The 121896-nt window shown below is 46.3% G+C and overlaps 1 protein-coding gene and 2 non-coding genes across 3 annotated transcripts; 2 read left to right on the forward strand and 1 right to left on the reverse strand.

The window, feature by feature from the left end:
• Positions 1–7981: 7981 nt before the first annotated feature.
• On the reverse strand, positions 7982–121645 carry GFOD1 (glucose-fructose oxidoreductase domain containing 1). The gene is made up of 2 exons (XM_036447920.2): positions 121393–121645; positions 7982–14053 (listed from the first exon to the last, which is right to left on the reverse strand). The coding sequence occupies exons 1-2, from the start codon at positions 121643–121645 to the stop codon at positions 13134–13136; spliced, it is 1173 nt and encodes a 390-aa protein (XP_036303813.1). The 3' UTR covers positions 7982–13133.
• On the forward strand, positions 63099–63160 carry LOC118725067. The gene has a single exon (XR_004989816.1). It is a non-coding gene; the product is annotated as a U7 small nuclear RNA (small nuclear RNA).
• On the forward strand, positions 99258–99357 carry LOC118725168. The gene has a single exon (XR_004989899.1). It is a non-coding gene; the product is annotated as a small nucleolar RNA SNORA17 (small nucleolar RNA).
• Positions 121646–121896: the final 251 nt, after the last annotated feature.

The raw sequence follows: 121896 nt of genomic DNA on the forward strand, positions 1-121896 counted from the left end.
ACACCATTGTCCCCACAGTGACCTGGGCCACAGCTGAGAAGACCTGGCAGTGCTTTCTGGCCAACTTCCTGGGTTTCTTTATAGTTTTTCTTTCTGAAGGATTCCTAGACATTATAGGTTTTCTTGGCTATTTACATAGTATGGTGGATACAATATCATCTTAAATCGGATTACCACCTTCCTTATTCTCCTAATCTCATTACTTACTGTGGGGAGATGGGAGGGAGAGGAATGCAAAACTATCAATTGACCTATTTGCTTCCTCCTTCCTGGCCCGTGTGACTTCTTTCTCCTGGGAGTCTGGAAACTCATCATAGGCTCAATATTGTACAATTTTTTTCAGGGTCAGAAAGAAAAGTAAAAGAGGAGTTAGGAGGAAAGGTGGGTAGCTAGGTGGAAGTGAAAGGTCGTGTGTGTCCTTGAACATGGAAGAGTCAGGCTGAGCATGGAAGTGTGCTCTCCTGAGAGAGGCTGCCAAGTGCCCACCGGGACATTTTAGGGCAAAGTAAGAATACAAACCATTGTAAGGGCTTCCTTTCTGGCATCTGTTTGCCCGGGTACTAACTTCTTTTAGACTCAACTTATATTTATAAATACTGAAAAAACAAGATTACCAGCTCACAATATTTCCTGTCCATCCTTGAGGGTGTAAAAATCAATATTAGCAATTCTATGCTGAAGACAAATTCTGACTTTTTAAAAGCTCTGATAATCTAAGATTTTATTTTTCTGTTAGAAAAGACACCATGAGACTATCAACTGGCTCTCTTACTTGAAGAAAGGAAATAATTATTAATATAATTTCTGTTTTAGAGATGAGGTAACCAAGGCATGGAAAGATGAGAGGACTTAATTTTCTCCGAGTCCTGCAGCCAGTAAGGGGGCGGGGAGGTAGAAACAGCATCCTGTAGTCTCTCTGGCTGATGAGTGATCATGATGAATCACGAGGAATAAATTACTTCTGTGCTGGAAGGAGGCAGTGGGAACAAACAGGTGGTTACCTTCAAGGCTGCCAAAATCTGCAGAGAAGAGCATGAGTGGTTTTGAACCCAGACGGTCCATTAGAGTTGTCTGAACAGCTGTGATGGGGCTGTTGGAAGATGAGTGAAATCAGAACCTCTGGAGTGGAGCCAAGCTGTCCCCATAGTTTGTGAACTCCGCAGGTGATTCTAAGATGCAGGGCTGAGAGCCACTGTTCCAGAACGGTGATTCTTAAAGGGTGATAGATGGAAGGCAGACTCAGCATAGGGTGTGGGGCAGTGAGCATGCGTCATCCCATCCAGATGGCATCCTGGGCCGCCCCCAGAGTTTCTGATTTGGTAGGTCTGGGCTGAGAATGAGGATTTGCTCTTTCTTTCTTTCTTTCTTTCTTTCTTTCTTTCTTTCTTTCTTTCTTTCTTTCTTTCCCTCTTTCTTTCCCTCCCTCCCTCCCTTCTTCCCTTCTTTCCTTCCTTCCTTCCTTCCTTCCTTCCTTCCTTCCTTCCTTCCTTCCTTCCTTCCTTCCTTCCTCTTCTATTAATCCCCTCCTGAGGATATATTTTCATTGATTTTTTCAGAGAAAGAGAAGAAAAGATAGAGAAACCTCCATGTGAGAGAGAGACATCCATCAGTTGCCTCCCGGATGCGTCCCCACCAGGGATGCCTGCAACGTAGGTGCCCTGACCCGGTAATCAAACCTTCAACCTCCATCCATCCCACTGGGCCATCTGGCCAGGGTGAGGATTTGCATTTCTAACAGGCTTCCCGGGTGATGCTGGATAACACTTTGAGAACTGCTGATTTAGAGGCTACTTTTCAAACAAACTCCCCTGTCTGGTCTCCAGCCTAAAAGTCTGTTGACCCACCCCCCTTTGGAGTGGATTTGGGGTGCACAGGTAGAGAAGGTGTAGATCTGATTAAGATCCAATCAAAAGTGATTGCAGAGCAGTAACTCCCACTGTAGTCTGTGCCATTTCTCAGGTGTCCTGAAGCAGGAAACAGTTGTCAGCTAACAACTCAATTATATATGTAATTGATTTCAGAGAGGAAGGGAGAGGGAGTGATAGAAATATCAATGATGATAGTGAATCATTGATTGGCTTCCTCCTGCAGGCCCCCTACTGGGGATCGAACCTAAAATCCAGGAATGTGCCCTTGACTGGAATCAAACCTGGGACCCCTCAGTCCACAGGCGGATGCTCTGTCCATTGAGCCAAACCAGTGGGGGCAATTATATTTCTTTTATTACCTGAAGGTAAAATTTATTCAAATTTGTACTAGAACTAATTAACATTTGGAAAACAGCTCTAGAAAGACTATAAATGGTCTATTCTCAGGCACCAGGGCATGCTAGCAATTGAGGGCAAGAGCTTTATCTCAAGAAAACCAGCCTGCCAGGAATGTGGGACTCATTTTGGCCTCCATAGGGCTTGTCCTGACTGCTTTACTTGATCTTATAGGGTAATTGCCAGGATGTCAGTCACAAAATGAGGTCTGAGGACAATCCGATTTCAGAGGAAAGACAGCAGTGAATTAGATATACAGTTGGTATGGTGGCCCACAGTTTTCTGAATATAACAGCCAGGGCACTGCCCCTTTTGGATTCCATGTCTTACATTGAACCATGCTTGGAATAGGCAAGGCCATAATGGCTCAAAAGAATTGTGTCTGAGCAGATAAAAATCTAATGGAGGGGACAGTGTAATTGAGTTCATGAATGCACAGACAACAGGGCAGCGGGAGAGGAGTATAGAGTGAGACAGTCTAGAGAATTGATGTTAGTGACAATGTAGGAAGTAGAATATTAGAAAAAATCACCAATGAACTAATGAGATAAATTCAGAGTAATTCCTTCCCAAACCAAAGACTCCTTCCATGAAGTGCTGACCTGTAGGTGCCAGCAGTGATGTGGGATAACACTTTAGGGAGTGATATGACATTGGGAAACTTATGATCTCCAGCCGTCACCTCACCTGCAAGACCCCACTGCTGAGGCTCAGACACACTCAGGGAGTCAGGCTGCTTGAACATCGATGGTATTGAGACTTAAAATTGAGATTATAAGTGATTCTTTTTAAAATTTTTCTTTATTGATTAAGGTATTACATATGTGTCCTTATTCCCCTTATTCCCCATTATCCGCCTCCCCCCCCCCCCCCCAACATCTCCATTCATGCCCTTACCCCCTGTTGTCTGTGTCCATTGATTAGGCTTATGTGAATGCATATAAGTCCTTTGGCTGATCTCTTCATCTTACCTCCACCGTCCTCTACCTTCCCTGAGGTTTGACGTTCTGAATGATGTTTCTCTGTCTCTGGATCTGTTTTTATTCATCAGTTTATGCTGTTCATTGTATTCCACAAATGAGTGAGATCATGTGATGTTTATCTTTCTCTGCCTGGCTTACTTCACTTAGCATAATGCTCTCCATCTCCATTCTTTAATATAATTTGGAGACAAGAATTTGGGTACACAGTAACTTTTCCAGGTTACTGAAGTGACGGGCCCTCAGTCTGCCATAGCCAAGGCAATACTTCCGGAGGACTTCTCCGTGAGAGGATGGACTAGGCGCTGGGAAGACCTGCGTGGGGCCGAAGGTTTTACAATGCTGCACTCTGGACCAGCTTTTGCTCCCTCAGATCTGAGCCCCTCCAGAGTCTGTGGATCAATGGAGTACATCAGACCCTACAGACTTACCGTATGGCCTGACTTCCAGGTGCTCTCACTTACCTGAGCGTGTCTCTGTGAAAAGACTTTCTCCCAGCCTTCTAGCTGGGTCAAGGATACCGAAACACCGGTTCAAGAAAGTACAAGGAGCCTTCCGCCCAGACTTTCTGGTTGTTTGTGACCAGGCTTGCATTGTTGCGCAGGCTCTGGCCTAATTTCTGCAAAGCTTTCAACACCGAGATGAAAAGCATTCCGGGGCTGAAAAGGATTCTGTCCTCAGCCACACTAGGGCTGTCAGTGGTGATGCCAGCTGCCTGCCACTGCTGACAGGCTTAGGGAAGAACCCTTTCATGCCATTAACACTGTGTTAACAGCTACCTGTGGAAAGGAGATCAGTTGTTTCCAAAAAGAAATACAAATCGTCATTTTGCTTTCAGATTCCCCAGAATGAGAGGGCTCCGAAGGGCGAAGGGCGGCAAAGAGGCAAATGAGAGTAGGTGTCCCCTACATGTCAGGGTGCTGCCTGAGGCAGAAGATGGGGGTTGGGTGGGGAACTGCTGCTCAGTTACCTACAGGGCTTTACAAAAAGAGAGAAGATCCAAGATTGACCTGAGGACTGAGCCAGCAAGTCCAAGGCCAGCTAGAGGCAGAGGCCAGGGCCAGCCGTAGCTGGTGAGTACCAGCCCTGCTGGCCTGGCCTGCTCCACCTGGGATTGTCTTCAGAAACTCTCAGGTGAAAGAGGAGGGAGGAGATGCAGTGAGGCCGGGAGAACAGGGCCTCTGAAAGCCGAGGAGTGGTAAGAGACCCTGTGTGTGCAAGGAAAGGCTAAATGTCAGATTCCTGAGTGAAGAGTTTGTACAGTGGTCCCAGGAATATACTAATGGCCTTGAGGACTTCCGGTTTGAGGGAACTGCAAATAAGAAAATGCCTTGGGGTCAGGTGCTCATGTAACACAATGGTTTGTATTTACACTTTTCTAGCAAATGCAAACAGTTTGATATCTTTGAATAACTTTAGAACTGAACCAGACAGGCTTTTTGAAGTTCCTGCAAGAATTCCTCCCTCATTCCTTCCCATCTGATCTCCTCCTCCTCACACAAGCTGTTCTTAGAACACAGATAGGACTGTCAGCCACAGTGGAACCACATTTCAGATATCTTATGTAACATTTACTTATCTTCAGAACCTTCCACAGCTTAAATGCGTAGCTCTGACCTTTTCATCTGTTTCCCCCTTCATCTATATTTATTTACCCTTGGCATAAACTACCACTTTTGCTCCCACCCCCTGTCCTCTTGCTGCCCCACCCCCCCTTACTCCTAGGTCCTTCTCTTTTTTCTCCCATCCCTTCTCTCCTTCTTGCTTTCATGGCATTGCATGTAATTTTAGCACTCCAAAGCCCATGATTCACAGCTATGCTTCTCAGGCTAGCTCTCTTGGCCCTCATGGTGAGAAGTTGAATGTCAAGTCCATATCCCTTAGCCCAGGGGTCCTCAAACTTTTTAAAGTGGGGGCCAGATCACGGTCCCTCAGAGAGCTGGAGGGCCGGACTATATGAACTACTAATTCCTACTATAACGCCTCGGCTGCACTCACTGCCCAAAAAACCTGGCGGGCTGGATCAGACTCCTCTGTGGGCCGCATGTGGCCCGCGGGCCGTAGTTTGAAGACGCCTACTAGCCTGACACACTGAAGAGTGACTGGCTTCTCCAGGCTCCCCTGTTAGCCCCCACACCCCAACAAGCAACCTCAGGGGGACTGAAAAGACAGTGGGGACTCTCAACTTGTTCCCTCCCTTTAGTCTCACTGGCTATACCTTCTGGGTCTGGGACTTGGAGGAGTCTGGAGTGATTCATCATTCAAGTCAGCCTCAGGCAGCCCTGGTCTGACTTCAGCCTGATTTAGACCCCTGGGAGTTAGTGGCCCTGGGAAGTTCAAGACTGAGGACTGCCTGAAACCTTGTGGGCTTTGTGGACATGGTCTTCACATCCTCTGCAGCCACTCAAGATCCTCCTAGAGTTCCTCCTTGCCAGGTGTTCTTCCAAGGCACTGGTGGCCAATAGGGCTTACATACATGTAAGTTCCAGACCGTAATTCCGGGATTGAGCTCCATCAATGTACAAATAATTGACCAAGAAATTAATTAATCTATACTTGCACAAGAATTTTCACTCATTGCTAAAGGGGGAGAGTTTAGTGTGACCCGAGGCAAGCAGAATCTGTAAAATCAGCAGAATCTGTGTAAAATTAGGAGAGAAAGGTGTTCCCATAATTAGGTTTTTTAGAGGAAGTCCAAAAACCAACTTAGATATGGTGAGCTCATTTCGCAGAGCTGTTGTTGGACTCCATCGATACTACAATAGCTCAAGTCCTCACAGGCATTTACCTGCAGACAGTCTCAGAGATAGGATTCAAGAGGAAGCCTGAACCTGAATGAACAAAGCAAAGGATTTTGAATGTTTTGCATCAGTTTTTTTTGTTTTGTTTTTTGTTTTTTTTTTTTTTTTTGGTAGGGATTTTGGCTCAAGTAAGCTGTAATGCCATTTACCTGGTTGTGACTCAGCTCAGAGTCCGTAAGTCCTTTCCATTTCTGTTGTGTACACTTCTTGGACAGCCTTCCAGCACAGGGGCACTGCTGCCGCTGAGTGCATGTAGGGCTGCCAAGGAACACTAGGCACAGGATCTGCTATGCGTAGGCAACCTGAGGGTGAATGAGGGTTAATAAAATGGAGCCTTTGAGGTGAACTTATATACTTTGAGGTGAACTTAAATATTTTTTAATGTCTATACAGAATTCTGCAACTCTATGTGTAATTCATTCCCATAACAACTATAGCAGTCATTTTATTTTTGGAGATTGGATCACCCTGACTACAAATGGATCACCCTTGGAGCTACAAATACCCAAGATAACCGAAGCAGGAGATTGTTTAGGCTGGGGGTAGAGGAAAGAGGTAGTGAGCATATGAAGATAAAGATTTTTCTTCGTTTGATTGGTAAACAATAACCTGAATGACTTCATTGCATCTGCTCTTTTTAAGCAACACTTCAGAGACCAAGGAAGCAACGCTGATCATCTCCTGTGATTTAGTAGGAGGCAGTATAATCCCCGGTTTACAAAACAAGGAACGGGTTTAACATGAGAGAAACCAACATCAAAAAGAGATTCCAAATCCGTGAAGGAACAACTAGCTCCTGGATTAAAACGTACACAAATGTGCTGGAGAGCAGAGTCTTTCATCAGGGCCTGCTTCCCAGGCAGAGGGCTGGGCCCCACTGCAGCCATACCTTGGCACGCTCAGCTTTGACAAAGTGCACTCTCTCCTCTCACTTCCTTCTTCAGATCTACTCTTAGATTTATGACAGTATCATAAGGTGTTTACACAGCATCATGAGGTGAGAATGTTATGTGTGCACTACAATAATCCAGATGAACGCAGGGATTGGCTGCAATTTACTCTCTCACTAGATGGCTGTTCTGAATGCATTAACATTAGAAGCTACTCCTGAAGGAACGAATAACAAGGTCTCAGCTTTTGTATTATTCTTCCTCATTTTTAACTTTTAAATGAAGAGAAAGCATGACCAGAAGAGTTGCCTGGGTGCATTTTCTAAAACAGCACAGTGGAAAGGAAATGCAGGCTGTCCATGTCATGCAGATTGGAAATTAGGCTGAGCTTAGTTCAAGATGCTTGCCATTGAATACTGCCTAGAACAAAGCAAGCAGCACTCATTGTGAATAGTCATCTGAGCCTGTTAGAAAGTGTCTTTCAGAGCTTGATGTGAGGTATTAAGTTAAGGTATTAAATTAATAGGAAATTCTAAAATTTGCTCTCCAACCTAAAATATTTGTTGTCCTCTTGTTTATATTGAATAGTAGGCCCTCTCTCTCTCTCTCTCTCTCTCTCTCTCTCTCTCTCTCTCTCTCTCTCACACACACACACACACACACACACACACACACACACATGTTGCATACACATTCTCTCTCCCTGGATGCACCACCATCCTTCCCAACCCCTTTCTTGCTTCACATTCCACAGACTGGCCACATCACTAACTCATGAGCTAGAGTACTTGGGTCTAATAAACAGAAAAACAGCTGGAATTGTTCTTCTCTTCAGTCTTTATTTGCTACTTTAATTCCTTTATCCCATCAATGCAAACTGTGGAGGACAGCAGGAGGTCACCCATGCGTGAAGTGGCATGTGCCAGCTGACTGAGTGATGGTAACCATGGCCCCATGTTAGCAGAGGTAACAGTGGGCATCAGTGCCTGGGCCTGGAGGGGAGGCCACCTCCCACAGGAGTTGGGCCAATGAAACATGAAGAACAGTTGCACTCTTTGTCCTTTTTATTTCTTTAATAACAAAAAAACCTTCTATAATTTATAAGCTATTTTTGCTATCTACATTATATAGAAAATATAGACTCTTTATAACACACATCTTTTCCCCTTGATAAATAATTCTTTAAAATATCTAGTATACATGCCTTGACTTTTTATACATAAGTTTGGTTTTATACACATACATACATATATACTCAGCTTCTTTTAAAATCGACTTTCTAAGTCGATTCTGATTGTAGGTGATGCAGCAAACCACAGAGTTGGGGATTTTCAAAATGTCATTGGCCGATTATAGATAGCCTTGGAGTTTGCTCCTGGTGGTTGAGTATAACATTGGAAAATGCATTTTCTTAAGGAGTGGGCTTTCTAAGTTCATTTGTTTGTGACTTAAAATTTAGCAATGCATTGCATTTTTACTTTTACACCCTCCAAACTCTCACCCCCTCTCATAGCCACAGCTGTTGAATTTGACCCGTGGTTGTAAATTCGGTTTCTGATTCCATTATCTTTATTCTGGTAATGGGGGTTGGGTGGGATTCAGCATTCTAATGACATCCTCAGTGAAAGGAAGTCCAGTTGCATCTGAAGGGACTTTATCTCCTATTCACCAGAGGTTAAATGATGGCCACACCGATTTTCAGTGGTAGACCCAGGACTAGAAGCCACATTTTCTGTCTAAGTCACATCCTGCTTCTCACAGCACCTTCATAGCTCTCAGGTGGGGAGAGGGGGGCTCAGAGAGATGAAATGACTTGTCTGAGGTCTCTTGGCAACCTAGTGGAAGAGTTGCAATTAGAGCTCAGACCTGCAAATGGAGTTGCAGCTGAATCAATTTTCTAGAAACTTGTTTATGTCTCAAAGGTATCATAAAAACTGTTTAAGATTTCCCACTGTGACTGTAATGTGAACAGTTATCTCTAATTTGTATGGTACTTGTCAAGGATGGAGACATACATCCAGATGTGGGCCTTTGAGATTTCCTGAGGCCAGTTCTACTAACATTCCCCCCTCACCCCCTCACCTCCCCCACACCCCTTTCCTAGATACAGATCTGGCTTAGGACTCCTGCTCCACCCACTGCCCACATTTATTGGCCATCAAAGTCCTGAAGTTTATGGAACAGAAGCCATGACATTGGGGAGCTCATGTTTAAAAAGTTATCAAAGCCCCACATTTCAATTCCCTTTAGAGACCAGGGAGGCGGACAACGGAAGGAAACCTGTCTGCGTCTGCTCTGTGGCTTTGTCTTTCCCAGTACCAGGCATTCTCTCCCTAGTGGGCAAGTGTGCAGGTGGGAACACTGGGTTTCAGGGGACATCCCTGAGTCCAGCTTTTGGGACAAATGAAGCTACCCTCCCCACCACACCCTCACCCCCCAATGCTGCTTTAAGAGATGATAGTCTCAAGTGCTTTCATTGGAGTCTGGAGGTACAGCCAGGACCATGTCTGAGTGACCATTTAGTTAACAGTGGAAAGTGGTGGCCTACCAACCTTTTCCTTCCTCACATCACTGTCCCGGTTTCTGGAGCCCTTGGGAGGACCACTGAAGTGTCTGGCTCTCAGGCTACTGAAGTGTTACACTTTTGCATCTTGACTCTTGCGCCCTTTTCTGTTTACACCAGCAGCGAGCAGAGGAATAACAAGACCGTGTCCTGCGGGTGGCCCTGTGCCTAGTGTGGCAATCACAAGCTTGCCTGGGCGGGTGGCCAGGGCTGACAATAAAACCACAGGGTCACCCTGCCTCTGCTTCATAGTTGTGTGACTCAGGAAAGTTCCTCTTCCTTTCAGAGCCTTGATTACCTCATGTAAAATGGGAGTAACAACCCCTAATGCTAAAGGGTTGTTTTTGTGGACTAAATGAGATAATGAACCTAAAGCCCCTGCACACAATGGATATCAAGAAATGGTGGAGCACAGGAAGTAGTTGATGGCTCTGCAGAGGAAAAACGCTCTGGGAGAAGTTCATCATGAGCTGGAGTTGGCCAAGACTACCGCTAGGGTCCAGATACACCAACACAATGGTATTTGCTGCCAGGTTGGCTGAGGAGTTTCTGTGGATCCTCCTCTACCTCTTCTATTGATATTAGAGTCATGAAGAAGTTGACTGTGGTCATGGACTCTCTCTCCAGAGGAAAACAGAACCCAACAAGCCCAGAGCATGTCCACACTCTGTGGATGCCATGTAGGAACCCTTGGCTACCCCCCCTCAGAATTTGGAATTTGGGACACCAGCAGAGGCAGCCGGTGGCATGAGCCCAAACTTCCAGCAGCAGAGGCATCTACACAAAGATGGGACTAAATGTGATGACCCTAAAGTGGTGCCCCTATTACACTAGCTCATTGAAACACACAAAACAAGCGGAAAGAGCTGGATTATTTTGGGGACTTGTCCTGGGTCAAACTCAGCTGATAGTACCCAGATCCCTGGGGGTGCTGTTCGGTGCAGGGCTTTGTTTCAGCAAGCTCTGCTGAAAGCTTGAGATTTTAGCTTCATCGTGCAATTAAGTCTTTGCTAGTGGTAGGACAGGAGCAAAAGGAGCACTAAAGAAGCAGCTTAACCCCATTTACTAAAATTTTTGAATTAAAAAAATTAACTATCTCAGTCCTTTCTTCCTCTCATTCCTGCATCTACCTACTACATGCATGTCAGTAGATAACATTAGACTACACTTAATAAAATATTTTCCATGCTTTTAAAAAGTATATTCTTTCTATATACCCCAGCCTCAAAGAAGACTTTTTGTTTTAGACACTGCATATTTTTTCGCAGAGCTCAGACAGCTTCAGGGGAAAATAACTCCCAAGTAATTTGGGAAAGTACAGAAACTTAAACCCCAGGAAAATCCCTAGATTATAAATGACTTAGAAAAATGAGGCCCATAAAGTCATCTAGTTTCCTTTTCCTTCATCCTTAATCACAGCCCTTCAGGCTAGCTAGGACACCCCCCCCCCCCCCCACCCCCCACCCCCCCGCTAAAAAAAAAAAAAAATTGGAAAAAAAACACACACAAAAAAAGTTCCATTCAGTTTCCACAAAAGCTGTCCAGAGGGCAATTTAGGAGAACCTGAACCAAAACAGCCCATGGTATGACCCTCTGCTCAAATTATTACTGGGAGACTTCCATCCTACCAAATCTCTAGTTTTGAACACGTCATCATGAAGTCTGAAAATGCATCAAGGACTCGAAGGTACCTGGAGAGTTTCAGCTGACTAACCTCACTGTTTTGTAGTCAGGCCCCCAACGTAGAGTGATGTTTCCAGGGAGGCAGTCCTCGCTCCTCTGAGCTAGAATGACCACGGTCCCCACGATGCTTGCACACCCACACCACACCCATGGGCGGCCGGGGCTGCACAGTAGATTGGCTCGGGGAGAAGTATGGAGGATGCAACTGATGACACTGTTTTCAGATTCTGCCTTGGCAGAGCCTGGGAGTGAGCTCTTGACCCCTTAAGTTCCCTTCTAGCTGTACTGCCAGTCACATGAAAAGAAGCCAGAGCCTCAGTTGTGTGAGCTGTGAACAAGTCCTAGTTTCTATGTCCAACCTTGACAAATGTCTTGCTGGGATGAAGGACTTAGAAAAGATAAAAGGATAATTTTATTTTCAAAATTATTTGACTTGGTCTTTCTTTCAAGACTTGTCCTGAGATTTTAGGAGTGATTTTAGTGACATTTGGTGGCAGTGAGCATTGACAAATGTGTGTGTCAGATGTTCCCCTTTGGCTGCCTGTGCTGAGCCTGCAGTTCGCAATCTCCAATAAAAGCTCTGTAAGCAGAGGGTGACAAGAGAGACAAGAGACCAAGGAGTAGAAGAATATGTTTTTCCAACATCAGCTTCTCAATCCTACATGAAGATACACCTGAGAAGCCTCTAAAACCCATTTTAGAAACATTGAAACTTAGGTTCTTTGTTGTCCTTTTGTTTACACCTATTTTTTCAGGTACCAGAATTATGAAAACGAAGGTCAAAGCTAGAGAAAAGAGCCTTTACTTCTTTTTAAGGGAAGTGGATTATATCTGAGTGGCACTGAAGACTTCCCTTTTTACATCCATCCACAGAGCTGCATGAAACTCCTAAAAGCCCTTCCCTGGCTTGTAGGAGGCATGGGTGCTGAAACGCAAAGCAAATCCAGGGCTGGCTCCCTTCCCTTCTGGGGGGAACTCCCACTGCAACACTGGGGCACACAGCCGCCCCGCTTCTTGAGGGCAGCGCTGAGCTTGCAGTCAGGCCCAAACCTCCTCCTGTCTCCTTGGCCTTAACTGGGTGAAAGGACAACCTCGATGCTTAGCATGGAATCCCTCTTACACTCAACGCTCCACCAGAAGCAGTGTTACAAGGTGGCTTCTTGCAGTTTTTTCAGTTCTGACAAGTCCAAAGGGATAGGCTAGTCTCTGCCTCCTCTGTTTCCATGCAGGGTATGTTCTTCTTTCATTTTTGCTTAAAGAAACCCTGTCTCTGCTGGCATTCCCGGCACTCCTTACTCCACCTCAGGCCAGGTCAGGGGCAGTGGACCAATTAGGAAGACACTCCCTCCTGCTTCCTCTGAGGAAGACCAATCAATCAGGAAAGCTGTACTCTTTGTTGCCAAGTACTTTTGCCTCCAGACACTTAAAGTGGCTTCCTGGAATCTGAACTTTCTCAGTAGCCCATTGTACCCCCACCATTCCCCAGGCCAACAGGCTAGTGTGGACATGGGAGGTTGTTCCTTCTGCGAGATTTTTTTTGTGGGGGGCAGAACAGGGAGGCCACGCCAACTGAGCTTGACCTCACAGGAGCATTTGGCTTGCAAAGGAGGCCAAGGTATGGGGAGTGGGTGAGGTGAAGGGGAAAGGCACCCCTCCTTGCTCCTCACAGGAAAGGGCAGCAGAGGCAGCTATACCTCCTCCCTCTAGCGCCAATGCCCAGCAGGGATGGTCTCAGGAGAGGCAGGCCCTCTGAACACTCTCCAGCTATTTACTCAGCATCCTGACAATGTTTGGGGCCCCTCACCTGCGCTGCAGTTCACCTTCTCAGATGCCACTTATTCCCACTGTCCCTCCACCTCCCCATCCCCACACTCCTGGAGGCTACTGTCTCCCACACCTTTCCCTCCCGGCCCCACGCAGAAGGCCCAGGTCCCCTAGATCCCCCATCTGTGCTAACAGTACAAGGACATCCTGCTCCGGCGCATGGCCTCGCTGATCAGGTAGGCGGGGCTCAGCTCCGGCTCCTCCGTCATGATGGCAATGTTCTGCCACTCGCCCGTCTGGCTGGACCTCTTGATGGTGTCTACCACGCACAGGGCGTACAGGCAGTCGTCGAAGGTGGCGGCCATGGTGAGCGGCCGGCCGTCCCACGTGCGCCGGTCGTCCTGGTCCTGGAAGGCCTGGCGCACGGCCTGCATCATCTTGATGGTGCCCCGCAGGTAGGGCGAGGGGATGTCGCTGAAGGCCTTCTCCGGCAGCAGGGAGTTGCGGACGGGAGTGGAGTCCTGCAGCAGCAGCTCCTGCTCCGGGGCGCTGTTGCGCTGCCCGTACAGGTCCGTGCCCACCGCCAGCAGGCGCCCGGCGGAGCCCACCACCGTCACGTCCTGCTTGAACTCCCCGGGCACATTGAAGTTCAGGGTGACGGTGCAGCACACGCCGCCCTCCAGCACCATCTGGAAGGTGCAGAAGTCATCGCTGGTGATCTGGCGGATGCCCTTGATGTGGTCGGTCTGCTTCACGAAGGTCTTGAGCAGCCCGTGGACCTTGAGGGCCTTCTGGCCGGTGAGGAAGGTGAGCAGGTCGATGATGTAGGTGCCCACCGAGTGCAGGCCGCCCCCGCCCATCAGGTCGTCGCAGCTCCAGTTGTACTTCTTGCCCAGCAGGCTGCCGCTGTGCACCTGCACCTCACACACCAACAGCTCGCCCACGTAGCCCTCCTCGATGAGCTGCTTCATGCGCACGAAGGCCGGCAGGAAGCGCAGCACGTTGCCCATGATGCTCATGAGCTTGGGGTAGTAGTGGGCGGCCGACATCATGCGGAAGGCGTCCAGCGGCGTGGCGGTGCGGTCGCAGATGACGTTCTTGCCGATGCCTGCGGGCAGGAGGAAGGACAGCGGGTCAGGGCGCTGGGTGCGGAGGGAGCAGAGAACGGTAGGGGTGCTATGCCCTCAAATGTTAATTCTTACAATGGGAACCAGACCGGATCGGATATCCTTGCTACAACTAAATATTGTATAACACCTTTTATTTATGCAAAAATAATATATTCTATATATTTCAATATTTTATAGCTATTAAACAGCTAAGTTGATTTACATAATTTTAGTATAAACCATCTGCAATGATTTAAATATTGATTTATTGAGACATTTTAAATAGCTTATATTTTATAAATGTTTAAAATATAAAATACCTCATTTAATATTTTATGTATATAAGTCTATAATTTTTTTTATTGATTTTGTACAGAGAGAAAGGGAGAGAGATAGAGAGTTAGAAACATCGGTGAGAGAGAGTCATCGATCAGCTGCCTCTTGCACACCCTTTACTGGGGATATGCCCGCAACCAAGGTACATGCCCTTGACCAGAATCGAACCCGGGACCCTTCAGTCCCCAAGCCGACACTCTATACATTGAGCTAAACCGGTCTCGGCATAAGTCTATAATGTTTTATATACAAATATGTTACTTATAAAATACATTTAAAATACTTAAATATAAAATGAGTTCTATTAAATTATGCAATATAATCTTTTTACAAATAATATGAAATATGTTTTGCAATTATCTTACATAAGAAATGCTTTAAGTTTTATTTTTTATGTAAACTAAAATTTTATTTCAAATGCATTATTAAAAGCAACATATGGAGATATATTCTATATATTTTAATATTCTATGTATTTCAAAATTAAAAGCATCATGTGGAGAAAAGAATAGGTCTCTATCTGGACAAAAGCAGAATACGTAAGCTTAAATCAAGGCCAAGGTCATTTCTGATTAAGTATGAGGAAGAATTTCTTAATGATAGCCTTCAAAGGCCTAAGCTTTTAGCTGCCTCCCCAAAAGCCACCAACAAAGGATTATATTTTGAGTGTTACCTTGCTTGTTTACTGTGCATTATGGATTAGGGCTGGCAGTGGTCACAGATGTGCTAGTTGAATGTTTTCTGCCTTCTTATGGGAAGAACAGATATTATCTGAGAGTGAGCAGTGACCAGTTCCTCCCTGACAGCCATCTGTCTCACAGTGAGGTGTCCTGCTTTTGGCCAAAGGAGCGAAGGCCCAAGAAGAATTAGGCTTATGTGATGAATTGAATGAGTGCATAAGTTGCAGGAGGATACAAGTCCTTGAAGAGACTGGGTTCTGGGTATAGAGAAAACAAAGGACTAGAGGGAAAGAGGATGACAAGGAAGGAGAAAGGGACTCATTCTGCAGAAGCCAAGAGTCAAGGAAGAAAAACAACTCAGCCGAACCTGGAGGAACAGCCAGCTGGAACTCAGAATAACACAACAATAACAGAATTATACAAATTTTGTTAGCAAGCCAGGAAGCTAGGTAAAAAAAACTTAAGGAGCCTGGCCAACATGGCTCAGTGGTTGAGCGTCAACCTATGAACCAAGAGGTCACAGTTCGATTCCCGGTCAGCACACATGCTGGGGTTGTAGGATCGATCCCCAGTGTGGGGCAGCCGATCAATGATTCTCATCATTGATGCTTCTGTCTCTCTCCCTCCCTCTCCCTTCCTCTCTGAAATCATTAAAAACACATTAAAAAAAAAGACTTGGGAAGCTTCTGAGTCAAAGCATGCGGCTACCCGTGGTAGGGCCTTGTTGTCCTGTCATGCTCCGCACCTAGACCCTCTAATGGGGACCCGGGCACTCTCAACACAGACACGGGAGATACCACAAGGCTGTGGGATGATGAGAAACACACACCCATGCCTGTCCCAACTGCGGGCACCTGACTTGGAAAAATCCATGGAATCTCACCACAAGGTGAGCTGAGATAGGGTTCTGAGGACACCTGGACAAGGCCACAGCCTGGAATCTCTCTTCCCATTGGAAGAACTAATCAAACAACACACACAGTCAGGAAATAAATATAATCAGTGGCTATGAATTCCCATGTGCACATCTCATCCAGGCCCTGAGTGAAAGGCCTGGAGACTGCACAGTGACCACATCTCCTTATTAGGAAAGCTGGCGGCTTCCTGATGACCATGAGTGAGCAGTAAGAAGCACCTTTAACTTTCAGCAACCAGGCTCCAGCAGAAGGATGAGGAAGCACTGGTTTGGCTAACCAGAAGTGCCATGCACCTGCATAACCTAATGTTCCAATAATATGATCTTGTAGGCATTAGGTTCCTGTAACACCGGCTCATGTGGGCTGGAGCAGAATTACATGAAAATGCATTGGTAGGCCACTTCAGGGACAGGTGACAAATGCTGCCCAAAATGCCTCATACCAGTTGGGTAGAAGCTGTGCTGTGGCCACTCCTATATCCTACCTCAAGGTCCCCAAAACCAGGACCCCTGACTGCCATCTGCTAGTTATGCTCTAAGGTCAAATTAATGGTGCATGAAAAAAAAATTATCTTAGTTTTGTTATAGAAACTATAAAATAGTAAATATATATATTTTCTATTTTATAGTAAACTATCATCGGATAGTAAATTCTTTGCAGCTCTCTAGATGAAAAGATTCTGATGAAAGCTAGACTCCCTCTCCAGAAAATGTAGTATGAACATACATGATGCAGACCTCTGCCCCATTCTGAACTCATGCATGCCCAACTCCCCCCACGGCTCTGAGATACAGCATCTCTTCCTTTAGGCTACGTATGTATGCTGTGGGCTCACACTGCACAGTAAGTCCCTTAAGGATAACGGTGGGGTCTTCCACTGAGCCCACAGCACCTAGAGGCAAGGCATGCGTTTTGCAGGAATCCAGCGATGCTTGGCCCCACCTCTCTGCCCATGGTCTTTAGTGATGTCCACACTTTATAGATAGGTCTCAGCAACACCTTAACTTACAGTATCATCAAAAGTCTAAAGAGACTTCTAGGAATCTCTCATAAAGAAATAATCCAAAATGTAAGCACAGCTTCTTGCCAGAGATGCTTCTCATGCATTATTTATTAAAATAAAAAGCTGGGAATAATACAAATGCTAAATGCTAGAATAATGGGTAAGTACACCATAGTACAGCCATACATTGGAATATTGTGCAGCCACTGAAAATGATGTTTATAAAGACTTTTTAATGGCAGGCCAGATGATTGTGATGTAATGTTATGTGAAAAGTGCTCCATTCATAGACATACTATGATGTCAATTCTCTTATAAAGACAAAAGGAAAAAACCTGAATGGGGCTATCTCAAAATGTTTACAATGATTAATTCATTAGTAAGATTATGGTTGATTTTTATTTCCTTCACTACGTTTTTCTACATTTTCTAAGTGTCTACTTTATAGTCAGAAAACGACAACAACACTTTTTCTTTTGTAAGCACAAAAGAGACAAACAGACCTTTGAAGGGCAGAGTTCATGGAACAGCAGGAGGGCCCTCCACAGCTCGGATGGGCAGGCATATCCCAGAGCTAACAGACCTGTCCCTACACCTGTGCCCCAGCAAGCTGGTGAAAACGCCACAGACCCTGAACTTGGACTATTCCAGAGGCTCAGACTATGTGGCCAGTTCTTCTGCTCCAATTCATCAGGACCTCTTCCTGATCCTGATGAAAGCTACGTCTCTCTCCAGAAGATGCATTTCAAACATACCTACAAAACTTTGCCCATATCCCAAGCCCATGCACAACCCTCCCTCAGGTTCTAAGGAAAATGAATCTCCATGGAAAAGTGTTGGATCACTTCTTGAAACCTTTATGACATATTATTTAAAATAGGACAATTCTTCCAGTTTTAAAAGAAATCCAAAATGCAGAGCTAGCAGACCCTTCACAAATGTATAAAACGAAGATTGCTTTCTCTCTTCTGGATAGTCTTCCTCAACCCTACCTCTTGGTGAGACATTGCAAAGCCCACTCTGGAATCCCCAAGATCCTTAGATTCCTTTTCCCTGCCTTTTCCCACCCAAATATGCCCTACGAAAATCCCAAGGTTCTCAGTGACTTAATAGGGCTTAAACTAAAGTAATGGAATTCTATTTTTGTCATTGTTTGCTTGTTTTTGTTTTATTTTAGCTTTATTGAAGTATAATTGACATAAAGTTATAAGATATTTAAAATGTACATCATAGCCGAAACTGATATGGCTCAGTGGATAGTGTTGGCCAGTGGACTGAAAGGTCCCAGGTTCGATTCCGGACAAGGGCATGTACCTTGGTTGCGGGCACATCCCCAGTAGGGGGGTGTGTGTGTGTGTGTGCAGAGTCAGCTGATTGATGATTCTCTCTTATCGATGTTTCTAACTCTCTATTCCTCTCTCTTCCTCTCTGTAAAAAAATCAATAATATATATATATATTTAAAATAAAATAAAATGTACATCATAGTGACTTGATATTCATATATATTGTGAAAAGATTCCCACCATCTATTTAATTAACACTTCCATCACTCTTCATAGTTATCTTTTGTGTGCATGTGAGAACATTTAAGTTCTACCCTCTTAGCCAATTTCAATTATATAATATAGAGTTATGAACTACAATCACCATGTTTTTACCACCTTAGACCTTATTCATCGGATAGCTGAAAGTATACTTAAAGGAATACAATTTTAATTGTAGGCTTCCAATCATTAGACACTGTGTGTATGCAGGTGAGTGTGTGTGCAGGCGTGTGTATGCAGGTGTATGTATATGTGTGTACGTGCGTGAACGAGTATGCAGGTGTGTGTGTATGCAAATGTGTATCTATGCAGGTATGTGTAAGTGCATTAGTGTCATGCAGAGCATTTCTCTTATCCCTAAAATCACATGCAAGGTAACGGGAACTTGTGTTGTGCAGGCAGAGGTTAGACATAGCCCACACGCCTGGGCGTGTCAGATGCTATTGCACATACACTGAATTTCTCCCAAAGAAAGCACACAGGTAACACCTGCCCTCAAGTTGCCTCTGTCAGCCTGAGCTTTGGGTTTAGTGATCTAGAAAGTTCAAGTCTTTGTTGTCTTCGTGATGTTCATGTGTCTTACCACATTGCCTTCTTGCCAACCTCAGAGAAAATGCTAGAATGGGCTCCACAGAGAATAGACCTCCCTGTCCATTTTGCCCTGGAAAGGAAGTAGTAAGTAGGGGCAAAATCTTGCACTCCCCACTAAGCACACGGGTGTGCCCTCCCTCATACCCCAGAGACAGAGAGCGGAGGGCTTGGTTTCTCGGGGAGAGACATTGGGGGGGCGGGGCAGAGCCCTTAGGAGCCTGCCTCTAACACAGCCCAGCTGAGTCCTACTGGGAAGCCATGAGGGGAAAGACAGCCGGGTCCCTGCTCCGCATCCCCCACGAGGAGAGCCTGTGCTTTCTCATTTGAGGGCCACATTTACAGCCTGTATTCGTGTACCTTTCGGGTATCATGCAGAACACACTCCCCTTAGGTTAGGCTTCGGATTCTCTGTGGTAAGATGCTGTGTCTTTCTACAGCAAAAGATAAAAAACCCTGGGACCTCAGACAGTCTTACAGAAACCATGCCGTGGAGAATCAGGCCAAGGGACATGAACCATATGGACACAATTTTACTCCAAATAAATAAGCGGTACAAATGGAAAGCGGGGGGGAGGTATTAAATGCTTGAGAAAAAGTGGCTTGTGTTTTGCCAACCCCAGCATTTCCCGAGCAGTTGGAGTTTCAGCAAAGCCCACTGGTTCTCACGATGCTGTGCAGAGAGGGAGGGAGCGTTCTGGGCACTTGGGGCTCTGGCGGATGGTGGCAACCCTGCTGCTTCCCTCGCAGAGTGCGAGCCATCACTCTGTCATGCTGCACCCAGCTCGCTCCACTGAGGGGGCTGCCCCTGACCCCAGAAAGGGATGTCTTAGAATCCCACCACACTGTCAAAGTTGCACAGTGCGACTGTGGGTGTGGCAGAGACCCTATCAGCACTGGCCTGCACATTCTGGGGAAGTCTTCATAGCCCACATCCACAGAGACCGTTATCCTTTTGCATGAGAACAGAATGCTGGGTCTTTTGAGGGAGGGGAGAGGGTCCTTTGGGCTGGAACCAACTTTATTTTTCAAGAGGAGTACCCCTCACCAGCAAATAAAGCAAGAGGCCCCTGCCTGTACCCTGGTGGAACTGGAAATCTTCTCACCTATGTCCTGGGGAGAAAATGAGCTGGATGGGAAATTCTGGAGGGCCGACGAGCAGTGTGCAAGGCAGAATGCCTGCTCTTTGTCAGAAGCTTTCAAATTAAATAATTTCAGAGGGAGCTTCACTGCACTCCGAGATTCCTCAGGGGAAATGGAAATTTGGCTTCCTGCAAAGCCTGCTGAGTGTGTTCTCTGTGACGGAGTCCAAACACCCACAGCCCTGTGGGGAATTAGTGCTATCGGAAGGCCATTCCAACCAGTAGATTTCAAAGCCCCCCTCCAACAGCTGCTCCCCTCACACCCTCCAGGCTCAGGGTCTCCGAGCTGTGGCCAAGCATCCATCTGTATCTTTTCCAGAAACCAGGGCACTGCTCCATCCAAACAGACGACCTCCCCCCCCTGTCCACCCCCTTCTCCCTCTCCCACCAGGAGCCGGGACACGGGGCTTCCCATTGACACCTCTAGGAAAGACATGCTCCCTGCTGCCCCGCAAAACAGCTGCCCTTCCCTGTCCTTGATCAGAGAGGTTATCCCTGGGCACCTGGAGTATGGCTGCTGCTGGGCACCTAGAGACCAGAGCCCATCCTTACCCAGCCTGGAGCTTCAAAGCATCCCTGCCTGCCACACACTTCCAAGGACACACTCCCTTATCTAATCAACGGTGGGGATCTAGAAGGCCCACGCTACTTCCCACCAGTTCTTCTGGATTCTTCTTCTTGTGTTGACAGGCCTTTATCTCCTGGAAGCCAAAATGGATGCTGGCCTGCAGGCGGGCTTGTAGCCACCCTGGCAGACTGGCAGAGCCCTCAGGAAGTGCCATCAGACACGGCTTCCTCAGCTTTCCTCCCAGGCACGGAAGGGAGAGAAGACGTTCTCTGCAATCCAAGCAGGGAACTCGTTATGTTCATTGATATTCCATTCCTTCAACATTTCTGTGCTGGCCGCTGGACCGAAAAAGGAGTACGGTAAGAAAGACGAACAGGAGCTCACAGTCTAGTGGAGGAAATGAGTGATTAGGAGAGTTAATTAGTTACGGGAGCTAATAGATTATGAAACCTAATAGAGGGACGAGCAACGAGAGTACAAAGGAAAGGCTCCCCACCGACGTGGACATGGGAGAAAGCTTTGCAGGAGAGGTGACATTTGAGCAGGATTCTTAACTGTGTGTAAGAGTTTACCTGTTCTTTCAGAAGCTTTGGGTCCCATTTTAAAAATGGTGTTTACCCTGGGACCTGAGAAACTGCTAAACTTAGACTTTTTACAAAAATTCCATGTATATTTTCTTTTTTTCCTTTTTTAAAAAATATATATTTTATTGATTTTTCACAGAGAGGAAGAGAGAGGGATAGAGAGTTAGAAACATTGATGAGAGAATCATCAATCAGCTGCCTCTTGCACACCCCCCACTGGGGATGTGGCCGCAACCAAGGTACATGCCTTTGATTGGAATCAAACCCGGGACCTTTCAGTCCGCAGGCCAACGCTCTATCCACTGGGCCAAACCGGTTTCGGCCATGTATATTTTCTGATACTCAATTTTCTGAGGGTGAGGTTGATTCAAGTCTTAAAAGACTCTATGGTTCAAAGCAGACCAAGCAGAATTGGAGTTTATAGAGAAGAAAGAGCTAAGTATCTGAACAGACAGGCTATTTATAACAGCTTCTTAGCTGCACCTGAGATGCAGGGCGTTTGCTCAGTTTCACTCAGTCACTGCAGCACACCACTTAGTTGGGGTCTCTCTCTTCCTTTATCCTCCACACCCCTCTGTATCCCCTCCCTTCCCGCAACACATGAGTTTACCTTCAGCTTAGAAAGGGCAAGAGCAGTGGCAGCAAGAGCAGGGTGACGTGTCTGACCCCCACTCTGTGCCCTCTGGGCCTCCTTCCATCCACACTGTGAGGAAAGCCCCTTTGGAGAAATCCCTCATCCCCGTCCCCTGGGATTTCCTGGAGAACAACTTCCCAACTCAAACCACGAATCTGACCTCTTCACAACAACAAGGACAAAGCTTAAAACAGCAACGACCAACTTTTTGAACACTTTACTTTGTGCCAGAAGAGGCTGCGTATTTTACATGCACTTCCATTCCCTACTATGCACAATCCCATGAGGCAGGTTCAAATACCGTCCCCAACTCACAGCGGTGGAAACTGAGTCTGTGAGTGGGTAAGCAACTCGCCCACAATGAGACATCTCAGTGAGTAGTGCAGCTGGGATCTGACCCATGTTTCCAGAGCAAGCCTGGCCTTAACTTCTGCACTCCTTCTGCCTTCTCCTGGTCCTGAGACTGGCTAGGCTATTCTTTGTACCCACATCCAAATTGTATACACCCCCAGGGATGACAATCACCTCCCTGATATCTGCTACACTCCTTGCAGGCTACATGGACCTGTGCACACATGCAGGGCCTGCTCCCCAGGGTCCCCCAGGCGGGCTTTGTGGAGAGCTGTGTAAGGAACTGTGGGGAGCTTCAGAAACCGGGGCGCTGGGGGTGGGAATGCCTAATGCTCAGCAGAAGTGGCACTGTGGCACAGTCAAGAAGTCTCAGAGGAGCCTGATTAAGTTTCTATTTCCCTTTCAAACTTGAGATGGAAATGGGTCGGGGTGACCCATATTCGCCTCCTTTCGTCAAGGTCCCTGATGCCAGCTCTGAAAGAGGGGACGGCCACAGAAAGGAAGTCAGCGCACTGATGTGGATGGGACTTGATACTGAACTGAATTAGACAATTGAGTGCTTTCCATAGCCAACCCGCCCTTGAAGGCCCACCCTATCCCACCAAGCTTTTCCATGGGCTTCCCCTGCTATCTAAGCCTGTGGGCTCAGCTCTCCTTTGCACAGAAATCCATCAGGAGCTAAATGTCCTCAGATGTCTTCATGCACCTTAGTATCATCTAGTCATGGAGCCCATAACATCCGTAACAGGGACAGTATTCCGGGAACATGTTTCATTATTTATTTCCCCATTGGTACATCCCACACATCTCCACACTATGGCTTCCATTTGTTGAGAATGAGAATCTGATGTTGGAAAGTCACTAGTCAGCTCCTCCTAGCCCAGGCATTCCCCAGGAGAGAAGAGAAAGGCTTGCCAAGTCTAGCCCAGGGAGACCATGAAGAGGTGATTAGAAGCAGCAGGTAGGCATGTCGGAGCCAGAGACCATCCAGACTAGTGGCCAGCTTCCCAGGTAGGGGGTCTGAGGCAGCCTGACCCTGTCTGCAGGTGGCACATCAAAATCCGAGTGTGAGGGGCAGGGAGGCGGTGAGGCCATGGGAGAACAGAGGCCTGGGGATGGATGCTCAGGGACTTGGGAACAGAAAAAAAGTCAGGACTGTGGGCCTCATCACTTGAGTCTGGCTACATTTGTCCCAATTAGTTAAAGGACACCGTAGTGTCATTATTGGGGAATGACCTGGGCCTGCACCACCGTTTCACACCTGGGCAAGCCAGGATTCATAGGACACCACCCGGACCCAGGGAACAGAGCCAGCCCCATAGGAGCAGCCACTTCTGCAGTGGAGGGTGCAAAGGTCAGAATGCTGAACAGCTGGGCCACCAGAGTCATCTAAAAGAGACTGGGCTAACTAAAGAAAATGTAAATGACTGGGTGGGGTGTGATTACCAGATCGGAATCATCACTTGACTTCCTATTTTGCCACCAACTAAAGAGAACTCATATCTTTAAAAGGCTCTGTGATTAGATTAGGCCCAGCCAGGTCATCTCCCTCTTGCCATATAACTAATCAGTGGTGTGACATTGGGAGGAGTTAGTGAAGGATCTTAAAATGATCCCAGCCCAGTCCACTCATTTGGACATGAGCTTTAGAAAGCTCGCCAGGAGGAATAGTCTCAAGCATCCTGCCAATAAAATGCCTCAGACACATGTGGACATTCCTATGTTCTTTCAGTAGTTTTTCCTCCACCAAAAGAAAGAATCAGTGGGGTAGTCTAGACTTCTAAAAACCTATTAATAGTCTCCTTGTTCCACAGAGATTGTGTCCCCAATTCAGGGCTCCCTGTAGGCCCCGTAATAGGAACAGGGTGGGGCAGGGCGGGAGCCTCCGTCTCCAGGGACACAAACAGAGCACCGGGAAGGGCTGAAACTAACGTGCCCACCAGGTGCCGCCAGGGCTGTGTGCTCGGCACCGTTATCCCCATTTGTCTGGATCAGGACCCAGAGGCCAAGAGAGGCTATGGTTGCCCAGGATCATAGCTATGTGGCAGGTCCTGCTGCAAATTTAGGTCTGTGATCCCAAAGCCCCCCATGTTCCACTTTCCATCTAAGGAACAGCTACAAGTGGAAGGGCGAGAGCAGGATTCAATGACTGTGCTCAGCACTATCAGGCACGTTATTAAAAGAAGCCCCAAACCATTTGGGCCCACTGGCCCCCAGCCCTGAGTTGAGAAGTGATTTGGGGCAGAAAGCGGGGAGGGCAGGCTAGTCAGTGCTTGCAAGGGGGAAGAGTTGGGAGGAAAGAGAGTGGGAGAACCAGAGTGGCTGTTGTCTTTGGAAGGCAGGTGTCCAGTTGCCCCACGGCTATGGCTATAGACCAATAGCAACTGAAAGAGTCTTATCAGGAAGGAGAGTGGCTTGAGGAAATGGCCACCACCGTGGTGGCTGGACTCTCACGGGTGAACAAAGGAACCTGCACGGATGGGCTCCAGCCTTCCGCACAAAAGGAACGGACGACACTTCACCTCCAGCAAGCAGTGTGCCAGCAGCAAAACCACAGCGGGGCCACCCCTTGACCCCTTCACCCAAGCTGCCCAGGAGAGCAGATTCTTAGAAGAATAAACACCTCGATGTGACCAAAACCTGCCCAGAAAAGGAAAGCAGCCCAATGCTCCATGCTTCCTCACAAAGAAACAATGAAGCCCTCCCCCGCCCCTCCCAGCCAGAAGCAGAGGGAAAAGTCAGCTGTGAGACCATCTTCAATCCAACAGCCAAAGCCAAGGGCTCTTGCTGATGTGGCCAGACAGAAGCAAGAAACCACAGGCAGCAGGCAACCAGGCCCGGGGCTCCTGCCTGACCAGGGTCATTATTAACAAGCCACTTCCCAGGCACTTTCATATACATCACTTCCACAACTCAGACCAAGTCTACGATTAGGCCTGGGGAGTGGTGGGAAGGCAGTGATGGTGACAAACAGATGTAACCTAGAATTAGGTGTTTGTGTGGGTTTGGGGGCGTGTCATGGAGAATGATAATTTCCCGGGACATATGCAACACCTGAGTCTCCTGGTCCTATGTGGGAAACTCCCTATTGTGTGAATTTTGGTGAGAGGAAGAGCTTGTTCCCACTGTGGAAGCCACACCACGGGCTTGCTTTCCCAGCAGCCTTTGCAGGGAAGGCGTGGGCACACATCTGGGATTGGCCAATCAGGGCTACCATCAGGGCCTGGTACACAAGGAGGGAAGAAGGTGGAGAACCCAGTCTGGCAGTGGGGATAGCAACACCCAATTTACCAGAGCTGGGGTGCAGGGATGCCAACAATGGCACCTACAGTTCACTGTCCCCACCATCGCAAGTAAAGGGGTCTGTTTACATCAGCTGAGTTTCCTAGTGAGACATGGACTGCGACTCCAGCTGCTAAGCCATCCTTTACTCCTCCTTCCCAGCCTGTCTAACATCTCATGATGAACTAATGTTCTTTCAAAAACTTCCATTCTGCTAAAACCAGCCAGGTAGTTTCTATTGTTGGCCATTCACTGCTTCTCTAGGACAAAAGGTTTACAAGCTCTGGACCCTTTCTGAGAAGACTGATTTGGGCACTGAGAACCGCCGAGGGCCTTTTAACAAAGCAGCCCCTGAGGTACAGCAGCGTTCACTGGAAAGGGAAGAAGGAGGAAGTTGGGGGATGTGGACTGAAGTTCTGATTCTGGCATTGGGAACTGTGTGACCCCAGCTATCTGATGTGGAGAAAGCTCAGATCACTGTCTATACAATCAGAGTAACACCTTCAAAGGCTGCTTTGAGGATGAAATGATGTATAGCCACTGTCCTGACAAATGAAATGTGCTTAGATGTGTCTGCAGAAGTCAATAATGATCCAATTAAAACCTACTCACATAGGCTCTCAGAGCTGCAAAGTTCAAAACAAGTTGGGGGTGGGAGGGAAGAGCAAGGCAGCATGGTGAATGGGCAAGGTATCAAGGCTTGAAATCAAAATGGGGTCTAAGTCTGGCTTTGCCACTGATTCAGTGTGCAAAATCCACCTGTGAAAGAAGGCAGATCCTTGACCCTGCCTGCTTTGTAAGACTGCAGAGGGGATGAAATGAATAGAAAGGCTGCTGGAAGGCATAAGCCTATTAGAAGAATAAAGTCATTGTGAGATGCAACAGCAAAAAAGATAAACCAACCAACCTAAAAAGCCAAACCTCGCAGAGCTGTCTCATGAATGAAAACAACACGCAGAGCCTGCAGGTACAGGTCGGGGTGCCCATTCACCCCACCACACACCCCAGGCAGGGACTTCTGCGGGCATTATTGTTTGCATAGAGTGGCATAGAGTGGGAACAAAGAGGCCTGGCTGGGCAAATGTGAGGCAAAGGCGGACTGGGGCGGGTAGCTGAGCACCTTATCAGCTTCTGCTAATGAACACCTGAAGCTCAGCTAGTGATGACACTGCAAACCAGAACCTTTCTTTCCTGAGAACCAGCCTCACCCTTGGTTGCAGCTGATATTCTGACAGATCTGTGCTACCATCGTCACTAGAATGAGGATCCTGTCACAGAGCTCAGAACCTCAGGAATGAGCAAGATGTGGGGCGTGAGGGGGCAGGGGAGCTGTGTGCCCTGGAGGGGGAACTTACAAAGCACCTAACTGAACACAGAATCCCGGGCTTCCCCTGGAAGCCAGGGATTCTTTTCTCCTCTAGCCTTCTCTCTTAAAGGCACAGTGCTCAGTTTTTCATCTTGGGACCAGATGACAACAGCCTGTTCTCAGGATGGTGAAGGCATCAGCAAGCCGTGCTAAAAGGCTGAAGAACCCGCTTACTGCTGGGTGCAAACCAGTCATACTGCCCCAGGCACTGGCTAAAATGAAAAGTGAGTCCTGAAGTTGTTTGTTTATTTGTTGGGACAACAATTTGCAAACAATGCAAACTTTTTTTCAAGGAAGAAACCTTGTTAGTAGGAACTCCCAGAAAATTGGACACAGAGGTCTGCAGCTGCATCAGTGACACCAGCTAAAAGCCCAGGGCCTGGTGATGAGGCCAGGTGGCAGCAGTCCCACCTCACCGATGAGGAAATGGGCTGGGGGTCGCTTCCTCACTCTGCTGGGAGGCCCTGAGGAAGCCTGGCACACAGGCGGTGGAAGCTCTGAAGGCACCAGATGCTGGGGAAAGAGGGCTATACTGATTCCCCGCCCATCCTGAGGGGGCTCCTGCAGGGAAGGCACTGTTCAGACTCCCAGGAGAGGGCTCTGCATGGGTCCAGCGCTGGAACAAATGTGGCCTGGGGCTCCTGAACACCTAATCACTCATGGGAGTTGCACAGGACTCACACTGGACTCTTGCAGAGCCTGTGGGGAGATGCCCAGATGTCTCTGACTTAGCAGATGCCCTGAGGACGAGAGCCAGGCGTGGTTTGCTCTGTTCCACAGTGGAGGCAGGTGCTGGGCACCTGGGCAGTACGACTCGTCTCCACCCTCAGTGAGCAGCTCTTCCGTCAGCCTTTCAGTCCCACACAGCAGCGAGGCCAGCCTCTGTGGAGGGGTCTGGCTGCAGCTGGTCCCTTTCTCTCAGCAGGGTGCCACCTCCCACCTTCCCCTCCCCCTCCTGGAGTTAGCACCACTTCCTGAGAAAAGCTTGTTGTGCTCCATCTCACTGAAGTCTAAATGCCCACCCAGGAGAAAGAAGAGAGGAAACTAACACTACTGATTGAAGCACGTGGTCGAGGGCAGTTGCATGTTTGAATCCTCCCAAGATCCTGGGAGTCCTTGTCATTCTTATGTCACAAGCCATGAAGCCAAACGCGCAAGAGCCCTGCCCCATTCAAACCCACATATTCTGGCTCCCTGTATCCATGGCTCATCTTGAACTTGATGTTGCCATTCCAAACGCAGCTTGGCGGGCAGTAAAACACAGTCGCAAAAGAATCAAGTTGTAATCACAGATGTTCATGTAACCTTTGATTTGCTCCATGATAACTTATCAAGGCGGGACCACTGAGAAGAAATGGGATCTGGTATTCTCCACTACTGGTTTTCTCGCGTTAGAACCTTGGTTCCCAGCGGAATGCCTGGGCATCCGAGACATCCGAGGTCCCATAGGGAACTCACAGGACACTGCCGTTGTTTTATATTTTGGTGGAAACAGTGGTATTCAGCATCTATCAGCACTCCAGGAACTACTAGTTGGAGGAAGTTCAGTTTTTATATTGGATTATACTACACTAGAGGCCCAGTACACGAAAATTCATGCACTCAGGGGCAGGAGGTTGTGGGGGAGGGGGAGAAGGGGTGTTCCTCAGCTCAGCCTGCACCCTCTCACAGTCCGTAGCCCTCAGAGGATGTTGACTTTCAGCTTAGGCCTAAGCCACAGTCTGGCCTTCCTCTGCAGGAAGTGACCAACAGGCCGATCAGAGGACAGCACAGGCCTGTGAGTGGCCAGCCCTGCCTCCCAGTTGCCCCTCTGCTGCCCCCAGTCACCATCCCCTCCTTCTACCCATTGGCACATGCCATGGCTGACCTGGCGCCACCCACTCACTGCCCCTCCTCCCCCACCTGCCACTAGCTCTTTCTTCTGGTCTAGGAGCACCATGAGAAAATTACTGAGACTAACTGCACCATGAGAATGTTTGGGAACCTGTGTTCTACAACATTCTGTGTACTCCCCTCCCTCGTCCATAAATTACAAGTTCTTTAAAAGCAGGAGTCCCATTATACTGGTAAATACTTTGGTTTCCCCTCAACATAGTATTTGGTTTGCTGTAGATGCTTTTCAGTATGTATTCCTAGTTTAAAATAAAAGACTGAACCTGCCATGAGAAGCCCTTGCAGACCCACAGACGTCCAGTGAGGTGAGAGGGACATGGGGATGTCTCACTCTGCAGCTCACAGGTCCCAGCTGTGGCCAGAGATGTGTGGCACCTTCTTACTCCTAGAGAATTAAGACACTTTTCTGGGCTCTCTGATCTCAAACGTCATGCCCTCAGACAGGAGAATAATGCATGTATAGAGTGTGATAACTGCCTGGTGTTATCTGTTGACTTAGAAATGCATTGTCCTCTCCAGTGCTCTATGTGACTACCCACCATATGGACGTACTATTAACCCCTCATAAAAAGAGACCTCTCCTTGGAGGGGTGTGGATTCTTCCCGGCCGGCCACCACTGGGAGCAGCTGTCTTGCCTGTGTAGATAAGTTCCTCCTATTAAAGTTTGAATAAGGCCACACGCCAATTCTTTTTTTTTTTAAATATATTTTATTGATTTTTTACAGAGAGGAAGAGAGAGATAGAGTTAGAAACATCCATGAGAGAGAGACATCGACCAGCTGCCTATTGCACATGCCCCACTGGGTTTGTGCCCGCAACCAAGGTACATGCCCTTGACAGGAATCAAACCTGGGACTTTTCAGTCCGCAGGCGGACGCTCTATCCACTGAGCCAAGCTGGTTTCGGCCAATTCTTTAAAATTGATCCTGAATTTAGACGTTTGGGGCTTTCCCCCAACAGGTTTGTTTTTTTTTGTTTTGTTTTGTTTTTTTAATATAAGTTTTTATTGATTTTTTACAGAGAGGAAGGGAAAGATAGTCAGAAGCATTGATGAGAGAGAGACATCGATCAGCTGCCTCCTGCACACCCCCCACTGGGTATGTGCCCGCAACCAAGGTACATGTCCTTGACCGGAATCAAACCCGGGACCTTCCAGTCCGCAGGCCTACACTCTATCCACAGAGCCAAACCAGTTTCGGCTCCCCCAACAGGTTTTGAATTCAAATGAAGATATAAAATTTAGGTATAAATCACTTCAAACTTCTCTAAAATTAGGGGACTTCTTTGACCCTGAGGTTGAGATCCTGTTCTATTTAAGCTCAATCTATTCTCATGTCCTTGATCTCCATCATTCTCTCCAGGCTCCAAAGGCTGACCCTACCTCAGGGCTCTCAACATGCAGGGGAGGGTTCGAGATGGTGGGCAGCCTCAGAGTTCAAGTTCTAGCCCCTGGGGATCCCCAGCTGGACATCTCCAGGGGTTACAGGCTGCTTCTGTGTCTGCTGACCAGGAGAGCATTAGATGAACTGGTTGCTTAGTAACAGCTGTGCCCCACTGCCAGGGGAGAGCAGGGGATATGTGTGTCAGTATGAGGCTGGCATTCTAATCTCAGGCATGTGACCGTCTTCTGTGTGAGTATCTCAGGACAGGGCTGGCAGGAGGGGACCCACCCAGGCACCTGCTCCCACGCAGCTCCCGTTCTAATAAACTGTAGATTACATCAGTAACCCCCCAAAGCCATTGGAAACCATGTTCATGGAACTGTTTTTAAAACTGGCAAGTGGTGCCGAAACCGGTTTGGCTCAATGGATAGAGCGTCGGCTTGGGGACTGAGAGATCCCAGGTTCGATTCCGGTCAAGGGGCATGTACCTTGGTTGCGGGCATATCCCCGGTAGGGGGTGTGCAAGAGGCAGCTGATCGATGACTCTCTCTCATTGATGTTTCTAGCTCTCTATCTCTCTCCCTTCTTCTCTGTACAAAATCAATAAAATATATTTAAAAAAAAACAACAACAAAAAAAAAACTGGCAAGTGGTAATGGTGGGACTGCTCTGTAAAGACCAAGAATTTTGCAACAAGGAATGGATGTATTCCTGCTTGGAGCTGGGGTAGGAAGATAGGGATCTGGGGCCGAGAGGAAACTCCCATCCTGCATTTCTGCAGGGCCAGGAAAGGAAATAACAGAATGTTTTTCTGTTCGTTCAGTGCGTGAAGGTTAAATAGTCATCAAGGTATTATGAGTAGAACTGGCCAAATTGTTCTAATTAGCTCACTGAACAACTGGGTGCCTTTTATATACAGGTCAGTTTCTTCAGGGGAAGGGGGGAGAGGCAAGGATTACATCAAGTAGTATAGGTGTGGGGCGGGTAAACCCCAAACCCTCCTCAAGGATTTCAAGCCTGAAGAATGGACTTGAAAGTTAAAGCACTCAGAGTAGAAAAACAATAAATAAAAAATTTAACAATAAGTAACGCACCAGAATAAAGTCACCAACTGTCCTCTCCTCAGTAACCTCTCTGTTCCACAGAAAAGGACTCCGGTCTTTGCAGCTCACCCCTCCCTTAGTTGTTTTCCCGCCCATTTCCCCCTCAAACACCAGTTTGTAAGGCTTCTTATCCTTATCTTATTGGTTATCTTAAGCCAGTGTGTTTGGGCAATTACCCTTAAGGTTCTCAAACAATAGCTTTGGTGTTCAGGTCATTTTTTCTCCTTTCATTCCCAGGCCCCAAACAATCATTACAATGAAAGTCCCAGAGAGTCTGCAGTTCGCCCCAAAACCGATTTTTAAACACCGGCAAACACATACCCTGCATTTGTGATGGACACACGCCCAGCGAGTCAGCAGTCCTGGAGCCACAGCTGGGAAAGCTGCCTCAAGGTGGTGCCCCTGGCCTGCTGCAGGGGAACCTCGTCCTCCTTGGGGGACACAGCTGAACCTCACCATCCAAAGTCAGCAGAAGTGTCATACACCTGAAAGACCCCGCTCTCAGTGGCCCCCCACCAGTGAGCACCAGCCCCCCCACAAAGCACTTCTCCCCAAATGCCCCATTCTGCTGCTCTCCGTGGTTGCTTCCCACGGGCAGCATTCACCTCCACACAGACCTCTGCTAGTACAGGTTGAGTATTCAGTGTGGATGAACCTGAGGAAGGTGACAAGGATTGAGACTTCTTGTGACTCCTGTTCCTGCAATCCAGTCCCAGCTCTGCCACTACCCATTTCCCCACCTGCGAAGTGAGGGGACTGGGCTAAAGCAGCACCTCCCAATGCGCTTCTGTATCACCAGTTCTGGAGTGTTCACTGCTGTGTCAGATGCAAGGGGATTCCAGCCAAGCCAAGATGTTTGGAAAGCGCTTGTTAAAAATGTTAAGAGGTTTCAACTCCATGCTCCATCCCCATTCCCAGCCTAGATCTCATTCCTCACAGTCCCAGGAGAGAACAGACGTGCCCATGACCACCCTTGCCTCAGATGAGTCTGTGTTTCTGTTTGGATGGTTTTTATTTATTTATTTTATTTTTAAATACATTTTATTGATTTTTTTACAGAGAGGAGGAGAGAGGGATAGAGAGCTAGAAATGTCGATGAGAGAGAAACATCGACCAGCTGCCTCTTGCACACCCCCTACCGGGGATGTGCCCACAACCAACATACATGCCCTTGACCAGAATCGAACCTGGGACCTTTCAGTCCGCAGACCTACGCTCTACCACTGAGCCAAACCAGTTTCGGCTGGATGGTTTTTAAAGCTATTTTAAGTGCCCAGCTATGTAGGCACATGCACAATAAATTGAATTTGCAAGCACCTCTTCATAAGGAAATGGTTTGTCTAATACGGCACTTCCTTGAACCATCAACATTTACATAAATCTCCATGGAATCAACAAGGAATGATCCCCAAATTATCTGACCGTTCTCTTTTAGATGAAAGCATGTTGGAGAAGCGGGAAAGCTGTGTTTTGGATCAGAATCTAGAGTGTGCCTCCGAGTATAACATCCCATGAGTTATATTCCTTATATGGTACCTTGCTAACTAAATAGCCAATATGCATTTATGTGGGGAATGTAGGATCAGATTGGAGATGAGGGCTCAGAGGGGCTCTGATGCTAAGTCAGTTGGTGTCCCCTGCTGTGACAGGCTGAATGTCACCATGAGAAAAAATGACCTGAACACCAAAGCTATTGTTTGAGAACCTTAAGGGTAATTGGGTGTCTGAAGGAGAGGATTCCCAGTATATCTGCTTCTGTACCCTTTGAATTTAGAATTGGGCAACTGCATTAGCAATTCAAAAATGAATATTGTAGAAAAAAAACTACAATCTTTATTCAAGCTGCCCTCCAGATGGCCTCAAGAGAGGAGAGCACGTTAGCATTTCTAAAAGCTATAATTCATGGAAGGTAGGGATATGAAAGCACCTCACATGTTGGGGAGCACATGCTACCTACACTCCATCACATCAAACCTTTAAGCTGATGAGTAGAAAAGAAAGAGGTATGGTAAACTGCTCAGAAAATATCTCAGCAACTAGACTTGTAAATAACTCACTGCAAAATTCAAACAGAGGTGCTTTTGCCAACTGCCGATATGCAAACAATATTCTAAAGGTCTACACTGTGTGAATACTGTGTCTTTAAAAAATATCTAACATCCTTTCCAGGCTATCTTATCATTAAACATATATATGCCTACATACACACACACACACACACACACACACACACACACACACACACACACACACCCCCCCTTTTTAGAAGTTATCAAATGCCTAGATAACTCAAGGCATTTGAGACTTCTATACCTTGCCCACTGCTTACCTCTCCAAAGGGATTCTCCACTTTCCTTCTGCTAACTCCTCAAGGGCAAACAGGTTCAGCCTCCCTGGGCACTTTCCCGCTCTCATACCTTTGCTCCTGCCTCCCTAGTCCTCATTGTGTCAACACCCTCTCCAAGGTCCAACTTAACTCCCATGTTCTCTGAGACATCTTCCCTGGGGACCCCATGCCTCAGGTATCTCTCTTCTAATACTTGCTGCCCGAGTCAGTTATAACTTCATGAGACTTTATTATATAACACCTGGAATTCTTAGCCATATTTTGAATCAACATTTAAAAAATTTTGAAACTCAAACACTGGTGTAATACTGAAGCTCCCAACCACCTGTGTGAGCTCTATAACTATGAACAAATTCCCGCAAACCTTCCAGGATTCAGTTTATTTTTGTTTTTTATAAAAGAGGAATAACGATAGTATCTACCTCAAAAGGCTGTTATGAGGATTAAATGAAGTAATTAGCACAATGCATAGCATAGTCAGTGTGTAATAAGTGCTAGTATCATTAATCAGATGATGAAACCCTTTAGAACAATCAGGTACCATATCTACTTCTTGGTGTCCTACAATGGCCTAGCTAGCTGCACAGTGGTCGGCAAACTCATTAATCAACAGAGCCAAATATCAACAGTACAACGATTGAAATTTCTTTTGAGAGCCAAATTTTTTAAACTTGAACTTCTTCTAATGCCACTTCTTCAAAATAGACTTGCCCAGGCCATGGTATTTTGTGGAAGAGCCACAATCAAGGGGCCAAAGAGTGGCATGTGGCTCTCGAGCTACAGTCTGCCGACCACGGGCCTAGCACAGTGACCATTTTCAATAAATCTTTATTGCTTGAAATTTACCCAACAAGGGAAAGAGAAAAAAATCAGAAGAGGGAAAGTGAAAAGGATACTTAATTATAGTTTTCAAGGACATAAAGGGTTAATTTAACAAAGGACACAAATATTAGGTTTTTTGTTTCCTTAAAGGCAGAAGATTAGACATGGGCTTAAATTTCATTAACCTTAGCTGGAACTTTGCGATGATGCCAATGAAGCTATAGCAGAGAATGTTGGCACAGGTAGGGAAGCCAGACCAAGGACTGAGTCTGACCGCAATGCTCTACCACTTATTTGGATAAGTAACTTTACCTCTTTAAGCCTCAGTTTCTTTATCTATAAAATGGGATCATAACAGAATCAACATCATTGGAGAGTTGTGAGAACCATGTTAGCACATGCCCTGTCCAATTAGAGCTGAGCAACTATATACTCATTTTATCTTTACCAATTAGATTGGCTCCATAAAGACCAGTGTTTGAGTTTCAAAATTTTTTAAATGTTGATTCAAAATAACTTGTGTTGAAGTTCCCTTATATGATGGCAAAGGGACTTTGCATTTGTGATCAAGTAAAAGATTTAGAGACGAGGAGATGATCCTGGAGGGCCTGATGTAATCACAGGTCCTTATAAAAAGGAGGCAGATCAGCATGGACGTTTAGAATTTAGAAGCTCGGTTTTTAAAGATTTACTTTGTCATTAAACAATCTTTTTCATGATTTATATAAATTTTATATTTCACATAAAAAATAAGAATGCTCTTCATACATGATATAGGAAATTAAACAGAAAGGGCATGATGCAAAATAAGATGTATGGTATAGAAAGAAGAGCATAAATGTTTATTTGCTTGTATTTATGTAAAACACTCTGAAGGGAACACTGCTAACAGGGACATTGGTTGCATCTGGGGAGGAAAGTGGGTGTCTGAAGGAGAGGATTCCCAGTATATCTGCTTCTGTACCCTTTGAATTTAGAATTGGGCAACTGCATTAGCAATTCAAAAATGAATATTGTAGAAAAAAAACTACAATCTTTATTCAAAAAGGACAAAATAACCCTTACAATGCCTTTGGGTGGACGTGGGGGCCTAGGTGTCCGGAGGGAGGGAGAGGTTGGACAAGGACTGGGCTAAGCAGCAGCATGACAGCCCTGGCCCGCTGCCAGCAGACACAGGAGACGCGATAAAGAGCCTATAAATCATCTGATAAAACACATAATCATGGCCTTGCCTCTGATAGGGGAGGCTTGTTTTCCCTTTCTTGTAATACAATAGATTGATGGACTGTCCAGAAATTCAGATATTGCAGTCTCACAGACTGGTTGGCTTAGAAGTTGGACAGGTGCCAGGGCTGCCTCTTAGTAGCTGTGCAAACTCAGATAAGAGAGTTAACCTCTCAGGGCTTTCGCTTCCTCATCATGACAATGCGGACAGTAATATCCTGAGAAGCGAATAAAGATAACTTATGTGAAGTAACTGCTGCCAGTTCTCACCCATATGTGTTAGCCCCTTCAACTCGAGATAAAGACCCCGGAAGCCAGCCCAGGGGGAGACATCACGAGCTCCCTGGTCGCTGCTCCCTACCAAAGAGAAACTTCCTCTGCATAAACACCAACCACTCCCACCCCTCCCGGAGTTAGTTCTCAGCCATGAGCAAAGAAAGCTTGGGAGGGGGGAAGAGGGGGGGGGGGGGGAAGTTACTCAGGCTTCCATCACCCTAGTCCCAGAAGCTGAGGCAATTCCAGGTCCAGTTTGGGGTCCGTTCATTCCAGGGAGATCTGACCTTGGGACTAAACCTGCCAGCCACTGAGCAAGGGGTAAGGGGCAGGCAGAGGAGAATGCAGGAATGTAACCCTAGTATGGCACTACTGCCTTCCCTTTCCCAATTTCCCGCTTCCCAATTTAGAATTTGGGAGCCTGGGGAACAGCACTTATATGTTTAGTTTGGTTTTCATAACCACAGAAGTACCCATGAAGCCACCCAACATGCAAACTAAGCTAAAGGACAGTATTAGTCCTACCTCTACGTAGCTCACTAGAAATTCCCCAAATAATTATAGGCATCATTTATCTGCAAAGTTAGATTACTGCCTCCATTTTATAGATGAGGAAACTGAGGCTCAGAGATAATACATCTTACCTGTGAGAGGTCACAGAGCAAACAACTGAGTCAGAATTTGAATTCAAATCTGAGTGCCCATATGCTTTCAAAGGCGGCTCTCAAAGTGAGTGCCACACTAAGAGTCTGAGAGCTGCACCAGCTCACTGTCACCTACAGGGCGGGTAGCTTTCCCAGCAGTTGGTGTCCCCTGCTGTGACAGGCTGAATGTCACCATCCTAATCACAGAACTGGTGAATGATTCCTCACATGATGGCAAAAGGGACTTGGCAGATGTGATTAAGTTAAGGATCTAGGAATGAGAGATGATCCTGGATTACCCAGGTGGACCCGATGTAATCACAGGGTCCTTATTAAAAGGAGGCAGGGGATCAGCCTGGGTGTTAGGAGATGTGGTATGTAAGCAAGAGGCTGGAGTAATACGAGAAAATCACCAACAAATACAGACAAGCTGGTGTCTAGAAGCTGGAAAGGGAAAGGAAATGGATTCTCCCCTCAAGCTCCTAGAAGAAATGCAAGCCTCCTAGCACTTTAAATCCAGACTTCTCAGCTCCAGAACTGTTAAGAGAATAAATCTGTATTTTTTTAAGCCACCAAGACTGATCATTTGTTACAGCAGCAACAGGAAATTCACAAGCCTGGGATGCTTTGTGTCAGAGGGGGGTCAAGTTCCCCAAATGGCAGCTAGCACAGGGTGCACTGGCTCACTGGAGGAGCCACACCTGCAGAGCCACAGAGAGGCCTGGTGGAGGAAAGTGCCCAGGGACAGACAAGGACACCCCCGACTGTCACTCAGTGAAGGCATAGCAGTGACTGGGGACTGTGGGCCCCACAGAAGCCGGCCCTAGACGGAAAAGGGGAGGTCAGGCTTCAGGGCCCTCGCCCCTCCACCGCGGACAGCCAGCTGTGAGAAATTTCCCTGCACCCCCACTGGATGGCCTTTCCCTCCCAGACCCGATATCCCCTCTGGGGCAGCCTCAGTCATGTCCAGAAGGGTGGGAGCCAGAGTTACATAAAAGAATCTAGATGTGGACCACAGGGGAGACCTGAGGGCCATTACCTTCCAGCCAGGCAAACATTGCCTCCATCTGCTTCCTTGCTACAAGCCAATGCAAACCAGGAGGGCAGGTGGGAATAAGAAATATATTTGGCCAAACCAGTTCAATCTTAGGAGTTATGAGATGGCGGTGTCCTTCAGCAGGTGAGCCAGGAATGACACTTGGCTCACGTGGCAACTCTCTGGAGTGTCCTTTGACGTGACCACTGGGGGAGTGAACATTTTTATATTAAATGTGCTGTATACTAAAATAAACACAGGTCCATGTGAAACCAAATACAAATGTTACATTAATTTTTAAAAGAAGAAATTTCTGACTATGGGCCACGTGCAAGATACTCCCTCTGATTCCCAAAGTATGCCTTCGCTTTCCTCTGTTCTTAGCAAGTATTTCAAAAGAAAGTCTGAGAAGCCTGGTTTAGGGAAAAGGGCCAATGCTGGAGCCTTCCCAACTGAGTTCAACTCCTAGCACAGCCGGCAAGTGACTAGCTGTATAATGTTAGTTATGATACTGTAAAATATTATGCTATATATTAACATATAAGTGAAATCATATGGTATTTGTAACATATATAGTATATAAACATATATGATGTATTACATGTTACCTATAATAATAAAAGGGTAATATGCTAATTAGGATATCTTCTGGACATCCTTCCTGATAAAGCCCGGACTAGAGGGAAGCCAGCCAGGGTCCTGGGTGCCTGCAGGCAGGTGCCAGAGGGAAGCCGGTGCCAGAAGCCCAGAGAAGGAAGGCCTACTCTTGCACAAATTTTCATGCATCAGGCATTTAGTATAACATAAAGTTATATAAAATGACATGTACACTTTGTTCATGAATATTATGCCAGTCACTTCTCTGGACCTCAGTTCCCTTATCTGTACAATGGACATGAGAACGAGTTTTGATGAAAAGCTTCCTGCACGCAGAAAGGGTCATTCTGGATCCCAGGACCTGGAGGCAGAGCACAACGCTGCTGAGCAGCGTGCCCCTCTCAGCTGCCTGTGCAGCCTCCTCAAAGGACAGTTGGGGGTTCTAAGTCATTTCTGGAAGCCTCTGTGTTTATTTTTATTTTTTTCAATTATAGTTCATATTCAATATATTTTATATTAGTTCCAGAGGCACACCACAGTGATTAGGCAATTATATAATCTATGAAGTGATTTCCCAGATAATTCAGGTTACCACCTGGCAACATACAGTTATTACAATAATATTGACTCTATCCCCTATGTGAACTTTATATTCCCATGACTATTTTGTAACTGCCCATTTGTACTTCTTAGTCCCTTCACCTTTTTCACCCAGTCCCCCAAGCCCTCTCTCCTCTGGCAACCCTTAGTCTGTCTTTGCATCTTTGAGTCTGTTTCTTTTTGATTATTTTATTTTTTAGATTCCACATATAAGTGAAATCATATGGTATTTGTCTTTGTCTGCTTCATTTCACCTAGCATAATACCCTCAAGGTCCAGCCATGTTGTCTCAGATGGTAAGATTTTATTCTCTTTTATGGCCGAGTGTGCATGTAAGATGGCTTTTTTATGCATTCATCTATTGATGAGCACTTGGGTTGCTTCCATATTTTAGCTATTGTAAATAATACTGCAATGAACATAGGGGTGAATATATTTTTTTCAAATTAGTGTTTTGGATTTCTTCAGATGTACACCTACAAATGGGATTGCTGGGTCATAGACAGTTCCATTTTTAATTTTTTGAGGAAATTCCATACTGTTTTCCACAGTGACTGCACCAATCTACATTCCCACCATCAGCACACAAAGGTTCCCTTTTTCTCAACTTCCTTGCCAACACCTGTCATTTGTGGATTTATTGGAGATAGATAGTGAAGATTTGATGGAAGGTGGAGCTCCAGAATAAACATCGTACAAGCTATTACACTGAAATACACACAGTCCCTGGGCCAGTATCCAGCCAGCACACAATCGTCCAGGTAATCACACTAGAGGTGGAAGACATGTATTTCTCAGTTGGTAAAGAGCTGCTACCCTGAGATTCCTATCATTCAAGAACTCTCCCACCACCCCATGGTCCAGCATTTGAAGGGTTGGCAGCCACACAGTCAAGACTCTACTCCAGCTCCAAGGTGGCTTCTGTGCCCATGGGTTGGTGCCTGGCCATACTGGATGGGGAAATATTTTAAATTGCTCCCACCTCTCCCCCACTGCAGACAAACACAAATTAGGAGTAATCCACAGCATATAGTATTTAAAGGAACCCACATTTTGTCAGAACTGAGTACTGTCAATGGAAAAATTGCACACAAAAAGTGGGGTGTTGGTAGGTATGTACCATGTTGATCTGGAAGTGATACATAAGTCTATAATTAGGGTTAAAACAGATCAACGTTGAAAATGAAGGGGAAAGGGAAGAATCTTGGAAGAACAGAGTATAGGCACATCTGGGGATTGGAGGGCAGGGATGAGAGAAGAGGGCAGGAGAGGGTGAGAAACTCTTCTGTGGAGCCCAGGGAATCTAGCTCTCCACTCTATTAAGTAAAGTGAGATGCCCAAGAGCCCTCTTTGTCACTCCGTATAGCCATCAGTCATTGGCGCTCAGGTACTAGGGCTGGGGATAGGAAACAACAATGTTCTGTCCAGTATCTTCAGCAAGGATGCTCTCTCCTCAGCAGGTGCTGGGACAGCCAACAACAGCATCACACACCTGTGTAGACCAGTGGGTCTACTGCTTGAGGAAATCACTGTATGGTCCAAATGCCCTTATATATAAAATGAGATGAGGGGGAATCTGAGGTTCATTGAATGAGGACTGTCAACTGTAAATGTTAGCCTTGTATGAGGTTGGAGATGCACTGTGGATGAATGACATACATTTAAAGCCTCAACACAAGAAAAAGAGAAAGGGGGGGGGGCGTGCATTAGAAAATGCAGGAGACTTGAAAGATATCATTGCCAGTTCTAATAGAAGGACTGTTTGGATCCTGTTTTGAGAAGGCCAACCATGAGAAAATATTTTACAGACAATCCAAGAAATCTGAATCTGGGCGGTATAGTGGATGGGAACAGAAAATTCCTGCTAACTGTTATGGGTCCAACAAAATGGCACAGAGACTGAGAAAGAAGGGAGAGGGAAAGGGATGGAGGAAAGAAAGAAAGAAACTAACAGATGCTAGCTTGGGCACTTATGGATAGAATATCATATACGTATTTTGAATGGTGAACACTATTTTAAGTTTTGCAGGAAAATAAACAAACTAAAAATTAAATTAGGAAAATAAGTTATTTATAACAGCATCAGAGAGGAAAAATACTTAGAAATAAATTTAAGAAATGTGTAACTTGAACTCTAAAAACTAAACAACGTTGCCGAAAGAACTTAGAGAAGACTTACGTATTAGAAAGACATCCTGTAGCCATGGACCAGAAGACTTAATGGTGTTAAGATGCAGCCCTTGACTGTCAGCGGGGAGGGTAGGGAGATATGGGGGAGATAAGAGATCAACCGAAGGACTTGTATGCATGCATATAAGCAAAACCAATGGACGAAAAACTCTGGAAGGGGGAGGGGAGGGCATATATGGGCGTGGGGGGGGGGCAATGGAAAGATATGTACAGATATAATACCTTAATTAAAAAAGATGCAGCACTTTCCCTTTTCGCTGCTCCTCTCTTTCCTCCACAGGCATACATCCCCTAACCCTAAGGAACCCCATAAGACTTGCAACGAGGGGAGCAATGGGCAGCAGCAGCTCATCCTGGCCTAACCCCCTGAACCTGTCTCCAAAGCCCCCTTTTCTATGACTTCCCTGTGAGCCAAAGCAGCTCAGCCTAAGTACATTTTTGCTGTGGTCAATAAATTCTTGATTGCTTTTCTACACTTTGTCTCTTAAGTGAAATCTTTCCCTCAAGAAAACAAGGACCAAAGTTTCCTTGTCTTGCTGGTAACAGTACCAGTAGGGCCCCATTCTATTGCCATGGCAACCCAAAATGTTTCCAGATGTGACTGCTGGGCGGGCGGAGGGCGTCAGACTCATCACCTATCTTGACTGACTGTCCTACCTCTACACATGTTTAGCTGCAAAATAATATTGTGTGTGTTTATGTGTTTTCACAAATTTGCCTGGTGGCAGAGGCAATTGGCATGTTCCAGCATCTTGGAGAGGGGTCAGTGTGTGTGTGTGTGTGGGGGAAGATGCAGCACTACACAAATTGATATATAGATTCAACACAATTCCCATCAAAATTTTAGCTGCCTTTTTTTCATATAAATTGGCAAGCTGATCCTAAAATTCATATGGAAATGCAAGGCACCCAAAATAGCAAAAACAATGTTGAAAGATAACAGTTGGAAGGCTTGCACTTCGGGATTTCAAACTTACTACAAAATTACTATAATCAAGATGGTGTGGTATTGAGACAAGAATAGACAAATATATCAATGAAATAGAATTGAGAATTCAGAAATAAGCCCTCACACTGGTGGTTCATTGATTTCCAACAAAGCTGCCAAGACTTGGGAAAAGAATTCAATAGGGAAAGAATACTTCTTTCAGCAAGTATTGATGCTGGAACAACTGGATATCCACATGCAAAGAATGAAGTTGGAACTCTGCCTAATACCCCTATGAAAATTAACTCAAAATGCATCAAAGACCTAAAGTGATAAAACTTTTAGAAGAAAACAAAGTAAAACTTTGAAAACTGTTTTGGTAGATTATGACAATGGTATCCAAAAATACCTGGATTTGAACCTTAGTTCTGCCACTATCTTTCTTTCCCTTTTTTGAAATAAACATATTCTCAAGATTTTATTGTTACAAAATAAAACAAAGTATGAAACTTAGAACTGGATCACTTGGCCCTTTCTCTTATTATCTGGTCCCAGTTCAAACGCTTACATCTCTTAACCATCAGCATTCTCTTAGATCTGCAGTTGGGCTCAATCTATTCAGGCCTCAGCAGTCTTTATGGCGTTAGCCTTTTTGCAGAAAATTGGCTTAGCCTGCCCACCATAGCCACTCTGCTTCCTGCCATAGTGCCACTTTCCCTGCGCATAAAGAGGACCCTTGCCGATCTTGTACTGTGTTACTCTGTGGGCCTGATGCTCGCCACACTTCCTACAGAAAGGCCAGGGGCTTTAGGAACGCTCGCCATGTTTGTGAGAGCCCTATGGGCATAGAGAGTTCTGCCACTTTCTCGCTATGGCCAAGCGGATGGCGTACTTTCCCTAAGCCTCAATGCAAATGAAGATACAATTAAACTCACCGGGTTGTTACAAGAGTTATATGAGATGATACTATCTTGGCATCTCCCAGAATATGAACTTGGGCAATATGAGTTATGGTTAGCCACATTCTTAGTAAAAAGAAATGTAGGCTACAGAGTGGAACCTACGTGTAAATTTGGGTGCAAAACTTTAAAATAATGTCATTTCAAGATTCAAAAAAGAAATTCCAATTTGCAAAGGGTAATTTTCATGGGACCTGTAGTGTAAAACAGTGTTTTAAAGATTTGAAGGGCCGAGACCGGTTTGGCTCAATGGATAGAGCGTCGGCTTGGGGACTGAAGGGTCCCGTGTTCGATTCCGGTCAAGGGCATGTACCTTGGTTGCGGGCATGTCCCCAGTGGGGGGTGTGCAAGAGGCAGCTGATCGATGACTCTCTCTCATCGATGTTTCTAGCTCTCTATCTCTCTCCCTTCCTCTCTGTACAAAATCAATAAAAATATATTAAAAAAAAAAAAAAAGATTTGAAGGTTCCGAAGGTAGCATGCTGGGCCAAATTCCATTGGAAAACATTGCTTATGGAGCAGCCAGCATTTTAAACATTTAAATTGGATGTCTTTATATAGGGTACCTCATTCCAGAGAACCACTAGCCCCACCATTCTCTCTGACATAATCCCAGGTGTACCTCATTTGTTTACATCACTGTCTGGCTCCTGGCGGTGATTAAGTTTCTGGACTCTATCTCAAACTCCATGAAATTTCTTTGTTCTCTTTTTTGGCTACCCAACTTCCTGTTTACAAAGGTATGGAAAGCCTCTTCTTTTTTCTTAAAGACTTTCCAAGTTATAGTATATATATATATATATATATATATATATATATATATTTCAGAAAGGAAGGGAGAGAGAAATAGAAGCATCAATGATGAGAATCATTGATTGGCTGCCTCCTGCATGCTCCCTACTGAGGATCGAGCCCACAACCCAGGCATGTGCCCTTGACTGGAATTGAACCCAGGACCCTCCAGTCCACAGGCCAATGCTCTATCCACTGAGCCAAACAAGCTAGGGCAGTAGTAGATTTTTTTAATCATTTAAAAATATTTTCAATGACTTCAAAAATATAGCGCTAAAGGACTTTAAGACATAACACAGACCAGCACTATCCCAACAGAAGTAAGCTAGAAATGAAAGCCATATGTGTGATTAAAAATTTTCTAATACCCACATGAAGAAAGTAAGAAGAAACAGGTAGAATTATATCTAATAACACATTTCCTTTACACACGATATATCCGAAATATTAACATATGGTTAGTATAAGAAGTTGAGATGTTTTCTATTATTCTTTCAAACTAAGTCTTTGGAATCCAGTGTGTATTGTGCACTTACAGTACATATCAATTTGGAATGGCTACATTTCAGGTGCTTGCTAGTCACATGTTACTAGTGGCTCTCAAACTGGACTGTGCAGGTACAGTCAGCCAATGACAAACAATGCAATTTAAGATTTTTAAGGAAAGAGTGAGGTTACTAGTATATAGGGAAAGAACATCTCCATTGGAAAGTACTGAAGTGGCAGAGTCTGAAGCTTCGGTGGTTATGGTGGTGACAGTGGTCATTTTGAAGCTTGAGATTAGATAAAACTGAGATCACATTATAATAGTGTAGACGGGGAATGTGGGTATTTGGGGCTTTTATTTCTGCTGTTTCTATTTCTGTCTTTCCTACTCCATAACGGGTAGAATTGAACAGCGATGAAGAAAAAGTGAACAAACAGGAGTAAAAAGTGGGCTGAGAGATCACAATCCCTAATTTTATCTCCGCCTCAAGCCCTGGCCCCATGGGTCAGTGTCCTGTGGTCTCCCGGGGCCGGGAGGATGCTGGGGGGACTTTTCCTGCTGCTCCCAACTTCTGAGGCAGCCTTCCCTATCTCCAGAGAACAGGCCTTCTGCCTCTGTTATTCAGTGAATGTTATGTTCTCTTAACTGTGATATTTTGGGTCTTTTTGGCAGGAGGTAGGATGGGCAGGGGTGGAAATACTCACAAATGTTCTTTGAACAAGGAACCAGTAAAGTACAGACATCTGGCCCTGGGATTTTGCTGGCTCCAGGGACCTCACTGTAAACTCACTAACACTAATTGCTTTCACGTCTGCTCCCATTTCTAGTGGAAATAAAATGCCTCTCTGGCTAATGGAAAATGAAACGTCCATTTGCTGTCTGTTTACCACATTACATAAGAGCGCTCTGTACACCACTCCTCCCCCTACCCCCCACCCTAAAATCCTTGAAGGACATGTGCACAAAGCCTGCAGGGGTTCCACATGGGCAGGGCAATGAGGCTCAGAAAGGATGTCTGCATTGCCACTAGGACAGCGGAACTCCTCAAGCCTAAACTAAAGGAGGGAGAAGGCAGGAAGAAGAGAGAACGACTGGAAAGGGAAGGAATCGTGCTTGTTTTTAATAAATGCTTCCAGGAATATTTTGGATCTCCCTACTTGCCATTAAATACAAGATCTGAAACTCAACCTCTGATTTCAGTTTGACTGCCAAAGAAGGAAAAATACAGGTCCAGCTGAAATTTGGGTTTAAGAAAATGGACTCTCAACCCATTTGGCCTAATACGGTTGTTCTTTAGAATGATTTACGGAAATTCACTGAGAAGGCTTCTTTGACAGTCCTGTCCTAGCTTGGCTGCCTATGTTTACCCCCATGCTAGAACTTATTACACAATGTGATAGCCAGTCCCTATCTCCCCAATGACCACTGGCAGGACCACATCTGACACATCCCATCCCAGGGTGCCTCGGGTCTCAGCAAATCAGAGGCGGAGCATAGAATGCTGGCTGTCTCTTCCCTCACCCCAGTGGTTTTAGTAACAGAACCACTCATTTTTACCTGGACCCATGGTTGGCAAGAGTTAAAACTACATTTCCTTATAGTTAAATGTGACCATGTGACTAAGTTCTAGCCAATAGGATGTGATGAAAGTGATACATAAACATCTCATGGTGCCATTTTCCATTTCCCTTTCTTGTGTGAATTCTGATGGGGTGAGGCCAAAAAGGACCATGTAGGCAAGGACAACACCATAGGGATGGTGGAGCAACAAGACAGAGGGTCCTGGATACTAGACACTGTGGAGCTGCCAAAATGCTTTCAGGGGGACTGTTATGTGAGAAAGAAATGTTTAATTTGGGTCTGGTTTATAGTAACTAAAATCATATGCTTAGGATTTATTTATTGAAGAGAAGACAGGAGGACACCCTTAAAACAGATAATCCCACTGTGATCGTTATTTTATGTGCCCAGACGTTAGGTCAGAGATTATCTGGGGTGTACCTGGATGAGAGTAACATGTGAATGGACAGACTGGACAAAGCAGGTTGGCCTCCCCAATGTGAGTGGCCCTCATCCAATCGGTTGAAAACCTGAAGAACAACAAAAAGCTGAGAGGAGGGAACTCCTCCTGCCTGACGGTTGAGCTGGGACATCAGTCATTTCCTGCCTTTGGACTCAAACTGAAATATCAGCACTTCTTGAGTCTCAGGCCTGCTGGCTTTTAGGCTAGAACTTATCCCATTGGTTCTTCTGTTTCTCAGCCTGTGGACCTGGATGGGAACGATACCAATGGCCCTCCTGGGCTCCCAACTTGCCAACTGCAGGTCTTGGGACTTCTCAGCTTCCATAATTGCATGACCTAACTCCTTGCAATAACTCTCCTCTTTTATTCTTGGCAACCAGAAGTCAGCTAAAAGGTAATGGTTTTGTTACTAGAGAAGAAGTGAAGGGGAGGAGGGAAAGAGCTAGGGATCTGTGCTCCACCTATGATTTGCCAAACTCTGGCAAGGCAAGGCACTAGAGATAGAATAGTGTGTAGGATGCAACCCTGACAACAGTCAGTGAGATGATAGATAAGGCATTGTGTAATTACACCATATATATAATTGGTTCTGTTTCTCTGGAGAACTCTGACTAACGGTTCTGGAGCACCAGCCTCCGACTCTTCCTGCCTCTTTTTGATAAAGAAGTTCACATCCCTAACTAGACTACAGAGCATCTTCTTCATCACCTTTCATCTCCACCTCCTTTTATGTGCTGCCTACTCCATGGCTGGATGCAGAGTAGCTCGCCTTGACCACACTGACTTAGAAACTTAAATAAAGGATCATATTAAGAACAAAGCCTTAAAAAAGAGAGAGAGAACAAAGTCTTTGTCATGTCTCTTTGAAGTATCTTTGAAACACCTGTTATAATGGCTGAGAAACCTGTCCAAAATGGCCAAGTTCAAAGGGTCTTTCTTAGAACCAAAACCTTTTTCAAAGCAGACATTGGTTTTTGTGTAAATACCTTCTGGGTAGCAAACTTTGAGGGAAATTAAGATCAAACTGTTATAGGACAGTAAGGATCTAGGAAAATTCCAAGGCAGGAGAAATAGAAAAAGAGACAAAACTAAATAAGGCCAAACAGTCTGGCCGCCTGCAGCCAGTTTGCAAATACCAAGTCCTTAACTTCCCCTAGCCAAGGATACTTGAGAGCAAATGGTTAATGTCTCTCTTCAAAGATTGGAGGGAGAGGAGGAGGAATCTTAATGCAACCAGAGAGTGCATAGCTTAAACCACCCCGGAACTCCCAAAAAAAACAGGGGAAGGAAGAGTGCAGTCTTATTTCACCCCACTGTTAAACAGAGAGACCAGCAGTCTTGGGATTTAATTGGCAGGTGCCAATTCTGGGAAAGCCATAACTAAGTGAAAGCGAGAGAGACTTTCAGAGTTAACCTGTACCAGGATATCTAGCAGAGGAATTTAAAAATATTTAGCAGAAAAGTATATAAATGCTAGCTACACTTCCACCCCCCTGGCTCTTCAGATTAGCTAAAAGCCCATGTGTGCATTATGCTGGATAATAGACTTGCTTGTCTTGCTTCTTTTAAAAAAAAATGTATTTTTATTGATTTCAGAGAGGAAGGGAAAGGGGGAGAGAGAGAGAGAAATGTCAATGATGAGAATCATCAATCGGCTGCCTCCTGCACGCCCCCTACTGGGGATAGAGCCCACCACCTGGGCATGTGTCCTGACCAGGAATCCAATTGTGATCACCTGTTTCATAGGTCAACTACTGAGTCACACCGGCTGGGCTTGCCCTTTAATAAATTTGCATGCTTTAATTTTTTGATAAATTGGCTTTATCACAATGCAATCATCTGGAGACACCCATTTGAATTCATTCCTACGAGCATGACAAGAATTGAGGTGGGGACAGCTTTCTCCCTCTGACTCTGGGGCTGTCCAGTAACACCTCTCTGGTGTCTGTGAGAGGCGCCTGTAACAAAAGGGGGCTCAGAGGATCAGCTATCACAACAGGATTTAGTCAGATGGTTTTTCCTGAGTCATTCAATTTCATCAGGAGAGGGTTGCAAACACATACTCTTTGTTTAAGGTAGATGGGGCTGAAATAAATAGAATGACTCCAATTCAACCACCTCTCTCCTCATACTCATCCAACCAACTCTCCAAAATTGCCCAATCAAGGTGCAGAAGTTCTCAGAATATTTCTCTTCTTGGGCCAGCTCCCAAAGGTTGGGAACATTTGGCTTTGCTCCCAGAAAAACTGTGATTTGGCAAAGGTATGTGAGCAATGTGCCCTTCCCTACCCAACGCTGAAGAGAGTGGCCAAGAGCCTTTGTCCTCCATATATTGTAGAAAGTGTTTATGAACTGACACATGCTCTATCCAGCCCCGGAAATAGCCACCTGATCAGAATACAATTGAGCATGACCTTGGGCCCCAGCTATGACAGGCAGAGGTTAATTTCCTTTCCTGCTTAGGACAGGACCCAGTTCCAATTATCTCACTTTGCCTAATTAAATTTTCTGCACTATATAGCAAGTGCCTTATCTTGGGCAGTGAGGCAAAAGCTTCCCCTTGTTCCTCCCAATGGTTTGAAGTGGAAGTTTGATAAGGGGCACATTTTGCTTTTAAAAAAAAAACAGCATTAATTGGGAACAGAAAGTACTTTTTCTAGTGGTGGCTATTCCAGTAAAAATAGGTATTTGCCTGTAGGGACCTCCGCATGTGACCTGGCAAGGGGAGGGGAAATAAAGTAGGTGAGTAAAGGAGCTTAGGTGAACAACTTAGGACCTGAAGGAAAGTAGGCCAGTGGGTCGAAATAAAATCCAGCCACAAGCAAACCAAAGTTTAATAAGCAGGAGATAATCTGATGCTGCATAGGCCCTCTAACTTCAGTGCTTCCATTGGCAACAGTGCCCAGTGCTCACCTGGTTATCAGCTCTGTAAGGATATCTGTTGGCCAGAAACCGGTTTGGCTCAGTGGTAGAGCGTCGGCCTGCGGACTGAAAGGTCCCAGGTTCAATTCCAGTCAGGGGCATGTAGGTTGGTTGTGGGCACATCCCCGGAAGAGGGTGTGCAAGAGGCAGCTGGTCGGTGTTTCTCTCTCATCGATGTTTCTAACTCTCTATCTCTCTCCCTTCCTCTCTGTAAAAAATCAATAAAAATATATTTTTTAAAAAAAGAAGAAAATCTGTTGGATGCATATCTTTGTTTACTTATATAGTTACTAGAGGGCTGGTGCACAAAATTCATGCATGGGGGTGGCCTTCAGCCCAGCCTGCACCCTCTCCAATCTGAGACCGCCTCGGGGGATGTCCGAATGCCAGATTAGGCTAGATCCTGGGCCTAATTTGGCAGTCAGACATCCCTCTCACAATCCAGGACTGCTGGCTCCTAACTGCTCCCCTGCCTGCCTGCCTGATCACCCCTAACTTCTTCCCCTGCCAGCCTGATCACCCCTAATCACCTCTGCCTGCTGGCCTGATCACCCCTAACTGCCCCTCTGCTGGCCTGGTTGCCCCCAACTGTCTCTCCTCCCCCCCGCCCCCTGCCAGCCTGGTTGCCCCTCATAGTCCCCCCTGCTGGCCTGGTTGCCCCTCACTGCCCTCCCCACCCCTGGCCTGGCTGCCCCACATAGCCAGCTGTTTGGTCATTTGGTTGCCCCTCACTGCCCCCCCTGCCAGCCTGGTTGCCCTACGTAGCATGCTGTTCAGTCTTTAATATGAGGGCATTCTGACCAATTTGCATATTACCCTTTTATTAGTATAGATTAATTTGAAATTACTTTATTGCTTTCTGGAGCAATTACATGTATTAGTTTTGTTTTGTTGGTTTTAAAATATTTTAATTGATTACAGAGAGGAAGGGAGAGGGAGAGAGAGCAGTGATGAGAGAAAATCATGGATCACCTGCCACCTGCACACCCCCTACTGGGGATCGAGCCCACAACCCAGGCATATGTCTTAACCAGGAATTGAACTGTGACCTCCTGGTTCTAGGCCGATGCTCAAACACTGAGCCACGCTGCCTTTTGTTTTGCTTTTTAATCAAGCAACTCAGAAAAATCTATAAAGGAGAATGAAACTCTAAATCCTACTATCCATCCAGCATCTATCAGGTTAGCTGACCCTAATTCAGTTATATCTTTATGCAAATATACAGCTGGGATGAGCGATAGATTTATAGGTAGAAATAATTTCAAAGGAATTTGCCACATACAAATTTTTAATTAAGATGATTTCATTGTTTGAACTTAAGAGATAAGAAACTGAAATAAAATTAACCTGCTGAGTTTCTGAAAAGATGCAGAGTTTTTGTCTGGCAGTATTCTGAAGGCAGGTGCATGTAAATGACATTGCAAAGCAGGTAACATAGGAAAATAAAATCCAAAACCTTAAGTGATCTGAAATGTTTGCCTTAGCTCTCTGGAGAGATTCCTGCAGATAAGGATAGGGAGCTACTCTGGACTCAGTCAGTGTTCTGGGAGCCCGGGCCCCTCCTCTGACAATGCGGCTGACTGGCCCTGTGTTAATATAGATTATCCATCCTCATAAAAAGGGAGCATCTAGCCATGAGTAAGTCTGATAATAACAATGAAGGTGGAAAAGAAGGGTGCTATTCACACAATATTATAAAGTGGCAGGAGGAAAGTGGAGACTAATTTGAAAGCTCAGATGCTCATGATAGACCAATGGAAGTCTGATCAGTTTGGATCAAAGAAGAAAAAGGGAAGATAAAGAGGAAGGGGAAGGAAAGTAGGAGAAAAATACATGTGATAACACTGAGAAATAAAATCTTTACCTAGCCTCCAAAACCACTCCTCACCCTCTTTGGTGGGGCAACAAAGGCCACATAATTACTAACACTACAAAGCAGTTTCACTTCAAGAAGTCAGTGGGAAATGCTTTGAAAGGATCGGGAATAATTGTACGGTAACACCTTAAGTTCTCATTCAGAATGAGCCCAAGGCCTTACACACAGTCAAGCATCTAGGCATCCTCTGCATAGGCAGCCACTACTGTCACAGCAGGATGGGAAGGAAGGTAGAGCGACAGGAGGAAGGCTCCAGGCAAAGGGACACCTGGCTGGGAAGCCAGTGTGAAAACAGCAACTCCAAGCGCTGACAGATCATACCTGTGGCTATTGGGTCTGCTGGGCATCAGCTCTCCATTTCCATCTAGCTCTCACGTGTGGCCTGTTTTCTCAGATGCAGTAAAGCATGTCACCCGGAGGAGCGCCTTTCCACACAGGAAGGCTGGTGGGTGGCCATGGGATGGAGGCGTGTCATCCAGTATGGGACAGGAAGTAGCCATGAATGTGAAAGAGCACCTCAATATTTTCTTTCCAATGAATTGAAATTGCACCCTTCCCCAAGCTGCTCAGGGACATACTCTCCAGTGAAGAACTTGAGAAGGTGTCCGCTCCAGCGGATGCAGAGGCCCAGGACGTGGGTTCGGAGCGCCCAGGCAAAGCGCTAGCCCCTGCTTCCTGGCTGCTGGAGGCAAAGCACCCAAGTACTCTGTTTCCTCCTCTGAATAGCAAGGGAAATGCCAGTCGCCGCCTTAGAGCCAGTGCAGGGATCAGAGGAGAGGCTCACACAAGGCTGAGAGCAGTTCCAGGTCACAGGAAGGTGGTCAGCGCCACCACCAAACACATAAGAAGTGCTATGGGCCAAACTGAGTCCCTGAACATTCATGTGTTGGAGTCCTAACTGCCAGGACCTCAGAATATGTCTGCATGTGGAGGCAGGGCCTTTAAGAGGTCATTAAGGTAAAAGAAGGCATGAGGGTGGGCCCTCATCCACTATCACTAGTGTCCTCAGAAGAAGAGATTAGGATACAGACAGGCACAGGGAGAAGACCCTGTGAGGACACAGGGAGAAGAAGGCCGTCTACAAGCCAAGGAGAGAGGCCTCAGGAAAAACCAAGCCCACTGGCACCTGAACCTCAGACTTGCAGCCTCCAGAACTGGATGAAACAGATTCTGTTGTATAAGCCCGCCGGTCTCCGGTGCTCAGTTATGGCAGCCCCAGCACTCTGACACACATACGGGGAGACTCCTATTTTAGCAGAGCTTATGTTCACATAGTATGAACCCTTATGGAAACAGAGCCTGGGGCACATCTGATTAGTAATATCTAATTAGTTATAAATTATTTCAAATATTTTTAACATCTGTCCTCTCCCTACACTTACTAGTTTTATCCCAGTAGTGCTAACCCTTGGATGAGAGAATCAGCCTTTGGCTACAGAAATCGGTGTCCATTCTCCATCCTCCTCATCTTGCCTTTCCTTCTGGGTTCACACCAGCCAGTGCTCTGTGTGATCTGAGCGCCTCTCCCTCCTTCCTTTCCAGCAGGGAAGATGCAGTGACCAAATACAGAGGCGGGTGAAGGGGGCTCCTCTGAGCAGAGCCATTCCCCGACCTTCACTGTCCACACCTGAGGAAAGATTATGGCAGGGCTGCTCTGACAATGTGCACACTCACGCTTGGCTCAGCACAGGCCCGTCTTTCATGTGGTCTCAGCAGCATCCACTGTAGACACCAGAAGTCCAGAGAAATCTCAACTGTTGCCTTTGACAACATGTCCCCCTGGAATGCCTGCATCTGAGACTACGCACCATTTTTACCCAACAGTCTCTCTCTTTTGCAAGTTTGCTAGCCACACACTGGTGTAGCATTTGCCCACGGTGCCCTCCCTGTTTCACACTCTCTTGGGTGGTAGCAGGAAGGGGCAGAGATGAGCTGTCTTAAAAATCTGCCTGGGACAGGCACCGTGGGGATGGGGTCATCGCTTGCTAGGGTTGTCTAGCCTGCCACTTGTTTCCATTCTCTCCCCTGCCACAAAGCTTCCTTAGCACAGCCAGCATCGTCATGCATGATGGCAAGTATAAGCATGCTTTTCTCGTCCAAGGATAACCAAGAAAAGAGATCAGATCCAAGAAAAACCAATAAAATCCTTTCTGATGGAAGAGATCCACAGTGCATTCAGCTCCAAGAAGGCAGGGAGCACTCAGATGGCTGTAATTGGCTCTTTCCTCTCCTCACCCAAGGTAAGCCAAGGGTGACGCAAGCTGAAAAGAACTTCTTAAATTGGCCAAAATGGGGGGAAATTAAAAACCACTCTGAAGCAAGCATGGCCTCCCTTCCGTCCAAGGCTGCACCAGGCCAGCTACCCCCCTGACCCGTACAGCAGCCTGTGCTCCTTCTCAAACAAGGACATATGCCAATCAACTCACGGCTAAACCAAATGCAGACAACTTGAAGATCAGACCCCAAGTCTCTGCTGAGCAAATCAGGACAAATCTCAGAGCTCCACTTGGTTCTGCATTTGAGCAGATCCCTGAGAACGGCAGCACTTCAGGAATAAGACAGCATGAGGATGTCCAGTAGAAAGAGGCCAATATAAAATGCACGAGGTGGCCAAGCCCCGGAAACATTGTCAGAAAGCATTTCGGGAGTCTACAGGCGGTGTTTTCCTCTGCCTGACAGTTGCCAAATTGTTCTCCAGAGATGAGAGTGTGTTAATACCAGATTATGGCAAGTTTTATCCACATCAGAAGGCTGCCGCTTAAGAGGAGGCTACTCTATCCTGTAGTTGGGCTCAGTGGCATTAAACCACTTATTCCCAAGCACCTGCTAGCATGCCATGTGCTCTGGGGCAAACTAGAGAAAGACAAAGCATAGCCACTGTACATAAACATCTCACAATCCAGATGGGGAGAAAAGATGTGCATATTTGGAAATGACTCGCGATGGCCGTATGGTCACCCTGGATGGGTGCCCGATTGTGTGACACACATCTGCTGTAAGAATTTGCAGTGCCAGAGTTAGCCAGCCCCGCTGTGAATCCCACCCACTGGGTAAAATCAGCCAGCAGAGACCAAAAGCTGAGCTGCTTGCCCTAAATGGGGAGGGCGGTGCATTTGGGAGCCCCGGGTTCTCACGGCTGCCTCTGGCAGGACCCGCTGCCTAGCACAGAGCTGAAGAGATCAAGTCCAAGAGCCGCTCTTCTTGTCTTCAATTCCTGGCACCAACACTTGCTAGGTGTGTGACCTTGGGCCCCTCACATGATCTCTCTGAGCCCCCCAGACCCACCTATAAAACAGGGACCAATAAATAGTACTGATATCATTGGTTGTTGTGGAAGGAGCTTTGGCACAGTGCCTGGCACGTAGGAAGGCAGTGATGAATGTTGGCTGTCATTATCATGGGCCTGAACTTCTAAAGGGGTTCTCCTCACTTAATAGCAGGAATTAGGAAGTGCAGCCTAAATCAGAGGATAGATTCGGTAGCAGAAAGTACTTTTAATTTTAAGCTAGATTGTCTTGGGTGAAGGAGGGAGGGCCCTAGATTCCTGTGAGTATGGTGTTCGTCAGAAGAAGCTATAATTCAGAGTAAAGGCCGTGGTAACCCCAGCTACTGCAGAGGCCAGAACAGAATGAGGCCAGCTGACCCTGCTGCTGACCCTGCTGCTGATCAGCGAGAGGCTGCAGCGTCTGAGTGGGAACAGAGGTGGCGCTGAAGAGGAAGTGATCAGTGATGCGGCCCCAGAACACCCAGAGCAAGGAGGGAGCACAGCTGCCCTCCACCCTCCACTGCGAGGCTCAGACCACTCCCAGCACTGCTATCCTTTGGGTGAGAACACTTAAACCTAAGAACCCCACTTTTCTCACATCCTCTTCAAGTCAGTCCCCTCCCCTCTCCCACCCTTTCCAGAACTTGAACATACAGGTCTTCTCATAAGAGTTCTAGAACATGCTTGACTAGGGAAACATGACCTTTCTTTGCCAGTTAGTTTTTCCTGCCCTTCCCCACTGAGCCAGTTCCACACTGACATCCCCTCTGAGGGAGGGTGTTATCTTTATTTTAATGAACGCAGTATTGCAGTATTGTTGAGTCACCCCTTGTCCTCCACCCACCTTGCTTTGGCCACTCAAACATAAGAGCACAAAACAATGTTCTCAGAAAGTGGATGCTACTGGCTGGTGCAAGCCCCAGGATAGCTGCACATGGCCACTGCCTCCTCACCCCCTTTTTCCTCAAGGTGGTGCATCTGTCCAAGCACTGGGGATCAAGCACTACAGCAGCCCTCTGTGGATTTGGATGCCACAGTGAGGCAAGTTGGCCTCTTCGAGGGCTCACTTCCTCATCAGAGGAGTATCTGTCTGGACTGTGGAGAGGGCTAAGTGAGGTAATGAACACAAAGCACAAATTCTGGCACACGATGGCCATACTCCTAAACCAGTGGTCGCAAACTCATTAGTCAACAGAAACCAAGTATCAACAGTACAACGATTGAAATTTCTTTTGAGAGCCACATTTTTAAAACTTAAACTCCTTCTAATGCCACTTCTTCAAAATAGACTCTCCCAGGCTGTGGTATTTTGTGGAAGAGCCACACTCGAGGGGCCAAAGAGCCACATGTGGCTTGTGAGCCGCAGTTTGCCAACCACTGTCCTAACCAATCATTAGCATTATTACTTATTTGGCTACTATGGTGATAGGGAGTCTCTGAAATGGTTAAAGCAAGACATGTTACCTCATATAGATATATCACACTTTCTTCAATTCACAATAAACATTTTATGTCTACCCTTCATTGAGACTCACTTAGTGCCAGGCTCTGCACTAAGAATTTTACATGCATTGTCCAAGCATGGCATAGCAGCGATGGGTAATGGCAATGGGGCAGAGAAAAGTGGCAGATTTGAGAAGTACATACAAGATAAGTGTGTGATCAGGCTTTGCTGATAGAATGAATGGGGCCCAGGGAAGAACCTTGCTCAGACACTGCCACTGACTTCTCAAACTATTGCATTGTCATTCTAAGTTATAATGATCATTTAACCAAAGAACAGGATTAAATTAAGTAGTCAATTTCTTCATAGAAATTATACACATGCACTTTGGTTTTTTTTGTTTTGTTTTTTAACTATATTTTATTGATTTTACACAGAGAGGAATTGAGAGGAACAGAGAGTTAGAAACGTCGATGAAAGAGAAACATCGACCAGCTGCCTCTTGCACACCCCCTACTGGGGATGTGCCAGCAACCAAGGTACATGCCCTTGACCGGAATCGAACCCGGGACCTTTCAGTCTGCAGGCAGACGCTCTATCCACTGAGCCAAACCAGTCCCGGCTACACATGCACTTTGAAAGACTAGAGCAAGCATGCTGTCAAACTCCTGGCCCACAACGAATATTTTTGCGGATCAGCCAATATAACAGTATGTAAGAAACATTTTAATAAAATATTTTGTAATTTAATTTTTACAATGTCCTGCTGCACATAATTATTAATGACAAACTACAACATTCGCTAATGACTGATTACTATAATCGTGTTGCATTCATTTCCCTTCTGCACCTTCTGTGCAGACGCACCTATTTCTCTCCACTTATACTAGCAGCGAATATGTTAGCAGGCAATTGCCACAGCATTAATCTTGTACTGACTTGTTTGGTGTGCACAACAGGAAATATTTCACTTTTGGAGAGGAGGAAAAATAGGTTTATTTGTGTTGCGCTTATTAATTTGTGCAGTTATTCAGTGTTTGATAAGTTAATGTTCAAGAAAAAATATTTTTTATTAAAATGTTCTATTATTTTATTTTAACAATTTATTTCACCCCTTTGTATTCAGCATGTCTCTATCAAAATAAACCTACGTTTCTATGAAAATTGAAGCCTTTGTTTTTTTGTGGCCCACATAAACTTAAACCTTGTTTATTTGGCCCGTGTTAGCCTTTGAGCTTGACATGCTTGCTCCATGCTTGGGTACATTGTCTTACCTACTTCCAGTGGCTAAGTCTAGAAATAGTTCCCCAAAGAACCTGACAATCGCTGACTGGTCCAATTGATTTAACTCAGTTCCAAGAACAAAGCCAGAGAACTAACCTGAAAACACAAAGTACTAGTTCTGTTCTCCACCGCAGCAATGCTGCCAGTGCAGACGGCGTCACCTAGCATGGAGGGTTCCCATTGCATCATGCAGCCTGTCAGACAAAGGCCCGGAACAATGGCAGGCTCAAAACAGCAACAAAGCCCTGAGCCCAGGGACGGCTTCTCATAAACGCAGCAGGAAAAGAATTGCCAGAACATGGGTTCTTTCAACCACAGCATGAATAACACTATCAGTCACCACATCATCATTGAAACAATAATGCATGCCTGGATTGGGAACCTGCTGGGAAATGATTACGCTGAAATAGTATAATCCCTCCCCTCGGAGTAGAAAACACCCACTCGTTCTAGTAAGAATGCATTCTGGAAAACATGGGCTACTTTCATCAACATACAAATGAACTTCACACAATGTGCAGCAGGAGTACTTAGGAAAAGAAAACATAATAAGAGCAGAAAGGGACTTTCTTAAGGAGAATCCTTGTCTCCCACCTCTTATGCCTAGGAGAACATGTTGACTTGTAGGTAAGAAGAGAGAAAGGCATCGGGCCTACCTGGCTTCCGCCTGGACTAAGTCTGTCGTGTCATCTTTGGGAGCCAGCCACTTGCTTACTTGGTAAAACCTTACACCAAAACCACTGCAGGGGACAGGCAAGCCTATAAATCATAACAACACAGGGAATGGGGGGCCGGGGACTGAAGGCTGGAAGTGGAGGAAACAGCCACCACTTGAGTGGGTAACTGTCCTCTCATTAATTTCTCTTCTGAGACACAAAAATCCAAGCCAGACACACAGCCCGGTTGACACAGGACTGATCAAATTAGATCCTTGTGCAGAATACACAGCCATCAGAGACGATTCTCCTTGCATGGAAGAAGATTTATGTCCAGCCTACAGTTGGCTCACCTTTCCTTAACAGAATGAATGAAGTCGTACAGCTTCTGATATCCTGCAAATAATGAATGAGGAGGCCCTAAAGGGTAGCACCTAGGAGCCTGCCCTAAATTCATCCCTGGGCCACCACTTGAAAGAATCTCTTTCCTAAAGCCCAAAGTAGTGGTTCCATCAGTCACCTTTGCTCCTTATTTCTCATTCATACTCAGAACTGTAAGATGTTAGAACTGAGAGGCATCTAAGGATCAAGCTGTCTAGGACTCGTGTTAAAGATGAAGAAGCAGACTCAGCGGGGACAAAGCAGACTTAGTAGGCACTCAGCTGGCAGGTAGAACAAAAACCAGGGTCTCCCGAGCACTGGTCGGTGAGGCCTTCCTGTTAGCCTGGGAAAAGTTTCCAGCCCGGTTTTACTGATATTATCAATAATGCAAAGCCCTAGAAGGAAGTCAAACAGGTGCTGAAGCTGACAGACATTGAAATACATCCTGATGATTGTCTGTTCAGTGTTTCCTGGTCAGACGGGGTAGCGAGGGAACTCCAGCAGGCGGTTCCTGGTTTTGTGTTTGTTTGTGTGTTTTTTCTTAAGTCCCCACCCCCCACCCCCTCTCCCATCCCCGCAGAAGGCTTGGCATGGAGGAAAAGGAACAGATGGTTGTCACATTGGACTGCCACTGCATTTCCTGTTGAAGAGAGAAGTAGAAAGGAAAGATTCGTGCCAATTTGAGAGGTGAGCATCTTTCCCAAAGGACATGGATGCTGGATTAGTAAAAACTGTGACTGATACCTGGAGGTCAATATTCCAAAGAGGGAACAGACTGCTCTAGAGGTTCCTACTCTGCCTGGGGAAGGAAGGGTGCCAAGATGGCCAGGCCTCCACCAGCCGGAGCTCTGCTCCCCAGGGACGGAGTGAAGGTGACTAGCTTCTGACCTCCCTACAGTGTGTGCTCCCAGATGGATCAGTCCTCATGCCCCCAGCTACCACCATCCTCCCCGACCTGGACAGTGGCAGCAGTCTCCCTGCTTCCACCCCTGCCGAATGCAAACAGAGCCAGAGCCAGCCTCTTCAAACGTTAGATCACATCACCCTATCAACCTTCCAAGGGCTCTGCAGTGCGTATGACATTGAACCCTGAGTCTGTCACAGTGCCTCCTCCTCCACAGGCCCAAGTCTCCCTCCTCTGACTTCTCCCCCTTGCTCATGCCCTTCCTGCCCACAACCTCCTCACTGTCAAGGAACTTGCCAAACACACTCCCTTTCCTTGGGTTTACTGTTGCCTCCACCTGGACCATTCATTTTGAGACTGCCCCAAAACATTCGTGTCTCACTCCCTAGCTTCCTTCAAATCTCTACTGAAACACTGAGATCCTTCTTTGACCACCCAGGGAAGCCAGCACCTCCCTCACCCCACCACCCATCACTTCCCATTCTGCCCTGCCCCGCTCCTGGACATAGCACCTATGGCCAACTGAAGGGCTGCAGTCATTCCTTTAGTATTTCCCTCTCCCCATGAAAGGTGTGAGCTCCATGTGGCAGCGCTTAATGTGCTGCTGTCCTGTCTCCCGTGACCGGGACAATGGCTGGCACAGAGAAGGCACTCAGTACATATGTTTTAGCTAGCATGGACTACACCCATGCATTAAACTAGGTCTGGATGGAGAAAACACAGTTTCCACTAGAAAACCAAAGGCCAGCTCAGCCTCTGGCTTCTTTGTATACATAGATTTGTTTTCAAGTCTATATCCTCCCATCTATCCACACAGCCCTTCTACAAGGTGACAGCCAAGCTCAGGGCATGCCACACAAGGCCAGGCAGGGAGACGGAGGGACAGGGAACAGCAGTCAACCTGCCGAGGCAGAGGGCCTCCTCCTGCTCAGGTCCCAAGGATGGCCCAGGCTCTCGGGCCTCTCTCAGGGGAAGATCTACCCTACCTCTTTCCAGCTTAAGAGTGGCTTGCAAGGCAGCCGAGAGGAAGGGAAGAGCAGAGGGAAGAAGAGCTGCCATGGACCAAGACGGCCCCAGTGCCCTTCTGAACGCATCCGGCTCAGTGGGAAGAAAGGCATGCTTCCCCTTTCCAAAGCAATGCCTCTAACTCGCAGCATATGGCAACCCAGGGAGAGGCTGCTGTCTCTTTTCCTACGTCCCTAGAATAAACGTTGTGGGATATTTATCTTAACTTCTGGGACTTCTGTTGATGCAGCAGTCTGGTGCCCCTAGTTCAACAAAAGACTGATTTTTCAGAGTCTTTTGGAGGGAGTAGGCATAGGCATGCGCCTCCTTCATGTGGGAGTCTAATGTGGCACCAACGCAATGCTGCAGTGTGTTTGCAGAGTGTTTGTTTTAATTCCATGCCCAGTGACAGTGCTTAGATGAATCCACTCTAAACAGGATGTCCTAAATCAGGCAAAGAGTTATGTGCAAAAACATCCTAAGCACTATTTGTAAGAAAGAAAAGGCTGGATACACCTAGATATCTAAAACTAGGAATGATAGCCCTGGGCTGGGTGGCTCAGATGGTTAGAACATCATCCCATGCACCAAAGAGTTGCAGGTTCGATTCCTGATAAGGGCACAAACCTAGGTTGTGGGTGTGATCCCCGGTCAGAGTGTATACGGGAGGCAACTGATCAAAGTTTCTCTCTCTCCCCCTCTTCCTTCCTTTCTCTCTAGAATCAATAAACATATCCTCCAGTGATGACTTAAAAAAAGAATCATAATGCATATAAAACTCTTAGCCCACTGCCTGGCACACAGTGAATGTTTAATAAGGGGTAGACCGAACATTTTTATTGTGAATAATTAAAGAAAGTGCGGTATATCTATAAAATGGATCATCTTTTAAGCTTTTTTCCATTGGTGGTGTCACATGCATATAAAAATCTGAGTAAAAGAAATACTTAATTACCTTTCAGCAGGAGACTGTATATCCACCTATATTTTCAGAAAAGCCGCATCAGTCTTTTTTCTACCACCTCAACCTCTGTATTTGCCAGTTGCTCAAAAGGCACATGTCACCCATGAGATCTATTCTCTCCACACGAACTCCTGCTGTATTAGCCTTCCTTCTGAGAGGCAGGTGGAAAAAATCGTTCTGTGCTCAGTCAGCATGTTGCAGCATCTGCCCTGCTCCAAGCCCTGGCAGGGGGATCGTCGCAGTGGGAACTGCTCGAACTTGGGCTGGAAGCCTGTCCTGCTGAAGGAGGGTCTCTAATGAGAGTCCAAAAGGGTTTGCTGGGCAAGTTCAGCCTTTCTCCAGGGCTGTTAATCAACAGCAGCGGCATATGATGGGCAGATCAATATCCAGTTTCTTCCTCTGGGAATCACCAAGGGGCAAAATCTAAAATGACTGAACTATAATTCCTTTCAGGAGAAATATACCCAAGGATGGAGCCAAATAAATCAACAGGCTCTCAGAATACTAGGGATTGGTGGGAACCTCTCCCCCTTTACACCTCTCTACACACGTGTTCAGACACATACTCACATACATACCAAACACACACATGTACCAAAATACATGTGTAAATACATAAGACAAACATAATGCATGGACAGGTACAAACCCACGTAAACATACAGGCACACATACTGGCAAACATACAGAATCTCCCTTTCCTCTAATCACCCCTTCTTTAATCAGGGCTGAAATCAATGCTAAGTTCTGGCAACATAAAAATAACAAGTTCACTTTGATGCTCTGTGATGCATGAAAACCCCAGTGGAAACAGAGGCCCATGGAACACAGGCTGCCCAACGAGGTTCTCAGGAAAGGACTTGGCAGGAACCATACGGCTGTAAGGGACTTGGGAGAGCACAGCCCGCAGAGGAGGACGCTGAGGCTTACTAAGTGAGGCTTAGTGTCCCAGGTGCTAGAATGAGTCTCCATTCCCTCCACAGCTCGGATCCCAAGTGCTCCCCAATACATCCCTCCTCCATCCCCCCACTTATTTGGCATCTATGTTAAATAATGCCTCCTGATACAGAAGTAAACTCCTCCCAAAAAAGCAGAAATGTTTCCCTGTCTATACTTGACCCTTTGCAAGTAAGTCACCAGCTGTTTCAGGTGGAGAAGGAAACAAGGAGAGAGGAAAAGAAACCCACTGCCCTTTGATCCAGATCCTTTCCATCTCAGAAGGAAGCCTGTGTTCACCCAGATACCAGCGGGCTGGGTCCTTTGTTTAAACTAAAAAGGCTTTCCTGGCAGCCACAGGAGCCAGCGGGCAGGGATTCCCAACAAGAATTCTCTGCTAGGGAAGCAGGAGGTGCTCTGGTGGGAATGCCTAACCGTGGGCTGACAATTCTGGGAACTCAGCCAGCAGGATAGACTGTGTGTGATCAGGAATTTCACCCAGGAACTGTTTAAATCCAGCTTGCTGTACCTGGCTATTTCTTCTATATCTAATGCCATTCTAAATGCATATCCTCCAGGAGGAAGTGTACATGGGAATGAACTTGGCACTCACAAAGTACCGTGTGTCCAGGGAACTGATCAATGGTTCTCTCTCATCATTGATGTTTCTCTCTCTCTCCCTCTCTCTCTTCTTCTCTGAAATCAATAAAAAAATATTTTTTTTAAAAAGTGATAGATAAAATATTATTCAGCCTTAAAATGAAATGAAATCCTGTTACACGCTATAGCATGAGCAGTCCTCATGGATGAACCTTGAGGATCTTACGTTACTTGAATTAAGCCAGTCATTACATGAGGTACATAGTCAAAATCATAGAGAAAATAGAATGGTGACTACCAGGTGCTGGAGAGAGAGGGAAATGGAGTTATTGTTTCTGGTTTGAGAGCCCCAGTTTTATAAGATGGAGTGCTGGAGGTGGACGATGGTGATGGTTGCACATCATTAAGAAGGTATTTAATATCACTGAACTGTGCCCTTAAAAAAGTTAAAAAGACAACTTTTATATGATGTGTATTTTACCACAATAAAAATTGGGGGAGGGGGAGAGGAGTGCTTACAGTTCTTGAATTTGTCTAGTAAGTCTTCTAGTTCTCACTGGAAGACACTCCCCAACTTCAAATTTTTTTTTTGGAAAAAAATTTGATCATGAAAAAAAAAAAAAAAGGAAGATTGTGAGCTTGTTAAAGTTCCCACAGACCTGAATGAGGACTGTGACTTTGGTTACTCAGAGAGGTTACCAAATGTCTCCATCCCATGCATGTTTTATTTTCATATATTAAATACAGACCTTTATTTTCTTAGGTAAGCCATAAAATTAGCTTCCCAGCTTTTATGGAAATATGCACAGCACAATGAGAAGCACTTCTATTCAGGAAAAAACAAACAGGCTAATGAACTATTCCTGATCTAACTAAAAATATTAGATCAAATAAATTTTGAAATATGCATCTGAAAAGTAAAACTTCTAAAGCTGGTATGGGACTGATAAAAGCTCATCACCTGCCCTGAGCTCTCCCACCATGGCCCCTGTCAAATCCCACCAGAAAGACAGCTGGAAGGAGTACACGTGTGGCTCTTCTAGAAATTACAATTAAATGACAGCTACGCTCACCATGCTTTCCAGAAAGAGGCCAGGGCTGGGCCACTCTGCTCACAGTCGAGGCACAGGCACATGTCACCAGGTTTGATGGGAGCCGTACCCTGTGCAAAGCAGGTGAGTGAGCCAGGACTGGGTCTCCAGCTCTCTCCCCTGCCCTCTGGTTCTGCTGTGCCTCCTACAACAAAGTTCTGAGCCAAGAAGATTACACACAAGGCAGGCCATGGCCCAGACTGCCTGGCCCTACAATTCAGAAGACGTGAGTGCCAGGAAGCCATGGAAACAGCCAATCCCTGGTCCATCCTACCCCAGCCCTTACTGAGTCATTTGGTCACAAGGTAAAGTAGAAGCTGTACCTGGGGTGAGACACAGACCTGCCTGTCTACCAGAAAATGACCACAATCTCTCCTCTGACTTCCTGAAGTCGGCCGAGGACCCAGGTCCATTGCCTGCCCCTGTGAAGTCTGGGAAGCTGCCTTGGCCCCCCTGGGATGCTGAATGAATACCCACTGGTGTTCTGCAGGCACGCAAGGAGGGGAGCGGAAGCAGGGGGCTGTGTGGAGTGATGAGGTAGCTCCTGAACAAGGAGCATCTCAGGACCTAACACGCAGGATGGACACTGGACACTGAGCTGGGACAGAAGACAGAGGACAGAGAGCCACTGCCAGAAGCTGCAAGTTCTCTGCAGCTCTCCGCAGCTCTCTCCTGCTCTGGGAATGGCTGGCAGTGTCCGCTGGGGACAGAACGTGGTCCCAGTGCTCGAAGGCTGAGGTTCTAGTCTCGGCTTCCTCTCTTCTTACCTGTGACTTAGGACAGGTTAGTTAACACGCCAGGCCTCAGTTTTTCCTCTGCAGCGCAAGAATATAACAGTATTTACCTTATGTGGTTGCTATGATGAGTAAACTATGGGAAAGCATTTTTGAAAACCACAAGGAGGTTGTAAATGACCCGATGTCATGTGTTGTGGGAGGCCACGGAACAAACTCGAGGTAACGGGCTCACTGCACACTGAATTTTTCCAGTTTGAGTGAATCATCTTGAAATTACATCTCAAGGTCATGCAGTCTGCCCAGAACCCAGGGCCACGTGTCTTCTGTACACCTCAAGCCTCTGAACAGAAAATGCTTCTATGAGGGCTTGACTTTCAGAAAATCCAGTAACTACAAAAACCCAAAATGACCAACGGAAGGCTCAAGGGAGAAAATAGACATGAGTGAGCTGTGAACCATTAGAAACCCGATTCTATAAAGTACTGCTTGTAGCAAACTTCTCCAGTGTCTTTGGAACATTCCATTTCCAAAGGTCTAAGATACCCACATTTCACAAACGGCACCATCATATGAGGCAACAGAGGAAGGTCCAGGCCATCATCTGCTAGGCCTGGAGCTCCTTGGAGTGAGCTCATGTCAGATGCCTGGGGCCCTGATGGGCGCCTCTCCATCATGTCAGGTCCCCGGGCCCCAAACTGACCCTTGTGACATCGTGGCCCCCAAATGGGAAGGGACCACTAAACTTTAAAGTCAACAATGCCAAAGAGTAAAATGGCCAGTCCCTGACCGTTCCCTTCCAATGACTCCCAGCCGGCAGCCCACAAAGCCGGACACCGCACCCCACTCCAGCGCCACAACATGCAAAGGCACCCAGCCTGGGCACCACAGAGAAGCCCAGGAGGAAGCAGCCACTTCCCCCTCAACCACGTCTTCCTGGTGTTAGAGGGGAAAGAAGACTCAGCCCGCTTCCGGTCCTTTCTGCTCTGGGCCCTGCAGCCCCTGTGAACCTTCCCTTGCTCTGGCCCTGGCACCTCTTCTGACTAAATGAGAGCCTTACCAGAGCAGCCCAGGTGGCACTAGTCACCAAGTGGTGGGAAAAGTGGGGGTGGGGAGGAAGTGGGGAGGGCATGTGAGCAGAGAGGGGAGGAGGTGCCACCGAAGCCTGCGGCCAGCAGTGGAAACGCAAATGTGACGTTTTCATTTTCCTGTCGCCTCCTGACTTCAGGCTGCCAGGGGACTGCGCCAGCATTTCGTTTCCACTCCCTTTTATACCCCACACTTTATTTATTTATTTTTAAATATATTTTTTATTGATTTTACACAGAGAGGAATTGAGAGGGACAGAGAGTTAGAAACGTCGATGAGAGAGAAACATCGACCAGCTGCCTCCTGCCCACCCCTGACTGGGGATGTGCCCGCAACCAAGGTACATGCCCTTGACCGGAATCGAACCCGGGACCCTTCAGTCCACAGGCCGATGTTCTATCCACTGAGCCAAACCGGTTTCGGCAATATACCCCACACTTTAAAGACGCCTCAAAACAGCTGAAGGCTGGAGGTTGTATATCATGAAGCAGGCAGAGAACAGGCCCGCAGGGGCAGGGCCCACTGCTGATGACCTGCCCCTCTGCAGGGTGCTTTCCTCTCTCAACACCTGGGCCCAGCACAGGAGCTGAGCACTTTCTGATTATTCCGTGTTTCTAATAAGAAGGTCTCCTACCGGTCCCCTGTGTACAGCTTCCTGCCCGTTTTCTCTCTGGCTTGGCTAAAACAGCACCATGGTGGCTGAAACCAGTTTGGCTCAGTGAAAAGAGCGTTGGCCTGCAGACTGAAAGGTCCCGGGTTAGATTCCAGTCAAGGGCATGTACCTTGGTTGAGGGCCCATCCCCATAGCGGGTGTGCAGGAGGCTCTCTCTCATCGATGTTTCTGACTCTCTGTCCCTCTCTCTTCCTCTCTATAAAAAAATCAAAATATATTTTAAAAATAATAATAATAAATAAGTAAATAATAAAAAGCACCATGGACAAGAAGGTTCTTTTTTTAAATTTTATTTTATTGTTTAAAATATTACACATACCCTGTTTCCCCAAAAATAAGACAGTGTCTTATATTAATTTTTTCTCCCAAAGCTGCGCTAGGTCTTATTTTCAGGGGATGTCTTATCTTTCCATGCGCTAGGTCTTATTTTTGGAGGATGTCTTATTTTCGGGGAAACAAGGTAGTAATACATATATCTTCCTCTCCCCACCCCCCACTGACCTTTCCCCAGCCTCCTCTACCAAGAAGGTTCTTGACACCCAAAGAGTGGGCCTAAATAGCTTGATTAGTACCAAAGTCCCTAAACACGTGAAGCTGGCTTGCTAGAAACCCAGACAAGCCTCCGAAGAAAGTGAGCCCAGGCTGTAGCCACAAAGATGCTCTCCCAAGAGAAATCAAGGTGGGTGGGGATCCGTCAATTCCATGAAAGAGAGAGAACTAAGGATATCAACCTGCTGAATCAGAGGCCCTGGCACACCTCCCAGGCCACGGCACACCTCCCAGACAGGTTCTTGCCGGGAAGCGACACAAGGGGTCACAGGCGGGGCTGGCTCCTGTGTGGCACACACTGGCACCGTCAAGGGGCTGTGTGGCACCAGCATGAAAGGATGGCTGCACACCGTGAACCGGATAATCTGCCCACCAGTTGCTGTCTCAGAACTGCCCACTGCCTGTTCATGCAGAAGAAGAGGACATCTGAGAGTGTGAGCTCCAAGGTCCTCTTGGGCAGACGGCCTGAGTTCCCCCCTGGCCAGGAACTAGGAGTCGCTCAGGTGGTGCTGCTACAGAAAGCTTGGCCAGAAACTCGGTGCTGCCCCAGCCTCTGGGCATGGCTCAGACACTGCAGTTCTTAGAAACTGCTCTTGGCCCAGGGCTTTCTGGAAGACTCAGACCAGGGCACAAGAGTGTGCTACGAAATTGATTGAGTGGACTGGTGAGGAACGTCTTTCTTAAAAGAATAGAACAAAAAATAGAATATATCATGTGTAATAAGGGTCGTATTATCTTATAAAGCATTTATCTGTTTTATATATTCATATATTTATATATTAACATATGTCATAGATAAATTGTGCACTGGGGGGAGGGGCTCAGCCTGGCCTGCACCCTCTAACAGTCCAGGACTCCTTGGGGATGTCCACCTGCCAGCTTAGGCCCTCTCACTGTCTGGGGCTCTAGCAGTCCGGAACCCCTTGCTCCTTACCGCCTACCTGCCAGGCTCCTTAGCGCTGCCATGAGCCCTGCATGGAGCATCCGCCCCTGGTGGTCAGGGCGTGTCATGGCGACCGGATGTTCCGCCGTTCAGTCCATTTGCATATTAGGGTTTTATTATATAGGATTATTATACACATATGCATAGATGCACATGCACACACACATATATCTCAGTGTGGCAAACTCTGTTTTTCAAATGGTTTTTTTTGTGTGTTTTTTATTATTGATTTTAGAGAGGAAGGGAGAGAGAGAAAAAGTGTCTTCAATGATAAGAGAGAATCACCCATTGGCCACTCTCTGCATGATCCCTCACCAGAACGAGCCCGCAACTGATGGGTTCAGAGAGCTTCCAGGTGGGCAAACACATCTATACTGGGTGCATGGCACAGCCCAACTCCATGAAAACAACAGCTCCTGCACTTGGCTGCTCAGCTGTACCCTTTATCAAACCCTTTAGTAAACCTAAGTAAGCATCCTGAATATTTCAAGTCTCACATATTCTTCCAGAGCCTTGCCACTTCCTGATGAAGAGGTGGAATCTATGGCCCTCCCCTTGAATTTGGATGGGTCTTTGTAACTGATGCAATAATTTTTAAAAATGCCGAGGAAATGGTGCTATGTGACTCACAAGAGTCAGTCCTTTCTATTACCCAGTCATTGTGCTATAAAGCCTTATATGTGTTTTACCTTGTTTAATATTCACAACCCCTTTATACTTAAGGGACCTGAAGCACAGAGCAAGAGGTTAAGCCATTTACATAAAGTCAAACAGCTAATAGGTGCTGGGGGTGGGACTAATCCGGGTCATTGGGTTGTGCATTGCTCATTTTGAATCACCATGCAATATCCCATGAAGAAACTTGAATTGGAGAAGGGAAACTGAAATTTGTGGTGCCCAAGGGTGGTGGTGGTGGTGGTGGTGATGGTGGTGGCAGGTCCTGCTTTATCACAGTCTATGCCGGGTGCCCAGAAAGGTCAGAAATAGTGTTTGGGGGCCCGGAGCAGCCGGGCCCAGAGCAGTCGGGTCGGGTGCGGCCAGGCCCGGAGCAGCAGCAGCCAGGTCCAGAGCAACTAGGTCGGGAGCGGCAGTGACCAGACCTGGAGCAGGTGGTTGTGGAACAAACCAGAGCAACAGAGGCCAGGCCCGGAGCAGCCAGGCCCGGAACAGCTCGCTCCTCGCCTGCCCCTGCCCCACGGCTGCCTCTCAGACATGGCGGGAAACTTTTGTGGGAACTTGAGGATCTGCTGAATCAAGTGATGAAGGCTTAGATCTGGATGTGTTGAGTTAGTATAGGGCTGAGGTGTTGATCTGTGAGTGCCTTGGGTGGGGCCTGGATGAGGCTGGTTGACCTATTTGGAAATGTCTTTTGTGTGAAATGTATCATTGGGCATGTGGTGGTATTATTGATCTGAGAAAATGCTAAGTAACTGATTTACTATCTGAAAAGGGATTTACTATCGGGGAAAGGGAGGGAGGAAGAGACTGAACATAAACTGCACCTATGGATGAGGACAATGGGGGATGGGGAGGGGGCAGAGGGTGGGGTGGGAACCTGGTGGAGGGGGGAAGAAATGAGGAACCTTTGTAACAATATGAACAATAAAGATTGATTAAAAAAAAAAAAAAGTAAGATGGGCAAAGGGAAGTATGAAATATGGACTATGCTTGACAAGTCTGTCCAGCTCTGGGGAGTAGGAAGAGGAAGCTTCATTAAGGATAACCCAGGAGATTTATTAAGGTGGAAGAGGAAGTATTTAACTCTGTGGGATCACTAACTTCTTTGGCATTCTGATGGAAAGGAGTGGATCTTGTTCCCCAGGGAAATAAACAAAATACAACAATTTTGGAAATTAAAAATAAATAAATAAATAAATAAATAAATAAAGTAAAAAAAAAATGCAGAAGATAGTGCAAATGAGCTTGGCACAAAGCTAAATTATTTCTTTAAATAATTGTACTTTGTTCTTAGAGTATGTTCTTTTTAAAAATATACTGTATTAAGAATTTATATTAAAAGGAAAAAAAAGAAAAAAAAAGAAATAGTGTTTGGTATGAGCACTAAAGAAGACTCACACAGAGTAAACACAGGGAGGAAGGACTGGGCTTTCCCCCACATGAGAAGGAAACTTTAGGAAAGGCAAAGTAAAAAAACAGTTTCCCCATCCAATCCTTTGGCCTGTCTTATCCATTCAGGCTCCTGTAACAAGATTCCACAGACTGAGTGGCTTCACCAACAAACAGTTCTCATGGTTCTGCGGGCTGCAAGTCTGAAATCAGTGTGGTCACGTTCTCGGTGAGGGCCCTCTTCTGGTTTGCAGACAGCCACCTTCTCCCTGTACCCTCACATGGGGAGAGAGAGCATCTTTGGTGCCACCTCTTAGAATGGCACTGATCCCATCATGGGGAACTCCTCTCCTCACCTCACATAAAGCAAATGACTTCCCACAGTTCTTACCTCCAAATGCCCTCACAAAGAGGGTAAGGGCTTCAACATTCAGTCTAGAGCACCTTCCTCTTATCAGGACCCCCTCCTATCTGGTTTTTCTTGGAATCCCATGCCTGCCAAAGGCCTGTGCACGATGGCATTTCACCACTGTGGCTGTTCTGGGAGTGGCAGCACAGCCTCTACCTCCAGAGTACCACTCTGTCCCACCCCCTGACTGTATATCCTACCAGACCTGGGTCAAAACCATGAGAGAAGGCAAAAGGCTTCAATGAACAAAGTAGCAATCTGCCCACAAACCGACTTCCTCTCAATGCTTTTTGGTCAAAAAACATCCTGTAGCATGTCAACGGTCATATGTCCAGGTTAATTAGAAACATTCATTATTGACACATCCAGCCCTAGTCTGTGCCATCGACACGTGGCTAAGCCATGGTGCAGGATGCTCCCATGCTGTGGGGCTGGCTGACCTGGCCTCCGCTCACTAGATGCTGGTAGTACCTCCTCAGTTGAGGAAACTAAAAATGTCTCCAGACAGTGTCAAATGTTCCCACGGGGCAAACTCTCTCAGAGGACCACCACTGGCTTGACCTGCAGGAGGGCTTCCAGGGCAGAAAGCCTGCCAGGGAGCTTTCACGGGCAGTGTGCTCCCTTTCTCTCCACCTCCACTTCACTCCACATCACGTTATCTCTCTCTCTCTCTTCAGTGTGTCTGCCACCGTGACCTGGGCGCCTATGGCTTCCTCCCCATTCTTTCATGAGGGTCAGCAGAGACAGACCCTCCACTAAAGGTCCAAAGGTTCCTCCAGTCCACACAGCATCACCTGCTCTGGTTCCTAACGGTGCTTGTCTGCGGACCATTCATTCAACAAACAAACAGCTGTGCCAGCCCTTTAACACCACGAGGAGCCAGCACAGACCTGAACAGCACAAGTCCTAGGAGAGCATGGAAGTCACAGGCAGACACTGTCACTACAAGGTGCGGGGCAAGTGAAAGGCACTGTGGACACGTGGGGGTCAAGTGCCAGACTCTGAGCTTGGGGGAGTTGAGGAAGGAGTAAATGTCCCCCAAAGAGATAATGGTTAAATGCTTCTTAAAAGGCCAGTAGGCATCAGCGGGACAGACGGAGTAGGGAGGGCATTCCTTGAAGACGCCATGGAGGGGAGCCCATGTTCTCAGAAAAGCAGGCTGGAGGCCACTATGCAGCAAAGGAAGCAGCACGAACAAACACAAGGCAAATGTCGCTGGAAAGCCAGAGGCCTAGAGAATTCACCACATGCTCAGCTGGCATCTGACTCACTTCAACAGCCCACTCATAGCAGCAAAAGGTCACTGCACCAACTCATACATCCTGAGGGGCACATGTCTCCCACCAACCACCCCCCTTTCTATAGCTTTCTCATTTCCAAGCACATGCTGCACTGCACTCACGACCAACCCCCTGCCCTTCATGTAAGGGGTTGGTTCATTAGGGGTTGGGAGCCTGTAGCTAGGCAACACCTGCTATCTCTAGTTACCCACCTGGGAGGAGAGTTCTCCTAAAGAAAAAACAAGCGCCTAAGGCAAACATGGAGGGTCAGAGCATGGGCAGAAGGTTGTGATAGGGGTGCTCAAATCTTCTGCTTGCATCATGATAAACCTACCATGTGAAGGCTTCACACATGCTGTTCCCTCTGCCTGGAATGCAGTTTGCTCCCCATTCCTACCTCTGCCCTCACTGCTTCTCCAAGTTAATTTCCTCCTCATCCTGTCTTTTCAAACAAGACTTCTTTTACAGATGACCTACTTCAGACCCCTGGTAGATGCTCTTGCTTTTTCTTCAGCTCCTCAATATAATTTTAATTAAAAAAGCAATTGTGTGTTTTCCTCCACCAGACTGTTATCTCTAAACAAACAAGCCTATAGCAGTCTTGGGCACCACATCTCCAGGCAGATCTGCCCAGGTATCACTCCCAGTACAACCAAGCAAGTGATTACGCTGCTGTGATTCTTCTGTGCTGGTTGGTAAACAGCTATTGTGCCTAACCCACTGCATGCCTTCCTCAGAACCTAGACTCAGTCCAAACTTTGCAATGATTTTTCATGAATGGGTTTCATTATACTTCCTGTGGACACAGTGCAGGCCCTACGTAATGGGCTAAACCTAAGGTTTTGAACTGTTGTCTTTTATCCATGGCCTAATAGACTTGGAAAAGGTGGTTATTTTCTATAACAAACTTTCTTTTTTAAAACCTAATATTATAAATATAAAAAGAGGGAGGGAAGCAATGGCCAGACGGGTTTTAGCATGCATTCATGTTTATTGGTACATGTGTCATTAGAAAACTACTTAAAAAAAAATTTTTTTTGTAGCCCAGCTGGTGTGGCTCAGTGGTTGAGCATCAGCCCACAAACCAGGAAGTCACTGGTTTGATTCCTGGTCAAGGCATATGCCCAGGTTTAGGGCTTGATCCCCAGTGGGGGATGTATAGAGGCAACCTATTAGTGTTTCTCTCTCATAGATATTTCTCTCTATATATATATCCCTCTCCCTTCCTCCCTCTCTCTCTCTCTTTCTCTCTCTCAAATCTATAACAATATATTTTTTTAAATGTTAATACATGCAAAGAGTAGGTCTGGAAGAATATACACAATATATGTAAAGTGGGTGTTCCAAGAAGTAGAGAGTCAGGGGATGGAGGAAGAGGAATATTAGAATTTTATAGCTTTATCTTTTGTATCTTTGAACTTTGAATCACACGCAAAAAATATACAAATGAAACAAGTTTTTAAAACTTAAGTTTTGAAAGTATGTAAATAAAATTTAATTGTATAATGAAAGCAAACTATGGACATGTTCTTTTTAAAAAGTCTAACACTACAGTAGACTATAAAGTGAAAATAAGTTTTCCCCTCTCCAACCCCTGACCATCCCCTAAATAAAATGACTGTAAACAGTTTCTTATACAACTTTCAGGAATATCTATCTTTTTAAAATAATTAACCCAAACGGGGTCATGCTATACATTCTATTTTATATCTACATTTTCCACTTAATACATCTTGGATATATTTCCATATCAGCATATCCAAATCCAAATTATAGCTTTGTAAGTTGCATAAGATTACATTGTGTTACCGTGGCACAATTCACACACCCACTCCCCTGTACATAGACACTTGTGATGTCTCCATGTATTCAATGTTATAACAATGCTTGGGTAAACAGCTGTGCCACTAGAGCCAATAAATCCCAGGTGTGCAGCTGCAGGGGTGAAAGATTTTCACTTCAGTTGCTATTGCTGAATTGCTGGGCCATAATCATTCTGTGGCTTTATTTTCTCCATTGGTCAATCAGGAACTATTGATGGGCTATCAGGTTACTTTTGTAAAAGGCTTGGCTAGCCCAGGAGGGTTCTATATTTTCCTCCTAAAATTACTTTGAGAGTAAAAGGGTGTTGTCACGAATAGGCTACGAGAGACAGAAGGCCAACCCACAGGCAATGGGTCTCTGTGAAGACAGTGATGGAAAGTAAAAGAAAATTCCAGCTCCAAAGCCGAGCTTTGGGAAAATCCAAGAAAGCGGGGATTTTGCTGCTTTTCTCTACCCTAAGTTCTGATGATAACATGCCAAGCCTCACTGCAGTTTTGTCTTTGAAAACTTCCTTCCTCTATCCATGGCAAATGCGAAAGACAGGCTCGAAGAGGAGCCTCTCGCCTCTAAAAGTCACTTTAGAACTCGCTTAGCACCCACCCGCTAATGCAACATTGGCAACAGACCTCTCTGCAGTGAGGACATGGCTGTCTGTGCTGTCCAGTGCGGGAGACACGGGCCACCTGTGACCATGAGCACTGGAAATGTGGCTAACGCCACTGAGGGGCTGAATTTCTCATTTTATTTTATTTTCATTACTTTAAGCATAAGTAGTCACATGTGGCTGGTGTCCATTGTCTTAGGCAGAGCAGCTGTAATGGTTCTAAAGTACAGGTGCCCCTTTAGTCCTGATCCCTCTCAATCGCCCATTTAAAAAGACAAACGAGGAGGGTGAGGGAAAGGGGATATCTGTAATACTTCAACACAGGGATAAATTAAAAATAACAATACATAAAATAAAAAGACAAATGACCACATCACAGATGGATGTACAGCAATGAATACTCCAGGGGCCAAAATGCTGATCGTGACCTTCGTCAGGCATTGCTCCTGTCTGGCTGCATGACGTTGCACCCCAGACACCAGACAGGAGCGCACCACTGTGTGCTGGGGTTTGAGAAGAAGGGATTCTCATTCCCCGTTCATGTAACAAACATCTGTTCCACTTGTGCTGGGCCGGGCTCTGGGGTCTCAGATGCATGAGATGCTGAGGGAGCACATGTGGGGAGGAGGAAGTCAGGGAGCCTCCAGGGCAGCCGTGAGTTGAGCTCTGCTTCATTCCAAAACTTGACCCCGTAGATTTAGTACTGGACACACCCTCACCTCACCCATCCACAGTGGTATTCCCTCTATTCAAACCTATACTCTGGTACCACTGCACATAGTGGTCACATACGAAGGAGCATAAATGAGTGTTCAAATGTTGAGGAACTGAGGATGCAATTACCTTCTTTACAAGGGGAACTGCTTGCAATCCTTCACAGACTTTTATCAGATCTTGCAACCTCCGAGACCAGTTCCCAAGCCTCAGAGAAAATTCAGTATCATCTATGAACATAAAATTATACCTCATCAAAAAGAAGGCAAAAAAATTTTAATTGTAAAACATGAATGACTTGTCTCTTAATGATAATATGTTAATTATAATATATAACATTGTATATGAAATATATTATGCACATTAGATATAATATTAATAATATATTAATCTACACTACTGAGCACTTAGCATAGACAAGACATATATTATTTTAACCTTTACCACATACTATCCTGGGAAATGAAGAAATTTACAAATGAAGAAACTGAGGCTAAGTACTGATCTAGGACCCTAACCCAGAGCTCCTGAGTCTGAAGACCATGCATTCTGTGGCTTCTCGCAGCCTCATGGAGGTGCTATAAACTCTGTTTCACTCTGGGAATGAGCCCTCGTCATTGCAGCACCCCCAGCACAGTGGTGAACATCTGGCCCTGAGCAGATGTCTGCATAACCTCCGGAACTAAGCTCTGGGGTTACAGATGTGTGGGAATTGGTTCTAAGGTGAAGTTGGGAGTGGTGATGTTCTGAGAACAGAATTGCTAACCCAGATACAAGGTATTAATTTGTTATAATTAATATTTTTGGAGATGATACAGACACAGATTACTATCTCATAAGTGCACATGATTTCACATCAGTGAATGAGAACAGAATCATAGACACAGAGGCCAGTCTGCATTCTTGACTTCTAGAGACACCATCTCAGCAATCACTTGGGAATGAACTGTTCCAGATGTTTTAGGTAGAAGATTAGAGATAGATTACCCAAACTTTACTCATATTTTATTTTCGGACACTCTATAATAGGATCGATTTAAGCAGCAATACCTAGGCAAAGGAGAGGGAGAACCTGAGAATTAAAAATTGAAAATAAAAGATCACTCATCTCTGTGACTGCAAATGGATTTGGGTGTGCCTGCATCTGAGAAAGTCAGACAATGCAGCATGGCTGCCCTGAGCAGACCTACCCAGCAGGGGCTCCGACTCTGCAGCCTCTTCAGCAACACCCACTGCAGGAGAGAGGATACCAGTCTGTCTGTCTGTCTCAAAAAAAAAAAAAAAAAAAAAAGCAAAACTGCCCCCCAGAGCCGTTTTTTATGGATGTGACAAATACCCCATTTGCATTTCAGGAATTTTCTTTGCTCATGGTGAAGCTGAGTACTGATTAGCGCGCTGTTTCTGGAGCCCTTGCTATGTACCGGGCACTGGACTGAGCCCCTGGCACTTAGGAACCATATATGTTAGATAATATTTCCTCACTTAACTGATGAGGAAGCACAGCCACTGAGCTGGTCAATTTCTCCACAGACTCTCCTGACCAGTAGTTCCCAATATGGCTATCCGTTCCTGGGTCCAGTGATACTTTCAAAAAATACCCACACCTGTGCTCCACTCCCAGCGACTACAGTATAACCACTTGCTCTAGGATGCAGCCTGGGTGTGCAGAGTTTGAGAGCTGTCTGGGTGATGCTAACACACAAGATCGAGAACCTCTGCACTAAGACAAGTGGGGGACATGGGATCTAAACCAGGTCTCTCTAATTCCGAGGCTGTGATCTTAACTGCTTTACCTATAGTTTCCTCCATGCTGAAATGAAGAACATTAGGTGCTATGAAGCCATAATTATTATAGAAAATCCAAGCTAGGCCAACCCTTCTGTTCCAAGCTGGCCAGGTCTTCCCTGCAGTTCCAGGTCTTCCTAGTTAAGAGTTAACATGAGTTCCCTGTGAGCCACGCCCACCTCCTGGGCTGTAATCGGATCAATCTCCAGACTGCTCTCCAGGCCTGCCTTGGGCAGCACTCCTCATTTCTAGAAAACCAAGAGCTCGACTTCCTTGCATTCCAGGACTGGCTTGGTCTCCTGGCAGCAATTTTGCTAACAAATACTTTCAGAAATCAAAACCAGATACGTTTCCCATTAAATCAGAGAACAGCTTTTAATGTAAACAGTGCTTGGGTTATTACCCAAACAACCCTAGTTCATTTTAAGAAACACAGAACCCTTTAAATGCTTTAACATAAGCGCTTATGTTGTTATCTTTCAGTGCTTCATTCGGCTTTGCCAGAACTGCCCTGGTGAACCCCTGTCCTGCTCCCAATGCATCTCTACTCTCTTCCTTCCCCTACTGCCAATTACCAGGGTTTTCAGATGGATAGGAATAAAAAGAATAGGGGGTGGCCCGTTACACTGATTACTTCATCTGCTCATCTAAAAGTAATCAGACCATTCCAAAGATGTCATCCCACCATCCACATCTGCCATTGAATATTGTCATTATATTATAAGCATTTCACCTTAAGTCCTGTCCTCCCCGCAACACACACACACCACCTTCTCTACAGTGGCTGGGACAGGGCTGTGCCCAGTGGCACCCTCAACAATGAGAGGGAAATGGGTTACAATCATGTCTGTGCAAGCTCGGAGGACAGGGAGGTGAAAGGGAATGCATCTGTAGCCCAGAGCTGATACTGCCTGCTCCAGGTTCAAATGGTTTGCTCCTGTTCCAGCCAAATCCACGGTGTCATGGAACACCTGTAATAATCTGAACAATAAAGATTTATTATTTTTTTAAAAGTAGACTGTTAGTAGTTAAGTTTTTTGAGGAGTCAAAAGTTATAAGAGGATTTTTGACTGCCTTGGGGTGTGTGTGTATGTCATGCTCCAACTGTGTTGCTCAAAGGTCAACTGTTTTTCTAACTACCTGTGACCTCAGGTCCCGGGGTTGCCTGGGGGCACAGCTCTTCAGGCCCACACTCGCCAGCACGGATGTCCATCTCATCCTCCATCCGCTGACACCCATGCTGCCCCACAGGCAGATGGTCTCAGGCCTCCCGGTTTTCTGGTGCGGCTTTTGGTGAAAAACTTCCTGAAAAACAACAGCTCTGAGATCCTTACCGACAACAGATCTCTTTAAAATGAAATGCAGCACATAAAAGTGACACATCCCACGGAGAAACACTTATTTGAGAGTCAAGGAGAAAACACTTGAATTTAGAGTTTTCTTTAATTTCCTACTTTGTGCATAGTGTATCTTGTAGTCATCTCTCAGTTCCACTGTAAAGATCAACCTCCTCTAATTAAGTGCATCCGCAAAGGTAACCTGACTAATAAGACGAACACCAGTCCCTCTGTAACAGCACACTCATTGTCAGTAACACAGTGACACATCAGCTTCTGCTCACAGTGATGGGGCTAAACACACCAAAGAACCAGTTCAGCCCCAGCAGAGGGCAAGGAGGAGGAAAGGAGGAGTACCTCTTAGAGCACATGTGTCAAACACAAGGCCCGCGGGCCAAATCCGTCCCGCCAGGCCTTGCAATGTGGCCCACACCGCGCTGTCATCACTGCACTCCGCTGCGTTTCCATCACAATGACAGTTTATGACTGTTCAGTAAACCATTCGGCCCGCGATTTAGGCTGGATTTTAGATTTTGGCCCCTTCTCTGATTGAGTTCGACACCCCTATCTTAGAGAGAGGAAGAAGGTGGGAGGAAGGAGGAGGGGGGAGGGGCGTTCTGGTAAAGGCAATAGCTGGCAGCCTTCTGAGCCTGCAGATCCTCCACAATACATGTCTCCATAAAGGACCAGATTTCCTGATGTCTGCTGAGCACCACTCCTCATAGTCACATACGAATATTCAAGAATTAATGTGCATCTCAATAGATGCTGTGGCCATCATCTATTTGATCACAATAATCATGTGTGCACTTGAACTGGGCCCTTCATCAAAGAAGACCAAGATCCAACCCCATTTTTCCCTTTCAGAATATCCATAAAATTCCAATGATTTGGGAAAACGAGCTCTTGTTTCAGAGGCAAAAGCAAACGGATCTTGTCCTCTGGCAATGCCTAACTTTCCGCTCAGGGCTACGGTAGAAGAGAGGATTCCTACCAGCAAAGAAGCAGAGGCAATGACAGCTGGGTCTGGCATTACTGCTCTTCCTAACAAGCTCGCTTTCAAAAGGGAGGTAACAGCCGAAACTGGTTTGGCTCAGTGGATAGAGCGTTGGTCTGCAGACTGAAAGGTCCCAGGTTTGATTCCGGTCAAGGGCGTATACATTGGTTGCGGGCACATTCTCGGTGGGGGGTGTGCAGGAGGCAGTTGGTCGATGTTTCTCTCTCATCGATGTTTCTAGCTCTCTATCCCTCTTCCTTCCTCTCTGTGGAAAATCAATTAAAAAATATATTTTTTTTAAAAAAAGAGAGAGAGAAAGGTAACATTTCTCCCTTATTCCTGCAGAACCAAGAGATGAACTTTATAAGAAAACAGCTTAATGCTGCTGCTTAGAGCAAGGAGCAAACATAATAAAGTCTAGGTTGAATCTTGAAGGGACCAGTAACCTCAGGCCACACATCACACAGCCCACCCTGAGGGCTGCACAGTCCACATGTCCAACCCTTGGCCATCCTAAGCCTCCTGGGCTACACCCCTCAGCACAGGTCTGGTCTCTTTCATAGAGCATCATACCAACGAGCCAGCCAAGTGTGGCAGCCTCTATTGGAAGCAGGCAAAGGGTAGTAGAAGGATGGTTGGGGAATGTCTGTTCAAGAGCAAAGGGGGAAGTGATGCTGGCAGGGACCAAAACAGACTAGCAGAGGTGGAGGGGACCACAAAGCCATCACGCTGGAGTTCAGACCTACCACTCTGTCCATTTTGCTAACAAGCACAGCCCCATTCCTAGCATCATAACGGGACCATGAACAAAGCTACAACCCTTGGGTCTGTCACACAACAGGGAACAGGCTTTTGAAACAGCCTATCATTAAATGAAATTTACTTCAAACCACCTTCAAAACCACCAAACACAGGTCTATTCCTCTGCAGTCCCAAAATCAAATCCTAAGAACCAGCACTCCTAGGCTGCCCCAGGAAAATGAAGCCAAAACATCAAAGCAGAGACCTGTATGTGTTATAACTCAGCGACCACGGTGGGGTGGTTACTTGTATCACGTGGTTGCTTTGATTGCTAAGCTGGAGGCTACAGCAAGCCCTTCTGAAAATCCATTCAGCCCATAAAGGGCCTGGGTGTGCAGCCCCAGGAGAGGAGGGTGAAGCCAGGAGATTCTGGTGACGCCCTCAGAGTCGATCCAGGCCTGCGGCCGCCTGCCAATCCCAGGGACAGTCTCAAGTAGTGTCAGAAGACACATGCCCCAAGACTGGCAGCAAATCACACGTGCAGGTGGCACCTACTCCCCAAACACATCTACATAGCCAGGTACAGCAGAGGAGGCCCTGCAAGGAAATGGGGGTCCTAAGAAGGAGGGTGAGGCCAACAGGACCCCACTAGCCCATCCTGCTGAGGGTGGCAAGTGCTTTTGGAGGCCGGAAGCACACATCTGAGCCTTTTCTCCTTTCACCGCTCAGCAGCAGCCTGTCCGTTATCCTCACCAGACCCTCTGCTACCCACCTCCTAGGGCCCAACGCAGAAGTGGCTTTCCAAATTCTAGGCCTACCTGCTCTAGGTGTCAAAGTCTTTTGGCAAAAAATTTGCTAATCTGAAAGGGAGTGTTGAAGGGACATTTGGGGAGCCTGTGTGCCCTCCTAGATAGTAAAGTGAACAAAAATCAAAGGTTCGGTTAGGAGGTATAGCAAGTCAGTTCTGGCTGTCATAGCAAAGTACCATAGACAAGGCGGCTCAAATAACAGAAATGTCCTGTCTCAGATCTGGAGGCTGGAAGTCCACGGTCAAGGTGTCAGCAGAGTTGGTTTGTCTGAGGGTTCAGAGGAAGTACCTGTTCCAGGCCCCTCTCTTTGGTGGTTTGCAGGCAATTTTTGGTGTTTCTTAGCTTGAAGATGAGTCACCCCAATCTCGGCCTTTATTTTCACATGACGTTCTCCCTGCCTGCGTGTCCATCTCCACATTTCCTCTTTTTAAAAGGATGCCAGTCATACTGGACTAGGTCCCACCCAATGATCTCATTTTAACCTCATTTTCCAAATAAGGTCACATTCTGAGTTATTGGGGGTTAGGACTCTAACATATCTTTTTTGTAGAGAGACACAATTCAAGAATGGATCTTAGAGATTTTTTTTTTTTTAAATGCTCTGCACAAGGAGAATCCTTCCACAGGTATATACTTATCCCACACTCAAGTTGTACACATCAATGATGCATAGCTTTTTACATGTTAAGCATCTCTCAATTAAGTGGTTTTAAAAAAAATAAAATACGTATAAAGAGAGAGAAAGAGAATATCCTTCAGTCCAATAAGTTTGAGAAATGTCCCCACTCTAGCCTAGAGGTTCATTATTACAACACAAATTCAGGAAGCACCTCCTCTCTGTCAGCCACTGAGCTCAGCTCTGAGGCTCCAACACAAAATAAAACCTGGCTGCTGCTGAGGAGCCAGGTTTTTTGAGTGGCGGGGGGAGAAGGGTACAAAACTGCAAATGCCATTGTATATGGTAGTGCTATGGCAGAGGTGTACACAGATCCCTGGGAGCCCAGAAGACAGAAACGTGCCTTAGCCTTGGAGAAGGGAAAGGTATAAGAGAAGGCTTTCTGGAGGGGAAAACTAGCTGGGTTTTAAAGAGTGCCTAGGAGGTTGCCAATCAAGGTCATAGGGATAACGTTCTAATCAAGAAAGTAAAGAGAACTAGTATGAGACAGCACACATTTAAAGCAGCATCACAAGCTGAGTACTCCTAGGTGACCGAGAACAAGGCAAGCAGGTTAGGAAGTGAAAGATAAAAAGTCTAAGGAGAGCTTCAGTTTATCCTGGGTGTGAGGGGAAGCCACTGGAGGCATTTATGCATGGAGGTGGCAGAATCAGAAGCACACCCTAGCAGACTGTGGTGGATAGGCAAGAAGAAAAGCAGGGAGGCCCTCAGGAAGCTGTTTGTTACATTGATTCAGTTCAGAAATTATGGTGAGGCTGGAGTTGGAAAATCATAATTTTGCAGCCATCAGAATAAAGACTGGATGAGGTACTCACCACCAATGGGTGCAAATGTAGGGAGAAATTTTGAAGGTGAGCCAGACTCCCCACAGATTGCTTAGTTGCAAATAAAATAATAGTAATACCCAAAGGATAAATTGGGCACTCCCTGACTGGTGCCCAAAATTGGTGACCAAAATGAACAACACCAGAAGGATAGAGGGTGGGAAAAGGGGGTCAAAAGATACAAACTTCGAGTTATAAAACAAAAATATCATGTTAATGTAATGCACAGCACAGCAACAGTTCATATGGTATTGCCTATCTGGACATTGCTAAGAGAGTACATAGATCTAAAAATCATCATCACAAGAAAAAAATGTTCTATAACTATGTATGGGGACAGATATTAACTAAACTTACTATAAATGATCACTTACAGGTAATCATTTTGCAACAAATACAAATATAAAATCATTACATTCGACATCTGAATCTAATATAATGTTAGATATCAATTAAGCCACAATTTAAAAAATTAACACCATCAATTCTGGTGTACCTCCAGAGGTGATCCCACTGATAATGCATAACCTGAATTTTACCAGGAGAAAACCCAGACAAACACAAAATGTTTCTAAAAAGAAGAAAAAAACTATATTCATCTAAAACGTCATATCAGAAAAAACAAAGGGAGGTCGGGCAATGTTCCAGACATTGGCATTGATACTGACCAAACATACATGACAACCAAACGTAATGCCTGGCCCTGGCCTGGATCCTGCTTAGAGGAGAAATGTTATAAAAGGTATTATTAGGTCAACTGACAAAATTCGTATAGGAGAGGTGAATTGGAGAAAATCATTGTATCGATGGTTAAATTCACTGAAGTTGGTATCTGTACTGTGGCTTCATAAGAGAACATCACAGTTCTTAGGAAATAACATACTGAAGTATTTAGGAGTTAAGGGCCATAAGGTAGGTAACTTATTTTCAAATATTTAAAAAGGTTAGAGGGGTGTGTGTGTGTGTGTGTGTGTGTGTATACAGAGTGAGCAAGCAAAAAAGGAATACAATATTAACAAGAGGGGAATTTGGTAGATGGTGTTCTTTGCACTATTCTTATTCTTGCAACTTATTTGTAACCTTGAAATTAATTCCAAATAAAAAGTTTGCGGGGAGAATACTGAGGGCCCGAACTGAGGCAGCATTGGCATCAATGAGGAATGAAGGGAGTAAAGTCTGAGAGACTGGTCTAATTTGAGGGGATGAGAGAGCGGGACATCTGGAATAACTTCCAAGTCTCTGGTGTGTATGTGGTGTGGGATGGGGCTCCTGGTACAGGGAAGAAAGAAAGAGAGCAAGCTGACCTCTGAGGAAAAGGAGGTGATTCTGAATAAAAGCTGGCTTCGATGATTCCTTCAGAAAATCTCTTCCTTAATAATGCCTCCACTCGGCCACCCCTAACTCTGGCTACAATCCCCCCTACACAGGGATGCTCAGGTATGCAGGTACTCTCCATTCACTTACATTTTTGCTTTGCAAGTGCCCATCGGTCTTTTCTCCCAGGCGATGGCAGGGGCTACAGTGTTGCCCCTCACCCAGCACAGAGCACAGCACAGAGCATTCTCTGCACCAAGGAAGTGCTCAACAAGCAGATGGCCAATGGTTTCCTTCTTATCATTTTAGCCCCAAGGAAAGGATGCACTCTTACTGATCTCCTACCAAATATGGATCTTGTGAACGATTTTGAAAAGGAAATGATAACTTCCAAATGCTGTGGCAACACTCAGACCTCTTCTCAAATGCCAAGGGGCGGAATATCAGCCTAGTCCTTGCACATTGCCGGCAGTGGCTTCCTGAGTGACTCAGTGCCTTGTCTCACTCTTCCAAGGATAAAGGCAACTGTGCTTAAGCCACATATACATAAAGCCACTGCCCCCAGGGAACGCACAGGCTTTCGGAACAGAGCGCCATGCTTCTGTCTTCTCGCAGTCCGGTGGTGCAGTATGGAGCACCGCCTGAGTTGCTCTGTACTTAAGGCTGCTGACTTCCAATCTCGCTCCAGAGGCAGGGCCCACGCCTCTCTAAAGCAGGGGCCCACTTTAAATGCTGGAACACGACACATGATAGAGTGATCCTTTTGTCCTTGGAGAGCCAATCACTCAGCCATTGAGGCAACCCAGGCCAATTGCAAACGAACTTGGGTTCTCCTGGTCCTTAAAGATATGACAGCCGAACATAGCCCACACTCTCCTCTCCTTATGCAGAGACTCAGTTCTTACCAGTAAGGGTGCAAGTCTCTACCTTCCCAGTGAGAACTCTGTTCTAAACAGAAAGCTTCCCTGACGCATTCAGAAGAAGGTATGTGTTTCTATTCCAAGTTCACAGAAACAGACCAACAGGCCAAGGTTAAGACCTTGATTTCCTTTCCAATGACCTTTCCTCCAGTGATTTCTCCCTAACCTATGTAAGAATATCTGGCTCTCCCAGCATGCTTCTGGAGAATTTAGAACCTCATTCATGAAGAAGCCCGAAGCTGCTTCCAGAGAGGCCCTTGGCGGTGAACATGCCAGCAGCTTGGGAATGTCCCTGCTGCGTTCTGGGGCATCCCACTGAGCCCAGAGGTCCTTGCTGAGTTTTACACGTGGGCCAAAAATGGTCTGGCCTCTCAACGGACAGTGCAACATCTGGATTTCACCCGACCGGTGGGGACTTTAGTGCTCAGGACACAACGTTCACGAATTTTAACTAGGCTGCAGCTCCCCCTAGAAAACAGGCAGAGGAACTGAGCCTGCGCCATGAATTAGGGGGGACTTGGGCAGGGATGTGGGGCTTGTCTTCACTTGCTCTCAGTCACTCTCAAGTCCATGAGTGTGCCCTAACTGTTTTGGCTCAATGGATAGAGCATCAGCCTGCAGACTGAAGGGTCCCAGGTTCGATTCTAGTCAAGGGCATGTCCTTGATTGCGGGCACATCCCCAGGGGAGGTGTGTAAGAGGCAGCTGATCAATGTTTCTCTCTCATTGATGTTTCTAGCTCTCTATCCCTCTCCCTTCCTCTCTGTAAAATAAATAAATAAAGTCCATGAGTGTGGGGGTGCCAGAGACCACTCCAGGCCTGCTAGGAGGTGAACTAGTAGAAGAACTCACAGGACTCAGTATACAGTCATACCTATGGCTACCACTCATTACAGTAAAAGAAGACAAAGCAAAACCAGCAGGAGAAAGGCTCATGGGGCGAAGTCTAGGGGAACCGGTTTCCAAGACTCGTCTGCCAGGGGAGTCACACAGGACACACTTCACTCTTCTAGCATCAAGTGGTGACCGCAGGTGAGTGGTCCACCAGGGAAGTCCATTAGAGACTTCGTGTCCAGGGTTTTATTAGAGGCTGGTCCCTTAGGCAGCCTCTGCCTGGCCTGTACCACAATCCCAGTCTCCCAGAAGGAAGGCAGGTGTTCAGAAAACCATACTGTTTGCACAAGCAGATTGGGCACAGCGAGCCGTGCTGGTCACGTAGGGAAGTTTTACGATAGAATAGGGAACATCTGGTGCCTTGACGTTAGTGAGGCTCTCACCTAGAGGCTGGCCCAACATGCCTTCCCGTTTCTCAGCCCCGACACTCCTTCTCTGTCCACCCGTGGCAACTCCTGCCAAAGTTCTTGGTGGACAGCATGGAATTGCTCAGAACCGGGGGGCCCTGGAAGAACATCTGGTCCATTCCCCTGAGGACACAGATGAAGAAATAGAGCCACCGGGAGGTTAAGTGACTTGCCCAGAGTAAGTCTGGATCTGAAAGCCTCTTTTCCTCTGATACTGACCAGGCCCTGAGAGAAGGGGAACAGACAGCAACATGGACGCCTGAGCAGCCTGGCTGTGTGACCATCCGGTCATGACAGACGAGAGGTCAGGGAGCATGCAGGGGCAAGCCCGGTCTATCTAAATAAGCAGTCACTCTGCAGACATGCTGAAACCTCACAGCAAAGCTCTCCTGGTAGTTGTCAAGCAGGTGGGGGTGTGGTGGCTCCAGGGGGTCTGAAAGTTGAAGCCAATAGCCTGAGGAACAAGGACAGTCAAAGGCCACTAAGCTTGTCATGGCCCCACAGAAACAGGCTGCACTGTCATCTCAGGGCAGCAGGAAGTCCAATCAGCAAAGGGAACAGAAGGCAGGGACTGAAGCAGTAAGAACCAAGGTCAGGGGAATGTTCAAGATGTATACCAGGTTAAGGTCAGAAAAACTGAGCATCCTGGATCAAATCTAGCCCAGAAGGAAAGGCTCATGGGGCGAAGTCTAGGGGAACCGGTTTCCAAGACTCGTCTGCCAGGGGAGTCACACAGGACATGGTCTCTTTAACTGGCTCCCCCTCTAGCCAACCCCCAACTCTTTGTCCTCACACACAGAAGGGAAGTAGACCTGTAGGATCTGGATTGGACTGAAGACTCCAGCTCAGTCTGGCTACTACCTTTAGGAGCTTAAAGCCAGGTTTGATGGTAGTAAGGCTCTCACCTAGAGGCTGGCCCAACATGCCAGCCTCTTTCCAAAATCGGGTCCAACTGTCTGGACAGTTGGGCCAGATTCTGGTTAGAATTTTCCAGGTTTTAGAAAGGTACATTTTACTGCAGAGAAATTTGTGAGCATTTGGAATGATGTTGAAAAACAAAGATAAACAACAACAACAACAACAAAACAACAATTGCCTCACATCAGTTCAGCTCAGGTTCTGTAATCCAATGAGTTTGCAGCAAACCAAAGAAGACATTCCCCATTTACAGACTTGGGTTTGGGTTTGTGGTTTCTTTTTTAGGGTGGGGGGAGGGTAGTGTTCAGAATTGAGGATTAGGGAGCATGGTTCTCTCTCCCCTCAGGTTATTGTGAGGATTACATGGGTTAATCTGGGAGCAGCGCTTCGCACAATGCCCGTTATCACCTGCGATTACATCACTCCATGTCTGTCTCTCACCAGGCTGCAGGCTCCTTAAATCCCAGAGATATTATCTTCATCAGCCTTTCTTATAAATCCACCTTAGCCCCTAAGGGAAGTGTTTTGTGCACAGCAAAGCTTAAATAAATGTTTGTTAAATGATACATTTTTTTTCCAGTATTCAAAACACAATGATTCTTGCCCAGTCTCTGGGGGAGATAATTACTCAGTCATTGAAAGATGTATACATCTGGAAATTCAGGTGGTAGCATCCTTACTCCTTTCAATTCACCCCTTTTTAAAGCATCCTTGATAATATGTACTGTGTTCTCCTAACTTCAAACAAATGAGAGATACACAGTATAGGTAGTATCAACAGCAACTTTCATTCAGGGAGGATTACAATATGCCAAGTGTTGTTTTAAGAACTTCATATGTGTTAAATTATTTGATCCTGTCAGCCTTTTATTTATTTATTTTTTCACCCATTTTACTAACATGGAAGCAAGGTAGGCAACTTGTCCAAAGACACACCGCTAGTAAGCGGCGACTTTCAATTCCAGGCACGGGACCCACCACCTATGTTGCCAGGGCCTCTCACCCAGGTGAGCACAAACACCCCTTCACCCCCTTAGGAGTTGACTGTGTCACCCCTTCCCTCACACAAAATGTTGAAGTCCTAACCCCTGGCACCTGTGACTTTATTTGGGAAAGAGACCTTTGCAGAAAACTAGGTTAAAGTGAGGTAACTGGTGGCCCTAATCCAGTATGATTGGTATCCTTATAAAAAGAGGACAGTTGGACCTGGAGACAGACACGCACACAGGTAGAATGCCACCGGGCATGAAAGTGGAAATGGAGTGAACGGTGACCAGCCAGCCACCAGCAGCAGGAGCGAGGCCTGAAGCACCTCCCTCACAGCCTCAGGAGGAACCAGCCGCCGACACCGGATCCAGCCTCTGGTCCCCAGATCTGTGAGAAAACCCGTTTCCGTGGCTTAACCCAGCCCATGTGTGGTTCTTGGTTAAGGAAGCCCTAGCAGAGTACAGACAGCCCGCAGGGCGTTTAGAGGAACTAGGCTGGAGCCAGCACGGCCAACATCTCCTCACAGGAGCCCTGCCCAGGCGCACATCCTCCTGATGCAATAAGGACCCTGGCTGGAGCCGGAGCACAAGATCCAGGACCCTGGGGCTTCCTGCTCCCTGGCACGTGCCCACATCCTACTGCCTGCCTTCCAGCGACTACTTCTTTTAAGAAACCAAGAGGAGACTCATTTCCACACTGCCCTCTAGCTCCCTAGAAGGAGCAATAGCACAATTCCTGCCCACGAACACATTCGTCCTCCCTCACGCCACCACACAAGGAAGCTTCCCTCTCACTGCACAAGCCCACTGCTGGCATCCTCCACCTCCCACAGACCCGGGCCCCTTCGTGAATCAGAGACGACAGCTGACAGCCAGAGACAGATGCCAACACTTCCTGTGGCTGCAAGCGGGGGACGGAGGTGGCCCCACATGGGAGACCAGAGCCGGAGCCAGGGAGGTGGTAGTGGGGGCTTCTTCAGAGCCCCGGACCCTGGCTTCATCCTCTGGCTTTCCCTCATAGAAAACCTCTGGCTGCTGAGAAACGAAAAACCACAGATAGATTATAAATGCATCTGGATGAGATTTTATACCATCGGATACTGTGGCTCCTGCTAGAGTCTAGGGTTTAGTCATCTGAGGCCCCTCTGATCTAAATCTCCCTGCATGTGCGCCTGTCACGTTGGAGCCCTACACACACACGTCCAGCCACCAAGGCTCCTGTCCCTGTAAGTGTCTAAGGAGAAGCACACATCTCCTAAAACACTCTGAGAGCCTGGCAGTGAGCAGATTCACCCAGCAAGGTGAGCGGCGGTCAGGTTTCTGACCCGATCCAAACTGAGTTTTACGCTCAGGGTTCATTCTTTCAGGAGTCCCTATCACTAAATCACCTTGGTAATTCCAGACGCCCATCTGGGTTTTGTTTCCTGAGAGGGAGGCCAACCCAGCTCACAGGAGCCGTGGAGAACTGCCCATGTGTGAGAAATCCCCGTCTGAACGTGGCTGCAGGAACCCCAGAGATGTGAACACGTTATTCGAAGGAGGAAATCCTCATGAGAGCTCACCAGAGACTGACAGAATGATGAGTTATGTCCGAAACTGGAGGCAAGGAGGTGTCATTGAACCAAAACAGCAGCAAACCACAAGTCCTGCCACCGCCCGTTTGTGGCGCCCTGCACAGGCCGTCTGACATTCTGCTTGGACCAAGGAAGCCCAGGCAAAAGAGCCGTAAATGTCTGAGCCACACTCAGCACAGACACCCCCGCAAAGAGCCACATTAGATCAACAAGAGCACAAAAGGTCAAACCGCCTGAACCCTTCCTGCACGTTTGTGTTCACACACCCACCCGCTGGCACCGAGTGCGGGAGGGGAGACTGACCAACTGGCCCACCCTCACCTGGACGCCAGGTGTGGTTTAACATCTGCCTGGTCAGGCCTTTGTGGACAGCACTGTCAGGTTGGGAGTGTAGTAGAACCATCCCTCTAGCGTGACTACAGCTAATTATTCTTAAAATACTGCAGGCCATGGTCCAGATACAGCAGCCCTGGCAGGCCGGGCCCAGCTCAGTCCTGGGAGTTCTCATCCCATGGTGACCCCAAGCACAACCAGCCACCTCGCAGCAAGATCACAAACGGCTGAGAGGAAGTGGGGCTTCTTAGAGTTTATCTTATGGTTTTAGCCTTTTTAATTGATTTCAGGAAGAGGGAGGGAAAGAGAGAGATAGAAACATCAATGATAAGAGAGAATCATTGATTTGACTGCCTCTTTCACGCTCCTTAATGAGGATGGAGCCTGCAACCTGGACATGTGCCCTGACCAGGAATCAAACCGTGACCTCCTGCCTCACAAGTCAACGCTCAACCACTGAGACACACTGGCCAGGCAGCTTTTTAAAACTTTTAATAAATATTGTCTTTTGCCCATTTAAATACAAGTTAACTTTAAACCACCCATTGTAGCCATCTGTAATAGTTTCTAGTCTAAAGTAAGAATCTAAATAAGTATATGGACAGATCTTGACGACTCTCTTGCCACAGATGATCAATCCCTATCAGGAGTGTAGGCCCTGACAGAGCTGCCTTTCCTACACTGGGCACTGCACCCCTCCCCACACCCAGGAATAAACACGTTCATATTCAGACAATCACGGGACTTCGCTGAATAGAATGAAAAGTTCACATGACTATTTAAAATGAAACTTCATTGTCCTGCAGGAGGGACTGAGCTATTCTGGCTTACCCGAACAGAGGAGTTTGGGAACCCTTTGCAAGGGCACCCATTCTGCTAACACACGGGGAACATTCCCATTCCTCCTTGTTCCGATGATGAATAGGTGACTTTAGCGGCCCACATAGGAAAAGCAAAGATGGGCCTTTCTACCACACTCAGGAGGCAAAGGGGCCACACCGCACAGCTGTGCAGATCAAACCCACGGCCGCCAGGCACAGACCGTGCACAACTGCAAGGGGAGCATAACCTTCCCCGACGCTCCCTCCTGCGGATCCTGACTCAGAACTGCCGGAAGCAAATGGGCACCTGCCAGGAATTCGAGAGGTGACCTGGACTTGCTGTAATTTTCCAGAGTCTACAATGAAGGCGCAGTCTCTAAATGCTCTACAGTATGCCAAACTGTGCTGCACAGACAGCAGGTACTCAATAAATGTTTGGGAATGACGATTAATAAGCCTGCTTACCAATGATGATTAATAAACGTGCAGGAAGGGTTCAGGCAGTTTGACCTTTTGTTCTCTTGCTGATCTAATGTGGCCCTTTGCGGGGGTGTCTGTGCTGAGTTTGGCTTAGACATTTATGGCTCTTCTGCCTGGGCTTCCTTGGTCCAAGCAGAATGACAGACGGCCTGTGCAGGGCTCTGCGAACAGGCGGTGGCAGGACTTGTGGTTTGCTGCTGTTTTGGTTCAGTGACACCTGAAAGGAGTAAGGAGCAACTTGTCTCCCCTGTCTACCATGGATCTAGCACCAATACTGCGGGGTAGCACCCAGGAATCTGCGTTTCTAACAGGTCCCTTGTCCACCCCCAACCCAGGGGCCTCCGTGCTCTTAGGGGAGTTAATGCAGAGAAAAAGGCACATGCCCAGGCAATGATGGAGCTGGGAGCGGAGCATGGGCCTGGATAATGCCACACTTGATACTTCTGTGCTAGAGCATTACTGATTGTTGATGGATATTGGGTATTTCCTCTAAGCATTACCACCCATCTATAATTCCTGCAGCTGGTTCAGAGTAAGAAAGACATCCTCGGTGTAGTTCTAAACAGGCCTCTAACTTTTGTTCTTTGGAAGTGGCTGCCAGCCTGTTCTGGCAAAAAAGTAAATAAACATGGAGCTGCACTGGCTCAGCTTTCAGAGCTCTGAAATCTTTCCCGTGGGCGACTCCAGCAGCAGCCTTTAGTTTTACCAAGAAGCACCTCCTATCCAGGCAACAGCAGAGGTTCCAGATATGATTCCTGAAGCTCAGATGGGGATCAGATGACTTTGATCTTTCCCATCAGCCCAGTCTATAAGCCTAGAGGTCTCAGCTTATCCATGAGGATATCCAAACTTGAGACAACTAAAACCCAAATCTAACTGATCTTTCTTAGTCTCTTGGCACTGTTTTCCTCATCCATATATTTAAAAACCTTCTTTGGATTATATATCATCCTACAAACCATTTCCAAACTCCTTTGAAATAGAGATGTAACCAATAATGCTCCCCACTGAATTCATATGGTGGCCTGGTATGACAGAGAGGTCAGACTGACCCTGACTTCAGTCCCAAACCCTCCAGGTAGCTGTATGACCTTCCACAAGTGACCTGACCCCTGAGCCCCATTTCCCACCTCTATAGAACAGTGCTGATTCCTATATTACAAGTATTGTGAGGATAAAAAGAGATGACACAAGATTGCTTCGGGGGTGGTACAGCCCCAGTTGTTATTACTAAGGCAGCCAGAAAAAGATCCCACTGCCCCTCCGGCAAAAGAAGTGAATTGAGAGGGAGGTGAGGGGGCGTTTCTGGTGTGATTTCCTGTAAGAAGTGATGTGGAGTGTGAGAAGGAAAGCCCGAGGCGGCCATGACAGTAACCAATGGCTGAGACCAGTACTTTGCTCCTCAAAGGCAAGATAGGCAGAAAAAGGGCCATTCAGGCAAGACCCAGAGATTCTGTCCCATCTCTACCAAGTGTCATGGACTGAATTGTGTCCCCCCAAAAAGGATGTACCTCGAAATATACACTTAGTTGAAAATAGGGTCTCTGTTGATAATCAAGTTAAGATGAGGTCGTTAGGTATGAACCCTAATCCAATGTGACCAGTATAAAAAGGGGAAATTTGAAGGCAGGCACGTGCACAAGGAGAAGGCCCCAAGGAGAAGAAGACAGAGATCTGAGTGATGCATCTACAAGCCAACAACCCGAGATGGCCAGCAACCACCGGAAGCAGGAGAGAGACCAGACTCTCCTCACACCTTGGCCTTGGACATCCAGCCTCTAGGACTGTTGTTTAGGCTGCCCGTTTTGTGGTACTGTGTTACAGCAGCCTGGGAAACTGAGACTCCAATGGAGAGGAGACGATTGTTATTATAGTCTGTATTATTGTTGTTATATTTTAACACTTCTGGGCACTAGAGCAATGCTGAGAAATGCTGGCCTTAGCTCTGCCCTCATCACTGCCATGGGGACAACTGGTGTCCAGGTTTCTATAGCTCTCCTCATCGGTGCCCTTGACCCCTCACTGGAGTCACACCTGAACACGTCCTCGCTATTCACAGACTGGATTCTGAAACACTCTCTCCCTCCATCCTGCACTCAACTCTCTGAAGCACTGACTGGTCTGTTTCTTCTCACTGGCTCCCATCCTGGTGCCAGAGTTGCCAGCAATGCCCTCAGATTCTGTCCCCTCTGAACTCTGACATGGAATCGGGCAATACGCTCCTCTGAGGGAACAGGTCAAGTTCGGATAACAACCGACTCTGGCGGTGACCCTCGTATCTCTGAAGAACATGCTGCCATCTCCAGCTGAGAGCTTCTCTCTTCACTTCCTCCTGCGGTAGATGAGGGTTCAGTTCTCTACTTTATTTCTCTAAAAAGGCCTCGGTACGTTTAATTATATACTTGTGGGGAAGGTTGGAAACAAATCCCTTGATGTTCCTCTCATCAAGAGGGACCATATAGTCCCTTCTCCCTGAGCCCGGGCCTTTTAATCGCATTGATGCCTAAAACAGAATGAGGCGGGAGGACCGCCCCACTTCAGAGCCCCGGCGAGAAAAGGCCACACAGCAGCACTGCTGGTTGCTTTGGGGACACTCACTCAGGAGCCGCCAGCCACTGTGGGAAAAGTCCAGCTACCCTTAAGGTCCCCGTGGAGAGATGACAGAGAAGGTGGTGGGAGTCGAGGAGCCCTCGCTGTTCCGGCCCCGGAGGATCTCACCTTCCCCGCCCAGATGCGGAACCTTCGAGAAGATGCCAGGACCAGCCACCTACCAAAATCAACCTCCAGGTTGGTGAACAAAATAAATGATCGGCATCGTTTTAAAGCCCCTGTTTTGGAGAGGAGTGTCAGTAGCTCGATCATCAGAACCACTCATGATTATTTCAAGTCCACCAATGGTATGCACAATGGTCCCCACTGGAAGGAAGCTCATTCCTGCTTCAGCCCCTCCTCTCCTCTCCCCTTCCCCTTCCTAGTTCTGCCGTCCGCATGTCCACTTTTCCGTTGCCTGTTTATGACATCACATTTGCTCAGGCGCCGTGGTGAGTCCCACCACCTCCGCTGGCCTCCCTGCTGGTGCCCACCGCTCCAGGCCCTTCTGCACTGCCACCTGAGGGGTCGTCCAACACAGGGCCGGTGGGTCACGCCTCCCTCCCAGAGAACGGCTGCTCCTTGGGTGGTGTGAAAGCCCTTTGCTGTTCTGCGTTTCTGGCTTTGTTCCCCACCAATGGCTCCAACTGCAGCCTGAACTCAGAGTATCCTTCCTGCACCCACCATGCCCCTCCTGCTGCTGCCCCTCAGCTCAGACCGCTTCCTCGCCAGGAAAGCTTCCCACTAAAGCTCTGCTCAGACATCACCGATTCTGAAAGTCCCCCTTTGTGCTGCCATATCTGTCCCCTCCTCTGAGACCCTGTGGCTGTTATCCCAGGCCAGCACAGTCCTGTCATTCTGTCACAGCATCTCCCAGAGGGACTGTAACCCCTGGAGGGCAGGGACTCCAATACACTCTGCTTCTAACAGACTCAAAATAAGCAACTGCTGAGTCGCTGCGGAGCTGCCTTCAGGAATCCCAGGGGCCTCCTGAGTGGTGCTGGATGGGAGTTTTTAAAGGATAAAAAAGGGAGATTGGATCAATCCACCAAAGTCTGCCTTATTTTTCATTTCCCACCTCTCATGGTGATGGGCACCTGGGATGCCCATGTGCATGGTGAGTCACGCATGCACCTGGGGCCCAGGGGTCACCCTGAGCGGGTCACCCTGAGGTCAGGAGGCAGCAGAGTGCTGTAAGAGGCCAACAGCACATTCACACTGTGACTCTGACTCTTCGTTTTGTTCTGTTTTTGTATAATGTCCACTTTTGATCTCCTGACATGACCCTTTGGAAGCAGGAAGGCCATGTCATCATGTTTGGAGTCCCCTGGCCGTGTGTCTTGTTCACAGTGGTCCCTCCATCAGCGCTGCTCTCCTGACCATCAAGGGCAGCCCTCAGGGCTCGAGCTCTCTTCCTGGTGTCACTGAGTCAGAGCCTCTCCGAGGGCCTCTGCCCTCCCCGTTCAGCCCCCATACAGACCCTTGCACACCCTGGGTATCCCGAGTCCCCTCCCACAGCTGTGATTCCTCCAGCACAGCCTCACACGGCTAATGAGTCAGCCTTCCCCTTGTTTATCCATCCACGGCCAGCTCACACTTTCCACCCTCCCGAGCAGGGCAGTACCACTCTGCCCTCACATTGCCCATTCCTCCTTCGGCAGCTGTTTCCTGTCAGCCAAATCTGCCATGGTGTGCTGTTGGTTTTCCCTTTATTTGGTATGGATGGGGTACACCCTCTCCCTCACCATGAATTCCTCCCTCTGACTTCAGAGAGAAGGATGCTTCTCCTCCATCATTCCATCTCACCCCACCTCCTCCAAGGATGCCAGCAAGCAAAGGGCCCATGTCCCTCCTCTCGGAGTGATGGACACTGAGGATGCCAGTGAGTGCTGGCATCTGCGAGTACCAAGGATGGTGCCCTGAATCACCAAACCCCAGGAGCACCGCAGGTCCCTCCCACTCACCAGGCCTGACGTTGAGAAGCAGCACAGTTTAATGGCCCCCCGAAAGGCAGGTGCAGGTTCTGATGCTGGCAGTTGCTAGCTGTGCACCACTAGGTGAGTTACTTAACCTCTCTGATTCTCCATCTGTAAATGAAGCTAATCACTTCCTCCGAGTATGAATTAAGTGAGATTCCTGGTACATGACACGTACTGCACTCTTAACAAAAGAGGTTGCCTTTATGTGTGGGAGGAGCTGACACAGCTCATCTGAATGCTATCGTTGCACCATTTTTAAAACTCCTCTCGTTATCTAGTCCCTGGAAAACACACACACACACACACACACACACACACACACACAGACAGAAGTGAATGAGATAAATTCTTCAAGCAGCCTGGAGCCATTTAATTCCAATGGGAGCTGGTGATCTTGTTCCCAGTTTCTGAATGTCATGAATTAGAGCTCTTCCCAGACATAATTTCTGTCCTTCTTTTTACTTCTCCTGTCAGAGTCAAATGACTGGCAGAACACCTCAGATCACTTGCTGGCTCAGCACAAATGAGTGGGCTGTGAGCTTCCCACCCATCTCACCTTCAGTCCTCTCCGCTGTGAGGGCCTGGGAGGAGAAATCATTTTCTGACAAGTAAAATAAGCAGAGTTATGTGCCCTGTCAAAGCCCCTCCAGGTTGACTCTGATTACCAGAATTCTCTGAGACCCAGTGAGAAAAAAACCATCGCCCTCCTTTCCTGGGCCCCTTCATTTTTTCAGCAGGGCCTTGAGGTCAATGCCAACTCCTAGAAGTCTGTCCTCCAAACCTCAAAGGTACACATTAGCTTTGCAAACAACAAAAACAAACCAACGCACCCTGATGGTAACCTATACACTCAACTTCCCACTGCCAGCTTCCTCTTGGCCATTACATCTGCCTAGACTCTAGGCCCTAGAGGGAGGTTTCTTTTACTTAAGAAGAAAGCAACTGGGGAAAGCAAAGCAACTCATGTTCAGGCTGCAAATGCCATCCCAGGAGCCCAGCAAGTCGGTGAAGATGGGCTGCTAAGATTTCATTAAGCAGAAAGCATCTCTCTTTTCAAACTGTCAAGTCACACAGGTGAGCAATCAAGCCACTGAAAGGGAAGAAGGGAAAGGTTTCTGAAGTATCATTTACAAATGCAAAGCACCGTTATCTGAACACTGCCAGGGGCACTTAATTAACTACCTGCCCCAGGTAAGCATTAAGACTGGTTTTCCTAACCACCAGGACCCAGAACGGTGGAGCTGAGTCCAGTCTTCAGTTACAGGGCTGCACGGGAGGCCTGCTGGTAAGGGACAGGACAGAACAGGGAGTGTGTGGGGTGGGGCTCGCTGCCACACAGTTAGTTAGAGGCAAAAGAAAGGCAGTGTCCCAGATCCATCGTAGGAGTTACTAGCCACATGCAGCTACTTATTATATATTTAAATTAATGAAAACAGAACACAATTTAAAATTCAGCCTCTCATGAGCCACACATGTAGCTATTTATTATAAATGTAAGTGCATTGAAATGCGATGAAATGTAAAATTCAGTTCTTCATTTGCACTAGCCACATCGTGCTCAACGGCCACCGGGGGCCAGCAGCCCCCACACTGGGCAACAGTGCTGCACAGACCGTGCCCGCCGCCCCAGGAGCTCTGCTGGGAGCTGCTCCAGCTCACAGCCCTGCACGCTCTTTCCTCTCTCCCAGGATGTGGGTCGTCTTTACCACAGGTATCGTCCATTAAGCGTTGTGAGATCAGCTCAGCGGGACGGGACCAGCTTTCCTTCTTCTTAATGAAACAGAAGAGAAACTGTCGTAGTGCCTCGCATGCCAATGAAATAAAAGTAAGTTTCAGGTCATAAAACTGTTTCAACTTTATGCCACTTTATTTACACACACACACACACACATTATCTATAGCTATACATTTATAGTTATGTTTCTACTGGGCCACGATGTAAAAGGTTTTTCTTCCTGTGGCTCAAGGTCAAAGAAAGTCAGACCCCCTGCCCTAGAGCGTGCTCCTTGTCTTACAGACATGTGGGTGCTTCTGCCCCCACTCACCTTCCCCTTTTCGGGGTGACTCAGATCACAAGAGAGTGAGGAGGCAGAGTGCCTGCTGCACAGCCCGCACATGGGTTTTCCTCCAGACCTGATTTTCCCCATGTGCTCTGCCCTGTAATCATTTCACCTGGGCATGCAGCCAGGCAACTGGAAGGATCCAGACACTTGTCTGGGCTCCAGTGCCCACAGGGGCATGTGCAGGGACAGGGGCAGAGGAGAGGTGGACAGACGGACCCACAGTGAAGCTCACAACAATTCTGTGGCCTTTCTACATATGTCGGAGTATCACCCCACCCCCACCCCCCGGCCCTCCCGCCAAAGGTTAAGAAGAGCCTAGAAGTCCTTCTTGCTCCCTTGGCCCACAGCTCCCTCCTCTCCAGCTATAGTCCCCAAAGGCTGAAAGACACTGGAAAACCTCCCCCCTCATTGTGATGGTTAATTTTATGTTAGATCCGGAACCCAGATATTTGGTCAAATGATATTCTAGATCCATGGTGGTCAAACTGTGGCTAACAAGCCACATGGGGCTCTTTGGCCACTTGAGTGTGGCTCTTCCACAAAATACCACAGCCTGGGAGAATCTATGTTGAAGAAGTGGCGTTAGAAGAAGTTTTAGTTTAAAAAATTTAGCTCTCAAAAGAGATTTCAGTCATTGTACTGTTGATATTTGGTTCTGTTGACTGAGTTTGCGGACCACTGTTCTAGATGTTTCAGTGAAAGCAGTTTTAGATGAGATTACATTCAAATAGCGGACTCTGAGGAAAGCAGGTTATTGTTGAAGATCTTAATAGAAAAAGAGTGCTCTCCCCTAAAGAAGAGTGAATTCTGCCAGCAGACTGTCTTCAGACTTGGGCTGCAACATTGACCATTCCTGGGTCTCCAGCCTGCAGTATTGCCCTGCAGACCTCAGACTTGCCAGTGTCCACAGTGCATAAGCCAGTCTCTTAAAATTAGTATTGTTACACACACATCCTATTGGTTGTGTTTCTCTGGAGAACCAGGACACAATCAGATTCTACCCAAAGAAAGCCCCTCGTTGTTCACGGGGCTCTCCACTGCCATCTCCTCCTTGCAGCAGCCCCTGATGTATCTGCCAGAGCGTTCCTGCTAGTTCTGTGCTCATTTCCTAGTGCAGTGCTTGTGCCACATTTTTGCAAACATAATTATTGTGCCTTGTACCATGGATCCTATTTGGATCCTGAATCTTGTTACTCAAAGCTTGGTCTGTAAGCCAGTTGAATCAGCAACCCTGGAAACTTGTTAGAAATGCAGAATCTCAGAGACCTAAGGACTCTGAGTCTGCATTTTAACAAGATGGTCAGATTAGGTTTTAGTTTGAAAAGCACTCTTCTGTTTTACTTTTTAAATAAATTACCTTATTTTTTTTCTTTTTCTTTTTAATCCTCAACCAAGGATATTTTCCCATTGACTTGAGAATGGAAGAAAGAGGAAAAGACAGAAATATCGATGTGAGAGAAACAGACTGATTGCCTCCTGCACATGCAGGTACATGCCCATGACCGGAATCAAACCTGGGACCCTTGGTCCACAGGCCAATTCTCTATCTACTGAACTAAACCGGCCAGGGCGGGAAGCACTCTTTTAAACAAAACTCCTTAACCTTGAGAAACCTTCAAAAATTCCAGTGCCTATTTCCTACCCTCAGAGAATCTTATGTAATTGCTCTGAGGTGCAGCCTGCATGTCAGTATGTTCAAAATCTTCCTGGGTGCCCGATGTGCAGCTGAGCTGAACCACTGAAAATGAACCCCTCGTGTTTGTAAGAGGAATTGGGGCCGGCAATGTCAGGAAACCGTGTCAGGCCACAACATAAGTCAGCATCAAAAAGAGGACCCCATCAAGGCTTTCTGTCTCTCTAAAAATGTCAAGGAGAGAGAAAGAGATCCATATGCACCATTAGCAGATGTAAAACGAAACCCAGGTCATCCAACACCCATCTGATGCAGGACACTGTCAGCACCAAGAGTCTCCTCGGTAAGAACCCACAGGGCTCTCTGTGAACACAAAGGTCCTCTGAGTTTAGACTGGATCTCCGGAGCCCTTCCTATTGATAATGACCGTCAAGCATGAACACCAGGTGTAAATTAGTGCTGGGAAAGGCATGAGCCCCTTGCCACCCGCCTCCCACAGGGAAACCCAAAACATGCCCCACGGACTCAGATCCTGGCCGGATCGGCTTCTTCATTCTCCGCTGGCCCCTGAGCCTTTGCTCATGTAACTCTGTGGGTGCTACACATGGTATTATTGTGCCTCTTAGTGTTCCCAGGTGGTGTGGGTTTTCCATCTGAGTTAGGAGGTAACAAAGAAAAGATGGGAGAAGTCAACAGTTACTTTCCTTTCAAGACCCTCTCTGGGGTTTGTGTTTATGCCAACCTGTGAGTCTACTTACCCCTCTGCCAGGGGGGTGGTCAGTAACAACAAGTTTCCCACGCACAATGCACTCATGTCACATGTTCTACCTTTTATGGTGATGACACGCAGAGGGGGCCCGACTTGGACGGACACCAGCATGACAAGCGGCTGCACCCGGCCAACGGCTCAAGTGTGACAGGGTGACTCTCCAAGGTCTCCCTCCCTCTGGTCTCCTATAGACTGTCCCACTACAGTTTCTGGTCTGGAGATGCTTGGAATGAACATCCCCACTTTGATCTGCTGCTGTCAGTGCAGTAGTTCTTGGGCAAAACTATTACATCTTCCTTAGTGCAGTGGAGCACATCTGCTTAATGGGCACCTGCCGAAAAGCTAACCCCAACACCCACTGTGCTGATAAATTTGTGTCCAGAAATTATACCAAACACCACTAAACTCCTAGCTTGACAGCGGGTAGTAGCAACTACCGATACAGATGTGTTCTCAGCAGTGACATTAAAGGGGGAAAACCCACACCATCATGGGCACAGTGCACACCTACACACACACACACACACACACACACTCACACATACCAACTGCCGACAAGCAACTATCACACTAAGCCACACCATCCATGACACTTTGTCCCCAAAATGCATGCATCACTTCCCTTGAAGATAAAGGAAAGACTGCTTCCTGCTACAAAGAAGAGCTTTGTATGTTTGTGTAACACATTAAAAAAAAAAAAAAAAATATATATATATATATATATATATATATATATATATATATATATATATATAATGGCTGATCAACCAGTTGATAGCAATGGTAATAAAACAGCACTTAAAAATATTTACCAAACCACTGTGCTGTGGGATTGCCCTGGTGGGAAGGAGACAAAAGCTCCAGACTGCTCTGAACCCCAGTTCCGAGCTCATTGGGGGAGAGACTAGACTGTTTGGTAGCAGGCGAAACTAGAGGGCACCTCACTCTCAGAGGTGCTTGCAGTGAGTACTGAAGGACACAATGGAACACTGAGACTCAGGAGCCGCATAGGGCAGGGCTGACGTGGCTGTACGCTCCACCCTGAAACTCCGCCATATCAGGGAAGCTGCGAAAATGCCGAGACAAGGAAATAGATCACAAACAAAAGAAATGGAGGACAAAAAGCGTCTGGATATAGAGTTCAAAACCATGCTTATAAGGTTTTTTTAAGAATTTCCTAGAAAAGATCGATAAGTCCTATGAGGATATGAAAAGGGAGAAACTAGAAATAATAAGGAATCAACAAGAAATAATAAGGGATCAACAAGAAATAAAGAATACATTGTCTGAAATAAAACATTATACAGATCTTCCATTAAAAACAGAATGGAAGATCGCAAGAATCAAGTCAAAGATTTGGAACATAAAGAGCCAGAAGACACTCCTCCGCAGAAGCAAGAAGACAAGAGAATCCAGAAAGTTGAAGATAATGTAAGAAACCTCTGGGACAACTTCAAGCGAACCAACATCAGAATTATGGGGGTCCCAGAAGATGAGAGAGAGCAAGATATCAAAAACATACTGAAAGAAATAGTGACAAAAAACTTCCCCCACCTAGTGAAAGAATTAGACTTACAAGTCCAGGAAGCGCACAGAACTCCAAACAAAAGGAATCCAAAGAAGACCACACCAAGACAAATCATAATTAAAATTCCAAGAGCAAAAGACAAAGAGAGAATATTAAAAGCAGCAAGAGCAAAGCAGGTAGTTACCTATAAAGGAGCACCTATACGATTGTCAGCTGATTTCTCAACAGAAACCATGCAGTCTAGATGGGAATGGCAAGAAATATTCAAGGTGATGAATAGTAAGAACCTACAGCCAAAGATAATCTACCCAGCAAAGCTATCACTCAGAATCAAAGGCCAGATAAAGAGCGCTTCACCAATAAAAAAAAAGCTAAAGGAGTCATCACTGCCAAACCAGAATTATATGAATTGCTGAAGGGGGTTCTTTCAGAAGAGAAAGTAAATAAAGATAAAAACTATGAACAACAAATACGTAACTATCAACAAGTGAATCTAAAAACCAAGGAAATTAAAAAAAAAATCTGATGAACAATATTAACTGTTGAATATAATAGAATCAGAGGTATGGAAGGGGAGTGAACTGACGATTCTCAGGGAAAGGGGAGAGGGGGATGTGGGAAGAGACTGAACATAAACTGTGCATCTATGGATGAGGACAATGAGGGGTGGGGAAAGGGCAGAGGGTGGAGTGGAAACCTGGTGGAGGGGAGAAATGGAGGGGGGGGGGAAGAGGAACATTTGTAATAATATGAACAATAAAGATTTATTTAAAAATAAATAAATAAAGTCAAGGAGAGAGGCCTCAGAAAATTCCAAAATCACCAGCATCTTGATCTTAGACTTCCAGCCTACAGAACTGTGAGGAAATAAATGTCTGTTGCTTAAGTTAAAAAATGAAAAAAAGTAAAGTTATAGGACTAGATGGATAAGGTAGGAACTGGCAGGGACTCATAAACCCACCCTGGCGCCTGCATGTTATGAGGAAGGAAATGAAAGTCTAGAGAGGTGAGGTCACTTGCCCAAGGCCACACAGCTAATTACTTGTGGTGCCAGGACAAGTACAGCCTGTCCAGGCTCCCAGACCAACACCCTATAGCTGCCCCACATCGCCATCCCAGACTGCAGTGCCGGCAGACATGATGCATTTTCTCAGAACAAGGGTTCTGAAGCCACTCACCATCCACCCCAGCACAGGTTTGGCCAAAAAAAAAAAAAAAAAAAAAAAAAAAAAAAAAAAAAAAAAAAAAAAGTCCCTGCAAAGAAAAGGGGACATGAAAGCTGAAAGCTGGAAATGTTGCAGATGCACCATTCCCATTTCTTTGGAAGTCTGGAGCCAACAAGAGCTTTTCTTTCTCTTCCCCCGCCCCCACCCCCACCCCCTGCCAGGAGGCAGGGGCCAGGATGGGGCCCTACCAGCCCTTTCAGCGGCATGTGGGTCTGGCTACGCAATGTTAGAATTACAAATAAATTACCCTACAATCAAGAGCCTACTGCTTGTCCCCAAATTCAGGGTCACACCCAATCATCCCCGGAACAATAGCCAAGTCCTGGATCTTTAAACACCCACTTCCACTTCCCGGAGGACCCTCCTGCCCCTCAGCCACTGCTGGACTAACTCCTGCTCCATCATAACATCTGCAGGCACCTGGGACAGCCCAGATTCAAAGCATCACAGAATGCAAGCACTGGAGAGTCACCCCAGCCAAACAATTTGTCCCACATTACCGTCTCTTTCTTTTCCAGTCAGATCATAGTTTTAAAAATTGAAAATGTGGAGAAGAAAAAAATCAAATCTCATAATCTCATAATAACCATCATTAGTATTTGGGCTTATTACCTATCAGATTTTAATTTTCTGGTCATGTGTGTTTTAAACAAGGCTACCATGATATACAAATATTTCCTTTTTTTCTTTGCCTATAATTATATAATTTAAAAAATCCCTATATTGGCTACAGTCTCCCTATATATAATTCCAATGGCTATTTAATATTTAATCAACTGTATTCACCATATTTTCCTAACCATTTCCCTACCTTGGACCATTTGTGTTTATTTCTAGTGCTTCAGAAATATAAATAAGATTTCACTGAACAATCTTGTGTACATTGGTATTTTCATAGTTATTGTTTGAGGCAATTTCCATAGGAGAGCTTCCCAGAAGTCAGCCTCTCCATTGTCCTCATTGTTGGAGAAATGCACACACCAGGTGATTAAATATCTGAGAGGGAAAAGGAACACTCTCTAAAGTCCAGACTCCGGTCCTGACTCGGCTCCCACGGCTTGGCTGGTGAACACCGACAAGCCACTCAACTCCCGAGACTCGGTTTCCCTCGGACATTAGAGAACAGGTCTGTCAAGGCCTGTCTTGCTGTTCTGATTGGGCATCCTCTGGATTGAGTATCCTCTCTCCACGATTCTCCCTCCCTCCCATGCGATGCCCAATCATTCACTTTCTACTCTGTGGTTCACATCAGCTGCTTTTCAGCTCAGGAAGAGACTTCTGAAAGCCTGCGAGGGGCAGGGCTGTGTAGAGGAAGCCTAGGGTACGCAAACGCTGGCAGCGGTCTCTAGTCCTAACACTGCTTTCTGAATCCAGGTCAGCCGTGGAATTCAACAGACCCTGCCTCATACCTGGGAGTGTTGCCCATAGCACATCGTGACAATGATACACACACACAGGCCTGCTCATGGGGACCTCCCAGAATTCGGTCATGCGGGGGAGGGAGCCGGTCTGTGTCTCCTATCACGGTACTCTGGGGCAGTAAAGAGGTCACTGTCACATCCCTAGCAGATCCCTGCAGGTACAAACACTGCAGAGCACACCAGAACAAACGAAGGAAGGCAGCAGTACGCTCATTTCTATCTTAACCTCCCCACAGTTGGCCATTGATAGTTGGTCTTTAAAAAATGAGTTAGCCCTGGCCACGTGGCGCAGTTGGTTGGAGTGTTGTCTCATACACCAAAGGGTTGTGGGTTCAATTCCTGATAAGGGCACATACCCAGGTTGCAGGTTCGATTCCCAGTTGGGGTGCATACTGGAGGCAACCCAAATGTTTGTTTTTCTCTCTCAGAAAAAATCAACAAAAAACATATCCTTAGGTGAGGATTTAAAACAAAGAGTTCTTATCAGTAGAGAAGGGAAGATAATTAACATTTTTCTCAATCTTTCAACATCCTGTTTGACATGTGCAGATCCTCTTGCCACTGCCTCCTGGGTTATAGAATTAAATGGTGTGGCTCCCAGTCATTTCCCCCTTTTCATATGTAGTCTGTGAACATCGTAAGGCCTTTGCACCATTAAAAGAAGAGCAAACCAGGACCACAGACTCTGCAGCATGCTGTGGGGACACACACACAGCTTTACAGTCAAGCAAACCTATGTCGAATTCTGATTCCACTTCTTTTCAGCTGGGTGAACCTGACAAAACACACAATTTTTCAGAAACAAACATACCACTGCAAAGACCTACAATTATTTTACTGACTACCAAGAAAGAAAAGTCTCTGCCAATTAAACTATGACATGGCTTTGACTGTAAGAAAATCAATTTTAGATTATCAAGAGTGAAAAAATAAGTCTTTGAATCAATGATATTTAACCTCTCTCCAGTTAAACTTCTCAGTTGTAAGATGGCCATGCTAAATGCCCACCTTGAAGGCCGGATGGGAGGTGGGTATGAGAGGACACTGAACACTCCTGACTCTGCACCTGGTATGCAGTAAGTAGTTGTAAAATATTAGTTCTTCTCATTTCCAAAGTGATGGGTAGATTCTGGATAGATTACAAGGCCTTTCAGAGCAGATGCCAGGTTACACATATTTGACTTCTTCAGTGGTCCAAGAGGTCCGAAAGGTTGGCCACCTAGAACAGCGGTCGCCAACCTTTCGGACCTCTCGGACCACTGCTTGGCGACTGCTGATCTAGAATATTGCCATACACATTGTAAGCACTCAGTAAATGGATGATGAATATAAATGAACTAGTGGACAACTGACAAATACCCAAGCAGGAGGGACCCCCTTTGGAGGAGGGGCCCATGCAATCCCACTACCCCCTCCTTCCGCTCCCACCCTCCCCCAGGCCTGGAAGGGATGAGCACAGCTATCAGTATCATCCTGGCATGGGGGCTACCAAGGAGAAAAGCAAATGCCAGCTGCTCGCTGCATATCCCTGTGAACTCCCAGTGCGCGCTGCCGTGGACCACAGCCCACGGCACTTGGGTAACCGGTAAGCACAAGTAGCTGCGTCTCAGTCTCCGTTCCACAGACAAATGCAGCATTGTGGTATCCATGGCCTCCCGGGAAAGCCAGGCCACCGCTATGCCCTAGATGTGAAAGGCTGTGCATATCAAATCAGACAGGCTACGCCCCACGGGCCCTGCACCTGTCCCCCAGGACACACTGAGCACATTATTGTGTGACATAAACAAATGTCCCACGTGGGTGGTGCTGGAAGGAGCAGACGTTCAGGCAAACAGAACCATGAGGCGTTTCCCCCGAAGCGTCCATACCTGCTCTGTGCTCCCCTCCGGTGCCCTAAACCTCCTGGAAAAGGGGAAGAGGCAGGGCCAGGGAAAGAATCTCATTTTCCACCGCCCACTTTTCATTACCCGTAATCATGTAGGAGATGAGAGGAGCTGCCAATGACAAATTTTTTCTTCAGCTAAGACAGAAGAGATGACTTATTGTACATGTTACGTTCAACCACAACTGAGAACAGAACAGTCCATAATGTCACTGGTCCAGGGAAAAGGACCAAAGAGGACTATTTCTGTAAGAGCAGGTGGGTCTCTCAAAAGGTGGTCCCAGCAATCAGATGACATGTATGTTCTAGATCCACCGAGAAGTTCCATACAGCAGGTATGCAGTCCAACAACTGATACCCATGTGCCCGGCTCTGGCTTCCTTTATTTCTGCTCCTGTGGCTTCCATGGAGGCACGAGCTGGGCTTTACTGGGACCTCTCCCTCATCCTTCCCCTTCTGCGCTCCAGTCTGAACATTTGTTTTTTCCTCCACTTGGCTCTCGTGGCACTGAGGTTTCTAAGAAGATGGCACTAAGGCCCAGAGACCAATGGCAAATTTAAATAACAAATAATACAAAACCCTGCCGAAACCGGTTTGGCTCAGTGGATAGAGCTTTAGTCTGCGCACTGGGGGGTTCCAGGTTCTATTCCAGTCAAGGGCATGTACCTTGGTTGCAGGCACATCCCCAGTGGGGGGGAGGGGGGGTGTTTACAGGAGACAGCTGGTCGATGTTTCTTATTGATGTTTCTAGCTCTCTATCCCTCCCCCTTCCTATCTGTAAAAAATCAATAAAAATGTTTTAAAATAATAATAATAATAATAATAATAATAATACAAAACCCTTACTTCAACCTTGACTTCAGTCAAGAGACCTTCTGTGGAGACACACTGGGCTATGTGTCACACCCACATTCACTTCTCCCTCCAAGCTCCCACTAGCTGGAACTCCAGTCATGAGTGGTTACACAAATGGATATTGCTCTCACAAAGTGAATGGGACTTGAAGGGGGCAATAATAATTGGGAAAATAGTAACTGCCTATTCGTTGAGCCTTTTCCCTTGGATAAAGAGAAGGGGGGAGTGGAGAGACCAGGAATTCAGTAGGAACCCTCCTTCCCCAGAGTCACAGTGTTGGCAACGGGGTAGAAAGCAACCGCCCTGTGAAGTCGGTCTTCCCTCAGGGACCGGCTTGTGAGTGTCCGCTCAGGTTCTCAAGGGACTCAGAGGCCTGCATCTAGTCCCCTCCCGCCACTGCTCTCCTTTGCTTCTGTGCTATTGGCAAAAGGAAGGAAAGCCTTTCAGCTTTGCTGAGAGGGCTGAGGAAAAAAATCACTTAGGAGCAAAAGCTGCCCTGGCCACTCAGCCTCATCTGTGCCATCTGCCACCTAAGGTACCTGTGATGACCCCAAGGTGGGCAGGAGTGTCATTTATTCCCAACATTTAATGGGGATTTTAGGAAACTTCCCGCACACACTTCTCCTTCTCATTAATAAAAAGTAATAACCATCTCTTGTTAAACCTGTACTAAACACTTAGGACACACCAATATTCTACCATGTCATCCTATAACTATCATCCTATAACTGGATGATATCCTATCATCCTATAACTGGGAGAAAACAAAACATATTCAAAAGTTTGAAATTCTCGAAATCCATGTTCAGATTAAACATAAGTAACCACTATGTGCCCTGCTGGGTCTCCAGCTTCTAGATTAGTGCCATGAGCTAGAACTTCCGGACTGATGGGAATGCCTTGTGCTGCTCTGCCCAACATGGCAGCCACCAGCGGCCACACAGGGCCTTTGAACACTTGCAATGTGACTAGGGCTACTGAGAAACGGGGTTCTTTATTTTATTGTTTTAATTTATGTAAATTTAATGGCTACTGTATGTAAAGCACAGATCTAGAGACTGCCTGGTATATAACTGGTGCTCAATAAATATTTGCTCAAGGGAAGAATGAATGGATGGATAGTAGCCGCTCACCATAGTAAGTTCTGATTAAGCAAGATTCTCATGTTTATTGAGCACTCACTTTAAACAAATCCCTGTTTAAGTCAGCAACCTTCTGAGCTAGGTACTTTTATTGTCTCTGTTTTAAAAAATAAAGAAACAGGGCTCAGAAAAGTAGAGAACCCACAGACACATAGAACATGGCAGGATTGAAGCCAGAATTCAACCCCAGGTAGCCCCTTAAAACTGGTCGACTTTTCCACTGATGAAAAACGTGCCTCATTAAATTTTCTACAGGGTGACACCAAATTCAACAAGGACCTTTTCCTTTGAAATAGAGCAATAAAGATACCCAGTATGTCTTGTCTGGGAGCTTTTAGAAGCCTACCCAGTGCACTCACTCACTCATCATGTCGACTGATTGCATGACCCCAAGTCAAGAACTGTTCAGGGCGGCCTTTCCCTGAAACCACCTCCCAGGACAGCAGAGTTCTCGGCAGCAGCCTCACAATCTCCACAGGCTGCCACCTCCTGCTGTTGAACAGCATGTCCGTGTGTCATGCACTGAGTGTCCCTGCCCAAGGAGAGTCTTTCATCCAGCATTGACCCTTGGACCATTAGGGACTCAACTATGTAACAAAGGGACATGAGTTTCCACCACCATCCGGCCCGAACACAAAACCAGGAACTGAGCGAGGCCAGCACACCCTCTCCTCAGCTGACCCTCCTCTCCACCGCAGCCTGCCCGATCCACCGCACAGGGAGCTTTTGTCTTTACAGTGTTACTTGTTGACTCCATTTTTGCAGCTCTTTTCACACCCTTTAAGGTGGCCAGTTGTGCCCCTGTCAGCGGGGTTCTTTCCAAAAATTCTGCAAGTTTCTCCTTTGCCTGCCCCAGAGCTGTGTCATCTGTCACAGTCACCATGGGATCTGAAGGGAGAGAAAGAAACAAGTGGAACTACGGCTGATTAGGGGTATGAGGCAGGGAATTGCTGAGAAAATAATTTTTTTAAATCTGAGTAAAAGAAAAGAAGTTTATTTTTGGACATTCTTAAACCACTCTCACTTTGTCCTAAGTTCCAACGGTAGGAAACACAGTTTTCCTATGTTGCTACAGAACCAGGTGGTTCCTTGAAGGCGATTTCACATCACAGAGCTTTCTATGTGCTTTTTCTCAATTATTAAATTCCAACTCCCCTTCATCTAGTTGAAGTCCCACCTCCTCCAGAATGCCTCCTGGGCCATGCTGGCTCTCTGGAACTCATCTGTCCCCAGCATCCAGTCCAGGCAGCACCGCTCTCAGCAGGGCCACCTCCTCAGGCACCCATGCTGCCTCCCCTCACGGCTCCCGCACAGTTTATCTCTCACCTCAACCCAAGTTCCCCACTTGCAAAACAAAAGCTCAGCGGTGACTAGATCCAGCCCTTCTGGAAAGCAGCTCTGCAACAACTCACCATCCATTAGACGAAGCCCTTGCTCTGCTGCAAGGCCCCATTCACACACAGATCATGCCTGTAAGGGGAATTCTGTTCAAACCCTTTCTCTATTTTTTCCCTTTGCTTTAGTACCCTTTGTTGGCTGGCACTGGAAGTTACCCAGGTGGTTGACCCTTAATCCAATACCGATATTTTTGGGTTACTCAATTGTCTTAAGCAAACACTTCCTGGATTGCAGTATAACGATTCATCCTGTAGTTAATCATATATTTCATTGCATTGTTGTGTTTGTGCAGGCTTATCTTCTCTGAAGGACAAAAATCATATCTTTCTCTGTGGGGTATTTCCCACCACAGCTAAGACAGTGCTACAACCATTCAAAGGCTTTTATTAAATAAAAATAAGTGGGGGGGGGGGGGGGGTAAAGAGAAACCCTGTGCAAAATAAGTGCCTGAAAGATCTGGAGCATGTCCGGTAATCTTCAAATTGGAAATTTCCCTCAATGTGTCTTCCATGCATTGTCAGGGCCCCAGGCAACGCTGGGGCCCATCATGAGCATCCGCTCACATGGCTGTCTTGCTCTTCTAAATAATAAACCATTTCAATGAATATCTGGCAAAGCTCATTTCATTTGGCTTGGGGATTATTTCTACTGTATCTGGTTCCAAAATCAAAAATGAAGGGAAGCATTTTAAAACCAAAAAATTCTACCCCTGGCTTAACAGCTTAACAAAAATCACAAAACCAATGCATACAGCCCAATAAGAAGAAGATAAACCACCCGATTTAAAAATAGTCAAGAGATTTAAATAGACATTTCACCAAACATACATGACTGGCTAATAAGCATCTAAAAAGGTGCTCAACATCATTAATTGTTAGGGAAATGCAAATCAAAATCAGAATGAGATACCACTACACACTAATTAGAATGGCATAATAGAAAAGACTGACAATACCAAGTATTGGTAAGGATGTAGAGAAATTAGAATTCTCCTACATATGTGGTTTGACTGTAAAATGGGCAGCTGCTTTGGAAAACAGTTTGGCAGTTTCTTAAATAGTTAAATATATACATACCTTACAACCCAGCAATGTTAGTGCTAGATAGCTATACAATAAAAATTAACAGATGGATCTACAAAAAGACTTGCATGCAAATGTTCACAGCAGCATTATTCATAATAGCAAAAAACTGAAAACAATACAAACATCCATCAAATGGTGAATGGATAAATAAAATGTGGTATATCCATACAATGGAATCTTGGAATATTACTCAGTGACAAAAAAAGGAATAAGCTTACGATACATGAAACAACATGGATGAATATCAAAAAAATGCTAAGTGAAAGATTCCAGAAACAAAAAAACTAAATGATTTCATTTATATAAAATTTCTAAGAAAGGCAGACAGAAAACACATCTGTAATTGCCTGGGACTAGCGGTAAGAATGGAGATTGGCTACCAATAGACATGAGGAAACTTTTTGTGACATTGGAAGTATTCTAAAACTTTTTGCATAGATAGTTGCACAACTATATAGATTTATTAAAAGTCACAAAATCACATATATACTATATATATATATGTGATATACTATATATATATATATATATATATATATATATATATATATATATATAAAGTATATACCAATAAAGCTATTTTTTAAAAGCACTGTTAAAGCTGCAAACAAACTTAATTTGGGGCTTCAAAATTCTGTAGCTTCAGTTTTTGGATATTATGGGAACAGATCATCTCAATACCACAAGGCCTATTACATTTAGAAAATGGAAACTTAAAAAAAAAAACATATCATCCATATCATTTTAATATAAAGTTATTTTTTCCTGCATTTTTAATGCTCTACAGGCCATTAACAAGTCTCAAAGAAAGTCTAAACCCTAAAGCACTCCAGACTTGCCCAAACCTGAGTGGCCAGCTCCCCAAAGCCCTGTGGACAGGTGTAGAACTGCCCAGGGTGAAGGGTCATTGGCTCTCAGCAGTGAGGATGTGAAAGCCTTTTCCCTAGCATTCTTTTGGCTTGAGTCTAAACCAGAAAGAACTTCTGCCTTCAAGGTCTTCCTGCATAGAGGACAATGCTCAGAGAGGCTCTCCTAGGTGTGGATGCCCACCCCCACCAGCTGAACTCACTGGGACAGTTTCTCCGACAAGTCTTTCCAGCCTTACATTTGTGCGACACACCTGCCAGCTATCTCGTCGCCCAGCTTGTCTAGCCAGGTGGCCTTGGTCCAAACAAAATTTGTATTTGTCAGAGAACTCCAGAGAAGCAGAACCAATAGGGTGTGTGTGTGTGTGTGTGTGTGTGTGTGTGTGTGTGTGTATGAAGAGAGATAGACAGAGAAGTTAATTTTTAAGGAATTGGTTCATGCAATTATGGAAACTGACAAGTCCAAAATTTGCAGGGAAGAACAGCAGGCTGGAGACCTAGGAAAGGACTGATGCTGTAGCTTCCAAAGCAAAGGCAATCTGAAAGCTGAAATCCTTCTTCCTCCAGGGAACCTTTCTCCTCATTCCTGACTCCTTCCAGGCCCTATGCTGATACTTGAGCACAAAGGGTCTCTGCCTCCTCTCGGCCCCCTGCGGGCACACGCCATGCAGTATGTGCTGCTCAGTAAAGGCTTGTAAAGCCGGCAGGTAACCACAACACTCCATGGAGTCAATCATGTTTTTCTACTTTCCCATCATATACTTTAAAAATATATACATCCTAAATTTACTAATAAAAGCTATGACAAAAAGATTGCATCATTTCACTATTTTACTGTGGCCATAATAAAAGCAAAATACCAAATGTGTATTTCATAAAGCGGATAAAGAACCTACAAAATCAAGAAATGTCTCCATTTGCAAAATATTCACTTAAGCCTGTGTTCCTATAATCAGCACCTTTGTGGAGTGTGGCCCAGCTGGGAATGACCACTCTTAATCCCTCTGCCCCACTTTAGAGTGGTTCCCGTAGCATTTTAAGATAAACCCCCCACATTAGGAGATAATCCCAAAAAGACTCAGCCAGAAACAGGCATCAGGTACACACAGGGACATGGGATGGGGGGGCGGGGGGGGGGGGGGGGGGGGCCAGGGCGGCACTTTTCAGCTGGCTGAATGGGCATTTGTCTTTTGGAGCTCCGTGGGACAATGTTCTGTCCACCACGTGGGCCCTTGAAGGAGAGGAGGCTGGTCTAAAGAGGGATAATGATGAAGTTGCCGCGTGAAGAGAAGAACACAGAACGGTCACGTTCACAAAGGTCATGGTTTCCATGTACTCACTGAGGCCCAGCTACATCCCTGCCCCTGAGTTCCAGGAGATGGCCCTGCCATCTTCCCAGCAGCAAGGTGAGTTCCTGGTAACCCATCAGTGCCTTCTAGACCACATATCTGTGAAGCAAGTACTGTATTCTGAGATGACACTTAGTTTATGCACATTCCCTTTTAAAAATAAAACTTTCAACTGTATTTTCTGAATCTATCAGGAGGGACTCATCTCTTCCAAAAATCAGGAGGAAAAAAAAATGTCCAAAAGCATTACTTGAAATAGGCTAAAGCATTGATCACACTGGGGAGAAGTAAAACTAATGTTTATTGAACTTATGCAGATAACTAAAGGGGCATGGCTGGTCTCTATATACCCTCGCCCATTTTAATTGTCACACCAACCCTATAAGATAGGGTCTTTAACTCCATTATGTTGATGAGAAAACAGGCTCAGGAAGGGTGTTTACCTCTCCCAATGTCACACAGTTGTCACCTGCCAACCTTTCCTGTCATTGGTTAGTCTTCTGATTCACAACACCTTATAAAATGATGCTCTTTGCCAGGCCACAATTGTCCTGCATCAAAATATGTAATTAATTAATTGCCTGTGTGTAGCCCTTAACTAGTTAACTACCACGATATTTTGAATTTAATTTAAAAAGGATGGCTATCATCAACAAACAACAAGTGCTGGACACAGACTCTGGGAGGGTGGGGGTGGGATGAGGGCATGCGATAGGCGGTAGAGGAGGCTGGGGGAAGGTCACGGGGGGGGGGGGCGGGGGGAGAAGGAGATATATGTAATACTTTAACAATAAAAAATAAAAATAAATAAATTCCCTCCTAAAATAAATAAATAAATACAAAAGGTCCACTGCTTGCGTCTATAGACATTTATGGTATACAAATGGTTAAAACGTGCTATATACTTCCACTTTTTCTTTTGGTTGATCCAGTTTCAGGTTATCAAAATGTCCAACTTCTTCATTTGGCTTGTCTCACTCCAGTTTAAACTTCTGCACAACTGTTCATTGTCAAAGCCAGGCATCATCAACAAAATTATCACTCAACTGCACCTAATTCCAATTAGATGTGATGAGGTTGGTGAAGCTTGACTTTTCCTAACAGTAAATAGAGTCGATTCTTTCATTTGCATAATGCCTTGGGGCTTCTTCAACTCTACAACAAATCAGCAGACAAAAATCATGTCCCTCCATGCTGAGGGGCAGAAATCGCCTTGCCCACACAGTCTTTAGAGAGAAAGAGCTCAAGAAGAGGCTTCCAGGAAGAACCAGAAGTGCGGGGTTTGCTGGGATTTCAGAAGGGTAGTCTCAAGTCCAAATGCGCCGTTTCATTATCTCACTGCAGCCCTATCTCTGCTAGTGTGGCAACCATGACCAGAGGGGCCCTGACTCAACCCGGTTTCCTCCTGCTCTCTCACCCCTGTGCCAGCGGCCCTCCTCAACCTTGAGCAATTGCTGCCACTGTGAAGTAGGACAGGAAAGGGTGTACTGCTCCAGGCCCTCAGCTAATGATGCCAAACAAGTTGGGGCAAGATCAATGTGCAGCCATATCAAAGCTCCGTGAAACCCTAAGCCTTGTTCTCCCTCCCAAAGGAGCCTTCCGTCCCACAGAGAGGCTTCCCCAAGAGCCTCTGCATTACTGTCTCCAAATATCGGGGCAGAGACCATGAAAACAGATGTGATCACATTACACACAAAGACAAGAGGCATTTTAACACAGTTCTCCTGCCAGGTTAATTACTCACAGTAGAGAACTTCTTTTTCCAGAGGCAGAGAGCCGTCACATCTCTGTCTGGCTGCAGAAGCCTCCACATCATCTGGGAGCTGGAGAGAAATTCTGATTCTCAGGTCCCACCCGGAATCTGCTCAACCTTTGGATAAGATCTCCAGGTGCTGTGACTGCATGTTAATGTTTGAGAGGCAACGGGCTATTGCATGCAGAACAAAAATGCTATGAACTGACTGACACATCCTGTTTATAACCTTTTGCCTTCCCCAAGCATTCACTCAATGAAAAGGCATTCACCTGTCACTCAGCAAATATTTCTGGAGTGCCTACGAGATGACTGACTCAGTGCCCGGCACTGTCTGGGGAGATAAGGTCTCCCTGGTGAGCAATGCAGACAAAGGCTCTGCGTCACAGTACTTGCATTCTAGTTGGGGAGACAAATAGCAAACAAGAGAACAAGCAAACAAATGAAAGAGATCATCACAAACTGTGATAGTGTCACTAGGAAGATAAAGAGGATAACAGAGGAATAATTGACAGGTGGAGCGGAAAGATTATTTTATTGGAAGGGGAGGAGCCAGGAGAGCTTCTCCCCCAAAAGAACATTTAAGCTGAAACTTGAAAGTGAGAATGTGTGAAGGAGAAGCTTCAAAGGAGTGAGGGGGAACCTTCCAGACAAGGGGATGAGCCGGTTTGTAAAGGCCCGGGGCTGGGAAAGGAGTTGGCGAGTTTGAGGAATAAAAAGAAGACCAAGTAACTGGAGGGTAGGGAGCTGGGAGAGTGTATTGTTGCCGAAGAGGTGGGAAAGAATACTAGGTAGGGCTATTTCAGACCAAGTTAAGTCTGACAAAGAACACGTGCTATAGGAGCCACTGAAAGATTTGGAACAGGGAATGACGAAGTGTCCTCCACATAGCTATTCTAAAGAGAACAACCTGATTAAGAAACAGGAGTGAACATGAGGAGGCAGTTGGGTGCATAGTCTAGATGGATTAGACCATTGCAGGAACTGAGACATGTTTTGACTGACCCTGAAAGCTGGCTGGGAGTTGTGCGGGGCCCTGCACACCAGGCAGCTCTGCGTACAAAGGTGAGGCACCTGACAGTCAAACGGCCTGAGGAGAGAGGCACACAAGGAAGTCTGAGATAGCTGTCATCTCAGGTGCCCCTTCATTTGGCATTGTCTTTGTTAAACGCAATGAGTACATGCTTTTTGACCAGCAGTTCACGTGTCTTTCCTACAACAGATTGGTGTGCGTCCATTAAGATGTTTGTATAAGTAGAAGATTAAAAACAACCTCAATGTTGAGTAATAGGGAACTGGTTAAATATTGGGTCGGCAACTAAGTAATTGCGTATTTTTTAAAGAAAATCAAAGACAATTTTTTTATGGAACTAAATAACTTTATTCGTAATGTATTGCCCATTTTGATCAATGACCTTTTGCCATCTTTCAGGCAGCATCATAATCCCACGTTCAAAAAACTTCTGGTTTTTATTAGCAAAAAACTGAATCAGGTACGATTTGACATCATCATCATTATTGAAATTTTTACCATTTAAGGAGTTTTGTAAAGATCGAAACAAAAAGTAATCAGATGGTGCAAGGTCAGGACTATATGGTGGATGTGGCAAAACATCCCAACCAAGCTCCATTAATTTTTGCCGAGTGACCAAAGATGTGTGTGGCCTTGCATTGTCATGATGGAATACAACACCTTTTCGATTTGTCAATTCGGGCCACTTTTCTTCAACTGCATTGTTTAATTTCGTTAGTTGTTCAATGTAGACATCAGAATTGATCGTTTGGTTGGGTGGTAAGAGTTCAAAGTAGACAATTCCTTTGTAATCCCACCAAACTGATAACAAAACCTTCTTTTGATGAATATCAGCTTTTGATGTTGTTTGAGTTGGTTCACCTGGCCTGCTCCACGATCTTTTCCGCTTGATATTGTTGTAAACAACCCATTTTTCATCGCCAGTTATCAGTCGTTTTAAAAATGGATCATTTTCATTATGTTTCTTTAGCAAATCGCAGCTGCTAATGCGTTGCGTTAACTGTGATTCTTTCAGTTCGTGAGGAACCCATGTATCGAGTTTTTGAACATAGCCAAGTTGTTTTAAGTGATTTTCAATGCATGTATGTGATACATGAAGCTTCTCTGCAATCTCACGTGTTGTACTGTGACAGTCCGAATTGATTATTGCTTTGATTAGGGCGTCATCAACTTCACCTGGACGACCAGAGCGTTTTTCATCTTTGAGTAAAAAATCACCAGAACGAAATTTGGCAAACCAATTTTGACACTGCCGTTCTTTTAAGGCTTCGTCACCATAAACAGCACATAACTTTTTATGAGCTTGGGATGCGTTTTTCCCTTTGCGGAAATAAAAAAGCAAAATATGACAAAAATGTTCCTTTTGATTTTCCATTTTTCAACGAACGCCAAACAAAAACTACAAAACAGATCAAAAAACTTTTTTTACTGATTAACAGCTGAATAGCCAACTATCAAATAACAAAATGTGTTTTACATTTGTACTACGTCTGCAAACCTAAAAATTCAACTGAAGCCATATATGTGTGAAACCCGCAATTACTTAGCTGCCGACCCAATAGATGTTGATTTAGCCATACAATAAAATATTATGCAGCCAAAAATGAAAACAAGGATACTTTCACATTCTGAGATTTTGATGTACATATCTATATATATAAAAGTCTAAGCAACTGTTATGACTGGTCGCTATGACATGCACTGACCACCAGGGGGCAGATGCTCAATGAAGGAGCTTCCCTTGGGTGGTCAGTGCGCTCCCACAACCAATCTCCTGGGATCCCTCCACCTGGCCAGCCAGCTCTGATCGCCCTGATCGGGACTGGGCAAGATGGCCCTAATGGCCCGATCACTGGCCAGGCTGAGGGACCCCACCCATGCATGAATTCATGCACCGAGCCTCTAGTATTTATATGTGTGCGTGAATATATAATTTGTATATATAATAGGATGTTACCAATTGTGTAAAAAAGATTTTAAAATTCTCACACGTATATTTGCCAGTACACTCTTGAAAACCTTCAAAAGGTGACATAAAAAGGGCCACTGTTGAGGACAGGCACTGAGGGACACATACTTCTTCCTCACTGTGTATTTTTATAGCATTTGAAATTTGTACCATGTGAATATGTAACCTATTTTAAATAGCTAAATAAAATTTAAAATTTAAACAATGCTTTAAAATAGATGCAAAATAAGATGGGGGCCTATGGTGCTGAGACCACAGAAGGCTATGTAGGGGACAGAACTGAGGGGGAGAATTCTAGAGCAAGTAACACTGGGGCTGAGTCTTAAAGAAAGAATAGGCATCCATCACCAACACAAGACAGAACCATGATCTGACAAAGGCATGGACATATAATCCAACAGGGTCCATTCAAGCAGTAGTCTGGTTAGCTAAAGTTCATGGGGTTCCAGAAAAACCAGCAGTTCTTGCGGTTATGTCAAAAAGTTGGGGCTTTTCTCAGAAGTGATGAAAGGAGGGAGCAGTGACAAGATCAGGTCCACAGTTCCCTTTTTTTTTTCTTTCTTCCCTTCATTTTCATTTATTGATTTTTAGAGAGAAGGAAAAGGAGAGGGACAGAGAGAGAGAAACATCAATTTGTTGTTCCACTTATTCATGCATTCATTGGATGATTCTTGTATGTGCCCTGACCAGGGATCGATCTGGCAACCTTGGTGTATGGAGACAATGCTCTAGCCCAGTGATCGGCAAATTCCGGCTCTTTGGTCCCTTGAGTGTGGCTCTTCCACAAAATACCATGGTCTGGGCAAGTCTATTTTGAAGAAGTGGCATTAGAAGAAGTTTAAGTTTAAAAAATCTGGCTCTCAAAAGAAAATTCAATCGTTGTACTGTTGGTATTTGGTTATGTTGACTAATGAGCTTGTCCACCACTGACCTAGCCAACTGAGCTACCCAGTCAGGCCAGGTCCACAGTTCTTCATGATAACTCTGGCAGCAGGGTGGAAAGTGGACAGAGAAGCCAACTGGAACCTAATTCACAAACCAGTTAAGGACCTGGTTCCTTTTATGGAAGAAGCAATGATGCAGAAGAGAGAACAGAGACCAGAGGGATTAAGAAGTTGGCATCAACCAGATTTAGGAATTGATTCCACGGTTGGGGGCAAGGGGAAGTAACAGGAATAGAGGATAACTCCAAAAACCTTACCTGGCTACTGTTAACAGAGAGAAGAAACTGAGGCAAAGGAGCAAGTTTAGGGTTAGGAGAGGAAGTAATAAGTTCCAGGGGAGGCAGAGTGATGGGTTCAAATCTCTAGGTACATGTATTGAGCAGTTTGATTTAAGTCTCTGTATTTTAGTTGCTTCATTTGTCAAGTGGAGCTAATATCTATCTGAGAGGATTACTTTAATCATGAAATGAAATATTTTATACACAGGACCTATCACATTGCCTGGCCCATACTTAACAAGCAGCAGCCCTGGACATGGTTGAAATTATACATTATAGAAAAATGCCTACTTCACTAAGTAAGGGATTTCAAGGAAATTTTTAAAAATTAAATAATGTTATTCAATTGCTTCCAAGCTTTATTTCATCTAGGATACCTAGACCAACCCCTCTCCTTGACAATTCTGGATAAAGATAACAGATATCTCACCATTGCTGGGCCCAGGCTTTTGCTAAAAAGACAATTCACCAGGACTAGTCAAGATTGGCTTGTTTCAATTCCAGACAAACTCTAGCATCTATAAACCCCAAACGGCCAGAGACCATCGGATAACTGTTCGGGGTTTTCACTTCCTGTGTTGCATGTGACAAACCTCTCACCGTGACAACAAAGGAAACCCAGACTACTACCCACCTGGTACTCACAAGCACAACTCAAAGGAGAGTGACCGCCAGGGAATTTCCAGTGTAGATGAAGTCGAATGAGACTAAATTCCAGTCCCCCCTAAATCCGATCCCCCCCTAATTCTATGATCACAGATGACCTCAAATTACCTGCAAACTCAGAAATTTTTAAAAAGTCCTATAAGCCCTAGCTGTCTTGGCTCAGTGGATAGAGCCTGTTGGCTTGTGGACTGAAAGGACCCGGGTTCAATTCCTGGTCAGGGCACATGCTCCCGTTGCGGGCTCGATCCCCAGTGTGGGGCCTGCAGGAGGCAGCCAATTCATGATCCTCTCTCATCATGGATGTTTCGCTCTCTCTCTCTTCCTCCCCCTTCCTGACATCAATATATATATTTTAAAGTCCTTTGACTTACCATGAAGACATGATCAAAGCCCTCTTCCTTAAGTCATGAGTATTAAACCAAATCTATTTCCTGTGCCTCTAACACTTGGTTTTTGAAGATGTTCCTCACATTAGTTTTGTCAAGAAAAAAAAAAATTAGCCGAAACCGGTTTGGCTCAATGGATAGAGCGTCGGCTTGGGGACTGAAAGGTCCCGGGTTCGATTCCGGGTCAAGGGCATGTACCTTGGTTGCGGGCATATCCCCAGTAGGGGGTGTGCAAGAGGCAGCTGATTAATGACTCTCTCATCGATGTTTCTAACTCTCTATCTCTCTCTCTCCCTCTCTGTAAAAAATCAATAAAATATATATTTTTTTTAAAAAATTATAGGGATGTTAGAAAATAAATATCTAGAAATATATAATTTGTGCTTCTCTTGAAACCAGTACCCCCACTTCATGACCTAAGTACCAGTGATGGTCAGAGAACAGAAACATCCTTGTTTCCCAAATCGCCACGGTCATAAAGACAAGCCCTAGGGCTGCTCCATGGGTCTGACCTGCAGGACGTGCTGCCCTAGAGGGAGAAGTGATGTCAAACATGATCTTTCTGATATGACCAGTCATATGCCCTCTAGCAGACATGGGGCTCAATATGGACCTGTGTTATACTAACTGCCCAAACAGATTTATATTATAGGATGGTTATAATCCATTTGATATGCAGAGAGGTTAACTACCCAGCACATACGTTATATGAAACAGAAACAAAATATTAGCCAGAATCCAGTGACATTCAATTCAAGGCCAAAGAAACCAAGCAACAAAGGCCAGAAACTTAATAAAAAGTAAACTGAAAACTGACAGTCTTGGGCAGCCTATTATATCAGATGTCCCATCTGAGTTAATAGCAGAATGGCCTAACAAGAATGGTGTTTTAGGGAGAGTTCCACAGTCTGGTCATGGGTCTCTGAAGATAGAATCAAAATACATTTGTGTTTCACCTACCCAAAACCCATACCTGTTTGTAAAAATAAAACACTCCATCCGAGAGTACATAAATTACCATTGGCTTCTCCGTGCCTTCCCAAATCTTCCTGTGTAATTTTTCTGTCATATGACATCCTGTGCTTTGTCTCTTTCCTCACTAATAAAATTCCAACACTTCTCTTGGGAGAGTGAGGACAAGCTCCCTGGGATTGTCTTAGGTCTGAGTGAGAACTGCTGATGGACAAAACAGTTCTTGCTCTGGGAATGGCAGACACGCTGGTACCGTACCCTGAGATTGTTCAGGCTGCCTGGGTTAGGTGGGGGGACCGGATAGTGAGCTGTGGTGAGCTCATCCTCAACCCGCTTGTCAAAACCAGCCCTGAGAGGATTATTGCTTGCCTCCACGTGAGATCGGCTGCGTGGGGCCTTTTCCCACACAAAGCCTCAGTGCCTCTGGAAACAGCGCCCATGCCGTAAAAATCGAAGATCTATGACTCCTACTCTGCGCAGAAGACTATTCTGGGGTGCTGCACTCGAAAGTTAAAACTCTCTGGTTTTATCCAAACCAGTCTTTACAAACCTATGAACCTCCCAGGCTCATAGGACGCCCAGAGATACCCCTAACCCCTGACATCCAACCACTCCCGCTATCCTTGCTTTCAGCGAAGAGATGATAGTCAGATGTTTAATTTCACACTAAACTAACTCATAGCGGAAAGTAGCAAACTACCCTAGCAAGGAGCCAGCCACAGCTGCTAATCGTCAGGTCTACCGCCCCCAGGAAAACCAGGAAGGTATGTGGGGCCCTTAATTCAGGCGTTCTGGGCCGCGCACTCGCCTCTCACAGGCGCGCACGCAAACACACACACACACACACACACACACACACACACACACACACACACACACACACACACACACACACAGCTGGGGGCTTCGTTTTCTCTCCCTCAGAGCAGCCATCCACAGTTCCCAACAGCCGATGCGCCTCATCCCTCCATCAGCGGAACATGCGCCTCCTACAGCCTCGGCGCGGCACACGTGGGGAAGCGCGTCCAGGTGGAGCCAGAGGGCGGAGGGCGGCAAAGAGCGGGGAGGGCCAGGGATGAGGAAGGAGGGCGCCGCGAACGGAATGCGGGGTCTCAGGTGCTCGGGTCAGCGTAGATGCCTTGTAAGCTCTTGGGAGGAAGGGAGGGAGAGAGGAGAAAAGGCAAGGAGAGGAGGCAGGAGCGGAGGTGGGGGAGGGGCCACTCACCCAGGGTTTTGACAGCGATCTGCCTGGTGAGGGGCGGCGGCAGGTTGATGCACACCAAGTCCACGTCCTGATGCAGCAGCACCTCGTCAATGCGACTCGTGTAGAAGGGAACGCTCATCTCCTTGGCCAGCTCCTCCGCTTCCTCCGGTGTGCGGCCCCATAGCGCCTTCACCGCGAAGCCCTCGTCTTTCAGCAGAGGGATGATGACTCGGGCGGTGAGGCTGGTGCCGAACACGCCCACCCCGGGAAGCATGGCTGCTCAGGTCCCCCTGGTCCTGCTTTAGCTCGGCTCTCCGGTCCCACACGCGCGCGCACGCCCCTCTAGCCGGTCCCGCACCCGGCTCTCCAGGGCGCGCCAGCCGCCGTGCCCTGGGCAAGGCGCCCGGTGCCGAGCACACCCGGCTGCAGGGCAGCGCGGTCTCGGGGCGCTTCAGGGCAGGGACTGCGGCAGTGTCCGCCGCGCGGGGCTCCCGTCCTTCCCGGAGGCGGCGGCGGAGACCCACC

The sequence above is a fragment of the Pipistrellus kuhlii genome, unplaced genomic scaffold (genome assembly GCF_014108245.1).
Source record: "Pipistrellus kuhlii isolate mPipKuh1 unplaced genomic scaffold, mPipKuh1.p scaffold_m20_p_2, whole genome shotgun sequence".
Classification (NCBI taxonomy): domain Eukaryota; kingdom Metazoa; phylum Chordata; class Mammalia; order Chiroptera; family Vespertilionidae; genus Pipistrellus; species Pipistrellus kuhlii.

What these genes read in the sequence shown, in the direction of transcription:
- GFOD1 (XM_036447920.2), bottom strand. Translation starts at nt 121,645, where the DNA reads ATGCTTCCCGGGGTGGGCGTGTTCGGCACCAGCCTCACCGCCCGAGTC. An exon ending in GATCGCTGTCAAAACCCTGG is followed by an intron (nt 14,054 to 121,392) that starts GTGAGTGGCCCC and finishes TCCTGCCCGCAG; the next exon opens with GCATCGGCAAGAACGTCATC.